At 32.8% G+C, this 144,179-nt stretch overlaps 9 protein-coding genes and 1 long non-coding RNA gene across 18 annotated transcripts; 4 read left to right on the top strand and 6 right to left on the bottom strand.

Moving 5' to 3' along the window:
- Nucleotides 1-19,038: 19,038 nt before the first annotated feature.
- On the bottom strand, nucleotides 19,039-20,725 carry LOC115695747 (uncharacterized). The gene is made up of 3 exons (XM_061106305.1): nucleotides 20,087-20,725; nucleotides 19,548-19,938; nucleotides 19,039-19,412 (listed from the first exon to the last, which is right to left on the bottom strand). The coding sequence occupies exons 1-3, from the start codon at nucleotides 20,723-20,725 to the stop codon at nucleotides 19,039-19,041; spliced, it is 1,404 nt and encodes a 467-aa protein (XP_060962288.1).
- An 11,035-nt stretch (nucleotides 20,726-31,760) lies between these two features.
- On the top strand, nucleotides 31,761-35,686 carry LOC115698774 (probable receptor-like protein kinase At1g80640). Its single transcript, XM_030625950.2, has 10 exons — nucleotides 31,761-32,181; nucleotides 32,404-32,580; nucleotides 32,720-32,973; nucleotides 33,059-33,191; nucleotides 33,319-33,382; nucleotides 33,673-33,769; nucleotides 33,942-34,044; nucleotides 34,675-34,793; nucleotides 34,880-34,969; nucleotides 35,084-35,686. Exons 1-10 carry the CDS (start codon nucleotides 32,016-32,018, stop codon nucleotides 35,249-35,251), a joined length of 1,371 nt encoding a protein of 456 aa, XP_030481810.1. The 5' UTR covers nucleotides 31,761-32,015; the 3' UTR covers nucleotides 35,252-35,686.
- A 6,854-nt stretch (nucleotides 35,687-42,540) lies between these two features.
- LOC133032379 (uncharacterized) lies at nucleotides 42,541-52,706 on the top strand. The gene is made up of 6 exons (XM_061106304.1): nucleotides 42,541-42,714; nucleotides 43,190-43,354; nucleotides 43,759-43,878; nucleotides 45,152-45,236; nucleotides 47,477-47,774; nucleotides 47,996-52,706. The coding sequence occupies exons 1-6, from the start codon at nucleotides 42,541-42,543 to the stop codon at nucleotides 52,704-52,706; spliced, it is 5,553 nt and encodes a 1,850-aa protein (XP_060962287.1).
- A 3,561-nt stretch (nucleotides 52,707-56,267) lies between these two features.
- Nucleotides 56,268-61,161, bottom strand: LOC115698748 (PHD finger protein EHD3). 6 transcript variants are annotated; one of them, XM_030625916.2, is made up of 6 exons: nucleotides 60,925-61,161; nucleotides 60,216-60,548; nucleotides 59,485-59,703; nucleotides 58,953-59,369; nucleotides 58,334-58,423; nucleotides 56,268-57,657 (listed from the first exon to the last, which is right to left on the bottom strand). In XM_030625916.2, exons 2-6 carry the CDS (start codon nucleotides 60,453-60,455, stop codon nucleotides 56,752-56,754), a joined length of 1,872 nt encoding a protein of 623 aa, XP_030481776.2. In that variant the 5' UTR covers nucleotides 60,456-60,548; nucleotides 60,925-61,161; the 3' UTR covers nucleotides 56,268-56,751. The 6 variants fall into 6 exon arrangements, with proteins under 6 accessions (XP_030481776.2, XP_030481792.2, XP_030481800.2 ...); XM_030625932.2 differs by having other exon boundaries at nucleotides 56,268-57,654; XM_030625940.2 differs by having other exon boundaries at nucleotides 58,953-59,366.
- A 14,573-nt stretch (nucleotides 61,162-75,734) lies between these two features.
- LOC115698742 (probable calcium-binding protein CML44) lies at nucleotides 75,735-77,168 on the bottom strand. Its single transcript, XM_030625903.2, has one exon. It carries the CDS (start codon nucleotides 76,498-76,500, stop codon nucleotides 76,018-76,020), a length of 483 nt encoding a protein of 160 aa, XP_030481763.1. The 5' UTR covers nucleotides 76,501-77,168; the 3' UTR covers nucleotides 75,735-76,017.
- A 127-nt stretch (nucleotides 77,169-77,295) lies between these two features.
- LOC115698731 (UDP-sugar pyrophosphorylase) lies at nucleotides 77,296-85,061 on the bottom strand. 3 transcript variants are annotated; one of them, XM_030625882.2, is made up of 18 exons: nucleotides 84,694-85,015; nucleotides 84,475-84,579; nucleotides 84,174-84,290; nucleotides 83,508-83,648; nucleotides 82,729-82,828; nucleotides 82,162-82,289; nucleotides 81,980-82,051; nucleotides 81,755-81,819; nucleotides 81,595-81,655; nucleotides 81,366-81,483; nucleotides 80,514-80,638; nucleotides 80,246-80,322; nucleotides 79,828-79,933; nucleotides 79,593-79,652; nucleotides 79,357-79,437; nucleotides 78,676-78,915; nucleotides 77,820-77,885; nucleotides 77,296-77,635 (listed from the first exon to the last, which is right to left on the bottom strand). In XM_030625882.2, exons 1-18 carry the CDS (start codon nucleotides 84,796-84,798, stop codon nucleotides 77,483-77,485), a joined length of 1,920 nt encoding a protein of 639 aa, XP_030481742.1. In that variant the 5' UTR covers nucleotides 84,799-85,015; the 3' UTR covers nucleotides 77,296-77,482. The 3 variants fall into 3 exon arrangements, with proteins under 3 accessions (XP_030481742.1, XP_030481749.1, XP_060961560.1); XM_030625889.2 differs by lacking the exon at nucleotides 77,820-77,885 and having other exon boundaries at nucleotides 84,694-85,061; XM_061105577.1 differs by lacking the exons at nucleotides 77,296-77,635; nucleotides 77,820-77,885 and adding an exon at nucleotides 77,892-78,072.
- A 1,945-nt stretch (nucleotides 85,062-87,006) lies between these two features.
- On the top strand, nucleotides 87,007-91,538 carry LOC133031846 (uncharacterized). Its single transcript, XR_009684911.1, has 2 exons — nucleotides 87,007-87,896; nucleotides 88,485-91,538. It is a non-coding gene; the product is annotated as an uncharacterized LOC133031846 (long non-coding RNA).
- Nucleotides 91,539-111,776: 20,238 nt separating this feature from the next.
- LOC115698710 (uncharacterized) lies at nucleotides 111,777-113,748 on the top strand. Its single transcript, XM_030625858.2, has 5 exons — nucleotides 111,777-112,296; nucleotides 112,422-112,558; nucleotides 112,653-112,815; nucleotides 112,963-113,045; nucleotides 113,342-113,748. Exons 1-5 carry the CDS (start codon nucleotides 111,966-111,968, stop codon nucleotides 113,408-113,410), a joined length of 783 nt encoding a protein of 260 aa, XP_030481718.1. The 5' UTR covers nucleotides 111,777-111,965; the 3' UTR covers nucleotides 113,411-113,748.
- LOC115698721 (NAD(P)H-quinone oxidoreductase subunit M, chloroplastic) lies at nucleotides 113,723-114,811 on the bottom strand. The gene is made up of 2 exons (XM_030625869.2): nucleotides 114,140-114,811; nucleotides 113,723-114,070 (listed from the first exon to the last, which is right to left on the bottom strand). The coding sequence occupies exons 1-2, from the start codon at nucleotides 114,626-114,628 to the stop codon at nucleotides 113,891-113,893; spliced, it is 669 nt and encodes a 222-aa protein (XP_030481729.1). The 5' UTR covers nucleotides 114,629-114,811; the 3' UTR covers nucleotides 113,723-113,890.
- A 15,930-nt stretch (nucleotides 114,812-130,741) lies between these two features.
- LOC115698695 (uncharacterized protein At1g21580) lies at nucleotides 130,742-139,384 on the bottom strand. 2 transcript variants are annotated; one of them, XM_030625840.2, is made up of 10 exons: nucleotides 134,194-139,384; nucleotides 133,502-133,700; nucleotides 133,256-133,406; nucleotides 133,054-133,153; nucleotides 132,860-132,934; nucleotides 132,620-132,710; nucleotides 132,229-132,499; nucleotides 132,054-132,096; nucleotides 131,833-131,936; nucleotides 130,742-131,379 (listed from the first exon to the last, which is right to left on the bottom strand). In XM_030625840.2, the coding sequence occupies exons 1-10, from the start codon at nucleotides 139,220-139,222 to the stop codon at nucleotides 130,945-130,947; spliced, it is 6,498 nt and encodes a 2,165-aa protein (XP_030481700.1). In that variant the 5' UTR covers nucleotides 139,223-139,384; the 3' UTR covers nucleotides 130,742-130,944. The 2 variants fall into 2 exon arrangements, with proteins under 2 accessions (XP_030481700.1, XP_030481707.1); XM_030625847.2 differs by having other exon boundaries at nucleotides 132,620-132,683.
- Nucleotides 139,385-144,179: the final 4,795 nt, after the last annotated feature.

Below are 144,179 nucleotides of genomic sequence, written 5' to 3'. Positions count from 1 at the left end.
ACAAAGAAGGAGAACGGCTAGGGTTAATCTTTAGTGGCTGTGTTTATGTGTTTATAATACGACTTGTAGCTCTTTAATAAAAGGGCTGTCGTTTGAATTAAAGGCTGAGAGTCAAAAAAAAACAGTATCCATTTATCAAAACATTTAAATAAACAAACAATATACCTTATTGTGATCAAGTCCTCCAATTGCCTCGATTTGGAAATTTTCCTTCAAAAATGGCCTCACACACCTATTATAAAGAAATTTATGTTATTCATCATAAATTTCAATCAGTATCCACACATATCATACATACATTACTATATCTAATCTAAACATATAAATATACATTATACCTTTTTGTCTTTCAGTCCTTGTTTTTCAAAGCTCTTCAATCCAAAAATCTTTACTTTTCATAATAATATATAGATATAGATATTGAGGTTTCAGATGAGTTCTATTTTTTTTGGCAGAAATATATTGACAGAAGGAAGCATATATCGACACAACTATATATGGGAGATATTTAGGTTTTATTTAGGGTTTTATTATTTTTAAATATAAATATCTTAAATATTTTAATGATATATAATCTCTTTTTTATTCTTATTTTTTTTTCATCTGGCAATTTTATTGTTATTCAAATTCAAATTCATCCTAATATCTAGCTTTAAAATAGGTTAGTTAGTTAGAAAATAACGTATCAGTTTGTTTAAGTATAATAATTTATTGTTCCTTCACTTGGCAGCATTTCACGCTCGGTATTAAAAATCTAACCTGTATATATCAATTCTAAAGCCTCTTAAAATTATTGTACGATAATTCAATTAGAGTTGGAAATCACCAAGTGTCCAAGTATTTATATTCACAAATATAAAAACTAGGCCTCTTTACAAGCCTTAGAAGATTTACCTTCCCATCGGTGTCAATTTCAAATGATGACAAGACAGTTCCTTTGACAAAATTTACTCCTTTGGACTTGTAATACTCTTCATAGTAATTTGCTATTTTCGGTGTAAACAAACGGGCCACTGAAAAGAGAGGGAAGAGAGACAAAAAATTAAAGAGAAATGAAATTAATTAGTAGCACTTCAAAGAAAATTATATGATCAATATTCTGTTGTTCCATTAACTAAGATGCTCTTGAGAGATAATGCACTGCAGCACCAAAACAGTTATGTTAGAAAAAGAGTTGTCAGAGTAGGAGTACTTACTGCAATGTGCTTCAGGGAAAACCATTGTTACACTTATTTTATTGATAACCAAAGATGAGAAGAAGTAAATACAATTAATGGATATGGAAAACTACTGCAGCTATTACCATATATATATATATATATTTGTTTAATAGTTTGATATATAGATGAGTTTTGGAAGTGAGAAGAGGTGAGGTTTGATGTGGTTTGTTTGTACATATTCTTAATTTGTTTGTGAGATTCATAGGAGTTGTCAGAGTAGGTAACATTTGGAAAGAAAAACCAAAAACATGTGTTTTGTTCTTCTGAATTGGACAAGATATTATTCTTTCTTTTTAACACATTCACATGTAGTCTATAGCAGAGCTAGTGACAGAAAGTTCTTATATATAAATATGTTATCATTAAAGAAAATTTGCAATAAAAGGCACAAATATAGGTGCTTTTTAACTGAAATAATCAACTTGTGTTTTGGTCTGTGTTTTGCTCTGTAGGTGAAGGAACGGACTGCGAATGCCAACGATTTCGTCAACGGTGGATCTCATGTGATGGAATATGGGAGTAGAAGTATAAGAGCAGAGAAGCTCTATCTCTACCAAAAGGTTTTGATCCTGCCACTGTTAACTTCTCACCCAACAATAACAAACTACACATGGCTATGGAAGTTGTGAACCAAAGAGATGCAGCTATACTTCTAGATTTGCTCGCAATTAAAAATGTGACTCAATATTTATGAATTGATGCATGTACAAATTTAATAACTTTAACCGTTTGTTGTTTTTTTTAAAAAAAATAGTTTGTTGTACGTACTTAAAGATTGTACTATAATATATATTTCATTATATAAAGAAAAAAGAAATTATTACCATTATTAATTATATCATTATTAATTATATAATTATTTTATATAATTTACTACCAAAAACTGGTAACAAATAGTTGGACATTATAATTTATTAGTTTTGCTACCAATTTTTGGTAGCAAAATAATTATATTGAATATTAAAAGCTAATAATTTTGCTACTAGAATAAATATTATTTGCTACCAAAAAATTAGAAGCTAAAAAAACAGTATCAACTACCAAATATTTGGTAGCAAAATACTTTCAGCGACCGAGATACAACTACCAATTTGCTACAAAAAAATTTGGTAGCAAAAAAAGTATTAGCTACCAAATATAGATTATTTGCTACCAACTTCGTAGTAGCTAAAACTTATATTTCTTGTAGTGTATATACTTCATTGTTAGTTTCAAAGTCATATATATTGTGTTGCCCTTTGGTGGAATTTGATATTTTTAATTTTTATTGACTTTGAAACCAAAAAAAAAAAAAAAGTTTGGCCGGTTTGGGCGGGTTAACCCAATCAAACTGCCCAAATCGTTGGTTGGTTTACAATTTTTTTTTTATAAATTGGGCGGGTTGCACTTAAATTTTAGCAACCTGAACTTTAGATTGGGTTAGAAAATATATAGGATAAACCGCCCAAACCGAACGATGTACATCCATACAACCTACATCTTCGTAATAGACTCGAGGAAATGAGAATGGTGGTGATGATAATGAGTACACATCTTAGATGTTTAGTTTATTACTTTTGTTAGTACGAACATTTATGAATTCTTTTTGTATAAACTCTTTTAAATATATAAACAATGTTTAGTATTAAATATGAAAACAATGTAGAAATTCTTTTAGTATTAAATATAAAAATATTTAATTTTTAAAGAAATTATTTAATAAAAAAAAAAGTGTGATATTAAAAAATATTTAATTTAATTTAAATAAATTTAATTATCTAGAAAAATGACTTTTGGAACAACAGTTTCGTTTCTGATAATAAAACAGTTGTTCCTAATAATGTGTAAAAGCTAAGTTGTCTGCTTAATTTTTTGGAACGACTTTCACTTTTCAGGAATAATTTATTTTCGTGAACTTCTTGAGCTGTTAAATTGGTTCGATCACAACAATAACTATAATATATATTCATAATCTTAAAAATAATAGTATGGCTAATTAGGATTTTTTTTCTCAAATTTTGACATGTACCAAATCATGCTCCTTGAACTTTTTTGGCCGTTAAAAATTTTCCCTAAACTATTGAGATTGTTAGATTTAAGGACTTTTGTCTAATTTCATTCTATTTTATTGTTTCAGTGGTTGTTTATGTACTAAATCATGCTCCCAAAACTTTGATATCTACCAAATCACGTTTTGATATGTACTAAATCATGTCTTCTGAACTTTCATTTATGTTAGATTTTTTTTACTAAACTTAGACAAAAGTTTTTAAATTTAACAATCTCAATAGTTTAGGGAAAAATTTTAACGGCGAAAAAATTTCACGGGGCATAATTTGGTACATGTCAAAGTTCGGCAGAAAAAAAAATTCTAATTAGCCTTATAATATATAAAAATGATTAATTATAATAATAAAATAAAATTAAATGAAAATGCCCCCACGTGTCCAACCGTGTATTTTTATAGTATATATACAAATGTATTATCTTATCTTGAAAGATATCGGGACCAAAAATTCAATTTTCAAATTATATAACAAGCCGTTGTAGCAAAAAAAATTATAACAAGCCAATTAAAATGTCAACTTAAAACAAATAAATATATATTATATGAGAAATGTTAAAGAGTACCAGTGGTGTGTAGTACTCTCATATGTGTCAATATCGCTATTGGTTTAATTAAGTATTGAGTCTTATATAATTTAATATAATAGCTTTTAGGAAATATCGCTAGTCAATCATAATATGACATGTCGAGAAGGTATCAAGCACCATTAGTACTTAATAACAATGCTCATATTATATACGTGTATAACTTTGTAGAAAAACGTGACATTGTCATTCATTTATGGTAGTGCAACGTATTTATTATATTTTATTTTATAATTTGAAAAAGGAGTAACAGTATGAAAATAATGTGGAGACATTCACAATTAAGACGATGTGGGTTGCTTTAATTACTATCATCGTTTTGTCAAGTTGTGATTTGATTTATTTTTTTATTTTTAAATAATTTATATGTAGTTCATATTATGTCCCATATGACCATATATCTAATTACATGATGATCACATATTTGGATATTAATTTCGTAAGTGAAATTTGAGGGAACTTGCTTGCTTAAGTTAAGGGTTGAATATTAGTATTATTAGCATACTCAGCGCCGTCTCAAGATGTTAAAAGGTGATAAAATTTAAAAGGGAGTTTTTTTAAACAAAAATTTAAAATATGTTATTTAAATTTTAACACAATATTAATTTTAATTCTTTTATCTCCATATAACAAATAATTTTTTTCGCCACATAAACTAATTTAAAGTAATACTTGATTATAATAACGTTTTTATTAAAGTGCTATATAAATTTCAGTATTTTTGCAAAAAAAAAAATACTATGTCAAAAATATTGTTAATTTTTTCTAATCTATATTATCAATTGTATAAATTTAAGAAGACACATAATAATTAATAAATATGCTTTTTATTTAAGTTATAATATTTCCGTTAATATTTTATACTCATTGAATCTGGACAAAATCAATTACGTAATATTTTATATATGGTCAGATTTCTATATTCATTACCCGATTTGATTTCCTGAATTAATTGTCAAAATATTCTGACAATTAATGTGGCGCAGATACTGATGGAGTATCTCACCTATAAATATAGGGTATCGGTCTCCGAGCTCCTCACTCATTTTGTTCATAACAGCAAATTCCATCTAAAGAGAATTGAGAGAGCGAGAAAGCCCGATTACCCACATCAATCGGTTTCTTTTGCAGATCAAGCTTATATGGGACTAAAGCTCAAAGATTTAATGGCTAGAGGTATTTCGATCCTATATTCATATAGTGTATATGTTTATTTATTCCGCATGTTATATACACATACATATATTTTATATTATACATATATATGTCTTAAACCTCATTAAAAGGCATAAGAAGGGTATGAAATGTTTCTTGGGACTCAAAGCTAATATGGCTAAGGTTTATGATATAATTGAGTGGAATTTGTATGTGGAATGATGAGAAGGTTGGGCTTTCCAGAATTATGGGTTTCGTTGGTGTACCATTATATTTCCTCGGTTTGATATTCTATTAATGTTAATGGTAATATTGTGGGGAATATTTTGCCATCCTAAGGCCTTCGTCAGGGTAATCTGCTGTCTCCATTCTTGTTCCTGATTTGTGCAGAAGATCTTTCATCTATCGTTAAGAATGAGTGTTGTGTTGGAAGTATTCAGGGCTTTCCTTGTGGGAGAAGAGGGCATGTTATTTCTCACCTATTGTTTGTTAATGATAGTTTCTTTTTTTCTTTTTTTGGAGCCTCTCATGACAGTTGTGCTCGGTTTTGAGAAATTTTAGGGTGGTACGAGTGAGCTTCAGGTCAATTGGTTAACTTATCTAAGTCTTCTGAGTGTTTCTCTCCTGGTATCTCTAGAGGGATGGAGGATGTGTTGGCTAAAGTTCTAGGAGTTCCTAGAGTTTCTTATCGTGAGAAGTATCTGGGTCTTCCGTGATTTGTTGGTCATAGTAAATCTAGTTTGTTCCAATCAATTAAAGATCAGGTTTGGAACAAATTATTTAGTTGGAAGGCTAAATCTTTCTCTCTTGGGGGTCAGGAAGTTCTCCTTAAATATGTTAATTCAAGCTATCCCAACTTATACCATGAATCTCTTCACACTCCAGTTAAATTGATTGAAGAACTTCATAAGTGGTGTGCTCAATTTTAGTGGGGCGAGGATGATGATAATAGGAAGATGTATTGATGCACCTAGGTCGCACTGTGAACATTCTGTCTCGAGTTAGGATTCCAAAACCTTCAACTTCCCTATCTTACTCTTTTTGAGGCCATCCTAATGTGTCTTTGGTTAGTGACCTCAAGCTTGAGAATGATGAGTGGAATAGAGATCTTATTGATGAGATTTTTTAAATTGATGAGGCCCAACAGATTATGGTTATCCCCCAGTCTCAAAAACGTTTGGATAGATTAATCTGGCACTACAATTCTTCAAGTGGTTACACTATCAAGAGTAGGTATTGGAATGCTGTTTGATTATTAAGAAGATACTAGGTTGATTCATCCTCAGGTCCTTCTTCTTGGTGGAACTATTTATGTAGCATCTCTATCCCTCCTAAGGTAAATATCTAAATTTGGAGAGCTTGCCTTGATTGGTTCCGTACATCTCATAATTTGAAATTGCATAAGGTCCCTACAAATTCACTTTGTCCTATGTGTGGTGTTCAGATTAAGACTTTTTTCCATGCACTTTGGGGTTACTTTAGTCTCTATCTATTGTGACGCTAGTTGATTTTGTGATTCCTTCATCTTCTTTGCCAAGAACTAACCTTTATTCCTTCTTTAGGTAGCATGAGGTTATCCTTTCAAAGGAATAAATGGAAAAACTTTTGGTTCTATTGATGCGCATACGGTATCGTTGTAATCATTGGGTCCATAATTAAAAGTAACTTAATATGAAAGGGGTTCTTGGTGTTGCAGAAAAGGGCAAAAGGAAAGCTAAAGATATTGAGGATGATGCCTCCGAAAATGCTGCTTCTTCGAGTTCAATTTTGAGAGCTAAAATTGAAATTGAACCGGCAATTGAGACAATTAAAGAACAACTGAGCAGACATATTCTTCTATGTTCTCACTGTGGAGAGAAGGGACATTTGAAAGAAAGATGTCCCAGACTTCTGAACCATTAGAACGAAGGTAACACTTTTGTTTTTAAATCATGTGTTTTAGAGAATGACAAATCCATTTGGATCATTGATTCTGGATCTACTAACCATGTTTGCTCTTCATTACAGCTGCTTGAAACTTGGGATTACTTAAATCCAGGGGAGTTGACGATCGAGGTTGGGAATGGAGAATTAGTATCAGTCCAAGCTAGAGGAAAAGCTCGCCTCAAGTTTCAGAACAAATTTTTAATTTTAGACAATATTTTGTTTATTTTAAATTTTAGTAGAAACTTGATTCGTGTTTCATGTTTACAAACACAATATTTTCAATTGAATTTTTCGAGTTCTATTTGCACTATTTCTCGTAATGGCATTCAATTATGTGTTGCTCACATGGAACAAGGACTTTATGTTTTAAGATTGGATATACTAATTGCGCTCACGAACAAACTTTTTAATATTGCTAAACCTGGAACCTATAAAAAGCAAAAGATTGATAATAATAATAATGATGAAACATATCTATGGCATTTACGACTTGGTCATATAGGCTATCATAGACCTCAAAGGTTAACCAAAGGTGGTCCATTGAAAAATGTCACCTTTGGGTGAATTACCAGTTTGTGAATCTTGCCTAGAAGGTAAAATGACTAAGCGTTCTTTCTCTACAAAGGGAGAGCGTGCCAAAGAACCTCTAGGGTTAGTACATTCAGATGTTTGTGGACCTCTAAATGTAAAAGCTAGAGGAGGTTATGAGTACTTTGTCACTTTCATCGAAGATTACTCTAGATATAGTTTTCTTTACCCAATTTAAAAGAAATCTGAAGCGTTTGAGAAGTTTCAGGAATTTCATGTTTTGGCTCAAAACCAATTAGGTAAAATATTAAAGATCTTACAAACTGATAGGGGTGGAGAGTATATGGATATACAGTTGAAAGATCATTTAATTGAACTTGGAATTGAATCGCAATATACTGCCCTGGCACTCCATAACAAAATGGAGTTACAGAAAGAAGAAATTGCACACTTTTAGAAATGGTTAGGTCTATGCTGAGCTATCCAACCCTGTCAACGTCCTCATGGGGATATGCTATTCAGATGGCCAATGACATTTTAAATGTCGTTCCATCTAAATCAGTCCCTAAGACACTTGTAGAACTATGGAATGGTTGTATACCTAGTTTACGCTATTATAGAATCTGGGGGTCCCATGCTCATGTCTTAAGAAAGAAAGATGACAAACTAGAAAAACGAACTGAGATTTGTATATTTGTTGGAAATTATAAAGAGACTAGGGGTGGACTATTTTATAGTCACAAGGATAATAAAGTGTTTGTTTCTACAAATGCCACATTCCTTGAAGAAGACTATATTTAGAGCTTCAAGCCGCAAAGAAAAGTCTACATCTGGGATGGTATTTACTCTTGGAGGTGGAGTAGTTGTTTAGAGAAGTGCTAAGCAAATTGCAACACCAGACTCTACCATAGAGGTCGAATACATAGCTGCCGCTAAGGCTGCTAAAGAACTTGTCTGGCTAAAAAAGTTCTTCTCAGAACTTAGTGTTGTTCTTGGAATGGAAAAACCACTGGTTTTACTTTGTGACAACACTGGTGCTATAGCTAATAGTAAAGAGCCTTAAAGCCACAAGAGAAGCAAACACATAGAGAGGAAATACCACATCACTAGGGAATATGTGGCAAGATGGGACGTATTGGTGGAGAAAATTGATACTGAATACAACTTAGCTAATCTATTCACCAAAATTTTGATTGTAACTGCATTTAAAAAGCACAGACTGAATTTAGGATTAATTGAAATGTACTGATTGTTTTATGTTAGTACAAGTGGGAGTTTGTTGGGTTTTATGCCCTAAATAAAACTCTATTTCAATGTAATCTTTTATATTCATTTATCAATAAAGAAATAGATTTATTTTCATTACTTGTTTAATGTATTATTTGGTTCATGTGATCATTTATTCACTTATTTGATTTATAAATTCTTTCAAATTCTTATCACATTGATATTCTTGTTTATTGTGATGTCAACACAGTGAAAAATAGTCAAGATTATGTGATTAAATGTATTCCTATGATTTATCAGTACACAGGATTTAACTGATAGGATAATCTACAATGTATTTTACTTGCACCTTGGATAAGTGCTATGTCCTTTCCAGGACATTGGTTAAAGTAAGCTTGGGTTGGATGTATAGAGTATACATCGGAAGGGACCGATATTGAACTTGGATTAGATATGATAAACTTACCGTAATATCTATTCAATTCAATATCACCTAGTTGATCTTAGATCAAATGATCTCAATCCTGAGATGGTTAGGTTCTAGTTCAGTTGTATTATTTATGTTCTTCAATCTGTTTGTTAAAGTTGACCAATGGATCTTCCCGTGACATATAGATTAAGGACATGGTAGTTCAATTAAGTGAGAGTGTTAATCATATATACAGAATCTATAGCTTCTATCTAGACATAGAAGTGAAACGATGATTTCCTTCGAGCTTGGCTTAATAGAGATAAATGGTTGAGTACTCATTCCAGTGATTATATTAGTTCACTGAAATATTATTTATAGGTAGCTAAGTGTTTTAAGGATAAAATACATTGAAGGGTATAACGGTAAATTTATCCCTACTTAATGTAGATCATCTATAAAGGATCATTGATTATTAAGATTAGAACAATGGATAATTTCACAGCGTATTTATATCGTGGAACATATAGAGCGCTCTATATAATTGAGAGTGCAATTCCAAATCTATAGTGGTGCAAGGAGAAATTAAAAAGTTAAAGAATTTACTTGGTAAATTCTAGAGCTACTTATTGGAAGCTCGGTTATATAGGCTCATGGTCTCCATACTAGTTGAGACAATACGGCTTGTAAGACTCAACTAATTGATTTTAATTAATCAATTATAATTCTAAAATTAGACTATGTCTTATTTATGAATTTTTACTAAGCAATGGCTTAATTGTGAAGATAAGAGATTTTATGGTTTATTTGTTAATTAAGAGATTTTGTGGAGTCTAACTAATAAATAACATAAATGACAATTTTATTTGATAATTATTTATAATTATTAAATAAATAGTTTTAGTATTTATAAGATTAAAATTGAAAAATATGGTATTTCTGAAATAATAGATAAATGGTTAAAAAAATGATAAAAATATAATTAGTGGAGCCCATCTCATGGCCGGCCACTATAGGATTTATTTTGCTATTATTTTATTATTTTTTATTCCATATTCAATCCTTAGTAAATTAGTATAAAAAGAATGGGATGGTTTTATAATCAACTAATGCTTTTAAACCCAGTTTTCATCCTGTTAGACAACTAGAGTTTTGAGACCTCTTTCTTCTTTCTTCTTCTTCTAATTTTCTAAATCTTGAGTGTTCTTCATAAAATTTTCGAGCCTTAGTGAGTGACTACATGCCCACCCATAGCAAGTCTAGTACTCAATCATAGTGTGTAAGACTGTGAAAAATCCAAACAACCTGAAAGACAATCGAGCTCAGATCTTGATAATACTCTGTGACAGAAAGGAAAAAGTGTTAGAGGTCTGAGTGGGAGAAGTCATTATATTCTGCTGCAATCAATGTAAGGTTACTCAAACTTTATATGTGTTTAAATTCTATTATTTTAGAAATTCATATTTAGGATGTTAATAAACATAGTTGTTATTAAATCTAGATCCTGGTAAGATATATTCCAACACTTGGTTGGGCTTTCCTTTGCTCACAAATTTCAAGAAGCGAATAAGTCTTCCTCTCGGACTGTGATCGGGTCTCTGTCCACTGTTTCCCTCCAAATGGTTTCTCTTTGGACTCTAACGTCGATTGGCCATGTCAAGCTCAATGTTGATGTTGGCTTGAGAGGTGAGACTAGACACTTGGGCTATGGGGCGATCCTCCATGATCATATGGGTATGTGTTTTGCCTCAGCACCTACTCCAGCTTTCGGGACAATCACACCGTCGGTAGCTGAAACTCTCTACATATATATATTCCACGGGCTTAATTTGTGTCTTCGTCTTGGCTACTGTGAGGTCGAAGTTGAGACTGATTGTCAAAGAGTGGTTTTGCTTCTTGGTAAGAGTGATCTTTGCTTAGTGGAGTTTGGGATGGTATTACAAGATATTCATAATATTTGTCGTAACTTTACTTATTTTATGTTTAAATTTTATAATCGCCCTGCGAATTTTATTGCTCATAATCTTGCCAAGATGACTCTCACTATGAATCATGCGAGAGTTTGGTGGCCAGATTTACCTAAGTTGATTTAAGTCTAATTATTTTTGACATTAGCCTAATGAAGATTTCATTTCATTCAATTCAAAAAAAAAAAAAAAAGAAGAAGAATTCATTCATACTTTCTTGATAAAAAATATATTTTTATTTTAATAGTTGAATAAATATTATGTGTAATCAAAATTTATTTATATATATTCTTATTGTATAGGAGTTAAAATAAATTTTCCACTAAAGAAGTGTTCTTATGTATTAACGGGACAATTTAGATTTTTATGAGGTTATTGTGTTTTTCGTCAATTTTTTCAATGGTTTGCAGAAACTTTTTAACTTATGCTTAATATGACATTTCAATATCTAGAAACACTGAGAAATATGTCTGAATTGTTGGAAATTTTCTCATTATAAGATGAATTATGGAAGATTATAATCAAAAATAAATATAAATATATTACAAAAGATTACAAAATAATTAAAGAAGAAGAAGAACAATTAAGAACACATAATAGACTTGATACATTTGTTCTAAAAGTCATTTCTTCTCTCACATAGATATTTAGGGAAACTCTACAAATGCTCTTAAAGATTTTTAAGCCTTATATGCTCAGTCTAGTATCTAAATACGAGCATATCATCACAAGATTCTAACCACACAACTAGTGGCTTCAACTAGGTGTATCAAAAGTGAACAAATAGTCACTATCTATAGCGAGAGAAGAAGGTTACATCCGATTGCTTGGTAGACTCTATGTCGTCCAAAGGTAAACAGAGGCCTCGGGTTTAGATTAACTGAAGCTACTAACAAGGCTTTCCTCATGAAATGGGCTTGGAAAATCCTGACGGACAAGGACTGTCTATGGCGACAACTTGTGGAAGCTAAATACTTCAAGAACAAGGGCTTCCTTGACCTGGAGACTAAATCTACTGACTCACTCATCTGAAAAGCAATCCTTCGTGCTAGAAGCTCTCTTGTTAAGGGTCTATGTCAAAAAATTGGGATGGAAGATCCACTTCTATTTGGTTTAATCCTTGGGTGTCGGGGGGTAACCTCCAACCTACACCCCGACATGATGCCACGACTGAAATGAGTTTGGTGCGCAACTTCATCACACTTGGCTGTTGGAATGAAGAGCTCATTCGACATTGGTTCCACGAGGAGGACGCAAAGCGAATTCTTAATATATCTCTCCTCAACATGTCGCGGGAAGACTCTTGGCTTTGGCTCCCAGAACCCAACGGGAAGTTTTCCATAAAATCAGCTTACAAAGTTATCATGAATCTTGAAGGTATTGCTGTTAGTGATAAAAAATAGAGAACCATTTGGGGATCTAAAATACACGATAGACTTAAATTATTTCGGTGGAAAATACTCGCTAATTGCCTCCTCACCAAGGAAAAGCTTGGTAGTTTGTTCACCATTCTCGATTCTAATTGTCCGCTTTGTTCCTTGGAAACGGAAAGCTCCCTCCATATTTTTTGGCAATGTACTTTTGCTAGAGCTGTGTGGTTTGGGAGTTGTTGGCAGATTAGAACAAATATGGCCAACATGGCTAACCGGGAGTGCTGGCTGGACTAGTTTGCTGTTGACACACATAGACCAGGTGGTATTCAATTCCATCTCTTTTTTTGGGAGGCGGATGCTATTATTTTCGTGAGCATTTGGAGGGAATGAAATAATCTAGTTCATGGTGGAAGACCATCTCCCATTAATATCATTCTAAAGCACATTAATACAAGGATCACTGAAATTTTTGAGGCTCTTCTTCCAAATACTGTAGTGGCATCCGAGTGGTTCTTGCCCCCTACTGGATGGGTGATGTGTAATACCGATGTCGCAATTGGTGATGCTCAAGCGACATGCGCAACTGTGTTCAGAAATGAGGCTGGCATCATCACGAAATGTTATACGTTTCGAATTGGGCACTATGATCCACTCACAGGGGAGGTTAAGGCTCTTTTTGCGAAGGTGTGGAGGAGGCGGTTAGGCAAGGATACAAGAAGGTGATTTTCTAGAGTGACTCTTCTATTGTTGTATTCGCCTTCAAAAATAAAAGCATGAGATCTGTACGTTGCATTATAACATTCAGGATTTGGTTGGCAACTTCCTCGCTTCAGCAATGAATTTTGCCCTTTAGGAGACCTGCTGGATTCCGAGAAGCTACAATGGTGTGGCCCATACAGTGGCTAGATGGGAAAATCGTACGAACAAATTTGGGATGTTTGATTTGGCTCGTGAGGGCGACTCCCTGTGTTCTGCATTGGTAGATGGCTGGCCGGCTTAGTATTTTAGTAGTTAGTTCGGTTGTGGCTGTTGGTTTTTAGTTATTATTTTCCTTTTCTAGTTTCTGTGTTTGTTAGCGTGGACTATCTAGTTTTTGTAGTATGTTCCATTGTTGTTGTTGCTCTCTGGGTGTTTTCATGGACCCATTTATCAAAAAAAAATAATCACTATCTATAGAGTTTTCATTCTAACCACCATAAAATCTTTAAATGTTACCAATCATAAAGTGGGCATTCATGGTATTAATTGGGTAATTTGGAAGTTTTTTGAGCTGTTAGAAAAGCTCTTAACGTTCAAAAACGCACACAATGATATGATGAAAAAAAAATAGTAATTGGTTACTAGTTACCAGTTTTTTCAGTTTTCGTCAATTTTTCTCAAAAGTGTTCCAAGCCACTCCCACTTGATTTTGAACCATTTATACACTTTATAAACGTATAATTCAATTCTCCAACAATTATAATTTCAATAGTTATTATTCATTTACATTCATAAACAATTAGTAATATCTTTTACTAATTTAAGAATAATACTGTAAAAAGGAAAGTTACATAATTTTATGATCGCCATTTTTCAAAGATTTGCAACTCTTTTTTTATAATTGTATTAAAACACTAATATAACCTCCTATTATATGTTACTATTTGACAAATATATTATTTTCTTACACTTAATTATTTACTATATGATATTATATAAATTGTCTTTGGACAAAATTATCATTAACATAATATCTTCTCTCTCAAACTAAACACTCATATCCTATAATTTTTAGCCTTTTTCTTGTTGTCCATGATCGCCAGAAATCTACCGTGATAGGGGCTCAACGAATGGACTCTTTTTGATTTTTTTGGTAAATACTATTTTGAATCATTATATTTTGTAAAAATTATTAATTAAACTATCTATTTTGTTAAATAATAAATTAGATCCTGTATTTTTTTTAAATAGTACTAAGTAGTTTTGTCAAAATAAAACTTAATAATAATAAATATTATGACAAAACTGATTATATTTTTTTACATATGTTCCTATTAATATGTTCCTATTAAGAATTATCTTCAAGTTACTTGTATTAAAAATAAAATTGTCAACACTTCATCCTAGTATACTATCCAAGTTAAGTCACAATCTTCTAAGACCTAGCCGAAATCACCACCATTGGCTATCTATTCACCTCTTCCCTGTCGAAAATTCCACCTAGAGGTGCAGGACTCGAAGACGTTGTCGTACCTACACCCAAAATCAGTCGAGAGTCCCTCTAGTCGGGCTTCCAAAGACGCCGTGGTACATTTGTCCATTGTTATTCGCACGACCATAAACGCAGTTCTGATAAGTCTACCACCCATCACACAGATATGTTTAGTGCCAATAATTCTCTTAAAGCCTCTCTGAGTCTTTTTTCTATGTATATACATATATTATATATAGATTTTATATGCTTATTATTATTATTATTATTGTTATTTGTAGTTTGAATCTCATAAATGTTTTTATCAAAATTCTGAAGAAAAAAAAAGTGATTGATTATTATATCGTTAACATATATTGAATTAGTTCTTTTGCCTTTTCTATTCTCAACTTATCAATGACAATAAAAATACTTCTTTTTGTTAGCCAAAAGCTTGAATCCAACAAAGCAATGCCAGAGGAGACGAAGGTGATGGAGCATTAATTCCGATGTTAATGGTGGTGGCAAAATAAATTAAGGTTTTTTGGGGGTAAATTTTGTAATTTTTTGTATCCATTTTTGCGCGTTTTGTATTTGTCATTAATTTGACTTATCAAAAGAATTTGAAATGATAATTATATAAATATATGGAAGAGGTTTCATGGTAATTACATTTTTTTAGCTATTAGATTACTATTGAATGATTGTGATTAATTTAGAAATTAAATAAAAATAAATAATAAACTTATAACCTAATAGTCACCTAATAATTTATTTCCTTATAAAATTTTAATGAAGACCAATTATATTTTAAAATTAAATTAATTATAATTATTAATTAATTTTTCGTAATTTATTATTAAATAAAGATCTTTTAGCAATTTTTTTTCCCTTAAACTATTAAAATTTTTATAGGAAAACTCTTATAATTTAAAATTATACACATACAATTTCATAATTAAAATTTTATTATACTTATAATTTTAATTTAAAATTATTACACTTAATTATTTAGTATTTCTTACTTAAGTATTTAAAAAGTAAAAAATAAAATAAGTTGAATGTATTTTCCAAAAAAAGAGGCTAAACTCCTCCATTTTTTTAATAAGGAGTCATTTATTCAAAAAAACCAAACTAGAGTCAAAAAACAAAATCAAGCTCCCAAAAAACGAAGCAACCTCAATCTCGAATAGAAAAATTCATACTTAGTTCTTCTAGTTATAAGAAAATAATTTAATATCATTTAAAAATAATTAATTATTTAAAAATTTATTAAACAAGAAGAGAATTCTAATTTGTGTAAAAAGAAGTTTACTTTTTGTAAAAAAAAAAATAAAGTTTCATTGTAAATATTATAATTAAATGGCTTAATTGTTAAAATAATTATAGTATGGATTTATATAAAAAAAAATTATTTATAAATATTAATTGCTAAAAGAAGTCTTGTTAAATATTTAATTAATTATTTTAAAAAAAATAATAATTACAATTAATTGATTCTTGAAAAAAGAAAGTTTTACCTATTAGTAACATGCTATTACAGGTAAAAAAACATGTAACCATAATGGTTATAATAAAAATGTAACCATTGAGTAGTCACCCATAAATATAGATGTTAATTTTCTTAATTTTAGTTGTTTTTTTATAAAAACGGTTTTTATATTATTTTTATTTTCTTAATTATTTTAAATATTATTTGTCTTTCTTTATTGTTATTTATTTTTTAAATTATTTTTATAGTAAGTTTCTCTCTCTTTTGTGTCAATTTTGAAATTTTATGGTATTGATTGACTAAATCTTGATATTAAATTTTGTTTTAATTTTTATATGATTTAGTTATTATTATAAGTCAAATTAAAGTTTTAATTTATGTTAAAATAATTTTATTAAATATCTATAAATATTAATTTCTTACCTGGTATAAAATTTATTATTTGTTCTATGAATACCTTATATATGTAGTATTTTTTAATTCTAATTATCTTATATGTAGTTTTTTTTTTAAACAAGAAGAGGATTCTTTATTCAAACAGACAAGAACAAAAAACAGTTCACAAGCAAAACAAGGCTGTTGGCCGAACCCCCAACCCTCAAAGCCAACTTGAGATTACATTAAAAATATAGCTATCAAGCTTCCCTTTTCCCCCAATACAGCCGCTTAAGCACCTGGTTTTTACACAAGATTTGATCTCTTTACTCATAGTTCTAGCTGTCTTACATTTCATCTCAAAGATACAACAATTTCTATTTGTCCAAACAGTGTATAAGGTCGCCAATACAACTGTATTGAGCACTTTTTCCTGCTGGTTGTTGGAAGAATTCGAAAACCACTGTCTGATGTTAGAGGGCCAGTCAAAATGTCCACACCAACTTGTTATCTCAATGATCACTCTACGGGTGAAGTAGCAGCTAACAAACAGGTGATGGTGAGTCTCCTTTTCCAAGCAGCAGACCGGACAAAGATCAGAGGATATGGAGATAAATTTGCTGATATTGTCTCTGGTTAGCAGATGGTCATTCACAATTTGCCAACCTATGAACCTATGCTTTGGAAGAACAATTCTATCCCAGATGTTTCTAGCATAGTCAACAGTGTGAGCTTGGATATAAGAGAAATAAAATAATTTTGAACTGAATTTACCTCTCTTAACAGCAACCATGATTATGGATTCATTAACAGTTGACCTAAGACGAAGGATCTTTTTAAAATACCAGCTCGCGTCTTGTTTGAAATCAACTGTCCAAAAGCTCAACCTTCTCAAGTAAATCGCATCAATCTACCCAACCCAAAGATTGTGTTGTTTACTTGATATAGCCCAAATATACTTCGCCATAAGAGCTATGTTCCATTTCTTCCCTTCTCTAAATCCAAGACCTCCAGAGTTCTTGGGAAGACAGACTTTCTCCCATGAGGGGATGTGCATTTTTCTTCTGGTTCCATTGGAGCCCCAAAAAAAGTCCCTACAATATTTGTCAATAGCCGCCGTGATTTACCGAGGAAGCACAAACAAACTCATCCAATAATTCCTGACTCCAAGGAGAACCAAATGAATCAATTGAGCCCTCCCTGCAAAGGAGAGGTTCATACTAGCCCAGGTGTTCAGGTGCTTATGCATTTTGTCGATGATAATACCACAGTCAGCAGCTCACCATTTGGTTGGCCTTAGATTCACACCAAGGTATTTCAAAGGGAAGGATCCCTCCTCCATTTGTAAAATATTCGCAAGTCTCTGTTTGCAAGAAGTTGAGATACCCCCAAAGTACACTGTTGATTTAGCCTTATTGGCAACAAGACCTGTAGCATCACAGAATAAAAGGAAAGCCTCTTTCACCAACTGAACAGACTTATCATTACCCTTGTAAAAGATTATGAGATCATCCGCAAAGCATAAGTTTACAAGGCCCAATGATTTGCAAAGAGGGTGCAATTTGAACCCCTTCTTCTCAGATCTTTGGATAAGAAGTCTAGTCAAATACTCCATTATTAGCACAAAGAGAAGCGGGGACATCGGGTCCCCTTGGCGAAGACCTTTTTCACCCTTAAAAGAGCCTTGAATGCTTCCATTAAGCAATAGGGCATAAGAGGCTCCTTGAAGACAGCTTAAGATCCAAGTAATAAACTTGGAAGGAAAGCAAAGAGCTTTTAAGAGGTCAGCCACAAAGCACCAGTCTTTCGTATCATAGGCCTTGCTCAAGTCAATCTTCATAATACACCTAGAAGAAATGTTCTTTCTTGTGTAACCTTGGAGAAGGTCCTGCAAAATCAAAACATTGTGAGCTAAAAGTCTCTTTTTAACAAAAGCACCTTGATTCTTATGTATTAGCCAAGAAAGAACTTTCGAGAGTCTAGTACAGATCATCTTTGAGATGCATTTGTATGTTGTTGTGCAACAGGAAATAGGTCTGTAGTCGCTAGCTCCTTGAGGGTTATCAATCTTGGGGATAAGAGATATGGATGTTTCATTCACTTCCTAAGGAAACTTACCAGATTGAAAAAACCCCAACACCGCACTAGAGAAATCGTCTCCAATGTCACTCCAAAGATCTTTGAAAAAACCACCACCAAACCCATCGGGACCCGGGCTTTTGGACAACTGAATCCCAAATAATGCTTCATTCACACCCTTCTTGCAAAAGGACAGACCAGGCTCACTTGTTGCTTGATATCAAGCTTGTTCCCAAACTCAAGGCAGTCTTCTTCCATTCTCCTTGTAGCTGAGCTTTGTCTCCCCATGAAATTACGAAAATGGCTAAGAAAATGCTCAACCACCTTGTCATACTCGTCAACTACAACCCCATCAACATTATAAGAACAAATTTTATTCTCAGCTCTCCTCTTTTTCATGATAGAATGAAAATAGCTAGTGTTTTCATCTCCAAGTTTTAACCAACAAACTTTAGAGTTCTGGTGCAGGTAACTAATGTACTGATTTCAGGCTTCTTGGAACTGAGCATGAGTCTCCTTTTCTTTTCTAGCTGCTTTAGGACAAAGCGGGTTTGTGGCCAAGGCTTCTTGAGCTTCAATATACCTCTCACGGGCTTCTTTATAAGTACCAGTAACATTCTCATGTTTATTTACATAGCAGTTTTTTAGGATATGTTTAATCCTAAAAAGTTGTTGGTGTAAACTTTTCAAATCAGTAATATTGTACTTATTCCAAGCAGTAAGCACATTCTCTTTGTAACCCTCTTTAAGCAACCAGTAATTGCAAAAGCGGAAAGGTTTAGTACCACGGTTACTAACCTTGATATGCTTTACAAGACAAAAACTGTGATCTGAAAGAGCTCCCCATCTGAAACTAACTTCTGTGTTCGGGAAACAATCTAACCAACTTTTGTTAGCGAACACTCTATCCAACTTCGAATACACTTGACTCCTCTCTTCATGGTTGTTAGACCAAGTAAAGAAAGAGCTAGAGGTCTTCAACTCTTCTACCTAACCCTGAGCAAGCCAGTTTTGACTATCCTGGATTTCAAGATCTTTAATTCTTTTGCCACCACTTCTATCTTTGTAAGCGAACATAGCATTGAAGTCTCCAAGGATGATCCAAGGAGCATTCAGATGCCCGATACTAGCAAGCTTATTCCAGAGATCCTTCCTTTCATTCATAGAATTACTTCCATAAACCACTGTGAGATAGAACTCCTCTTTGTATCCCACCATTTTGAGCTTACAATGAATGAGCTGCCTATCTTCCAACAAAATGTCCACTTTGACAAGCTTGTCAATCCAAACCAGCAAAATTCTATACGAAATATCCTGACTGGAATATATCCTCCAGTTCGGGTTATTGTAAACAAGATTACTAACTCTATCATGATGAACCTTGGTCTAAAAAAGAGCCCCAAAACCCACCTTATTTATCTTACAGTGTTCAAAATCCTCATGCTGCTTCTCGAAATTATTCAACCCCCTCACATTCCAACCTAAGATATTGAGATTATCCATTAGATTATTTTCTATTTTCAGTAGCCAACACCCCTTCAGCATCCTCCAAAGCCTCATGGCCATTGCTGATTTTCGCTTCTTGTTGAGGCCGATTTACTATTTTAGAACTTTTTCTCTTTGGAGTAACCCAGTTTTCATTACTGGCTAGATTAGTGGAAGTTATGGTAGCCCCTCTTTCCTCAATATCAATCGACTCTTTCTCTGTTTTGCCATCGACATCACTCTTTTCTGCTTCCATTACATTGCCCAAGTTCCCGACTAATTTTTCCTCATTTTCAGCAGCTTTTTCAACAGCTTTAGGCTTGTCCCCTTGCTGTTTTTTCTTCCAGGCTACAGGTTTCCCTTTGTTGCAATTTGAAATCAAATGACCAAGCAAGTCACATGCCGCACATTCGGTTGGAAGCCACTCATATTCAACCGGTTGTTCAATCAGTTGCTTCTTCTCATTAGCAAAGGCAATTGTTCTCGGAGCTTCATCCTTAATCTCAACATCCACCAACACTCTAGCATACTTAATCATGGATCTCTCAAGCGTTACTTTATCAGCCATAATAGGCTTTCCAATAGTGCTAACAAGAGCACTCAAATTCTTCTTTCCCCAGTATTGAAGACCTAATCCGTGCAACCTTATCCACACAGGGACCAATTTGACCATTCGGCCTGTGTCCATATCCTCCGACTAGGGCCTTAGTATCACTGGCTTTCTATCAAATTGTATAACCCCGATTTCAAGTATTATGTTCCTAGTAACTTCATCCTTGAAACTAACTAAGGTGAACCCAGAGTGCATTCTCACTATCCTTTCCACTCCCAAATTCCCCCATATTCTCTTGATAAAGCCTTCAAAAACTCTAAATGGAGGATTGGCCCCCAATACAATACAGATTATTGACGATCTCCAAAATGAAGCTTCAACTTCAGCTTCGTCTAAATCTATCTTAGCAACCACCTGATCCCCAAGTTTTAACGGTTCAGTAAATGATAGTTGAGAGGAAGGGGTTTTCACCTAATTCAAATTGAATTTGCTCCAAGTAACCTTAGCAGATTCCTAGAAGTCCATCGCCTCATTGTCATCATCCCAACTCGTCGATTTGGGGGTTAAATTCAACGCCTCTGTACCCGACTCCTTCTCCATTTCAAGTTCTTCGCACGGGTCTAAGAAGACCTCAGGAGCATCATCTTCTTGGATTGAGGCCAGCTCTGTTGGGTTTTATGCCCTAAATAAAACTCATTTCAATATAATTAGATTTACTTATTAATATAGATCAGAAATAACATTTAATGTTGCATGGTTCACATGATTTATTTCATGATTATATGTACATAATGTATGAATTCATCTGAAACCCTTTTCACATACTTGATCCTGTTTATTGTGTTGTCAACACATTGGAAAGTAAACATGACTATGTGAATAAAGTTTCCTAGATTTATCAGACACAGGGTTTTACTGATATGATAATCTACAACAGAGTTTACTTGCATTTGGAGAAATGCTATGTTCTTTCCAGAGCATTGGTTAAAGTAAAGCTCAGGTTGGATGCATGGAGTATGCATCAGAAGGGACCGATATTGAACTTTGACTTAGATTTATTAAACTTACCGTAATATCTATTCAAGTCAATATCGCCTAGTTGATCCTAGATCAAATGATCTTAATCCTGTTATGATTAGGCTCAATCTCAAGAGGCTATTCGTGTTCTTTGATTTGTTAGTTAAGCCTACTTTTAGGTCAGGGTGATACGTACATTTTGGGAACACGGTAGTGCAATTGAGTGGGAGTGCTAACATAAACATGGAATCTATAGCTTCTATCTGGCGAATAGTAAGTAAAGGATGATCTCCTTCAAGCTTGACCAAACGAAAATAAATGGTGGAGATCTCATTTCACATAAGCTGAAATATCATTTATACGGGATTAAGTGTTTTAAGGATTAAATACATTGTAGGGTGTAAAGGTAATCTAATCCCTTTACAGTGTAGATCATTCATATAGAGGATCATTGATCAAATTAGGATTATAACAATGGATAACTAATGATGTGTCTATATGGTGGAACATATAGAGCATTCTATATACTGAGAGTGCAATTCTAAGTTCTATGCGTGGATTCAACGACGAATTAATAAGTCAGTGAATTTAGGTTATAAATTCTTGATCTGCTTATTGGAAGCTCGGTTATATAGACCCATGGTCCCCCCACTAGTTGAGATAATATTACTTGTAAGACTCATATAATTGGTTTTGATTAATCAATTATAATTCTCAAATTAGACTATGTCTATTTGTGAATTTTTCACTAAGTAAGGGCGAAATTGTAAAGAAAGAGTTTTTAGGGGCATATTTGTTAATTATGATACTTTGTATGGTTCAATTAATAAATATGATAAATGACAATATTATTTAATAATTATTTATAGTTATTAAATAGTTAGAATTGACATTTAAATGGTTGAATTAGAAAATTGGCGTTTTTGAGAAAATCAGATGCGAATTGATAAAACTGCAAAATTGCAAAAGTGAGGCCCAAATCCACATTGTATGGCCAGCCAATTTTGTAGGGTTTTATGTTGGGTTTTATGCCCTAAATAAAACTCTTTACAATCTGATTAGATATAAGAAATTTGAAGTGATTGATGTTTGCATGAATTTTACATGCTAATGGTTTAATATGTTTGATATGTTTATTACATTCATACACACAAAATCAGTTAAATCTAGATCATATGTTTATTCACAATTACAGTATCGTCAACACAGTGAAATGTGATTGTGATCATATGAATCAAAAGACTTGGTCCCTATTTCATCAGTGTTATTGGATTTACACTAATGTGATAATCAGCGATGATGTGTACTTACACTTGGAGTAAGTGTTATGTTCTTTCCAGGACATTAGTAAAGTATACTAGTTTCGAATGTATGGAGTATACATTGGACTGGACCGATATTGCAACTAAGTTAAGATATTACAAACTTACCGTTATACATATCTTTCCAAGTCAATATCAGTAGTTGATCTTAAGATTAAAAGAATCTAAATCCTGATATGCTTAGGCTCAACTCATGAGTGCTATTCATGTTCTTTGACTTATTAGTTAAGCCTACTTTTGGGTCAGGGTGATACGTATATTTTGGGAACATGATAGTATGATTGAGTGGGAGTGCTGAACATAAATATGGAATTTATAGCTTCTACTGGTGTATAGAAGTAAAGTGATGATTCCCTTCGAGCTTAGAAAATAGAAGTAAATGGATGAGCTCTTGTTTAACTGACTAATTATTAGATCACTAAACACCATTTACAGGTAGCTAAGTGTTTTAAGGGGCAAAATACATTGAGGGGTGAGAACGGTAAAGAAATCCCATCTCGATGTAGATCATCTATATAGAGGATCTTTAAATCACAATAAGATTATAACAATGGTTAAATGAGATAGTATATTGATATCGTGGAACATACAATATGCTCTATATAAGTCTGAGAGTGCAATTCTAAGTTCTAAGAGTAGATTCAACGAAGAATTAATAAGTAGGAGTTTACTTGGTAAATTTGGTTCACTTATTGGAAGCTCAGCATATAGATCCATGGTCCCCATTCTAGTTGAGAACATTCTGCTTGTAAGACTCATTAATTGATTCGTGATTGATCAATTATAATTCTGAAGTTAGACTATGTCTAATTTTATGAATTTTCACTAAGCAGGGGTGAAATTGTAAAGAAAAGAGTTTCTAGGTTTATTTATTTATTAATGGACTCTATATGTCTAATTAATAATTAAGTTAAATGACAATATTATTTAATAATCTATTTTAGTTATTAAATAATTAGTTTTGGCATTTAAAAGGTTAGAATTGGAAAATTGGCGTTTTTGAGAAAATAGAGATAAAATTTGATAAAACTACAAAATCAAGTGAGGCCCATTATAACACCATGGCCGGCCACTTATTGTGGGATTTCAATTTAATATTTTCATTATTTTAATGCCAAATAATTCCTAACCTAAACCTAGTAGTTGCCTATAAATAGAAAGTGATGGCTCAGTCAAAATACAAGTTTTCACAAGCCTTTCTGACAGAAATTTCTCTCTTCAGAAAAACTGAGCCTTCTCCACTTTCTATACCTGGCCGAAATCATCCCTCTCTTTTCCCTTCATCAATTCCGACCCTAGTGAAAGAGTAAGTGCCCACACACAGCAAGCAGTAACTCAATCGTAGATTGGAAGACTGTGAAGGATCAAACTTGAAGAAGAAGGACATTCGGGCTCAGATCTTGATTATACTCTGCTACAGAAAGGATACAAGGGTTAGAGATCTGAGTGGAAGGAGACATTAATTCCGCTGCATCAATGTAAGGTTTTCTTAACTTTATATGTGTTTAATTTATCGTTTTAGAAAGTTCATATTTAGGGTGTTTAAACAACATACTTGTGAGTAGATCTAAGATCCTGGTAAAATAATTTCCAACATTTTACCCCTGATATTTTCATTATTTTAATGCCAAATAGTTCAAACCTAACCCTAGTGGAATGCTATAAATAGATGGTGAAGGCTTCAGGAAAATTACACTTTTCATTCAGAAAAACCCGAGCCTCTCTCTCTCTCTACCTTGGCCGACCACTCTCTCTCTCTCTTCTTCCTTAAGATTTCGAAATACTTAGTGATTAGAGTAGTGCCCACACACAGCAAGTAATACCTCAATCATAGTGAGGAAGATCGTGAAGAAAGACTTTCAGCAAGAAGGAGTTTCAGCACTAAAGAATCATAGAAAGAGATCCAGGTTCAGATATTGATAATGCTCTGCTACAGAAAGGAATCAAGGGCTAGATATCTGAACGGAAGGAGTCATATTATTCCGCTGCATCCAATGTAAGGTTTACTAAACTTTATATGTGTTTATTTCATTGTTTTAGAAAGTTCATATTTAGGGTGTTAAACAACATACTTGTGAGTAGATCTAAGATCCTGGTAAAATAATTTCCAACAAGCTCGTGGCTCACTCTCAAGTTACTCTTACCAGCAGCACCAGGCTTCGAAACGCCTTTCCTCTTCTTCACCATGGGAGGAGGAGCGGAGTTTAACACGCCTTAAACCTGAGAGAGTTAAAAAAAATAAATTTTTCTTCGCTTTAAAATTATATATGTAGATTTTTTTGGGTAACCTATTTCTTTTATTTTTTTGATTAATTTAAATTTCTCTTCATATATTAATTAGTTTTTATTGGTATTCTTTTAACATTTAATTTTTTTTCAAATTATTGTAATAATATTTTGTATATTACCATTCTCAATTAAGATTCTTTATTAAGGTTTTTTAGCATTAGATTTTAATGTTCATATTTTATTTTCACTTTTAATGTTTTCTATATTTTATTGCTTATTTGCCATTTCATTAGTATTATTTTATTATTATTTATTTTTTTTACTTTTAAAGTCTAATTAATTATTTATTAGTATTAATATTTATTTTTTGGTAAGTTACATATTCTTTTGTTTTTCTACTATACTTTTTAAATATATTATACTATCTTTGAACATTTTCTATATATTTATAGTATTTTTACTTTTGTTTTTCTTCGTAATTATAAATAAAGTCATATAAATTTTTTTAAAGTGTATTGATTTTTTTTTATATATATACTAAAGTATATTGATTATATTTATTTTGTTAATAATTTTTCTTTCAATAATCTTCATAATGCTTTTATGATTTTTATGCCTTTTACAGTGCCTTTTGTATATTTTATGATTTTTAAACTTATTACAACTTTCGTAGTATTTTTTATAGCTTATTCCAAATTATTTAAGGTAGTTTAATGATACAGTTAATAGAAAAAGAGAAGTGATCCATTTTGTATTCATGATTTTTATATAAATGACTTTAAGTTTTAACATATAAGTATTTTAAGTCTTTCTATTTATGGATTGTTTTATATTATAATATATATTATAATATTGATTATTTTGTCATCTTTCTTTCACATTATCTATTTTTTCATTAAATTATATAGTAATATAGTTTCATTTATTGTTGTTTTGTAAGTCAATTTTGTGGAGTGCCTACGATTACAAAGATTTTACTGATAAGTTTAATTCAAGGATTGTCTCTTCTGATACCTGTTGTTTCTTGATGTTGTTTGTTTATTCAGGTAATATTTTAGTATTATAAGCTGAAACTTTGACTCTTTTGCTATCAACAAAGGAATGATATTTTTTAATGAGTTATGGATGTTGTTTGAGGATGTTATAATTTTATTGTCTAAATTTTCGAGGATAGTTTTGTCTCATGTGGCTCGCGATATGATTTATCCTAGTTCGAGGAGGTGCTGATTATGGATTGTTGCATCGTTGATCATGTGTGATTTTGATCACTACATTAAAAAAATAATCAAAAAATAAACAAAATTATCAAAATTAAATTATTTTTTGTCCAATTATAAATTTTCGCAAAATATAAAATCTAAAATAATACAATTTTTTTTTCTTAAAATTAAATTATTTTTTATGCTATGCTACTTAGATGTTATGGTATTGGTAATTTAGTTTTTTTTTTCTAATAATTTTTTTTATTTTCAATAATATTGTTATCACCTTTATTGATATTTGTGATATTACAATGGAGCTTCATGCTTTTAGAGTGCCCATCTCAAGACCAAATTTACTTGAATTTGAATAGAATTTGTAGATTATTACTTTTATTTTAAATAATGGTGTTATTTTATCTTTAATTTATTGAATAAATTGTAAACAGCTTAATATGTCTTAAGATATTTGAATTTAGAGGAGTGCTAATTATAATAATCTCTTAGTCAATTTTCACACTTGAAATCACATGTTAAAATATTTTTTCTTATAGCGGTATTCGTTATGGTTACAATATTATCCCTGTTAATTTTTGAAAAATTCTAAATAGTTTATAGTACCTTTTATAATATTTCAATTTACCACGCATGTTAAAAAACTTCATACTTATTTTTGGTACTGTAAATGTTGCTCTTGATTTTTTCCAAAATACGTGGATCTATAAGAACCAACACTTACGAAAATCGACTAAGTCTTAGGCGAAAAAGGAGTATCTTAGGAAGGTGTCTCCCAGAGGAGACATAAGAAGTATGTTTACTCTCCGAGAGGCCGAAGGCATGCTAAGACAGTTCTGGGAGGTACAGACATCTCTTGAACAGTCACCTCGCATTTAATGCCGTATGGGGGAAGACGTATTGAAATCTCCATAAACGACATGACGGATGGCGTAACCCCCTTTTTCGGCTACTGCACTACAATCAATAAGGCTAGTGACGACTACTTTATGAGGAATCACATCAATCAAGAGGGGATAAAAGATTATATCCACCTAACTCCTAAGATACCTACGGTATAGGTCATGTATTTCCTATTTTGTATCTGCTGGAAATATGTACCCCTATGAAGCTAACACAGAAAGACAAGTGATCTATTCCTAGGGATCACTCTAGATAAACACTATAAATACCCCACAAACACACTGAAAAAGGGGTCGAACATTCTGGGTTTAAAGGAATCAAAGAGAGAAAATATGAGAGAAATCCACTAAGAACATTCTCTGTAATAAATACTCTCATTAATAAAAAGGACTCGTGGACTGAGACTCATTAATGCTCCAACCACGTAAAAATCTCATGCATTGAACTTTCTACAGCTCTTCCTACATATTATTTAATTGGTTGCTGAAAACCTCAGTCAACAGTAAACTATTCGAATTTTTAAAAAAAAAATTATAGTGATATTGTAACTATAACGAACACCGCTATAAAAAAAAATTAAAAAAAGATATTCCAACATGTATTTTCAAACGCGAAAATTGACCAAAAAATTATAATAAAAAATTAATGATAGCACTCATTTTAAATTTATTTCACTTAATTGATTCTTTTGATAAAAATTACCTATTACATTTTCATTTTTTATTCAAATATAATTCTTAGCTTTTGCTCATCAAGTTGTGTATGTGCTTTAGAACCTTCACGGTACGGTTGTGGTTAAAATTATTCTCAAACCGTGCGGTGCAGTTTGGTTTTTTTGAGAATCATGGGGTTCCATCTCAAAACCAATTAGCAATGAGTGGAGTAGCCCATGTTCTTATATATCCACAACATTCTCCCTCAAGATGATGGCTATTTTTTTGCTCATTAATCTTGAACCGTATCAGAGTGGACATGGTCATTATTTGTATAGGTGCGGATCGGATATGATCACTTGCCCGCAAGGGATATGGCTCTGATACCATGTTGAGAATCATGGGGTTCCATCTCAAAACCAATTGGCAATGAGTGAAGTAGCCCATGTTCTTATATATGGCTCAATTCTCTACCATTTATTCTATGTGGGACAATGTCCACAACAGGTTTCTTGTTTGGAATTTAATAAATGTGGTTTAAACTACATTGCATCACACTTTTCTCTTAGAAAAATACTATTTTTTAAATAGAATTTATATTATATTTAGGTGCCGTTTAGTAACATTTTTGTTTTCTAATTTTTTAATCACAAAATTAAAGTAAAATTTTTGTTTTTAAAAATTTTGTTTTTAAAAAGTAAAAATATATTCTGTAACCACTTTTGTTTTTCAATTTTAAAAATAAAAAATAAAAGTGCATTTTGTAAAGTCCATTTTTATTTTTTGATTTTATTTAAGTCGGGTCTACGTCCAGAGTCAGATTTGGGTTCGAATCAGAGGCCGGGTTCAACGCTAGAGTCGTGGGGGGAATTTGGGTCCAAGTCTGGTCGGAGTCCAAAATATTGATTAAGAAAAAAAAATTATAAAAAAATATTGAAAGTGATTTTTTTTTTGTTTTCAAAATTTTAATTTTTAATTAAAAATTAAAAAGTGAAAATAAATTTATAGAACATATTTTTTAAAAATATTTTTACTTTCCTAATTTTAAAAATTATAAAACTAATTAAAAAATGTTACGAGCTTAATTTTTACTTTTGTTTAGTCTTATTAAAAGTATGAGTTTGCTTTAGTATTACGGTTTTCAATGATGTACACATATATTTGTATTAATGAAATGAATGAAGTAAACATGTTTTATAAATTAAGTATATTGAGAGAGATTTTTTTTCTTAAAAATATATATTTAATGTATACTATAGTCACGAAACATATTTGGGTCTTCCTGCATATTCTGAGCATGACAAAAAACATCTCTTTGCAAGTATTAAAGAAAGAATATGGAAGCTCCTTCATGCCTGGAATGATAAACTGTTCTCCATTGGTGGGAAAGAAATACTTCTCAAAGCGGTTGTCCAATCAATTCCCACTTACGCCATGAGTTGCTTTAAACTCTCCAAAAGTTTTTGCCATCAGTTGGATACTATGATGGCACAGTTTTGGTGGGGTTCAACAGATGACAAGAAAAAGACTCATTGGAAAAAGTGGAAGTTCCTTTGCCAAACAAAAATGGAAGGAGGTCTGGGGTTTCGATCTTATGTCCATTTTAACCAAGCTTTATTGGCTAAACAAGCTTGGCGAATCTTCCTTAATCCAACTTCCTTGCTGTCACGTATCCTAAAAGCTAGATATTTTTTAAATACTGATTTTCTCTCAGCAAACAAGGGATACAATTCTTCACTCACTTGGCAAGGCATTGTTTGGGGTCGTGATTTACTAATTAAAGGGATGAGGATGCAAGTTGGAACTGGTTTGCAAATCAAATGTTCTGACCCTTGGATCCCTGGGCAGTCCACATTTACACCAGCAGTTTTTTCTGGTTTGACACATGCTGTTGTAGCAGACTATATCACCGATAGCCACGAATGGAACTTACAATTGCTTCAACGTGATTTCTCTGTTGTTGACATCGACAAGATACTCACAATCCCAATTTCTACCACTGCTACTCAGGATTATTGGGTATGGAATCACACAACTTATGGGGAGTACACAGTACAGTCGGGCTATCATTTAGCTTGTTCTTTGGAGGATCAATTTACATCTTCAACTGCGGACTCTGCTTCTTCATGGTGGAGTTATTTTTGGGGGTTAAATCTTCCTTCAAAGGTCAAGCACTTTGGTTGGAAAATACTTCAAAATTCCCTTCCTTCTGCAGCTGCTCTGTATCAAAGGAAAATTATCACTTCAGCAAGGTGTAGTTTGTGTTCTAATGCATGGGAATCAGTGGGACATGCTATGTTTAGTTGCAAGCATGCTAGAGCAGTTTGGCGACTTTCAGATTACCATTTCGACTTTCAATTGGCCTGTTGTATGCAGAATGGAGATTACTTAATACTTCTGTCAAAATTATATACCAAACAAGATATGGAAAAGATTCTATGCACTATGTGGTTTATTTGGTTTGACAGAAATAATATCATTCATGGTAAATTGGCTCTCCAACCTGATGCAATTTATAACCGATCAATGGTTTATCTTGCAAATTATCATCAGATACATTCAACCTCAACTTCGCCTCAGCATTCTGCAGCAGCCCCTCACCAACCGTGGCAAGCCCCACCTCCAAATCAGTTGAAGCTGAATGTTGATGCAGCAGTATCATCTGTGTGCAATAAACTTGGTTTTGGAGCAATTATAAAGGACTCAAATGGCCATGTGCAAGCTGCCCTTTCCAAACCAGCAGCTGGTAATCTTAAAGCACATGAAATGGAGGCTAAGGCTTTATACCATAGTCTTAAATGGGCTCAACTTTTAAATCTCCAAGTGGATTTGGTTGAATCTGATTCACTGATGTTGGTTACTGCTCTAAATGGTTTATCATCTAGAAATTTAGGATTTAAAAATCTTATTTCAGATGTTAAGAATCAATTATCTTTTTTCCCTAATGTTTGTGTATCTCATGTTCGACGGGATGCAAACCAAGCTGCTCATGGCTTGGCTAAACATGCATTAGCGCTAGATAATGATTGTATGTGGTATGAGGAAATCCCCTCAACCATCTTCTCTGTTGTTGTAAATGACTCTTGTTAATTTATAATAGCAGACCTTTTCTAAAAAAAAAAAAACAGAAAAAAAAGTTATAATTTGGTGTATTATATATGAAACTTTATTGTAATATTTAATTATTAATTTAGTTAGCAATTATTACAAACTATCCACATTATACCGCACTACACTGTATTTTTTATGGTACAATTTATACAATTTTGAGATTAATGCAATGCGGGTACAATTTAAAAAATTATTCAAACTGTATGTATAGTACAATTAAAAAATTAATCAAAAATCACACCATCTACACTTCAAACACCCTATATAAAATTAAAAAATAATAATATATTTCTCATTTATTAGTGTTTTTTTTAATTCACTTTCATTTCTTTTTCATATTTTTTTTCAAAGATTAGGAAGAGAGAGAGCTGGCTATGTGTGGGGATTGTTGTGGAAAATGGCAGGCTTTCTTTGGTGTATTAATATTTTTATTTATATAATAATTTTTTTTAAAAGGTTTATATATTTAAAATTTCAATTTTCCTAACTGCTCACGGGGCCACGTGACTGTTGTGCACTTGTCCCCACTCCCACACTTAAAATATATATAAATTAACCCAAAAAAATAAAAAATACTTTTGGCCCCTTTCTTCTTTATTAGTTTTAAAAAGTTATTAGAAAGAATTTCAAAAACTAAAAAACAGAGAAAAATAATTAATTAAAATTATTAACAATAATAATAATAATAAAAAGACTGATTTTCTTTTAGATGGTCCAACACCAAAACCAACTCCAAACCATTTTCTTTCTTTCTTTCTGAGGCCATTTTGATTTGAACAGTGAAAAGTCTCTCTCTTTCTTCTCTCTTCCCTTTTGTCTTTGTGTGTGTTGCTTTTCAAAAACCCGAAAAGCACATTTCTCTATCTTCATGTTTTTCTCTTATTATTTATTTTGATTTATAACAACAGAGAAAGAAGAAAAAAAGGAAATTAAATTTATAAAAAAAGAAAGAGAGAACAGAGAAAAGCCAAAAACCATGAAGCTTCTTCTTCTCCTTCTTCTTGTGCTACTATTACTTGTTTATTCTAATCCCTTTTGGGTTGGTGCCACACCGGTCCCTCTTGTTCCCTCTCCAGCTTTCTCACCTAATTCTCCTCTTTCTCCTACAATGGCTGCTCCTACTGTTGCCTACTCTCCTGCTGGTACCATACCATGCCTATCTATCTGTTTATGTTGCTCTTGTTCTTTTGGGTTCATGCTTTGAGCTTTTTCTTTAGAAGGGTCATGGAATTTAGGCTCATTTAGTATTATAGATTTGAACTTCTTTCTGGGTATTATCACATTTTGCTTAAAATGTTAAGGTATTTAAAGATTCAAAAACTGAGGTAAATGATTAATAAACACTCTTTGTTTTTTTTAAGCAGGAGTTGGAGTTGGAGAAGAAGGTCAAAGGAACACTATGGATTCTCACAGGAAAATTCTAATTGCTCTTATTGTTGCTTGTACTACACTTGGTGCAATCATATTGTCATTGTTAGGCTTGTGGATTTATCACTGCAAGTGCTCTCGGAAACCTCATAGAAGAACTGGGCGAAGCTCAGGTACCTCAGTTTACACTTGTCAGATTTTGAATCAAGCTTTTCTGGGTATTTGTGATTTTTGAATAGTTTATTCTTCTAGTTAAGATTTCTGAGATTATCCTTTTTCTGGGTTCTGTTTTGTTTGGATTATGGTTTGAAGATGGTGAAAAGGGATTTTCATTAAATCCTTTCTTTGCTCAATTCAATACTTCAAGGATGGTTGTTGGAAAGAAGGGATCTGTTTCATTGGTTGACTATAAGATAATAGAAAAGGGGACTGAAAATTTTCGAGAAGGTAATATCTTGGGTGTGGGTGGTTTTGGACGTGTTTACAGAGCTCAAATGGATGATAACTTGATTGTTGCCGTTAAAAGATTAGAGTGCCAAAGTCACGATGCCGAGAAAGAGTTCCAGGTACTCTTTTTTTTTTTTTCCTTTAATGTTATATTTATATTATAGTGTTTTTTTTTAATGGATTTTCCATTTTTGAAAATTGTAGAATGAAGTAGATTTGTTGAGTAAAATTCAACATCCCAATGTTATTTCTCTATTGGGTTGTTGTAGTCAAGGTGATTCAAGGTTTATTGTTTATGAATTGATGGATAATGGATCTCTGGAGACACAATTGCATGGTATGGCATCTATTCATTATTTTTTTATTATTAATTTTCATAGTTTGATTAACTATAAATTCGACTGGTGTTGATGATAGTCATAGTCCATACTTATATTTAATAATTATATTTCATCATGTGGTAGGACCCTCCCATGGTTCTGCATTAACATGGCATATGCGGATGAAGATTGCTCTTGATACAGCAAGGTATGAGATTGTTTTCCCATTTTTTCTTTTATTTTTAGTTTGCACTGATGCACTTTTTTTCTGTTTTTGATATCTCAATTTTTCTTTATGATAATGTATATTATACTTATATAAGACATCATGTAAAATTTTGAGAAATTCAAAATAAAAAAACTCTTTGGATGTCAAAAAAACAAAGAAAGTGCATCCCGAAAATTGGGTGTGCACCATAGAATCTTCTGTTAATTTATTTCATTTTTACAGTAGCTCTTTATTTAACCCTATTAACATTTTGGGCAATTTTTGACCAGAGGATTAGAATATTTGCATGAACACTGCCACCCTTCAGTGATTCATAGAGATCTGAAAACATCTAATATTCTTTTAGATGCCAACTTTAATGCCAAGGTAATTTTAAATTGTATAAAATTTGTTCAATATCTAATCTATCTTTCTCTTCATTAAAATCTTGGACATTGTTTTAAGATATTGCTATTATGAATTGTGACCCTTTCCCAATAAACATTATAAATGCTCTTCTTATACTGTTCCATTTTCTATCTTATTGTTGTGGAATCAGTTATCCGATTTTGGTCTTGCTGTAGTTGATGGGACCCAAAACAAGAATAATATCAAGCTCTCAGGCACATTGGGTTATGTAGCCCCGGAGTATCTGTTAGATGGTATGCCAACTAAGCTTGTAATAATTGCATTAGTGTGTATTTTAAGTCTGATTGTTTTGATAATTATGTGTTTGCTTCCCCCCAACTAATGAAAATTAATATAGTAGTTCTCTAGATCCCTGACACAGCTTCTTTTGTATTGAGCTTGATGAACTTGTAAAATATAAATCTTTGGATCTACTAATTTTGGGCACATAGCTGTATACCTCCATGTAGGCATGCCTCTCTTTTATTTGTACGATTAAAAGTTTTACTTAAATCAACCATTAAGGAATTTTTTTTGGCTTTTTGTTGAGTTTGTTCAAAATAACTGATGAAGTGGTGAGTTGTTACTGTATTGTGACATGGATTTCATTGACCAAAAGTTTTCTTGTTAATTAATAAAAGGTGCTGAATCTTTTCATATCTGGACTATGTTAGGATCCGACATTGATTAAGTATGGGATTGGTTAGTAGTGTATAACTATTTGGGCATCCTACTCTTTTAGGCTAGCTTTTGGGAGTTAAAGTTCGGTTTATTTAATATCCTTAATTATTCTACAATGTCCTGCTCTATCTCTGAAACTGGTTCATTCTACTCATTAAGTTTTGGTGGTGACTGACAAGAAAATTACTAACAAAAACTTTCAGGTAAGTTGACTGATAAGAGTGATGTCTATGCGTTTGGAGTAGTTCTTTTGGAGCTTCTGTTGGGTCGAAGGCCGGTCGAGAAACTGGCACCAGCTCAGTGCCAATCTATTGTCACATGGGTATGTGTCTTTGTTTTGAAAACACCATGCAGTTCAGTCTCTTTTTTCTTGTAACCAAAAATAATCTATAATGCTCTTTTATGCAGGCCATGCCACAGCTTACAGATAGATCAAAACTTCCAAATATTGTAGATCCTGTGATAAAAGATACTATGGATCTTAAGCACTTGTATCAGGTAACACTTCATTTCAATACTATTTGGAAGTGAATAACTTTGTCCAAATATATATAATTGTTGTACTACATCGTCATGTTTTGGCTTGAGTAATGCATAATATGCTATTCGTAGGTTGCTGCTGTCGCAGTGCTGTGTGTGCAACCAGAGCCAAGTTACCGGCCGCTGATTACAGACGTTCTTCACTCTCTTATCCCTCTAGTTCCTGTTGAGCTTGGAGGAACACTGAGACTTACACAACCCGCGGTTTCTGTAGGATCTGCTGTGCATTCTGATCAATGATAAAACTCAAGAGAGTTGGTTGTTTGATGATGACTCTCCAACAGTTTGAGGGGTTTATTTATTCCACTGCTCAAAGTACAATTCCAAAACTATGACTTTGCCTGGCTTATCGAGATGATTATTATATTCTGGCAAAGTGACTTGACTGAAAGGTAAAGGAGTAATTTTTTTTTTGGGGGATCATTTATCACATTTGTAAATTAGAGTACATTGTTTTGACTTTTGAGCTTGTGGGATTTGTGAATAGGAGGGGGGCAAAATCAAACTGTCATTTTACCTTATTATTATCATATATTTTTATTTGCTTATTTTTCTCACTTTTGATGTATTATGAATTAAGCTAAACTTGAAAAATATTCACCTACATAGCTCCTTTCATATTTCATTGGAGTTTTGTAAAAGTGCAAAAGGAATTGTCTCATTTCTAATTCCAAATTGGCTCAATTTCTTGCTATTTATTAAGAAATGCTAATCTAAACTAAACCCCTAGCCAGAAGAAAATTACTAGTTCCGCTTAATTAATGGAAAACTTGATGATTTATGCTTTATACTGTACCATCTGAAAAAAAATAAAGTGCCAACATAATTATTATTGTTTTGGATGAAACATGTGCCAAAATAATTTAAAGCTGGCATTATATGCTAATTACATTTCTTTTGACAATAATACCTCTTCATTCAAACTCCTCTCCCTCTTTAACCTTTTGGTTTCTCCATCTCTTTCTCATGTCTCACACATTTTTGAAAGATGAAATCGAGACTCTGATCACCTCCTGCCCTAACCACCATTAACGCCGCTTTATCTCACCACTGACCCTATATATAATTGTATTTTTAATGATTAAAAATATAATCCAAACTTTAATCTATGCAATTATTAATTTAAAACACTAATTTATAGGTTTCAAACAAGTATGAATACAATTTGTTGGTTTGAATTGGAATTTTTTTCTTAAAAAAATTCTGAAAAAGAAAAAACGGTGTTAAATTGATGCTTAACGATAGTTTAGCTATGGCCGCATAAAAAAACGTGAATTTAGGCCAAAAACGATATTTGACGATATTTTTTCAATACTCTCATGAAACATGATTTTCACAAAATGGTTAAATGGTTGTTTATGCTACCACGAATACCTAATTGTTGTCCAAAACACAACGCATAACGATGCTTTAGCAATCTTTCTATGAAAACATGTTTTTGGCAACAAAACAAACAAACAAAACAATACTTAATGATGGTTTTACGATGATCTCATGAAAATTTAATTTTAATACAATACAAAATAATAAATAAGAAATATACTTACTAATTATTTGGTTATGCTCTCATGAAAATATACTTTTTAAGCAAAAAATAATGTTTGACGATGATTTTATGATGATGTATATTTATATATATATATAGGGACACGATTTTGTCCCGTGATGTACTTTCACGGAATGTATTCTGTGATGTGTTAGATGGGGGAGTTATTTGATCTGAGGGCTGGGGTTGATCTAGGGGTAATTAGGGTTAAAAAATGGTAACGTACCCTGAGACCCATCTAATGTACCTTGAGACCCATCTAATGTACCACAGAATACATTCCGTGAAAGTATATCACAGGACAAAATCGTGTCCCTTATATTTTATTTTCTCAAGATCTACATATTCAAAATATGTAGAATATCATGTTGGGTGTAAAACAACTCCATATTTATTTGTTTGACGTCGTAATAAAGTTTAAAATTTAAATAATTGAAATTTAAGATTATACACTCTTCAAATTTGAGGTTCTTCTAATTTTTTTGAATATTGAGTAGAAACTTCATTAACTCAAATCCTCCAAAATCAAGGAAGAAATTACAATAGGTAAATCAACACCTAAAAAAGTACGGTCAGCCTCCGTAAGAGAAGATCGCGCCAAAGCATGCGCAACCTATCTAAAAAAAACACATTGGTTAAAAAAACAAATCATCTAAAACAGACAACTAAGAGTAAAGTTATGTGTCACCAAATTTTCTTTTTTTTTTTATCATTTATTATAACAAATTATCGTTAATCATCAATTTTTTTTCTTTTTGTCGAGCACGTTTTCATGGGACTTTATCTAAAATATCATTTTTTAGGCATAAAATCATGTTTTAATGGATTCATGGTTAAACTATTTAAATATATGGGGTTTTTTTTATTTTTACACTTCAAAACAGTTTTTTTTTTTTTTTTTTTTGTATTTTTACGGAATTCTACATAAAAACTCCTATTGAAACTAGCACTGTTACCTAAATTGCAACAAAAAATCGTATAGAAACCCCTACTGCAACTAGCGCTGCAACTACTTTAGAAACTCAAACCGTAAATTTGAAAAAAAAAATGTTAAAAAAATAGTATAGGAGATAATTTACCTAAATATAATTATATATATTGTCATAAACTCAAGTTTTCTTGTTATCATCACTAAATTATCATTAAGCATTGATTTTTTTAAAAAAAAAAAAAATTCTGCAAATTTTAGTTTAATAACTGAAAAACTTATGGTGATCAAAACTAATCAACTATGCATATTTTTCCAACTTAAAATTATGCTGGCTTTTTTGTTTGGGAAAAAAACAAAAAAATACAAAAAAGGAAAAAAAATTACAAAAATACTTTGGGCCGGCCCATTAAACATTTATACAGTCCACATACAAATATTTACAAAAATACCACATGCACTAAGCCTTCGGTACATACGGAGCGAACCATGAAGACGAAAATACGCGCTCGTTTCAAAACCGCAAAACAACCAAAATGAAACCAAAACGAGAAAAATACAACTATTAATTCTGGCAAAATCAACTGGAAAAGAATACCTGCAATGATCTAAACTGAAAATGACGAAAAAAAAATCGAAAAGCGTGAAGAAACTGAAATTACACATTTGTTTTCTATTTTATTCGATCAAAATAACTCCCCCTAATATCGAAATCTATATTCATGAAATGTAGATCTGTAACAAACAGATCTGGAGCTCCCACTAAATCCAAAACAATGTATGATGTGAAAAATTAAAAAAAAAACCTCATGAATAATACATCTACGTTATATACAGTTGCATTTTGATTTATTTTTTGTTTTGGTTGCCTTATAGTTGCATTATCGTTTTATTATAGTTTATATATTATGCAAGAATTTAATTTGATAGGGACTAAGAAATAGTAGTTATACATAGTAAGTTTTGTGCAAATAGTTGCATATTAATTTTATAGTGAAATAACATATGCAAGTAGCAAAACTATAACAAAACTACAAAACAACTGTATGCAAGTGCAAATAGTTGTCTTATAGTTGCATTATCGTTTTATGATAGTTTATATATTATGCAAGAATTTAATTTGATGGGGACTAAGAAATAGTAGTTATACATAGTAAGTTTTGTGCAAATAGTTGCATATTAATTTTATAGTGAAATAACATATGCAAGTAGCAAAACTATAATAAAACTACAAAACAACTGTATACAAACTAAAATACAGGAAAAACTCTTTGAATATCAACATCCATGATAAATCTCATTGTTACCCATTGATGATATAAAAATGGGACTGACCAGGTTAATCTAATCTATTAGCTTTGCCACCTTTACTCATAAATCTTAATCATGTTTGTCCTAATACTTTTCTAATATTAATTTTATAACTCTACTCACGTCAATACTACTATAAGCATGAATTAGATCGTTTTCTTTTCAAGTATAGAATATCATCGGTAATTGTTTCTTATTATTTTATTTTGTTATCTAATTATTTCGACGTGGCTTTGAGCTAGTCCAGCGAGAATGAAAATGACATTAAAATTGTACGAATTTATTTGTACATGCTTATATCAGTTGAATGGCCTAGTCAAAGTCTTCTCTTTTGTCATGAAAGTATTTCAGAAGTTGTAAAGTTAAACTAATAAGTTAAAAAGATTTAATTAAAAACTGAAATAAAATTAAAAATAAAAAGAAAAGAAGAAAAAAAGAGAGTGAAATGATAGATTGATTGATAGAAGTCAATCCTAGACCTAAGCAACAATATATAAGAAACTAGCTTTACAATTAAAAATTAAAAAGAAAAAGAAAAGAAGAATTGTTATGGAATAAAAAATAAAAATTAAAAACTGAAAATAAAATAAAAATTAAAAATTAAAAACTGAAATAAAATTAAAAATTAAAAATTAAAAACTGAAATAAAATTAAAAATAAAAAGAAAAGAAGAAAAAAAAGAGAGTGAAATGATGGATTGATTGATAGAAAATGAAAAAAGAGAGGGAAGAGAGTAGGATTTGATAGATGGATGGAATGATGACTAAGTGGTATTTGTGTAATAAAACCAACTTTGTAAGTAAAAATGTAGACATAGGCGTGTAGAGGTATTTAGGTAATAAATTGTGCAAAATGGATTTTTCATGTAAAAATTTCTTTTTGTTTTGTTTTTTTTTTTTCCCTTTTAAAGTAAGAAGTTGCATAAAGCAATTGTCATCCTAAAACAAAGGTCTTATAAATTTTATACATAAAATAGGAAAGTAGGAAAGATGAACAAGTGGGCTAACGCAACTAATTATGACAAGCAATTCAGTCATGAAGATTGAAAGGAATTATAAAAGTCACTTCACACTAATTAAATGACACCATTATCGAATCTTCAACAAACACCAAGAAAACATGCTAGTTCTCATAGTTTTATTGTGCCTAACAAAAAAATATATGCATAAAAAGTTAGAGAAATTATAGTAAATAATCCCAAATCATAAGACTATATTAGTATATGTCTCTAATATAAATAATAAATTAGAGGACTATATGTCAGTAAATGTCCTTATTTCAAAACTGAATCTTTTAAACTATTTATTATTTATATTGTCTTTTGTCACATAAAAAACTTAATAATTTTTTTTTTTTTCATTGTTTTTTAAATTAGAAGCAAATTATTTAAAAATTATAGTATATCTATATTAGTTTTGTTAAATTTTTTTTTATTTAAAAGCTATGTCGATTTTTTTAATTTTTTATGAGTTATTGTGGGTTGTTGGTATATATATTTTGTTGTACAGTATATTTCTATTTTATTGTATGGTATGTTATTATTCTTAGATGATATTTATTTGTTATTTTGATATGTATAATAGTGGTACATAATTTTGTTAGCATAATAAAAATATTTTAATGTGTGTATATAATTTTATTGGCATATTACATATATTTAATTATTATATTTATATATTTTGATTGTATGATTATTTATTTTAAATAATATTTAATTAGTTTTAATTTTATTATATACAATGGTGGCATATAATTTTGTTGTCATAGTATATATATTTTAATTGTGGTATATAATTTGGTTAGTATAGTATACATATATATACTAGTAATATATATATTTTTTATTATTATTTTCTATATATATGTTTTGGTGAATAGTATATGTATTTTTTTTATTATATGGTATATCATTTTTTTTAAATAATATTTAAGTTCTATTTTCTATTGTACTTTTTTTGACATGATATATAATTTTATTAGCGTCCTATATATTTGTATTTTTATGAAAATCTACATAGAAAATCCCATAACAATCAATGGAACAACTTAAATCGTACAAAAATCCACACACATAGAAAATACCAAAGAAACTACCGGAGCAATTCAAATCGTAAATTTTTTTTAAAAGAGAGAGAAACAAAGAAAAAATACTGATTGAACGCACAAGAGAAATCACCGGAGGCCATTTGGCCCTATGATTGCACGAGTTCGTCTGAGGAGCAGAGGTGTTGAGGTCGATTGGCCCTGTGTTTGCACGAGAGACATGGCCAAAGTTTGGCCTTTTGTCGTAGGAGAGAAAAAAGTAAAAGGAGAGATAGCGACTTAACGTCTAGGGTTTTTAATTTTGTGTTTTTTTCTATCCGATTTTTTTGTACTCTACAATTAATATAATAAATAAAATTATTATTTACTTACAACTTCTTTAAAAAAAATTAAGAATAGTAATATATTAATATTTTCATTATAATGCTTGATATAGTGACGCATCAGGTGTGTCGGACTATGTTTACCCAATCGCGTTTGGCGCGTCACTATAAGTCAATATATTTTTTTAAAAAATAGTAGAAATTATGGGAGTTACTCTTCAGTGACTCCTCATATTTTTAGTGACCCGCATTATAGGATACTAACAATGAATTTTTAGAGTCTTTTTGTGCGTGTCACTAAAACTCACTCCTAACCTTTCAGTGACCCGCATTTTTGTGCGGGTCACTAAAGAGTGTCACTAAAACCTAATTTTGTAGTAGTAGTTCCCTCCAAATGTGTATTGATTATTGGGAATGAAAGAAGCTGACGATCAAGAACAAGTATCATTTGCCTAGGATTGATGATTTGTTCGATCAGCTTCAGGGGAAGACTATATTTTCAAAGATTGACTTACAATCTGATTATCATCAGTTGAGAATTCGGGAAGAAGATATTCCAAAAATTGCTTTTCGAACCAGATATGGTCACTATGAGTTTTTGGCAATGTCATTCGGATTGACAAATGCTCCAGCGACCTTTATGAATATTATGAATAGAGTATTCAAGGATTTCCTTGATAACTATGTTATAGTGTTTATCGATGACATCCTCGTGTACTCTCAGACAGAAGAGGAGCATGAGCAATATCTCCAAATGGTATTACAATGACTCAAGGATCACAAATTGTATGCAAAATTTAAAAAGTGTGAATTTTGGCTGTCGGAGGTATCTTTTCTAGGGCACATAGTCGAAAAGGATGGGATCATGGTCGACCCGGGGAAGATAGAATCAATAAAATAAAATTGGCCGAGGCCAAGAATAGTGACGGAAGTGCGAAGTTTTCTTGGGTTAGCAAGCTATTATCAGCGTTTTGTCAAAGGATTTTCTAAAATCTCTATGCCCCTAATAGAATTAACTAAAAAGAATCAGTGGTCATATGGTCTGACAAGTGTGAAGCGAGTTTTCAGGAATTGAAACAACGATTGATAACAGCACCGGTGTTAGCACATCAGATCAAGAAAAATTCGTTGTTTATTGTGATGCATCCAGATAGGGTCTGGGATGCGTTCTGATACAAGCTGACAGAGTTATAGCTTATGCCTCCCATCAACTAAAGGAATATGAGCAGCATTACCCAATGCATGATTTAGAGCTAGTTGTTGTAGTTTTGCTCTAAAAATATGGCGACACTACCTTTATGGTGAAAAGTGTAAGATTTACACTCATCATAAGAGCCTCAAGTATTTCTTTAACAAGAAAGATTTAAATATGAGACAGATGCGGTGGCTGGAATTAGTTAAAGATTATGATTGTGAAATTCTGTATCATCTAAAAAAAGCCAATGTAGTGGCAGACGCTTTAAACAGAAAATGTCTCAGACAGGTTTTCAGCACCGTAATGATAGCTCCTCAACTAGCTTCAAAAATGGTTAAGGCTGAAATTAAATTTGTGGTAGGAAAATTATACAATTTGACACTTCAATAAGATTTGTTAGAAAGAATCAGAAGGCCACAGTTGGAAGATCCTAAGCTAGTTAAAATTTGGGATGAGGTATTGGCCAGTCGACCTAAAGACTTTTCGATCTCAAATAATGGAATGTTACTTTACAAAGCTCGGGTTTGTATTCCAAATGATGGTGAGCTTAAAAGGAAATCCTTGATGAAGCTCACGCTACACCTTATTTGTTACACCCAAGAACCACCAAAATGTATCAGGATTGAAACCCTATTATTGGTGGTGTGGAATGAAGAAAGATGTAGTGGATTACGTGACTAAATATTTAACCTGTCGGCAAATCTAAGCTGAACATCAAAGGTCGGTAGGGTTATTACAATCATTAGCCCTTCCTGAATGGAAGTGGGATGATATTGCAATGGACTTCGTGGTTAGTTTCCTTAGAACCACGCGAATGTATGATTCAGTATAGGTCATAGTGGACTGTGCCACGAAGTCAGCTCATTTTCTACCAGTAAAGACTACTTATACAGTGGATCAGTATGCAGAGCTGTATGTGAAGGAGACAGCTTGTCTCCATGGAGCTCCTAAATCCATTGTTTCAAACAGAAATCCAAAGTTTACATCAAAATTCTGGGTAAGTCTTCAGAGAGCTATGGGCACAAAACTGAAAGTTCAGTATAGCTTTTCACCCTCAAACTGATGGGAAATCAGAAAGAACTATTCAGATATTAGAAGACTTATTGCGAGCCTGTGTCATGGACTTGGAAGGTTCATAGATTAAGTACTTGCCTTTGATAGAATTTTTCCTGCAACAACAGCTACCAGAGTATAATAGGAATGGCTCCTTATGAGATGATGTATGGTAGGAAGGGTCGTTCCCTAATCCATTGGAACAAAATTGGAGAAAGGAAGTATTTGGTTCCTGAGTTAGTTTAAAGGACCAATGAAGTTATAGAAAAGATCAAGGCTCGGATGCTTGCTTCGCAAAGCAGGCAGAGAAGTTATGTTGATCTGAAGTGCAGAGACATTACATTTCAGACAGGAAAACATGTTTTCCTGCGAGTTTCTCTAATGAATGGCATTAGGCGCTTTGCAAAGAGGGGAAAATTAAGCCGTAGGTTTATTGGGCCATTTGAGATACTCGAGAAGGTCGAGCAGGTAGCGTATTGGCTAGCCTTACCACTAGCATTATCAGATGTTCATAATATATTTCATATTTCAATATTGAGGAAATATGTTTCAGACCCGACTCATATCTTGATTTATGAAGCCCTAGAACTGCAGCCAAACTTGTCCTATGAGGAATAGCCAGTTCAAATCCTCGATATGAAAGAAAAAGTTTTTCGAAACAAGACCATAGTTTTGGTCAAAGTGCTTTGAAAGAACACGAAGGTGGAGGAAGCCACCTGGGAGTTAGAGTCTGGCATGAGGACTCAATATCCAGAGCTATTCAGGTTAGATTTCGAGGATGAAATCCTTTTTAACGGGGGGGGGGGGGTAATTGTAATGACTGCATGTTATAATATGGATTAGTGAAGACAATTAGGATTAATTATTGACATTGTCATAATTATTTATGATTTTATTATGTTGTTGGTCCCAATTTTAGAAATGGGCACTAGAGTTATAATTTCTCAATTCCAAAGATTTTATTAAACTCTAGGAGTATTATTTATGTTAAATATGAACTATGCAATTTTTATGATTTTTGCTCGGCGACAACGGAAAATGCGATGGATGGCTATTTGAGTCACATGAGTAAGTCTAGAACCTTTTTTTAGTGGGATAAATATTTGAGAAAGATAGAGTGTCGGGTTTAAGCGGGGTTTTGGTTTTGGACCATTTTACTCCTAGGTTTAAAATGGCTTAAGTATAAGTAAAGAGGGTATTTTGGTAGTTTTGCTATGGGGATTAGGTGGCTGGTTTTTCTTTAGACAGCTGGCCACATTTAGTTCAGCTTAGATTAGTCATTTTTGGAATTTATTAGTCAGAGAAAAAATTAAGTAAAATAAAAAAAAAAAAAAAAAAAAAAAAAAGCTAGAAAAACTTCATTTATTTTCCCTCTCACTTGCTCGGCTCTCACACAACCAGGAATCAACCCAGCCAGCCTTCAAATTTCTAGAATTCAATAGGGATTCAAGGTGATTCAAGTTGAGGTATGCCCTAGAAGCCTATATCTTGTGAACTCTTTATCTTTTAGTTGATTATGTTTTTGTAATTTTGAGTTATAGTGGTTAGATTGGTTTGTGGTTTGGTTTCTAAGTTCAATTTGAGCTAAGATTGAGTCCTTGGTGCTAATGTTGATGAGTTTTGTAGTGAATGATTAAGTTTGAGTTTAAAAACTCAAACTTGAGTCATTAATGGCATGTTGGGATTTTGTGTGTATTTCTGAGTTTTCTTGCTTAGAATCTATTGTTGGATATTGTTTTAGGTATTTTGGAAAGTTTGGACACATTTTGGGCAAGCTTTGGATTGCTTGGGGAAACCTAGTGCAAACCGGTTAACCAGTTTGCCAGGTCTTGTAAAATCGGTTAACCAGTTCAGGGGCAGGTTTCCCGAGCAGCCCATTTTGTCGATTCGTGTTGTTTTCAGAGTCTTGGTTGGTTAATTTCTTGATGCTTAGGGTATTGTTATAGTGGTTACCAATAGCAGAACCCTTAGTTGGAGTTTAGGTTTCCTAAATTAGGGTTTTGACATGTCAATTACCCATTTACGTGGATGTGACTAGAGCATCCATCCAGCACGAGATTTTTCGTTCGGGTCGGCCAACTCACTTGAATTTGGAAATGAGGTAAGACTAGCATAGAATGTATTTTATATACATGTTGTGTTTGTGATTGTATATGTTCTGGGTGATATCATAGCAGCACAACTATTGTGTCGGTTCGGCAGTACATGTACTGTATTTGTTAAGAGTGATATTCACCCCAAAAAGTATTAATTGGCGCTATCATAGTGGCACAACCATTGTGTCAGTTCAGCAGTACAGGCATCGTACTGGTTAATAGAGTGATATCATGGCCAATTCTACTTTCGGGTACTATTGATGCTATCATAGCAGTATGAACATAGTGTCGGTCCCACAGTGCGATCATAGTGCTGATAGTGGGTGATATCATGGTCAGTAGCACCAACTGTTAAGAATGTTCTTAAGCATCTGTTAAGCCTTGTAGATAGGTGTATGAGTACCTAGATACAAGTCGGTATTATATTATTTGTTATATGATTTTCTTATTAAGTCTGTTGACTCACAGTTGCTACTTTCATGTGTAGGTAAAGGAAAGGCAAAGGCTGAACAGGAGTGAGCTCCGGGCTTAGATGGTGATTGTACATGACGAGGCGACGCGACCTGGAGTGTTTGGTCTCGGGACATCTGGGGTTGTATTTTGTAGTCGGTATGCGACCAGATTATAAATGTATTTTGATAATATTTGTAAAAGTTTTAAATACGAGATCCCAACTTATGTAAATAAATATATGAAAGTTTACAAAGTTCAACAATTAAATCAGAAGTTTTAATTTGACACGATTTTCAAAGAAAATTCTTTAATTAGCAAAGGTGACACAATAATTGAAAAATCACTATAGCGCACCTTTTTATCAGAGCGTTACATTGGCGCACCGAGGATGCTCCAACCTCTGTTGCATAGACGTCTAATTCCCAACGAGGACCCCCTACAAGGACCTACCCTATGAAGACCTCCTTGAGAGGACCCCCTGTAGGGGCCTCTCTTACGATGATCTCCTTGGGAGGAGCTACCCTGCGAGGACTCCCTACAGGGACCTCCTTTGCAAAGAGTTACCTTACGAGGACCCCCTACAGGGACTTCCCCGGTGGCAACTCGTTGTAGGCTCCTTGAGAGTTTGGTCACCCAAAAACCCCTCATTGTCTCTTTGTCTTGACAATGCCCAAACGATTACACTACTAGAGGTGTGGTTGGCTTTGAATTCAAACACTTAATCATTGGCAATTGAATACAAGCCACAAGCTAGCAAACTTGGATAAGAAAGGGGTATAAGGATTACCACACTAAGGTCATCGAGCATAGACCACGACGTCTGACAGAGCATGGAGGCAAGGTTTAAGCGAGTAGTAGGATTGCCACCCATCTGTAGCACCTGGTACACCTGACCAACAATACCCTATAACCACTATCCTGACCTCTAGGGGTGAGCAACAGTCAGTTTTTTACACAAAAAATCTAGAATTCAGTTTTCAGTTTTCATGGTTATAATCTAAAAATCGACCGACCATTATATAAATGTAAAAAACCAACCATTTTAATCCATGGGTAAAAAAATCAACCATCTTATTTTTTTTTTTTTTAACTTAAACAAGTCTTTAAATTTGCTATAATTATTTAGAAACTAAAAAAACTAGAGTCTTGTATCAAATATCATATAAAATAAATTTTTTGTAATTTGCTCAAATTATTTGTGCTACTAGTATGGTAAATTGGTAATGAATTATGATTAAGAAACTCGTATTACTTTATGAATATTTGTATATAATACATAAATATATCAAATTATAATAAAATAAAGTAATGGAGAAGTGAGACCTTGAATGAAAAAGAAAAAAAATAAGACTAGTTTAATAAAATTGTATATTAAATATGTACAAAAAATAATTATATTGTATATGTATGGTGTATAATATATATGTTCGATTGGTTCTCGGTTTAATCTATCGGTGTGCCATTGACACTAAAGTCAACCGTGCAAAGGCATTTTTAAACGGGGGCAATTTTTTCAGTTTTTGATTTTGTTCGTGTTGATTTTTTCGGTGTTCAAACGGGTGTACTCGTGGTTTCTCAATTTTTTTGCTCAACTGATAGCAAAGCCCAAGTTGACAGCCCACAAACAATCAGCCCAATACAATTGGACCCAGAAGCCATTATACAGCAAGTCAAAGAATGGGAAGAAGCTTCGGCTCAGCACATCACAGAAGGCTCGAAGGAGAAGGTGAACAGTGAAATCGACCAAGCTGAAAAGGGGGAAACAAGCCGCAAGAGGAAGAGAATCAAGCCAAGCTGGTTGAGAGACTTTGTTCTGTTATGGGCGCGATGAAGGGAGAGAAAGTAAGCTGAGTAGGAGTAACCGAATTTGCTATTGAGGATTGTAATGAGATTATATAAATTTCTTGTATGACTCTATTTTGTTTTTTATGCTGTGAATGAAATTGCCTTGAGCAAGTTTGGAGATTAGCTCTGTCTCGAAGAGAGCAATTACTTAACATTTGGTGCTCTCATTGACCCTCTTTTTTTCTTTCCAGAATGAAGAACGAGGAGATTGCTGCGTTGTTGCAGGCGTTGGACCTCAAGTGGGAACAACGATCGGAATCCCAGATGGAGACTATCAAGATGATGATCGATGAACGCTTCAACCAGAATTCTCAACCATCGCCGGTGAACCAAGTGGGTGAAGCTAGTGGGGGCAGAGACTCAGTTCGCGAACGGAGCCGACGTTCCGATGCTGAATCAGATTGCCGAGACATCAACTCAATTCTCAAAACCTTGCGAGTTAAGGTGCCTCGCTTTGACGGACAGAATGTGGACGATTGGATTTATAAGATAAATAAGTTTTTTGATCTTCACCGAGTGGATTATGGAATGCGATTAGCGGTTGTTCCGTTTCACTTAGACGGACCTCCATCCAGCTGGTTTCAATGGATGGAAAAAGGTGGATCGATTTATGATTGGGATTCCTTCTTGAGGGAATTACAACTTCGCTTTGGTACATCCATTTACGACGATCCTTTGGGTCGAATTTCGAAACTCACACAGACGGGGAAGGTTTCGGAGTACAGACAAGAGTTCGAAATGTTGATGCCTCGTATCACAGGAGTGGCAGACTCCATGTTCTTGAACTTCTTCATTTGGGGACTGAAGTTAGAAATCCGACGAGAGTTACTGATGGCACCTCCGGCGAATTTAGCCGATGCTATGGCCAAAGCCCAATTATTCGAGGATCGCAATGAAGATCTGTTCGCTCGACAACGAGACCATAATAGAACCGGGTGGATCTCGAAACAAAGTTACCAACAACCCAATTCACATTCAACTTTTCCGACCACATACAAGCCGAGTACGGGTCCTCCATCACCTCCAATCCAACCATTGGGTAAACCAGCCAATACAATCTCTCTGCCAATTAAGAAATTATCACCCAGTGAAATGAAGGAACGTCGGGAGAAAGGCTTATGCTATACATGTGAAGAGAAGTTTCATTATGGTCATAAATGCAAGATCAAAATGTTGATTATGTGCGTTCACGATGAGGAAGATGCATCCATGGGGGCTGACGAGGAGGAACATGAAATTGACAGTCCAGAAGAAGAAGTAAGTCTCAATTCGCTCTCTAATTCATTGAACCCGAGAATTTTCCGCATTACAGCGAAACATGGCAATGAATCACTCGAAGTATTGGTCGACACCGGTAGCAATAATAATTTTATTCAAGAATCATTGGCTACACAACTCAATTTACCGTGGGAAGAGACGAAATGTTTCAAAGTATACATGGGTAATGGAAATTTTTTGTTGTGTTATAAGCTCTGTAAGGAGGTTGAGCTATGGTTACAAGGGCACCGCTTCATAGTAGATCTATATGTTCTTCCGATCTGTGGCTTGGACGTCGTTTTGGGTATGCAATGGCTTCAAACTTTGGGACCGTGCATTCACGATCACAAGGCACTCACCATGGAATTTACTTGGCAGGGAAACATTATTAAGCTATCGGGTTCCACTCAAATTTCTGGGAACCATCTTACTTACACACAACTCACTACCTTACTGCGCGAAGGAGAAGTTCGGGGTTTATTTCGACTCGAAACAACTGAGGACACTAAGGAGAATGACATTACTGATCTGGCAGCTCTTGAAGCCCATTTTCCGCCACAGGGACGAGGTTTATTGTCTCAGTTTGCAGCAGTTTTTGCTACACCGAATCAGCTGCCCCCTTTTCGTTCGGTGGATCACCGCATTTTTCTACAGCCAGGTTCGACACCTGTAAACGTGAGACCTTACCGGTACCCCTATTTTCAAAAGGACGTTATTGAAAAACTGGTGCAAGAGATGCAGGATGTTGGATTTATTCGACCAAGTACTAGCCCCTATTCGTCACCTGTGCTATTAGTGAAAAAGAAAGACGGGTCATGGCGATTCTGCGTGGATTACAGAGCGTTGAACGGTCTCACCATTAAAGACCGCTTCCCCATTCCCACAATAGACGAACTACTCGACGAACTGGGTGGTGCTACCGTCTTCTCCAAGTTAGATCTGAGAGCTGGCTATCATCAAATACGAATGGATCGCAGGGACATTCACAAGACAGCTTTCAGGACACACCAAGGCCATTACGAATTTGTTGTGATGCCTTTTGGGCTAACAAATGCCCCTTCGACGTTCCAAGCAGCTATGAATCAGGTTTTCAGACCCTACCTTCGACATTTTGTTACTGTTTTTTTTTACGATATTCTTGTGTACAGCAACAATGAGACCGACCACGCTCAACATCTGGCCATAGTCCTTCGAGTGCTCCGGGATACTAAATTTTTTGCTAAGGCCAGTAAATGCAATTTCTTCCAGAAAAGAGTTGAATATTTGGGCCACTTGGTATCTTCAAATGGTGTGCAGGCTGATCCATCAAAGATTACAGCCATGAACGAATGGCCTGTGCCTACCTCTTTGAAACAACTACGTGGATTCTTGGGTCTTACAGGATATTACCGCCGCTTTGTATCTCATTATGCAACAATAGCAGCTCCTCTGACTGACTTACTGAAGCGAGACAATTTTAAATGGACTGCCGAAGCTGCTACTGCCTTTGCCCATCTCAAGAAAGCGATGACCGACACACCCGTACTCAAGTTGCCTGATTTTTCTAAAGAATTTATAGTTGAAACAGATGCATCTAACGTCGGCATAGGAGCAGTTTTAATGCAGGATGGCCACCCATTGGCTTATTTTAGCAAGAAATTGGGACCTCGTTTCATGGGTTCGTCGGCTTATCTAAGGGAGATGCGTGCGATAGTTGAAGCAGTCAACAAATGGCGACAATATTTGTTAGGCCGCCATTTCATTATCAGGACAGACCACAGAAGTTTACGGGAGCTCTTAACACAAGTCATTCAAACACCGGAACAACAACAGTTCATTCGTAAGCTGCTGGGTTTTCATTTTACTATTGAATACAAAGCGGGTACATTAAATTCTGCTGCTGATGCCCTCTCCCGAAAGTTTGAGACACCTTCTTCATCATTATTGATCGGTCAAAGTGCTGGTTGTTTTGATTTTCTAGAGGAATTACAGCAGGAGAATATTACTTGCCCAGATTTGAGGCTTCTTCACACTCAATTGCAGCAGGGACAGCTTGATGCTACTGTGTATTCTCAGAGAGATGGCCTCATGTACTACCGCCAGAAACTTTTTATTAGTGCTTATTCTAATCTGAAACAAAAACTGCTTCATGAGTTCCATGATACACCAATGGGAGGCCATGCGGGCATAGAGCGCACCTACTTGCGCTTAGGAGCTAATTTTTTTTGGCATGGGATGCGATCTGATGTTAAGCAATTTGTGGCCACTTGCACTATTTGTCAAACGGTGAAACATTCAACTTCGGCACCATATGGTCTTCTTCAACCGTTAGACATTCCGGAGAGAGTCTGGGAGGACTTAGCTATGGATTTCATTGTAGGCCTCCCTAACTCTAATGGCGTCACAAACATTTTGGTCGTGATTGATCGCTTCACAAAATATGCACACTTTGGTGCCTTGCCCCGTCAATACTCAGCCACAAAAGTGGCAGAATTATTCAGCAATATGGTCATTAAGCTCCATGGATTACCGCGAACTATAGTGAGTGACAGAGATCCGGTGTTTACTAGTGCATTTTGGAAGAAGCTATTTGAGCTTATGGGCACTAAGTTGAAAATGAGCTCCGCTTATCATCCCCAAACTGATGGTCAAACAGAAGTTACGAACCGCTATTTGGAGCAATATCTTCGAGCTTTCACTGTCGAGAATCCCAAACAATGGAGCAAGTTTTTGTGTTGGGCAGAGTATCATTATAACACGAGCCACCATTCCGCTATTGCAATGACTCCCTTTCAGGCGGTATATGGCCGAATACCTCCATCCATTCCGACGTATATCCGAGGGTCCACAACTGTTCAAGCGGTAGAGGAAGACTTGTTGACAAGAGACGACATCTTACAGCATCTCAAAGACAATTTGCTCAGGGCTCAAAACAGAATGTGCCAACAGGCTAACAAGAAGCGCAAAGACATCTCCTTCCAAATTGGCGATTTGGTCTTGGTTAAACTCCAACCTTACCGGCAATCCACAGTAGCGCACCGCAACAACTTCAAGCTTAGTCGTCGATATTTTGGCCCGTTTGAAGTTATTGGACATGCCGGCCCCGTTGCATATACGCTGAAACTTCCCCAAGGCAGCCGCATCCACCCCACTTTTCACGTATCACTGCTCAAACCATTTCGGGGATCACAACAGTTACCGTGCTATCCGTTGCCTGAGTTCAGCTTGGCTAACAAACCAATCCTCACGCCGTTGGCTATTCTCGCTACCAGAATTAATCACACAGCTACTGGTATGACTCGTCAAGTACTCGTTCAATGGACTCTCAGTTCGCCTGAAGATGCAACATGGGAAGACTTTGATGCTTTCATACGGATGTACAATTTAGTCGACCTTGAGGACAAGGTCGTTTTCGGAGAGGGAAGCAGTGATAGCAAAGCCCAAGTTGACAGCCCACAAACAATCAGCCCAATACAATTGGACCCAGAAGCCATTATACAGCAAGTCAAAGAATGGGAAGAAGCTTCGGCTCAGCACATCACAGAAGGCTCGAAGGAGAAGGTGAACAGTGAAATCGACCAAGCTGAAAAGGGGGAAACAAGCCGCAAGAGGAAGAGAATCAAGCCAAGCTGGTTGAGAGACTTTGTTCTGTTATGGGCGCGATGAAGGGAGAGAAAGTAAGCTGAGTAGGAGTAACCGAATTTGCTATTGAGGATTGTAATGAGATTATATAAATTTCTTGTATGACTCTATTTTGTTTTTTATGCTGTGAATGAAATTGCCTTGAGCAAGTTTGGAGATTAGCTCTGTCTCGAAGAGAGCAATTACTTAACATCAACCCTGTTGACCTCTGCCATCCGACCAATAGCACTCTGCACCCACTACTCTTACTTGTATGGTCTGACCAACGTACCATGTACTACATGGTCTCTATGGAGACCACTTGTAACTTGAGCCATAAGAGCTAATCTATAAAAAGAGACAAGTCCCTCTTTCAAAGGAGTTGGAAACTTTGTGTAACTAGCTAACAAGTTGATAACACAATACACTATAAATAGAGACTCACCCATCATGCAAGTTTTCTTCAAATTTTTTTTAAAAAATCATCTATCTTCTTAGTTTTCAATAATTACACAAAAATTTTGGCCATTAATATACGAGTTTTTACTGTAAACATATATGAAAATGAATTAAATGCAATTATTCTATAAATTTACTTAATATCATAACTAATTAAAAATTTAAGCTAAATAAGATAATAAATTATTTATTTAGTTAATTAAGATAATAATTACACAAACTTAATTGTAAAAATATTAAATATAATTACATAACATTCTTGAAATTGCACAATTATTAAAATTATTACATGCCAATAAAATCATGTACACCAAAGTCAAAGATTTTTCACGTTTTAATTAATTTCCAAATAACATATAAGATAATACATTATACGTTTAATTAAAATGGAAAAATTAAAAAAAAAAGTTATTGTCTCAATTAGCATATAAATTAAGAAAATCATAAATTCCAAAAATGTATTCAAAAACTTAATTTTTAGAATTTTTTTTAAATTTTCTCATGGAAAACGATATGACCCGGTTTGTCTGCACTCGGGTCGCCCGTACCTATATGGAAACCCGATCAAAAACACCATGCTATAGGGCAAAGAACAGATTTGCTTGCTCAGATTAAATCAAAATTGATATAGGAAGAGATTCATCTTGTTTCAAAGCTTAATAAACAAGAATAAATCTGACTTTAATTTATAAAAGTTTCGGTCATTAATATATTGGACCCGTCCTAAAACCCAACTTAAACAACATTATTTTGATGTCAAAATTTATGGGTTTTCCCAAGAACACAACGAATTGTGTAGATTAAAAGCCAGTTTAGCACAGGTATTGTGGGAAAAAATAATTATAGTTGTACTGTGAGAAAAAATAGTTGTAGCAAAATTGTGGAAAAAAGCTTAAAATTGATGTAAGTTGTTAAAATTCTATTATAATAATAATGTCATAATCTAGTATATTATAATCATAAATATATATAAAAAAAATTATGTTTTATAAAATTTTATTTTCTATACATTTTTAATTATTTTTTTCCGTAGTATAAATTTATATACATTTGATAAAATAATTTATAATATTTTTAAATTATATTTTTGTCACTTGTAAAAAAAATTACAGAAACTTTAAGTTGATATAGTTTATTAATAATAAAAATAAAATTAATATAAAATATTTTTTAAAACAAAATAAAAAATAAGAAATTTAAATACTTTTTTCCTTCAAAAAAATATTTTTTTTATTTTTTGTAATATATAATAAATAATTAAATATATTTTTGGTACATAATAATTTATTATAGTCTTTTAATTAATTTTTTTTATAAAAGTTAGGTTGTACCATCTTTTAGATATTGTTTCTCCATAAATTTTTCAATAAATTATTTTCTAACTACTTACAAAATACTTTTGGGTGATTCTAGAATGCACCATTTAAAAAGGATGTACTGATACACCCTCTACTTATTTTGGCATCCAGAAAAAAAAAATTAGTCTAATTTTTTTTCATATTCATGTACGTTATAGTTATTTAAGATATCCTACACAATTTTAAGAAATTCAAAATAATTTACAATATAGAAAACAATTTTCAAATAGTTTATTTTATACGCGTATAAAATAAAGAGCAATTTGCGGCATAACCCCCTTATGTTTTAATTTTTATACACTTAACCCCCTTATCTTTTTTTTTGGTGGCAAAACCCCCTTATGTTTTAATTTTTATACACTTAACCCCCTTATCTTTTTTTTGGTGGCAAAACCCCCTTATGTTTTAATGTTTATACACTTAACCCCCTTATCTTTTTTATTTTTTTTTTTGTGGCCAAACCTCCTTATGTTTTAATTTTTATACACTTAACCCCTCTATCTTTTGTTTTGGTAGCAAAACCCTTCAGTTTACTTTTCTTTGCAAATTTAAAGTTTTAGTTAAATATTACCGTTAAATATTAACCGGATTACTACTGTATCGACTTCGAGGTTTTACCGTTACATATACAAAGGTGTATACAGTGGTCATGCAGTTGATATTTAACGGTAATATTTAACTGGCGTGTCAAATTTGCAAAGAAAAATAAACATAAGGGGGTTTTGCCACCAAAAAAAAGATAAGGGGGTTAAGTGTATAAAAATTAAAACATAAGGGGGTTTTGCCACAAAAAAAAAGATAAGGGGGTTAAGTGTATAAAAATTAAAACATAAGGGGGTTTTGCCACCAAAAATAAAAATTAAAACATAGTCACGCTGCAACGTACTGCTTGAACACAATTTTTGACGTGTTAAACTTTTTCGAATTTTTAAAAATTTTGCAGGATACCTTAAATAACTATAATTTACATGACTATGAAAAAAAAAATTGACTACAAAATTATAGAAGTTTCCAATACTTTTTTATCATAACTTTTTAAAAAATGAGCTTTTAGCTTTTTCAAAAGTTATACCAAAGTGATTCATGAAGTTGGTTAGTAAAAGCAAATTATATATAGCAAAAAATTTCAGGTATGAACGGGTACAAAAAATTAAACTCAACTCAATAACATTGTTTCCGAGTCTCCGACGTCGACATTGATGGGTTTTAGCCCAAATTAGACCTAAAAACATAAAGGAATAGATTTATGAAGATTTGGTGAGCAAAAAACATGAAAAAATCTAACTTCAGGTCACCAAAAATATTTAGGGTATGAACGAGTTTGCAGATTTTCATTTAGTAGGAGAGTCTCAGCACAGAATTAAAATCAACAGAATTGAGAAAAAAAAAAAAGAAAAAGAGAATTTTTCTCATATTTAATTAAATTACACAGTTTAGGTGTGATGACATTTTAGGTGTCACTAAATGTTATATGTGCTACACTTTTGACATAATAAACTCGTGAAATGTAAATATATAATGACCTCCGCTCGTTATGAACCACTCCAATTAAAAGCTAAACCAAAATTCATACACGTAGAAGTAATAGGCCTCACATGTAAAGGTCATTGGAAGCCCAGATTTAGCTAAGTAATCACTGATTCAGACTTAAGAAGAAGAAGAAAACCAATTCCATTCAAAGTGTTCAACATTAAAAAGACAAATTCATTACTAAAAGTGAAGGACCTTAATAGTCAATTAAGAAAAGAAAATAAGGATTTCACTTTCAATCATGTAAGAGACATAAGAATAGAAGAAAGAGAAATGTCCTTAAATTTGATTATCAACAGCAAGCTGTTCAATAACTGGTTTTTCTGCATTTTACAAGATTGACTGACAAAAAATGGAAAAGGAAAAAAAAAACACATTAGCTTCTGATAGCTGTTGAAAACAAAGATATATGTACTTGTATGGTACAGTATTGGAAACATGCATATTAAACTGGATATCAGTCTGAATTAGTGATTCTCATACCCTTTTGACTTCAACAAGGAGAGAAAGTCTTCCCTAAGATGCATGTATCGAGAAACAAATGAAAAAGAAAAAGGTCAAGGCAAATCAAACTCAGCTTACAACCTACAAAAATATCAGCCCTCCAATGAACGAGGCAAGGGGAAACTAGTGAAAATTACTACAAGGATGTACGCCTAAACAAAGAGTGACTGAGACATTACTTGATGAGACTGGAAATTAGAGTATCCCCTGTACCCGAAACAGTGTCTAGTAATTTTTACCTAAATGCCAGCCATATCTGTTTCATAGCTGTGAAGTGTATTGACTGCACTTAATAGCATCTCCATTCCTCCTCCACTCTTATCTGATCCCATGTTTCCTTTACGTTTCAACTTTCCACGGCTTCCAAATGTCACTGTTCTTGGATGGCCTTGCACCATCTGTTTGTTTGAAGAACTCTCATATGCCCTTTTCGCTGTCCTTATTGTTTGCAATTTCACATTACAAGAATTGCAAAACCACTTCCCCTCTGGAAAACTAGTCAGTTTTGGTTGCAGACAGTAGAGATGGAACGCATAATCACAGCCATCACATAAGATGATCTTTTCATCATCTCTATCAGTAAGACAAGTTCTGCACAAGCAAGAAGGGCAGTACCAACCAGTAGTACTATATGATTTCAGCTGCTTCTTTGTCAGGCACCTTGCATGATAGAGTTTGCAGGGGCAGAATGAATGGACACATATCTTTATGTTGTCACCTTCTCGTATCGCACCATTACAAATCTTACAGTGCTCTACCCTTTTCCTCTTTTCCATGGTTCTCTCTTCATCTGTAACACAGTTTGAATCATCACCTTCAAGTGTGGCTTCATTTGTACAGGAACTTCCATTGCCAACACCCTTGACCACAGTCTCCTTAATTTTCTCGCACACCACACATTTCTCATGCTGTGAACGAATTCCGCAGGTAGCACAAGTGGCACAATACCAACTTTTCGGGGGAATCTCTTCAACTGCTGGTTTAATGCAGGATATGTGATACATCTCCTCACATGAATCACAAACAAGGCAGGTCCTCCCATCTGCTTTGTCTCCACATTGTCTACAAGGGCAAATTCTGTATTTACGGCAGTCCTCTCTCTGAACCACCTTAGTGTGAGAGTTAGGTTCCCAGTGGCAGGACTGCTTGAAGAACCATGGTAAACACTCATTAAATAAATAAATAATAACATAATAATCAAGATGAATATGATGTACTGAGAATTGTAGAAACAAGTATAAAAGGTTTCAAAATTCTTAAACAACTGACTCTTATCTTACCATGACTTCTCACAACTGTCAAAGAATACTGGAATTTTTTTTTTCTAGTTTTAAGGTTTCTTATAGCACACAACCTATCATAATACAAGAAGAAAATGCAGAAAATAAAACTCAGGATTTTTGGTCAACAGTATCTGAAAGGCAAGCATAAGACAAATGAGACTTCAAAGAAATCTCCTTCTTATTGGTTGAAAGAGTAGAATTTCATTTTTTATTTAAATATAATTCTGAGCTGTAGAATTTATTTCTACCTTTACTTGTATATTGTCATTTTATATTTTGTTAAAAAAGAGATAAATACAGCTTCAGATCAACAATTAACAGCACAACCATGACAACACCAGTCATCCATTTAAACGTTTTCCCAGATTTTAATTGTCAATGTTTTCAAATGTGCTGTGAATTAAAACCCCATCTGGCAGAAATTTTACTAACAAACTAAGAAATGTTATTATAATAACTGATTGAAGATAGGAAAAGGTACAAAACCTAGACATTAAGAGTAACAAACATAGCAATATCCTCAACTGAATTGTCTTACCTGCTTATTATAGCAAGAGATCGAAAAATCAGATAGGCTTTTTGCAAGAGAAATCATCTCAGCACCAACTTCTTCAAGCTTTCCCCAACCCTGGAAATATATAAAAGCACACAAGGGTAAGCCCCCACAATGAAAATTCTACTCAGTACCACACAAAGATAATTATCCTTGATTTTCACTGGAAAGGATCAATAATTTAGCCGATGTATAATAGGAAAAAGGAAAAAAGTATGAAACCGTGTCGACAATGCCTTTCAACCAACTTTAACCAGCACATTCAGCTCTAAACTGCATAAAGTGACCTTGTAATTTTCAAATAGTTCATATGCAGAACAAAAGACACAGGAGTACTAATACTAAAGACTACAACAAACAAATGCAAGAAACATCACGAGAACAAATAATAATAAAACAATGAAAACAATCCATTAAGAGAAAAAAAAAAGTCCTTTAACTTTCAACTATCATTTCCTTAAACATAACAGACAGGTTCAGAATTGATGTAAATCTATTATGTAAGAGTAAAGCAAAAGAAAACAAACAACAGAGAGACAGAACTTTTAGAATTTGGATCATGACATGAAAAGAAAAAACAAGACATAGTGTTACCCCAACTTGCCTGTTGAATATCTGAAAGGAAAAGCAAAGGAGATTGGTTATAGGCTCCAGTTTCTATCCTTGAGTTTATAAGTGTATAGTCAAGAAAACTGTCGATCTTCATTTCATGGAAATGATCTAACATAAGCTTGCAAAGTGAGGTAAACTTTTCCGATGTTACAACATCAAAAAAAGTACGATGACAGATCTCAGAGACTGACTGATGATTTAAGCTATCCAAATGCCCATTGGATACAGCACCCACTTGCCCACTAGCTTCTTTCTGAAATCCTTTTAAAAGACTGTCTGTTAGTGAAGTGCACCTCTGCCCATTGGATACAGCACCCACTTGACCACTAGCTTCTTTCTGAAATCCCTTCACGAGACAGTCTGATGGTGAACTGTACCTCTGCCTTTTATCAACGTGATGATCATACTGCTGTGAAATCATAAAGAAACAAAAACATTAAAATTCAAGGAGAGTCAAAATAAAACTACAGATTTCAAAGAAAATACTAAGAGTCACAATCACTAACTCTAGTTAAGGCACAAACCTTAGTTCTTGCTACATGATTAGTATCTGGACAGAATTCCAGTGCATCTCGAATGCATCCTTTCAGACCACCTTCACTATCACGTAAAGACTGAAACATACCTTCCAAAACAATTTTCCAAGGCTTCTGTGAACAATTCTTCAAACCATCCATGCAGAAGTGAGTTCGCTTATGCTGACAAGTAGTTTCCATGCTAATGCCTTCTTGTTCTTTTACGAACTGGAATAAATAAATAAATAATGGCTCAGGTTTTTCTTACAGAACAACTAAATTTTTAACCGATATTCTAAACATCAATACGCAATTAAAAGTTAAAAATAAAAAATTGGTAAAGGAAAAATATTTATATGGTAATGAAAAAGAATAAAATGAAAATTGAGCAATCTTTTCTCAATTTCACTAATTCACAAACTATGTGAGGTAATCCCTAAACGCATATCTAAATTGGCAAATGAACAACGCAAGGGACAAGAAAGAAAAATATTTCCCATATCTCCATTTTCATGTAAGTCCAATACGGGTTAGCAAACACAGCCCTAAGTAAATCCCCTAAAGCAGTCTGAGAAAATAGATTCAAAGAAGATTTCGATATTGATTATTGGAACAAGATTTGCGGATTTATATTTCTATGATATTAATATACGTATATATGACAAAAAAAGCCAGTAAAGAAAACGGACTCTTTGTAAATGAATAAATTACCAAGAACAAACAAGAAGAAAGAGCAAAACCTGTTGCCCCAGTGGCAGTGGACTTGCAGTCTTTGCATTCGCTTTGCCATCATCCAGTAATTTGCTCTCGGAACAAGATTTCATATGCTTCCGCCTCTTGTAAGTCAGAAGTACCTCCCTTTTCCCAGAGCTCAATCCTGCAACGCCCGTTGTTCCATTCCCATTATTAACTACTTCATTTTGCAGCCCCTCTAGGCACTCCGTACCGTCACCGTTGCTTGTTCCTTCGTCGCCACCCATCTCAAAGAAACCCAAGAAAGCAAAAAATGAACCCCTAATTCCGCCCAATTTGCAACAACAAACAAGGGTTTCGAACCGCTATCACCTATCTACCTAAAAGTTCATAAATTCCCGTGAGTTTAATTAACAACACGAGTACCAAAAAAAAAAAAAGCAAATGAAGTCAATACCGAAACAGCTGCAAACAAATTCATTCAATTTGAACTTCGTAAGCAATACAGTAAAGACCCCAAGAAACACGAGGAAATTCAATATCCAAAATTGTTACCTAAAGCCTAGGTAGGTAATAAAACGAACAGAAATTCAAGTTAGAGCAAGATAAAAAGATATCTGACCCTTGTTTCGGACATAAAAGAGAATAAAGACAACAATTTAGTTAGCTTTTTATGAAATTCGTATTACACTTCCCGGTAAACCAAACAAGAGATATACCAAACAAGATCTACATTGATTTGACAAAGAAACGAACCTCAGAAAAGACGATTGATCAAAATCTTGAACCCTACAGAAACGTTCTTCTTCGGAAATGGTATTGGAGAGAAGACTCGAACCGAACACGAGTCACGACGAGTGCCTTGGAATTTTGAAAAGAGTGTCTCTCAACTGAAGCGTTTCTTTTCTTTCCGCTGATTATGTTTTCCTCTTCTTTCTTTTCTCGTATTTATACTATTAAGTAATAATGGGATTACTACGATACCGGTTTCTTAAAACAAATGATTAATTAAATTGTATTATTGGATTTATTATTAAAATTAAAAATATACATAAATCTTTTTTAAAAAAAAAAAAGCAAAAAATGAGCAATATTTGTCTAAGTAAATGATTTGATGTTATAATTATCAAGATAATTAGTAAGTTAGAGTGTCTCTTAGAAAATTGTTGTGAGTTAGTTAACATTGTTAGATAATTGTTAGCTTGTTAGTCGAGCTGTATATAGGAGCATTGTATTGTTATGTTTCTCAGTTAATGAAATTCTTTAACATTTAGTTTATTTCTCTCTTTCTGAACTTTCCTTATTCTCTCTTCTTCCTAAAATTAATATGGTATCAGAGCCACTTGATTAATGAGCTTCTTGCTTCTACTTCTTCTTCTTGTTCATCTCAATATTCTCATACTCTGTTATGGTATGACACGAGGAGGAGAAACTCAAACTCGTAATAATGGTAACAAAGGTGCTAAAGATTCGAATCAGTTTGCAGCTCTTAATGAAAGCAACAGATTTCTTACGATCGATCCACACAGTCCTTATTATATCTCGAATGCAGATAATGCTTCTTCATCTCTGGTTCCGAAGATTCTTACCGGTGCAGATAACTATAGTTTTTGGAAGAGGTCGATGATGGTGGCACTGTTGGCAAGAAACAAAATCAACTTCATAAATAGAAAGCTTCTAACTCCAGATGAAGATGATGAAGACTATGATGCATGGATCAAATGTAATAGTTTGGTTATTTCTTGGATATCGATTCTAAACTCTGTATCACATTTGATAGGTGACAGTGTTATGTATGTGGAATGATAGGTGACAGTGTTATGTATGTGGAAGATGCTTCTCAGATCTGGTCTGAATTAGAAGAGAGATTTCATTAGAGAAATGCTCTTAGAATTTTTGAAGTAAAAAGATCGATGTAGAATTTGACACAATGATCGAGTGATGTCACTTCGTACTACACTTAACTCAAAGGATTATGGGAATTGTTACAGGAACATAGGCCACAACTTGTATGCACTTGTTGAGCTATGAAGATCATACAGGAGTATCAAGATGAGGACAAAGTTCTTGAGTTCCTTATTGGTCTAAATGAGTCCTATCTTAGTGCCAGATCTCAGTTCTTACTTCAAAATCCACTTCCAAATGTGAATAAGGCTTATGCTTGTATAATTTAAGAAAAAAAAACAAAAAGGAATCTTTATTCCTCAAGGTGAAGCTTCAAAATCTACTATTAAAAATCTAGGTCAATTTGTTGGAAGTGCACAAGGCAATCGAAGTAACAATCATACTAATCATAGATCTGACAATAGATACAATCGTTTTGACAATCGACCTGTTTGTTCACATTGTGAAATCCCTGGACATATCATTACCAAGTGTTATAGAATTCATGGCTATTCTCTTGGCCATCGATTATTTGTAAGACTTCCAAGAGAAAATCTTAAACCATGATACTAGCAAGAACGATCATCAACTAACTTCACAACAAGAAATGATGCTAATGAAAGCATGACTTAAGAGCAAAACTTGGCTATGCAATGTAGAAGCTTATGTCTATGCTAACATGGAAAATGTATGAAAGCTCTCAGCAATCACAGCAATCTCAACAACCTGATCAACCTATTGTGTCAAACATTTCTGGCAATGTGTATTTCATCTCTAAATCTAGATAGATTGTTGATACTGATGCTACACACCATGTATGTTCTAATCCTACTTGGTTTTATTCTATCCAAAAAGACACTAAATTGACACATGTTAAGTTGCCAAATGTAACCAACGTTAAGATATCTTTTATTGGCACTGTCAAATTGCTAAACATAACTCATACAAATGTGCTTTGTGTTCTTGAGTTTAAGCATAATTTGATCTCAGCTTGTGCCCTATCTGATTCAGCTAATTACTCTTTTATATTTCTTCCTAACAAATGTGTCATCCAAGATATCACCAAGAATCAAGTGATTGGGATGGGTGAAAGAATTTGCAACTTGTATTGCCTGTCTAAAAATAATTTTCCTGTTGTTTGTTCTATTTTTAATTCTAAAATCAGTAATGACACATTGTGGCATTATAGGCTTGGCCATGCTTCTTGTGTAAAAAATCACACTGAATAAAGCTTTACAATTTCAATATTCACATAATTCTGATTTTTATTGTTCCATTTGTCATCTTGCAAAACAAAGAAAATTACCTTTCATTTCCAATCATAATGTTTTCAAGCATTGTTTTGATCTCATTCACATTGATATTTGGGGACCATATAACACTCAAATTGTTGAAAGCTATAGATACTTCATCACTATTGTTGATGATTGCTCTAGGTACACCTGGATCAATCTCATAAAGAACAAATCGTATGCTCAAACTGTTGTTCCAGCCTTTATTCAACTAGTCAAAACTCAATACAACTCTTTGATAAAAGGAATCAGATCTAACAATGCCAAAGAGCTTCAATTTCCTGAGTTTTTTTTCTTCATTAGGTATTATTCACTACCATTCTTGTGTGCAAAGGCCTCAACAGAATGTTGTTATTGAGAGAAAATATCAACATTTGTTGAATGTTGCTCAAGCCATCTTATTTCAGTCACATGTTCCATTACCTTATTAGGGGAATGCATAAGCACTGCAACCTATATTATTAATTAAACACCTACACCCAATCTCAAACACAGATTCCTTTTTAAGTGTTGGGTTTTGTGCCTTAAATAAAACTCTATTTCAATGTAATCTTTTCTATTCAATTATCAATAAAGAAACAGATTTAATTTCATTACTTGTTTAATGTGTTATTTGGTTCACGTGATCATTTATTTATTTTATATATAAATTCATCTAAATCCTTATCACACTAATATTCTTGTTTATTGTGTTGTCAACACAGTGAAAAGTAATCAAGATTGTGTGATTAAATGCATTCCTATGATTTATCAGTACACAGGGTTTAACTGATAGGATAATCTACAATGTAGTTTACTTTCACCTTCGATAAGTGCTATGTCTATTTTAGGTCATTGGTTAAAGTAAGCTTGGATTGGACGTATGGAGTATGCATCGAAAGGAACCAATATTGAACTTGAATTAGATATAATAAACTTATCGTAGTATCTATTCAATTCAATATCACCTAGTTGATCTTAGATCAAATGATCTCAATCTTGAGATGGTTAGGTTCTAGTTCAATTGTATTATTTGTGTTCTTCAATCTGTTCGTTAAAGTTGACCAATCGTTCTTCTTGTGACATATAAAGCAAGGACATGATAGTTTAATTGAGTGGGAGCTATTATCATAGATACGAAATCTATAGCTTCTATTCGGACATAGAAGTGAAACAATAATTTCCTTCGAGTTTGACTGAATAGAGATAAATGATAGAGCGCTCATTTTAGTGATTATATTAGTTCACTGAAATATCATTTATAGGTAGCTAAGTGTTTTAAGGATAAAATGCATTGAAGGGTGTAACGGTAAATTTGTCCCTACTCAATGTAAATCATCTCTAGAGGATCATTGATTATTAGGATTATAACAAATGGACAACTCATAGCGTATCTATATCGTGGAATATATAGAGTGTACTATATAATTGAGAGTGCAATTCTAAATCTATAGTGGTGCAAGGAGGAATTAATAAGTTAAAGAGTTTACTTGGTTAATTGTAGATCTGCTTATTAGAAGCTCAGTTATATAGGCTCATGGTCCCCATACTAGTCGAGACAAATTGCTTGTAAGACTTAGTTAGTTGATTTTAAGTAATCAGTTATAATTCTAAAATTAGACTATGTCCAGTTTATGAATTTTCACTAAGATATGGCTTGATTGTGAAGAAATAGGATTTTAGGATTTATTTATTAATCAAGAGTCTTTGTGGAGTCTAATTAATAAATATTATAAATGACAATTTTATTTGATAATTAATTTTAATTATTAAATAAATAGTTTTGGTATTTATGGGATTAGAATTGCAAAATATGACATTTGTAAAAAATAGATAAATGGTTGAGAAAAATAGCAAAAATCTAACTAGTGTTGGGCCCACATAGGGGTCGGCCACTAAGTCCTATTTTTGCTATTATTTTATCATTTTTTATTCTAAATAATTCAATCCTTAACCCTATGTGAATTAGCTAGTATAAAAAGGAAAAGAATGGTCTCATAATCCAACTAATGACTCTTAACCTAGTTTTCATCTTGTTAGACAACTAGAGAGTTTGAGACTTCTTCTTTCTTCTTCTTCTTCAATCTTCGAAATCCTTAGGGGCCGTTTTGTATGCAAGTTTTATTTCATGGGAGTATGTTTAACATTGCTTGGAGACTGATGAAAGGAATGATAAACCTAAGAAAGCAACATTACTGTGTTTCGTTGACATTAGAATGAAATGTGACCACTTTTTTTTTTTACAATAATAATTTTTTTTTTTTATAAAATTCTAATAATTCAATATTTTTTTTTTCTTTCTAAGTGTTCAAAATAATTTTTATTTATTATTTTTCATATAATTTTATAAAAAAAAATAACAATAATAAATAATTATAAAGAGTAAATTTACATACAATTGATAATATATTTTATAAAATATATAAAAAAAATAAGGAAAATACTTCATATTTTAAATATTTTTATATACATTAGTATTCATATATATAAAAAAACAATTTTAAAATGAAAAAGTATGTGTTTGCCAATAGCATTGGAAAGTGAAAATTACATTTTCATTGGGTTTTCCTTGCCAACCAAACTAAAGCCTACCACTTTCACTTAGCCAACATTAAAATATTAAAAACCTAACCAAACATAGGAAACTTTCAGATTCCCATTCCCACTTCTCCCATCACCGCATATCAAACGGTCCCTTAGTGTTCTTCATAAAATAATTTTAAGCCTTAGTGATTGAGTGCATGCCCGCTCATAGCAAGTTAGTCCTCAATCATAGTGTGTAAGACTGTGAAGAATCCAAACAACTGAAGGAGTGTCGGGCTTAGATCTTGATTATACTCTGCTACAAAAAGGATCCAATGGTTAGAGATCTGAGCGGAAAGAGTTGTTTAATTATGCTGCAACCTATGTAAGGTTTATCATACCTTTTATGTGTTTAATTTTATCGTTTTAGAAGGTCATATTTAGGATGTTAAAAACATACTTCTTAGTAAATCTATGTCCTAGTAAAATATATTCTAACAACTGGCCTCAGAGCTATGGTAATTATTTACTATCAGGAAATATAGATTAAAACAATGTATATGTGTTTTGGATGTGATTCATGTTGATCTATGTGTTTATTGATGATTGAATGATGTTTGCAAATTTTTTACGTAAAATAATTATAATTTCGTTGTGGAATTATTTTTCTTGAATAGTATGGAAAAAATTAAGAAATTTACTTTTTTACAGAACTTGATTTCGATTTTATTTGAATTAGTTATGATTTTTTGAAAAATCAAAAAAATTAGGGAATGGTCACCTACACACGCGCACGGACACCGAGTGTCACTCGGTCAGCACGCGTGTTCGGACAATTCTTGTCCGAGAAAACACGCTCAAGGCTGTCTGAACAACCCCATTCCGCGCGCGCATACCCTGTTGGCAGCCTCCTTGTGCGGCAAAACTCGGCCAGCCTCCCTGTTGCATGTGTGTGAATGGTATGCAATACATACCATCCACACCAAATGCAATTTTTTTTTTTTCATTTTTTCATTTTTTCATGCTTATGGAGTTAATTTCAAATTTTTTGTGTTATTTTGTATCTAAATTTTTATTTTTCAAATCTCAAATCTAATTATTAGAATAGAATTAATTAATTTTATTTTAATTAATTAATTTTAGATATTAGTAGATTTTGAACCTGAAAATGGATAAAATCTAATTTTTTGCTTAGTTGGTGACTTTATTTTTTAAAATTTGATTATTTTATCTTATTTTTAAATATAAGGTCAGATATTTTATATTTTGCATTATTTAATTAATTTTATAAAATGACCTTATTTGATATTAAAGTTAAAATATTTTTAATTAAAATAATCTAGAAAATTTTAAAAATCTAACTAGATATTTTGTCAACTTTCAAATTTTTGTTATTTTATTTAAATTAAATTATAAAATTAGATAAATGATATTTATTTATCATTTTATTTTATTAGACATTTAATTTTAGTCTCTTTTAAAAATAACATAAATTTCGAAAAGTTGGTTGATATTTTTGAATAGATATTTAGGTTTGTTGAAAATCTAATTTTTCAAATTTATACGTTTAATTTTAAATTAATTATTTAATTTAACTTTAATTAATTTTTTGAAAATAATATTTTAATATTTAGATTTTTTGAAATTAATTTAATTATTTGATTAATTTAAATTAAATAAATCTTATATCCAACAATCCAGTTTGTTGCATGTGTGTGTTTTATATGGGCTCGTTTGGAACGCCGTATTAGGTCATATTGTATTGTATTGTATTATATTGAATTGTATTTTATGCAATATTTTCATGTAAAATTATATGTGGTATTAACCTTTATTGACACCTAAATATATAATATTTTAGTATAAATTAAAATTTGACATAGTATTATATAAAACTATGATATTTAATCTAATTCAATATAATACAATATAATATAATACAACCTAATACGATGTTCTTGTTTAATTATTAAAACTTGTTTTATAAAACCTATTATTGTTTGATCTAAATTGTTATGGTTAACTTGTTGATAGATCCAAAGATCTAATTTTAACCAATAGTTCAATTGTCAATAGTCAAATAAATAATTTGTAACAGGTAAATGTTACATTTTTTTTTCATTTGTGTATAAACCTAGTAACATGATAGGATCCATCCAAATCAGTGTGTGCATGTGCTTATATGTTTACTTTGGACTTAGATGCATATACGAGCCTATTTAATTTTGAAAATTAAAATGAATTAGATTGCTAAAATAAAATAGATAATTTACATGTATACACGTATTTTACAATTAAATTACACAAATAACTTATTATAGAGTACCGTGATTTACCGTTAATTTGATCATGAGTTTGTTTTTTTCCTTTAATTTTTTTGCTGTTGATTTGACTTTACTATAGCATACGCATACATGTTGCATTTCTATTAATTTTTATTTCTTTTATCTTTCACTTGTTTCTGTCTCTCTCTCCATCTTTATCAATTTCTATTTCTTTTCTAACTTTAAAAATAATTTTTTATTACATCATTAATTTCAAAAATATTATCATTGCCATTTACTTTTTTAATATGATTATTTTAAGATGTAGAAAGTGTATATATTTTCACATTTTCTAAAATTAAAGTCACTATTTAGTTACTTACTATATCAATTATATACTTATCAGTTACATTTCACCAATTTATAATTATAAAATTAAAATTTTTATAAACAAGTAACCAATTAGTATTATGTTAATTTAGCAATTAAAATATCATCAGTCACCACCAAAAACCCCGACATCACAATATTTTTTATTGACATCGTAAACAACTAAAAAATATTTTTTTATCAATAAAAAAAATACATATTAATAAAAGAATGAATCATTTTATGTTGTGTGAAAAATTAACTTCATAGTTACTTCTATATAGGTTTCACTTTCGGTATCATAAGCAACTAAATAGTTACTTTTAATTATGGCGACTGATGAGAAAATACATATTTTTCTTACATGTCAAAATGACTACATTGAAAAGTAGTTTTTTTTTTTTTTTCATTTAGTTAACCAAAAAAGTAACCAGATTTTTAAAATTACTTTTCTGACCATATCGTTGCTCACTTAAGTTAAAAAAAAAATATCATCATGATCTACTCTTTAATGTGATTATTTTAAGATATGAGAACATTATTTTTTTTATTATTTCAAAAATAAAATAAAATATTGAGGTACCCATGATACCAATTATATACTGATTGGTTACTATTAAATTATATTATATATTAAAAAAAACTTAATTTGTAATTAATTTCTACTCTTTCTACAATAAAATAAATTTAAAGGTTACTCAAATATATTTTAAATAATAAAATATTATAATCCCAAATAAAAAGAAAAATCTATCATATGTGACAATAATAAGCGCAATACTATTATTAAAGAGAGGAATTTAACCTTAATTAAACAATTGAGTATTAATTGAATAAGCTCAATACTAATTGGACTCAAATATATTAAAGAGAGGAATTTAACCTTAATTAAACAATTATTATTCATTGAATAAGCTCAATACTAATTGGACTTAAATAAAATCTATCATACGTGACAATTTTATTTGGAATTTTTTTAATAATATACTTAAAACAAAAATTATTTACAAAAATAACTTAGTAAATCTCAATTACAATAATACAAATATATTGGACATGCCCTATAAGTATTTATACAGCCTAACAACAAAAATTTATAAAAATACCTCTTACTCTAACCATTCAGTCACACAAACCACCTTCTTCAACAATGACATCTTTCAGCAACCAAACTAGTAGCCCAAATGAAAAGAAACCAAGCTAGACAGAGAATTACCATAAACTCTAGCGACTTCACCTGAGAAGAAGACCGTAAGAAATTCAAACACATACAATTTTAGATTTATGCAAAGTCGGGCAGAAAACTAGTCCGAAACTAAAATTCAACCCTGAATTATGATTAAAATTACAGAAAATTAATACTCCTAATATCAATTTTTAGATTCATAAAATGTAGATATGTGTGAATAGATCTGAAGTTCCTGATCAATCTAAATCAGGTATAAATAAAAAAAATGTATTAATACACTAGCTAATATTTCTCCCGTTGCATTAACGTTGTTTTCTAAATTTTCAATAGTGAATTTATTCATATCAAATCACGAATAATAAAGAAAATTTAAATTCATCTAGAGCCACGTACATAGAAACATTGTTCTAGTTTTTAAGATTCTGCGTAGTTGCATTGCAGTTACATTAACATTTTACTAACGCTCGGAAACTAGACATATCAATAATTTCAAAATGATAATGATACAATGGTTTTTATGATATTTGCAGGTGTTTCATATCGACAATCTAACACAAAGCTCTTTAAAAAAATTATAACATGGTAGTTTTATTAATATATTCATTTGGTTGTTATAAAGTTAGTTTACAAAATTCTAAGAGTTGTTTCTCCATATAATATTATTAAGATACAATTGATTGTTGACCAGGGATAAAAATAACACTTACAAATTTTTTCATGACGATGGCCATTCAAATTTTCTATTTCTAGTTGCAATTAAGTTTTATATTAGTTGAATAATAGTTGTGCTACTACAATATTATAATTTTTTAAGAAATAGGACTCAGAATTGGCAAAACACGACTTATACAGAGAAAACTCGATTGTGGTAAGTTTTGTTTGTATTACATATGAGCAATATTAGCTGTTTTAAGGTTTAATATTAGCTGCCTCACAGCAAATATAACTGTTGCATTACAGTTTTATGACAGTTATTCCATAGTTGACTTACAATACTTAAATTTTCAAACTGTCAGAAAAAAGACGCAATTTCGTTTCTCATATTTTACAATAGACAGTTTGATTAAGGAACGAATTATGTAAATTATGAAGCTACTGACCAATACATTTTTAATAGATTACAAATATGAAGAACTAGTACACAAGCTGACACATGTACTAGAATGCAACCAAGAAAATACTCAACTGCAACTAAAATTACGCTTGGTTCTTTTCTTATTACATTGACTATTTTGTTGAATCTTCAAAAGTGTCTTATTACTAAAATAGCATAATTTTTAAGGCCTAAGATAGGTGTTACCACGGGAAATCAAACTCCGAAGAACAACCAAATGAGGAACCTTATGCAAAGCATTCCAGCCAACTACACCACACACTCGGTGGTACAATTAATCAGTCATTTAAAAAATAAAAAATAATCAGTACTTTTGCAAAAAAAAAAAACTTATAATCCTTAGAGATATTTAAAAATAGAATAAATAAGATTATTGACTCCTAAAGAAACTAGTAATAAGAAAAGTTAGAGCAATGTTAGGGCAAAACGATAAAAAAACTTTCGAACTCTCATCAACTTCTCTTTCTTAACTTTAGGGAGGAAAATATTTTCAGCAACATTAACCTTCGATTTCTTTTTAATAGGCCGACAATCACTTTTTTTGGTAGGCAGAGCAAAGTATGAATCATCATCTTCAACAACGGGTCGTTTGCTTTTAGATTTGTTGGCAAGAGATTTAACACTTATTTTTGAAGTTTTTCAGCAATGGTGATAGGGAAGATGAAGATCGAGTAATGGTCATTTACAAAGCAGAAGAAAGAAGAAAAAATTAGAAAAAAGTTGGTCAGTTGATGGAAGAAGGCAATTAAGGAAGATGGATGAAATCATTTTTTTTTTTTTTTGGATAAAAAATGTTTTTGATTGTGGGAGGAGTTTTCAAACAGAAAGCTACAATGAAAACTGAAACGAAACTCCACTATTTTTTTTGGATTTTTGTTTTGTTTGTATTTTAATCTCTCATAATTTTGTTGTCAATAATTATAAAAAAAAATATAGAAAATGTGCATGTACGAAAATTTACTGTGTACTAGAAAACTACAACAACTACTGATCCATGAAAAGGCTTAATTTAGCTAAAAAGTAAATCTTACAAAGTTAAAAGTTAATTTTTAATTATCAATAAAAGAGTAATAAATCCTGATTTTGAATAACTTAATATGATATCTAACACATTCTTTATATACAATATTTGGTATTATAATTCTATTATTTTATTAGAGAAATAGATAATGTGTGAAGTTGGTATAACACGTGTAAGAGATATTAGTGTGATTAAAACAATATGAAAGATAAAAATGTAAGAGTAGCCTTGTAAAGGTATTGGGGGGGGGGGGGTAATATTTTTAGGTATTTGTATTTTTTATGTAAATATTTTAAAAAATAATATACAAATAATAAAAAATTAACAACAAAATAACAAGAGTATAACATAAAAATACATTAAAAGACTGTATTTTATGTAAATAAAATGTAAAAAATTGTAAAAATATTAAAAACTCCATACAAACCGTACTTTTGTAATTTTTTTTTAAAAAAATTACCCCTAAATATTAAGATAGATGGTTATCAACCCCAAAGTCACTGCTACAAAAATCCATCTTCAACCCAAGTTGTTCATTAGATAGTTTCTTCTTCTTATAGTATATTAAAAGTTAAATATAGATGCTCTCATTGTACTAATATTGAGATTATTAGTATTAGTGCTCTTGTTCGTGATTATGAGAATTTTCCTATATGGTGTTTTGCAAGATATCTGCTTATTTTTTTATCTTCTGAAGAAGTTGAAGTCTCAGTTCTATCTTTTGCTTTAAAATGGTGATTGGAGTTTGGATTCTTATTTCTTATGTTGAGAGTAATAAAAGGGTGTATCCCCATAGAGTTATTTTTAGATCTATTAGATCTTTTACCATATTATAATCCATATAAAAAAAATTACTTAGTTGGTAAATTGGTCATTTTATTTTACTTTATTTTTTTTAAAAAAAAATCAAAACAAATTGGAAAGAAAAGAAATAAGTGTATATATAAAGATTTTTTTGTGCCGCATGTCTCTAAACTATATATGTTTTAATAAGTTGGTCCTTAAATTTTATTTTTTGACGAATTGGTTCCTAAACTATAAAAAATTTGGTAAGCTGATGTTCAAACTTTATTTTTTGACAAATTGGTTCCCAAACTTTTATTTTTTAAAAAACATAAAATTCCCACTCTTAAATGATGGTATTTTATTTATTTTTTTTTATTAATTTTAAATAGTTTTATATTAATATATTATCAAATTAATCAATATTTTTTTATTTGTATATATATTTTTCAAATATGCAAAAAAAGAAAAAAAGAACAATGGAAAAGGCTTACATAATAATACTATTATTTTTTTTATAAACTACTGAAGTAAATTATATTTTAAAATTTATTTTTATTTTATGTTCTGCGGCGAACTGATAAAATTTTACCTGCGTTGATGTAATATTTAAATAATCAATAAATATATATACACAATTAAAAAATTATTAAAATTATATTACTATACATTCATAAATCAATAATAAAAAATATTATAAATGCTAAAATATAAAAATTTTAGCTGGGATGAGTCAGCTACTCCTTACTCCATTCTACCACCGGATCAGCTGGGATGAGTTAGCTACTCCCTCGTCAAACTGAAGCGACCAAGCCAACGAATAGCCACTCTTAACATTGTAAACCCTATCCCGATTATAGTGCCAACACCAACCATCCCCCGCCTCTGACCTTGCTAATGGAATTTATAAAATTATCTCAACATCCATGGCCAAAAATACCTGTTGAAGCTTCCCAACATCCCATACACCAGATGGAAGAATAAAATCACTCACACGATAATCATCATTTACCCTTCTCGTGATTGGCTAAAAAGACCTCAGACGTAGGGGCCAAGGGTCTTTGAACGCCCACACTAGCATTCCATCTCCAATGGATCGCTGAAGGCCACATTTAAGCAAATCCAATCCCCAAATAAAACTCGACGAAAGATTGAGATGAACCATCCTTCTCAGTGGCATCTAGGATAGAACAGTTTAGAAAATATTTATGTTTCAAAATTCTAGCAGGTAACGACTCTGGGTATAGAAGTAATCTCCACACTTGTTTAGCCACAAGAGCTTGATTAAAAAGTTGAAAATCCTAAAACCCAAGTTTGGCCATTGCCTTAGGCTAAAAAATCATTTCCCATTTCACCCAAGGAATCTTCATTTTATCACCATTCGAACCCATTAGAATTACCTTACAATAGACTTCAATTTTTCACAAGTTACCACAGAAAGTTGAAGGATACTCATCATATAAGTAGGAATAGCTTGAAGAATAAATTTAATAAGTACCTTCCTTCCACATGCAGAAAATAAACTCCACTTCCATCCTCGAACACGCTTCCTGACCTCAAACGTTTGTTTTTTTCCCTACCAACCGCCGTAGGCAATTGCAGATACTTATCATGAGTAGCAACAGATGTCAAACCTAATACTTGTAGAACTCCATCACGATCCACTTGTGGCACATTCGAACTAAAAGTGATAGCATATATACTTCTCAAAGTTAATCTTCTGACTAGAGGAAGCCTCATAAATTAGGAGGATACGCTTAATAGTTTTAGTATCGTCTGCATTAGCCCTACCAAACACAAGACTATCATCAGTAAAAAAAACAAGTGAATTATACGTGGCCTTGATCTAGAACACCTAAATCTCATAAATCAAATCTAGCTTCTACATGAGAGATCAACAAAGACAATGATTCCGCACATAAAAGAAATAAATAACGAGACAAAGGACACTCTTGTTGTAACCCTCTTGTCGATACCACTCTTCCTTTAGGGCGACCATTGATCAAAAAAGCATACTCCAAGTTTGTCACACAATCCCCTAATCCAGCCTTCAACAAAACCAAATTGTCGCATCATACTGGCTAAGAAATCCCATTCCACCCGGTCATATGTTTTACTCATGTCAAGCTTAAGTGTCATAAACCCTCTTCTATCATTATTTTTTTAAAACAGTGAATGAAGTAATTCAAAATTAACCATAACGTTGTCATGTATCGGGCGCCCCAGAACAAATGCACTTCAGAAAGATGTGATGAGGGAGCCAAGGATAGTTTTCATCCTCAACAATAAAGTTTTTACAACAATTTTATACATTACTTTACACAAAGCAATAGATCGATTACATTACATTATATCAATCTCCTGTTTAGAAAAAAAAAAACAAATCATCGATCTCCTTTCTAATTTTTTTCCCAAATTTTAGATAATAAATTATTTCTCTCACATAATAGTTTGGAGGAATTGATTATAATAATCGAAGGCACAATTTGGTAATAATACTACAAAAAATCTTACTTTTAGTCACAACAAAATTTGTGATTAAAAGTAAAAAAGTTGTGACTAATTATAAAACATCATTCTTATGTTGTGATTAAAAGGTCCGTGGCTAAAGGTATTAGTCACAAAAATTATAATTTATTGTGACTAAATGTGTTTTTAGTCACAATACTTGTTGTGACTAATTAAACTAAATTAATGATAACTTATAACTAAATGCTATATTTTAGTCACAAGTAATATTTTATTGTGACTAAAAATCACATTTAGTCACAAAAAATTTATGTTGTGACTAAAAAATTGTCACTAAAAGTAGTTATTTTTTGTAGTGATATAATACATGATATATAGTACGAATTATACAAAAATTATAACTAATCAAGCTTGTTTATGCCCTATGGACTATAGTATCTAAAAAAAATTATAAATTGTTTTCAGAATTCAAAATTTTTGGTTTGTAAATTTTTATTTGATAGAAAGTACTAGCTTGATAGCAAACATAAAAAAAAAAAATATTTTTAGGTAGTACTTTTTTTTTTTTTTTGATAAATTTCAGTCACATATAGCACTAATCCAGTTATTAGAACATATAGATAGATATTGGTGATGTAAACTTCAATACAAGTGATCTAGATACACAGTCACACAAAAATAATTGAACAATGACTGCATGCATTTATTTAATTAATTAGTATATACATATAGTAGTTACTAATAATCTGATGTATATAATATCAAAAAAAAAAAAAAACTAATTAATAATAATGCCGATGATTAATTTGGACCAGTTGATCATATAATATGTGTATGTGGTCTGTACGTAGACTCTCTATATTGACCATATGCATATATATAGTCACTTATATATATATATATATATATATATTATAAAAGAAACTAGAATATATAGCTAAATATATATATGGGCATGCTGATTAAGAAGTAATGGTAAGCAACATCATGGTTTTGAACTCTTCAAAATCAAGCTGGCCGTCGGAATTGGCGTCGAAGGCATTAATCATAGTCTTGCAATCTTTGTCAGTACTGTTTTCTTCCATCAAACCTAATCTTATTAGTACGCTTTGAAGCTCTTCACAAGAGATGAATCCGTCGTCGTTTTGATCAAACACCTTGAACGCCTTAACAAGGTCACTAATAATGATCTCTTCAACCTCATCATCAATTTCATCATTATGTTTTGATGATATGGATTCGTAGAAGAACAAGAACTCATCAAAGTTGAGGCTTGATTTTCCAACCAAGGACTCAAGTTCTGTCTTGCTAAACTGATGATGAACACTACCATTATTAATCCTCTCCAGAAGCCAACTCAATTCCTCAAGGCTAACTAGGTCATCGCCATTCTTGTCAAGCTTTTGGAAGATCCTCTTTAAGTCGTAGGTGCTTAAGGGAGACATTCTATATATATATATATATATATAGCAAGAACTATATATCGATGAAATGTTGGAAAATATGTTATATAGCAAAATAAAAGGAAAGAAAAGTTTGTAATTACTAATTACTATATAGCACTACAACTTACTATAACTTCGAGCTTTTTCTAAAGATGATTTAAAAACTATTCACGATATGTATGTATTGACCAAATCTTTTAGTTGTGCTAAACAGAAATAGTGGTATAGCTGACTATTTATAGACGTAGACTTAGGGAAGAAAAAAAATACCCATAGAGAAATTTGTATGGTTCTCGATTGTTGACGTAGCCATATATTATATATAAATAAATGGCCTGAGATTGAGAACTTGGGAAGAAGCTTCGTGGTTAGGCAATAGTACTACTCGTGGGGGGACCCTATATATAATCAGACTTATTCTTTCATTGAACTATCACCAAAGGAAATAGTGGAATATAAGATAAGAGTATGAAGAACGCTGCCAAGTCATGTATGTGACAAAATTTAATATATGATAATAATAGAAAAAAGAGTTACATTATTATTTTTATATATTTATGTGAACGTAAATGAAACCGACCAAATAACGTACATACATAGATTGTTCTAGAAGTTACGAGAGTCACGTGGATCGAAGTCAAGGACCACAACTTCATACTATAGAGAGGTTTAGTTTAGAGATATTTTTGTTCCTCAACTATATCGAAACGAAAATCATCTTTTCCAAAGATTATATTATTGTTTTTTATGTAAATACAACTAGGACTTGGAAAAATTGGACAGAATTCTTAAAACTTGGAGAAGTACAATAGCTTTATAGGAAAAAATGCATATATGTAACAAACTCAGTACTTATTATTGTCATTTATCTTTAAATAAATAGAATCATCTCACGGCAGCTTGATTAGCTCTTGAGAAAGAAAAAAAAACATGAGGTTACAAAATGAAAATGAATGAGAATAGAAAAACTTGAATTAAGGATTCAAGATGAATTTGGCAAGCCAACTGTTTCGAGCTGTTGGATTCTTTTGATTCTGAAACCTCTTATTCTTAATTCCTCAGCTACAGAAGTATCATTATGATCCACCTTTTCAATGGTCCAACCCTTGTTTTGTACCGAACCCCCTACTTTTACCTGTTTACAGTAACATTAATAATATAAATAATTCATATAATATATATTTATATAATCTATATATCTATACACACTACACTGGAAATCGTGGATGCAATTATATGACAAATCAATGACTCTCCAATGAGACCTTGTTTAAAGGGGTAATAAGAGAATTTTTCCATAGTAAATATAATCCATTCACCTTTCTTCTCCTTGAGATTAGGCATGCAACCAACCTAATCTCACACGTCATTTTTTCACCAACAACCTACAGACGTTCACACATAAGTTGGGATCCGACGTCCCATGTAGTAGATTACGATGAAAACACCATACTTTGGTTGGCACGACATGCGGTGTAAGACACCAGATGTCGGTTTATGTCACAAATGACATTAAAAACCATCAAAATAAGCCAGTTTCAACACATTTGGGATATCATTTGCCTGGCTTTCCTTCAAGACAAAGAAGATACAAAAACAAAAGCATAATCCACATAATAAACGAGAATGCTAACATTACTCATCTATCTATTTGAAGGAGATACTTCTAGGTTCTTCTCTTATTACTTTTATACGTACACAGGGTTCCTCTCTCTCTCACTAGGTTATTATTAATTTCATTTAAAATGAGACTAAGAGTCATTGAGTGGATTTTTTATCAATTTGAACCAAATGTCAAATGGTGATTTGAGGACAAATCAAGGTGTTTTATTTTTTTTTTATTTTTTGACATTGGGAGGGGGGATTTGAACTTAGGCCTCCTTTTTGTGAGGAAAATTGTGAAACCAGTAGACTATACTTATGACCACTTGTACTAATTTTTATGGGGACCAAAATGTTACATTAAAAAAATGTTAAGTCAGTATTAGTAATGGCTTGTGTGATCAATCCAGACCTAACGTGGGTCCACAGATCAATGGACAGAAAAGCATCCTCAAAAAAAAAAAAAAAAAAAAGACGCAAAAAGAAAAGAAACAAGGAAAGAGAAATACTGCATCATTAACTGAATATGTGTGCTTGTGTAATTTGGTGATCTTTTAAGTTATCTAGCCATACCTCTGAATTTTTGGCGGCATCAATGACAAGAGCACCATCCAAGGATAGATCTTCCACAATTACGTTGCAGCCCTTAATAATCATAGTAGACCTTTGAGAAATTGAACAACTACCACCAACTTTCTTTTTTATATCAGAAAACGTGAGACCCCATTGAGGCTTCCATGTGATACGTGACCACACTTCAACTTCCTGTCCATTAAAGACCTCTGGTACCGGATCAGCTATTTGGACTCCAGCCTGGGAAACATAAAATTAGCAACCTTAAGTACAAAACAGCAAGCGAAGTAAATCAATTATAATTCAGTAGATTGTACTCTGTAGTTTAGTAGAATTCTTGTTGATATAATAATGCAAACACAAACAATTCATACAGTCTGTTTTCGACATCAAAAACTTATAGAACTAGTACTTCTTTGTCTAGAAATTGGATTGATGAAATCAAATTATTACTGGAAAGTGCAGAAATCAACACCAAAAAGAGTGATGCAAGGTCATAATTGATCATTCCCACAAAAGCTTTGTAACTGTCGTTTTCAACATCAAAAGATTAATAGATTATGTTCAAGTTTAGAAGAACAGATTCGGAAGACTTTATAGTTGAAGGTTTGATGAGTGAAACTTTTTGACAAAAGAACCTGTAAAATGAATTTAACAAAATTACAACATACAAAAATGCACCTTTCTAAGGATGAGGCTGTTTGCACGATAGACGGCCATTTCTCCAGAAGTGGCACTATGATATGGATTTCCCTTTGGTACCTATTCATTCAAACAAACAATTAGAAATACGACCACACTTCCGAAATGAAGCCCATCAAGCATGGGAAAATTTTAAGATATTGGGCAAAGCTTATTTATCAAACAGGACAACATGAACAACTAGAAGTAACTTTGAGGTGATTGTGGTATCTTACCTTAGCAGCATCCTCGGGGTTGTTCTTCACGGGTGCATATGCAAACCATGCATCCATTACCTAAGCAATCAAATGGCAAGACAACATACATAAAATAAGTACTAACTAAAACAACATTATAAAAAAAAAACTATGCTGATTAAATATTCAGAAAACTAGAAACCTATAAACATTGAAAATTCAATAACAGAAGAACAACTTTAGCCAGTTGAAACTTTGTTTATAAAAAAATTACCGTAAATCCAACCCTAGCTGTTGGAGGCAGGGTTTTTGGATAATCCTGCATCATGCACTCCAGTCGCGTTGAAGATTTAAATGAAGTTTTGCTGGCATCTTTATACCTGCAGGATGAATGGGTGAGACATGATATAAAAACATAATAAATGAAGAGATGGGTGTCATTCTTGCAAGCAAGTAATAAAAACAAAAATTTGGTTTTGCAAGAACATCTACAACTAAAACAAACACATGCTTTCAAAAAAAAACACATGATATAAAAACATAATAAAAACATAATAAAAACATAATAAATGAAGAGATGGGTGTCATTCTTGCAAGCAAGTGATAAAATCAAAAATTTGGTTTTGCAAGAACATCTACAACTAAAACAAACACATGCTTTCAAAAAAAAACACATGATATATAGGGCTTACTTTGGGTTCACGAACTCCTTTATTCCACCTTTGGTTTTTGTGAGCTCCTCAATATAAGGACCAAGTTCCAAAATCAACTGCAGAAATAAAAGGTTATAAATCAATTTCAACTTCCCAGCAAAGATTATGCTTCACAAGATAATAAATGACCAAAAGCTCGACAAGAGTGAATTGTAGAAAGCAAAATATACCTGTTATAATGAGACATTTTATGTGTCATATTAATAATCTAGTGATTTCTTAAAGAATCTATTGGTAAGAACATTACTTGGTTTATATTTCCCGGGTAAGGAGAATAGCCAGTCTCGCAGTTCACATCTCCATCAGGATGTCCAGTAGCTCTAAGTAGAGGATCAAGTTGGTTGTATTCCACATTTATGACCATTGTCCTCCCTAGGTAAGGTGCAAGATCGATGATTATTATACTTCAAGGTATACCTCTGACTATTACACGTGCAGCATCATCAAATTTAAGCACTTAAACCTAAGGTGGCGTTTGGTTGGAGGTAATGAAATGAAATGGAATGGAAAGGAAACAAATTTCATTCCATTCCTTTGTTTGGTTGCATTTTAAAGTATTGGAATATCACTCTAATGGAATGCTCTTTCCATCATTTTGGTAGAATGACTATTCCATTTTGAAATGGAAGGAAAGACCATTCCAATGTAGCATGAGAAAAAATTTAATGATTTTTTTATCAATATTTTTTATGCATTTTAAATTTTATTTCATTCTATTCCTATTCCAATTCGCATTCCTATGTTTTCATTCCTCCCAACCAAACGCCTTGTTGTGTTTTATTATTATTATTATTGTTATTATTTTCCTTTATGTTCAGTCTTGACTATAAAGGCATGCTAACAGTTAAACAACCATTTAGTCTAGCCAACAAAAGCATATTGTCAAATAAGAGCGAGGGAAATGACGAGGAAAAACAAAAATAATGGGCCATACATACTATCAGAAGCAATTTCCATTATTTTTATTGTCATACTTGACAATAAAAAGCATGCCCCTAAATTATGACAGAAGTAATTTGCAGGCAACAGACAGTCAACAATAGAGAAAATTCTTCTGTTGTGTTTCTCGTCTACAAGGAAAAGAGTCAGAATTATATACCGTCAACATGAGTAAGCCGGGTAATCCCGCCTATGGCTTCTTTTGCTTTGCGAGGAACAGTGAGGGAGTTAACATGATATTGTCTGGTAGCACTGACACCTATTGCTGCTGGAATTGCCTAAATGACGACAAATATAAAGTATAGTTAACAATTGTATTAGCCAACCATAAAACTTTAAACAGATTAAGCTTTTATAAATTACAACCGAAAAATACAAGTCATACTGACATTGAAAAGAAGCCCATTTGTATCTTGAAAAAATAGAACCCATCTCAAACCAGCAGCACGCCTGTATAAAATAAGACAATTAATATCATGGTGTGCAAATTCTCCAATCGCAAGTATTTCTGATCATATACCAAAATTTAGGCAAGTAATACCGACGTACCAAACGTTAAGTAGGCCACTAGAAAACAAAAGGGAATGCACATCACCATGACCATGGGGTTTAGTCTGCCACAGAAGATAGAGGTTTAAGAAAATTCACATAAACAATGATGTTATTCTTGTTCGTGAGGACTGCTATCCCTCATTTTGCACTGCCACTAGTTAGTGAATAGTCACACACACAAAAGCTTGTATATATGGGAAAAATGACTTGCACAAACAGTACCTGAATCCTGTACTTGTTATGTGGATCCACAGCAAGCCTGGCTTCATTATCATCTAAGCATGCAACTTTTTCCTGCAGTTAAAAAACACTCAATTATAACATCCCAGACTCATATTACATCAATTATGAGCTTTCATCGATTACAATAAAACATCAGTAGCTCAATCAATGGATGTTTATACCTGCTTCAGAAGCATTACTTGTGTAGGCTCCATGCCAAAATAAGAATTTGATTCTAAAAGTTGCAGAGTGCGAGAATGTGTGTCATCTGATGTCATTATTACAAAAGGAATCTTTTTTTTACCTTCTCCTACAGATTACAAACATACATTAGTACTCAAAATGAAATGAAAACCTGGTGTATTAAAAATAAATTAACAATAATTAAGTTTAATGTGGACTTTTCTGAGACAGACAGACAAGGATAGTTTTATTTGAATATAATTACACATGTGAACTGAACTGTTAAACTGACAGCACTACTGCAAAGTTGAAATGGAAAATCTAATTCTCCACAGTACAATCTTGAAGAAGTTATTGACTGAGGTTGCATGGAAAAATATATATATATATATAACTATATGTTGTTCTTATTCTTCTTCTTCTATTTCCCCAATATTTACGTAACTAGTCCCTGCCTGCGCGAGACTTGTTCCGTCTGAGGGGAGAATATCAAGTTGATGTATCGATGTTCTTCTATTCCTAATCTAACCACTATATATGTAAGGTGTGAAACATGCTTGACAGACCTTGTGTGAGGCCATAGCTAGCTTCTTCGAGAGCCAAAACAGATTCAATGTAATGTTGTAAAAAGCAAGTTCCTGTCGAAGTCTCTCTTGGAAGAGCCACCTGAAACATGTAAATGATAAAGTTACCTGATGTACTGGTACCAATTATGCATTTCATAAAGAGATATATGTACATATAAATATATTTAAAGATCATATATATAGAGTACCTAAAAGATTTGAACAATAGACATCCAAATATAGTTGCCAAAGAAAACTATACTTTGGAGTAAAGAAATATATTTAGGGGTGCTAAAGGAGTTGTTACATTATTTTTTATAAAATACATTTCAAATGACAAAATCAAGAGCAGAAGACGAAATCAAAGAAAATGTTTCCCCTTGAGCATAGAAACTTTTAGATGTACTATATGATGTGAGATGAAGACCAGAAATAGCCCAAGCAATGAGATAGAGAAATGCTAAAAGCACCTGTAGTGTCTAGCACCTTTATGAAGTGTAATATCGCTATTGATGCAATTCAATATCAGGTCCCACTTATTTTAATTTAATTAAAATTATAGAAAACCGCTAACTAATTATAAGACGCCATGCCATAGAGGTGCTAAGAGGTGATATGCAAATGATGCAAAGAAAGCAAGCTTAGCTATATTTAAAACATGAAAAAAAGTTTGTCAAAAAAAAAACATGAAAAAAAGAACGAATAAACTGAGACTTCTTTTGAAATGCCAAAATATTTATACTTTAAAATTATTGTCAATAACTTAATGTCACTTATACCTTAATTCCATTGTAGCCTAAACGTTCCCCGAGACCACCAGCAACAAGAACAAAGGCCGCATTCTGAACTTCCCTAACACCTGTTTCCTCAAATCTAATGAAGTTATCATCACCAAATGTTAAGATATCACCTTCCGGAACCTGTAAACATTATTCAATAGTCAGCCAACTCCAATATTTATTCTCAACATTGTACTGAAAAGCTCAAAAAGAAGAACTTGAACTAGCATCACTTCTTGACAAATGTAGTAGTCTACAAATAACTTAATATCTACTTGCTTATAAATAATTCTCAGCTAAATATAAACTTAGGCAAGAGATAATTCCATATGACACCAGAATGTAAAATGAGAAAAGAATCACAATTCAAAAGTCTATTCAAATGTAATCCAGCTAGCAATATGTTAAATATATGAGTATATGAACTTATGTGGCAGTATTCACCTGCCAGTGAGGGATTAAGTTTAAAGATGCAATGCGTGATTTCTGGTAAATGACAAGGCTATAATATTTGACAGACAATTGTAACAGCAAATAACAAGGTCAAATTGTACATTTGAAGTTCAGAAGTACAAGTATGAAATTCAGAAAACCAAATACACTCTTGGCGTTAAGTTAGGATTGTCAACAAATCACTAAGGAATTCAAGTATGAGATATCACTCACTGAAGGTGTGAAGCCATCAAATGGGTTCTTCCCAGCTTTTGAATCTGCTAATAGTTCTCTAGCTGTTTTAATATATGAATCCAAGCCACCAGGGTAGTTTTCATTAAGCAGAGTCACCTGCAATGAAACGAGAATCGTAAGCAACCAAACTCAAAAACCAACAAAAAAAAAAAAAAGTTGGTAGTTTTAACAAATTTAAAACTATAGTCATCCAATATAAAACGAACACTTGGAGATCCTACCACCATAAGATCGTATAATTCCATTATAAATAGGAAAAGTCAAGCCAAATAAAAAGAACCTGATCAAAGAAAGCTCTCTTTTCATCGTCATCAACCCCTGGTTCCGCCCAATGCTTGAACAAATGAGTCTGTCCCAACTCCAACAACGTCTTGGCAAGCTCAACCTGGCAAAAAACCGCAAATTTACAGAATAGAAACCAATCATCTCCGAAACTTCACAAAAAAAATCATAATCATTTCACTAAAGAAAAACAAAGAACAATAAAGTGTGGCGGTACCTGGTGAGGAGAAAGAAGGTGGAGATTCTTCTGAAGATTAGGCGCAGAAGATTCGAAATCACCAGTGATATGGAGGTTGGTAAGAGCTTGAGCGGTGGAAGCCATGGATGAAGATCTGATTAATGGATGAAAGCTTAAGCTTTTACGAGGGAGTATATATATATGAATTTTGAATTGTGGATCTGAAATATGAAATTGAGTTTGATTTGTTTATGGGAAAAGTTCCGTTGTTGCATATCAGTAGAAGTTTGAGTACAAGGACAATCCACCGTTCTCTTTCTTCATTGACACCTTAGATTCTCTAAATCCTATTTTTTTTTTATAATTATATGGTACTTTTTATACGTAATTATATGACACCAAACTTCAAAAAAAAAAAAAAAAAAAAAGAGAGTACTAGTATTAATAATGTCTTTTAATATTTTTTGGTGTGCCAATTACAATTTTTTATAATTTTTTAATCAATTTTTAAGTTAAAATTAATTAATTTAATTATGACATATTTGATTGTGTTTTTCTTTTATTACATTGATTTAATTTCTCATCATTTTAGTTATATTTTTATATAATAAAAGTTAACCTTATCGAAATAAATAATTGAAAAATTCTCGTTTACTTTCTTTTCATCTCTTCATCTTTTTCTTTTTTTTTTCTTATATATTTATATTATTTTATAATATTTTAAAGGTTTTAATAATTAAATAATACTTTCAAGAAAAAAAAACTAAATAATTATATATATTTAGTATTAAAATATTTTTATTATATTAATAAAATAATAGAATAATAAAAAATATAGAATTTATTATAATTTTTAGTGTTGTGATTGGAATTAGAAAAAAAAAAAATTAATGCTAGAATAATAATTTTTTAGTATTAATTTAATACCAAATTTAAATTTTATCATTAGATATGGTTAAGATGCAGTTCCACGTCAATATTATCTGAAAATTATTATTAATTAATAATTAAAAAAAAGTTTTCTTTTCTTTTTTCTTTGAAATTAAAAGCGAATAGAAAGTGGAGAAAAGTGTGATTTTAGCTTTGTGGGACATGTTTGGTGTGTGTAAAAGAAAAACATTCGGGTGGGGTTGATTTTCGGGACCATCATTTAATTAATTTAATTTAGTATTTATAAAAAAGAAATTTATTTAATTTAATTTAGCATATAATGGTGTTTGGCATATTATGAGAGGGTGGATTTATTTGCATACACTCTAATTTTAAAAGGATAATTTTAAAAAATCACACTTCATATTTTTTAAAATTTTATTTTTCATATTATTTTTTATTAATGTTAATATTTATTTTAATTTTATTTTTATATATTTTTTTTTTGAATTATGTATAATTTTTTTATTTTTCATAACAAAATTTCATATTATTTTTTATTTTGAATTTTTTGTCATAATATTTAAAATATAATTTATTTTTATTTAAAAAAACATATTTTTAAGAATATTGAAAAAAAAAACTAAAAAAATACTATTATAAATTAAAAATATATATTATATATATTTTTTAATACAAATTGGAATATTTTTCAATTTGCTAACTTAGCCAACAAAAAGACTGTAATTAATGTCTATAAATTTATAGAGTGCAAATCAAAATCTCCATTATTAAATTGTTTATGAGACTACTTTTTTATTTTGTTTAGTTTGGATGGATATAATTAAGGAAAATTTACATGATATACTAACTTTTGTAATTTTTTTACAAAAATATTGTTAGGTAGTATTTTTTATTTTTTTACTGTATTTTTTTTATAAGTTTCATACTGTAGTATACTGTGTTAAGTTTTCACTGTTATTTTACTAATATTTTTTAGTTGTTCTATTGTTGTTTTGAGTTGTTCTATTTTGTGTTTTACTGGTGTTTTATAAAAATACAATATTTTTGAAAAAAAATTCCGTGTAACAGTATTTTTATAAAAATTAACTCAAATTCCAATATTTTTGTAAGTTTCTTATAATTAATGTAAAATTATACTCACCATCTCGAAAAATTAAAAGGGCCGGATTGTGGATTTATAATTAATATAAAAGATATTAGTCTGAAAAAAATAATCATGATAATAGTTTTTAGTAACATGTCATGATGAGAAAGTGACTAATTGTAGTGTGGGGAGGAGGGAATGTCATTCCTTAATTTTATTAATTAATTATAAAGCATAAGCATAAGCATATGTTCTGCCATTCCGATATATTCTCATGGGATATTATATTATGCTCTTCCTTTTTTTTCTTTCTTTCATGTCATTATCTTTTAAGAAACAAAGCACAAAATAAAATCTCATTATCAATATTTTTTATAGTTTCAAATTTTAAAACATTTAAAACACTCGTCCATTAATACATTTATGATATTGGGGATAAATTCAGAGTTTCCAATGGTAAAATATAAGCCTTTTTTTTATGACACTTTAGCTCTTAAGGATGTGCGTAGACTTTACCTAAGTTTTTTTTTTTTTTTTTTTGAAAATAAAGTAGCTTTATTCAAACAAATCTTCCAAAACTATGAAAGAATAACAAGTAGGTAAAGAATTCCCACTAAGAACACGATCAACCTCATAAAGAGAAGCCCGTGCTAAAGCATGCGCAAGACTACCTAAGTTAAGCAATAGAATGGGACAATATTTGGCTACAAGACGTAAAAAAACAATGCTAAAAAAAGGCAACCTTGAACTTTTATTTTTTTTTAAGTTTTTATTTATTTATTATTTTATTTTTTTTATAATTTTAAACCGTGAAAATCATGAAAATTATTCCAAAAAAAAAAAAATAGTTGTAAAATTTTTAAAGCTGCGGCCTAGAAGGGAAAGTCACGGCCTTGCACGAATCTTCGGTGTTGGGATTCGTTTCGAAGGTTGCGGCCTTCCCAGCCAAGTTGCAGCCTTGTGTTGCCTGCTGCTATAAAAAAGTGCTTCGCGAACCAAAAACCTAAAACCCACATTTTCTCTTCTCCTCCGATTTCAATAGCCCCAAACACCCATAATTCATCTCCATGGTCATCATAATCAATTTCCTTCATCAATCTTCCTACTACATCAAATTCTCATCATCTCTTCATCATTATTCTTAATAAACCATATCACATTTCTTAATTTTAATTCAAATGTTCAAAAGAGAAGCTTCATCCATGGTGATTTCTTAAATTTCTTCAAGCAAGAGGAGATCCAAGGGTTAGGATCTCTATTGGGGGTAAGTTTTCAATCTCTTTGATTGTGGATTTTGGATATTTAAGTTTCAATTATTGGTTTTTGTTGAAATTTTGAGATCGGAAGATGATGAATAGTGAAATCTTTTTAATAGTGAAGAACTATCTAGTGGATTATTATATTGTTGAGTTGGATTGTGTGTTTGTGCTTAATTTTGAATTCTTGGATCATTGAAAAGTAAGGGAAAGTGCTGTCTAATTTTTCTTAAAATTTCTTTGAAATTATGGCGCAAAGAAGGGGTGGTTCTCGTTCTTAAAGGTAACCACCGTAACAACCTCAACCTAATTCTGCCACTAACAAATTTATGAATAAGGTAGTCTCTAATTATTTTTAGAGAGTTTGTGGGAGGTTTGTTATTCTTGAGCGGTGTTTTGAATTTAGGGAGGAACCTTTTGAAGATGATTCCATGGAAGTTGTTCGGGTAGAAATTATCAGGAGGCACTAGAAAAAATTTGTTGTTCTCAAACCCTCTCAGCCTAACTTATCCCTAATGTATGAGTTTTATGCAAATTTTACTCAAAGAGATGCCAACTATATGATCAAGGTATTGATGTTACAATCTCTGTTGCAGCTTTCAATGTTGTGTATGACATTCCTCACATTCTTCTTACCCCTGATAATGATGTTACTAAATTATTTAATAATGGGGAGCTCACTTGGCAAAAAGTAGTTGATGTTGTGGCCCATGAGGGAGCTGAGTGGAACATGGCAGGAGATGAGATTAAAGGTTTGTGAAAGTGTCAGTTGAATCCAATAGCAAAAGCTTGGGCTCATTTTGTTAGTGCTCACATTTACCCCAACACTCACATGCCTAATATTGGAAAAGATAGACTTTTGATTGTCTATCTTATTATGAAGGGGATCCCACTTAATATTGACCAGAAAGTGTTCGAGAGTTAGCGTGACATTTTGAATTTATGCACAATAAGTGGGTTGGGACATCCTTCCATGATTCTTGATTTATGTCAAATATGAGGTTCCTCAATATAGATTGGATACCATAGGACAAATTCGGGTACTATTTTGCATTTTTCTGTGAAGAAATATTCTGCCCCCATTCCACATCCTTTGCCTCCTGGCTAATTCGGGGGCTATTTTGCATTTTTCTGTGAAGAAATATTCTGCCCCCATTCCACATCCTTTGCCTCCTAGCCAATTCGATGGCTATTTTGCATTTTTCTGTGAAGAAATATTCTGTCCCCATTCCACATCCTTTGCCTCCTGGCCAGCGTCGTAAGAAGGTCAAGCGACCTGTGGTGGATGAAGATGATGAGGAAGAAGCTTTGAATATGGAAGTGGAGCATGATGAGCAAGCATGAGGCAGTTCTCAGGCAGCCCCTATGCCTGCTGGGAGTGGTGGTCATGATCCTTATATATGGTATCTCATTGCCTAAAACCAGTATATGATTAAGGCCCAGCAAGGCATGAATAATAATTTCAACAACTTTATGGCCTTATGACATGAGGATGAGAGGATTCAGGTAGATCAATTGAATGAGTTGGTGCAGAGGCTAGTGGTGAGCCCAAATGTGGAGAAATTTTTTCACATGTCTGACGCAATACACACCATACTAGTGGCCACCGCCACCGCCAGCCATTTTTTGTGTATATCGTATTGTTTTACCTGTGAAAAGAAAATTGCTAATAACTGTGTGCTTGGTTAACTATTTTTGAGTTTAATTTAAAAAGTTCTGACAGGACATTTTTAATATGTTTCACAAATACAATATTTTAGACTTTACAATATATGCTTGACTAGGGTTGGCGGCATAATAGTTTAAATTTGATAGAACTTGTATTGTTTGGCTTTTGAGGCAAAATTCTTGATGACTTATGCTTTAAAAAATGATTTAGGCAATTTTTTTGAAACGTTTGTACCTTTCAAGCTAACCTATTTTGTGATTATCTGTAGTTTAACTCTTTTTGAGTCTTAGACCGATTTTTTTAATACACACTTTTTGAGCTAATAAAATAATTTTGACCCATTTATTATTTTTTTCTTATCCTAACTATACCATGAGTTTTCAAATAAGTTTGGGGGAAAATTATAATGTGGGTATTGTGTTTTGAGAAAGCTTAAAAATAATGAGAGATAATGTTTTTAATATGTTGCAATCCTTGTCATCAAAATTTAAGATCTAAAAAAAAGTGAATAAAAAAATAATAGTGTGGATTGTAACAATATAAATATCTCTAGTGTATGGCAGTAAGTACGGGAATGGGATAGTTCTGTAATAAAAGTGAGGTGCTTGGAATTTAAAAAGCTTATGGTATAGTCACTACTACAAAATTGGCTTTTCCCAACGGTTTATAACTGTCTTTTATACTATTTCCCAACGGCTCCTAAAACTATTGGCTATGTGGGTGTCATAAAAATGCGGAACATTAAGCCTCACATTATAACCTTTTAATTTCAAATCATTTCTTGTTGACATTAGTGGAGAAAGTTAAATGATGCAAACATATTGAAAATTTGGGTTGTAGTTTTGTTTGGTATGAGTTGAGCATATATGGCGGAGTTTAAATTATTGTGATCATTTGTGAGTTATATTATTTATTTCCCGTTGAACTTTAAAGTTGAACTTTGGGGCGGGTGAACTAAAAATCTGGTTAAAGATTACAGTTAAGATTTTAGAGAAGAGTCAATGTAGTGTATATGACAATGGTGGTTTACTTGTGTATGTTGTTTTCTTATTCGTTAGTTAAACTTGGTCTTTACTCGAGGGTAAGTAAAGGTTAAGTTTGGGCGAATTTGTTAGATTTATTTTTATGCACTTTTATAGTCTAATTTAGGATGTGTTTTAGTGTTTTTATTATTTAATTGTAGATTTATTCTTAGTTTTAATTTTTATTGTTTTTTAGGAAAAATATTTGGAGATCTTCAATTTTGGTGTTCTGCAAGCCTTTTTGAGCAAAAATGAGAAAATATAATGAAGAAAGAAAACTTTTTTTAGCTTGGATTAATTTTCTATTTCTTAAAATGGCTCAAAATGAAATTTTTAGCTCTTAAATTCACGACCAAAAGTCAATAATAGTCAAATTTATAATTAAGGTGGAAAATCAAAGAAAAAAAAAAAGAAACATGGCCTACAAGGCCGCAGCTTGGTAAGCAAGGTCGCGGCCTTACCTTTGTTCACTGTAAAAAAATGGAAATTGGAATCAAAGAATTAGCGAAGATCGAAAAAAGGAGAACCTGGCTTATAAGGTCGCGGCCTTGGTGTTTTTTGGGGCAACTCAAAATTTGTGCTGTAAAAAGGGAGTTGATGACTAGTTTTCGACACCATTCAAAAATTGAGATGAATTCTAAGTGTAGAAAGAGAGTAAGGAGCAGAAGGCACCGGTGAAGGACTCCAACAATGTTCTATCTCTTCAACTCTATCTTTTATATCTTTAATTAGATTTCTTTTGTTTTAGAATGTCTTTTAGTAGCTAAGTTCTCTTAGGGATTATTATGTGAACCACTTGAGCTTATTTTATGGATTGATGTGATTATATAATTTCTTTTTTTTCTTTATTCAATTCCATACAATCTGTTTTAATTTTGTAACTATTGACTGATCACCCTTAATTGTTATTTATGAATTTAAATCAAAATTTGAAAAGTAAGATTTAAATATGTTATGATTATTATGGATGCAAATTGATTTAGGACGAAAATACCTAGGTTGTTGTATAATTTTATAAGTTGATATGCTTAATGCTATATTTGTTATTAAACTTACCATAGAATGTGTACATAAATTGATCCAATCTAATGACAACCGACCGATCCAATTATAACTGATCACCAAACATTGGATATCTAATTGTGATCAGATTGGATTGGATGTTATTTTTGAATATCTAATTGGATCGGATCAGATGTTGGATGGGCGTCTAGAAATCCAATACAACTAACATCTAATCGAACTAATTAGTATTTTTATTTAGTTTGGATGAGTAATTAGATTTTATATTGTTATACGTAAAATATATATGCATATATAACAATTAACATTAAAATTTTACTCTTTTACTCTTGGATCGGATGGATCCAATCAAATCCAATACATACTAGAGCTAAAATATTGGATGGATCCGATCTGATCTAAAAAATACTAGGTCTAAAATATTTGATAAACCCAAATTAAACTAATAAATATATAAGAAATACATCCAACGGATAGAACCGATCCAATCCAACATCTAATGGATGTTGGATAGATTGGATGACTAAAATTAATTGGATCGAATCGAATGGTAAAACCTAACATCCAATATATAATTGAATCAAATATGGATAGACCTAAAAACATTGGATGTGGTCCAATAAACACCCCTAATCATCTCATATAACCTATTTATTCCATTCAAACGAGTGCCCTTTTTCATTATATAAGGTCACGTAACCAGTTGCATCACCAACCAAGACCAGTCTCCTCGCTAGCCTGCGTGGGCGAGGGTGTTCAAGCATTGGATGCGCTTCGATTCAAATGATCTTCCTACCTAAAATCTTGTCCTTGGCACGGTTTCTTGTTGCTAGTTGGAACTTCTTGATGTCTCCTTTGTATGTCACTGTCCTAGTACCAACATCCACATGGTCACACTTAGGGAAAACCCAGCCGTAAAAATCAAGTGAAACATCGTTACCTACATACATCTCACCTAGGTTCTCATAGTACACCATTTTCTCATCAGGGATTTTGATTTTTTCCTGAAAATATACAATACAAAATCAAGATTAGAAAATTCTCTTACACAAATGTATTGGATAGCATAAGATTACACATCAGTATTGATCATTCGTTTCCATCATCACCTAATAAGATACTCCCTTATCCCATTACAACTATTGGTGCATAAAAATGTCAGCAAAAGCCATAAGCATAATCTAAGTGCAAATTAATTAACAACACAAAATTCTAAGTTCTAACTTGGTCTCTATAGTGAAAACAAAAAAACCCAACACTAGCACGATAGAAGAATCATAGGCTGTAATACCTGAAAGGCAATGGCGTATTCATAATCACGGCACCGATGGACTTAGCGACTCTGGAATTAGCACCATCGGCTCCAATCACAGCATCAACCTCTAATGTCTTCTTATCGCCTGTTCCACCGGCCCTTCCATCATATTCTGTGAAATGTAGAACTTACTTTCTTCCATGAAGAAGGAGCTAGAAGATGCCTCGAGGTAGTTATGGTATTTGTGTTTCTAATTATTCTATAACAAAGTCTAAATAATTGTACCTTTAAATATGATGCTCTATTAAGGGATTGTGGTTTTCCAAGTTTCAATAGTTGGAGAATTTAGAGACAATAGGTCGAAGGCATGTTCATCCTTCTCGAAGGAATTCCCCAACAATTACAAAGGTAAAACATGGTTACGAAGCAGATGGAAAAGAAATCTGGTGTTTGTGAAGGTAAGGGGTTTTTGAATGAGAGAGAGAGAGAGAGAGAGAGAGAGAGAGAGAGAGAGAGAGAGAGAGAAAGAAAAAAAAAAGATTAATTAATGGGAGGAGGTTAGAAATAATTGATAATTTAGTTAAATAATTATTATTTAATTCAAGAATATTATTAAAAAATAATTTTATAAATAATCTAATACATTCTAAGTATTAAATATTTATATACACTCATCAAATTATTACCATTAGATTAAATATCTATGGCTGTAAAAATATATCTACTAAAACAACAAAACTAAAGTGTTTACTATAAACATGTCCTAAATATAATATTGACTTGAGTAAACAATAATATTATTTTTTTGTTCTATTTTTTTAATATCATTTCCTACTTTTTTTTTTCAAATGTACTACAAAATTAATTTTCATATAAAAATAATCGAATATAAAAATATTTTAAATAAATATGTATCGCATTAATTTTATAAAAATATTAGATAGAATTATTTCATAAATACATAAAAATAACAAAAATTACAAAAATGCAATTGTTCAGAATTTTAACATTTTATTTATTGAAAATGCGATCTTTTGATATTTTCATGTTATTTTATGTTGTATTTTTATTAATTTATTGTTAATTTTTGTTATTTGTATATTATTTTTATGTTGTTTGCATGTTATTTTTATGTAATTTTTTTTTATTATTTTCATGTTATTTTTATAAGACAACGTAAAAATATTAATATATATATATATGAACGTAAAAGTGTAATTTTTATTTTACCAAAAATAATACTTTGTGTAAATTAAAAAATAAAATATATTACCATGATAAAATACCAAAGCAAATTTTGTTAAAAAAATATATGTTGGATTAAAAATCATATTGTGGGCACATATATATAATGTATATGCTATTATAAAGTGTGATGCAAAATTAAGTGACCAATTATGTTATGTGTATAAAAAGGGTATTAAATTGTCATGGAAATAATGTGTAGATACCATAAGTTAATTTATAATTTGTTGAGGGGTCAAATTATAAATACACAAAACTCATTATATAATGAGTCTATAAATAGGTAGTGGTCCCCAAAAAACACTAGGTTTTCTGTATTCTCTCCTTCCCTATCAGAGAAAATACTTTAAAAATAGTGTATTCTTAGAAGATCAAAACCTTCTCTGTAATTTCTAGTAATGGCTTCAGGTTAGTGCTTCCACTCATCTTTTATCATCATATTCTTCTTTAATTTAGTAAAAGTTCTATAGATTTATGATTTAGGGTTTTCTATATTAAATCACTTTTAGGAATATGTTTAGATCTGTGATATATATATTTCTTGAGTGTTTTATAAATCTAACAAGTGGTACCAGAGCCACCTTTGTTGAATTAATTGAAGATCTGATAATTTTATTTATGAAATTTGGGAATTTTAAAATTAGGGTTTTGTTTTTTCTTCAATAATATTGTGCCACAATATTGTGGGCTTTAGTTTTAATGAATATATTATATATGTGTTTCGACCATTATAGTATATATATTATAAGAATTAATTTGTGTATATGGTATACATATGATACATTGAATGATATATATGTATATTCAGAGAATCGAGTAAATAATTTTCTCAGCTCATTTTCATGATAAGCCAGAGCTTTTCTTTTATAGAGAAATGAAGTTGTTACAAAATAATGATAAGAGCAATGGTTCTATTACAGGTGGCATGACCAATTTCCAAGGATGATTACAATAAGGGAATATTCTAATAGAATTGGAAAAAGGCTAATTATTACTCCCTAAAGTTTGGACCACAAATACAGGTTGACACCTGTCCTAAACAGAAGCAGGAATCAACTGATGATAGGAGCTGAGTTCACCACCATGGACCTGCACCAGATAAAAGAAAACTCTATTTCTCGACAACTCCCCTCAAACGAAAGGGGGAAGGCTTCACACCGAGTTTGTCCACAAGGAATGAAAATCTTAAATTCGATAGTCCTTTGGTGAATAGACCAGCCACCTGATCATGCGAGGGAATGTACCTGACTTCAAGTTGTTTCTACAGGACCCTGTCACGAACATAGTGAGCACCTATTTCAATGTGTTTTGTCCTAGCATGAAATACTGGATTGGATGCTAGTGCACTGGCACTTATGTTGTCACACCATGTGATAGAAGGCAGCAAGAGAGGGAACTTAAGTTCTTTGAGCAGAGATTCTATCCAAGATATTTCAGCTGCAACATGAGCTAATGCCCTGTATTCAGATTCTATGCTTGATATAGAGACAACAACTTGCTTTTTAGATGACTAGGACACTAAAGTCTCACCCAGATATACACAGTAGCCAGCAACATATCGCTTGTCATCAGGACATGATGCCTAATCAGCATCAAAAAAGCCAGTCACACTGAGTTTTTTGCTGCAGCTGATATGCAATTCCAATGTTTCAGTTCCCTTTAAGTATCTCAAAACTCTCTTAACGGGACTCCAATGAATAGATGTTAGAATTTGCAAGAACTGACTTAGCTTGTTTGCAGGGTAAGCTATGTTAGGCCTTGTGTGACAAAGGTATTGAAGTGATCTAATTATACTCTTGAATATCGAAGGATCCTACATAGGTTCACCATCACTTATGGATAAAGGTTTGCCAACAGCGATAGGTGTAGGACATGGCTTGAGGTTATTCAAGTTTACTTTCTTCAAATATCCTCAATATACTTTGTATGTGTCAAGTACATGCCTGTGATATCTCTAAACACTTCAATTCCCAGAAAGAAGTGTAGAGATCCCAGATCTTTTAAGGCAAACAGTTTGTTTAATTTGCAAATGAATTCTGCCACCAACTTAGAATCACTTCCTGTTACAACTATGTCATCAACATAGATGAGGAGAAGGATAAAAACCTTCTCATTTTTGTGGAAAAATAAAGAAGTATCAACCTTTGAGTTTTGAAATTTCCAATCAATGAGAGTATTTTTGAGTTTGTCAAACCAAGCTTTAGGAGCTTGTTTCAAGCCATAGAGAGACTTGTTTAGTTTGCAAACCCAATTCTCTTTCCCTTTTTCTTCAAAGCCTTGTGATTGAACCATAAAAACTTCCTCTTCCAAGGTGCCATTTTGAAATGCATTGTTAATATCCAATTGCCTTATGTCCCAGCCTCTTAAAACAGCTATGGTGAGAACAATTCTCACAGTTGAGGCTTTAATTACTGGGCTGAAAGTTTCACCATAATCAATTCATGGTCTCTGATGAAACCCTTTTGTAACTAACCTCGCTTTTAATCTTTCAATGGTGCCATCTGCTTTCAATTTGATTCATAATGATCCACTTGTTGTCAATTAAGTTTTGATAGGCAGCAGGAGGAACTAGAATCCAGGTACGATTTTTCTTTAGAGGAATTACCTTTATATCCATTGAACCTTTCCAACCTGGGTGTTGGAGAGCTTGTTCAACAAATTCTGGTTCAGTAAGAACTAATGATGCTTTGGATGAGGTGAGGTAAGTTTTTGGTTTAAATATGCCAACTCTCCCACGAGTGACCATAGGTATGTGGGTTGTAAGGTAGTGGCTAGAGTTGGTTGTGGCTCCAAATCTGGTTCAGAATCTAATGCAGCAGGATCTGTTTCAGGTACATGCTCAGTAGTAGTAGGTTCGATGACAAAATCATCAAAAGGGCCAAACTCAAAATGATCATCAAAATGACCATCATATTCCTCCCCTGGATGACCTGAAATAAGGCTGTTGTTAGCTGAGTAAGAGCCAATATAGGGTGAGTGTACCTGAGGAGAGCTTGGTGATGCTTCTGAGAAGGCTGTAGCAGTTGGATTAATAGGACCAGGTTTAGATGAGTCAGTGGTATCGAATGTTGTAACAGGAAGATTAGACCATGATGAGTTGTGAATTATGACAGGTGGAGGTGTTTGATAGTTGTTGAGAGATCCCTTTTAGAAAGGAAACTCGAGTTCATTAAGCACAACATTCCTTGAGTTGTAAATACGACCTGTGGGAGTAAGGCATTTATAGCCTTTGTTGGAGTTGTTGTATTCTAAATTAATACATTTCAGCGAATGAAACTGAAATTTGTGTGCTTGGTATGGGAGTATGCATGGAAAACATGCAGCACCAAAAGTCTTTAGGAAAAGATAGTCTGGTTTTTGATTGTAGAGGACTTCATAAGGTGATTTGTGGCCTAGAATTGGAGTTGGAAGTTTGTTGATCAAATAGACAGCAATGTCAAATGCATCACTCCAATATTTGAGTGGCATTTGGGCTTGAGCAAGCAAAGTGAGGCCCATTTCAACAATGTGCCTGTGTTTGCGCCCAACACGACCATTTTAAGCTGAATCATGAGGACACGAGTGTTGGAATTCATTCACATGTTGATGAACCAAGGCAGTGAAAGGTTGGTATTCACCACCCCAATCTGTTCTAAGACTTTTAATTTTCTTTTCACATTTGTTTTCCACCAAATTTTTAAATTGTATGAAGGCATCTAGAGCTTCAAATTTGACTTTGAGTGGATACCACCAAGCAAATCTGCTATGATCGTCAAGGAAGTGTATGTAATATCCGTCGTTTATGTTGGATGCAATGGGGGTTGGCCCCCATAGATTAGTGTGAACAAGTTTGTAACGCCCGCATTTTATATTTACTAAACTCGAAAGTTAACCTTAACATATTATATCTTTATAACTATATGAATCGGGATCCCGAGTATCAAAATACAACTTAAAAGTATTTTTCTAATATGTACATATAATATTTTTTTCTTAAAAAAAACTTGCGAGCATGCAACTTCAAAATACAGACTCAAAATAATAAAAGACCGAAACCCTCCAGGTTGCACTGCCGCGATATGTACAATCACTGCCGAGCTTCATCTCACTGTTCCTCCAGCTTTGCTTTTCCTTTACCTACACACGGTAGCAAACTGGTGAGTCGACAGACTCAGTAAGACCTCCTAGAAACACTGGAGGTGCCTGCTTCCTGAATCTCTCATATAAAGGCTCCATACGGTTACCAGCAACATATTGCTCAGCTAGCACCGCAGGGGCTGCAGGAACCGCAGCAGGCGGTTGCGAAGGAAGCTCAAAAGGAGCATCCCGTTGCCTGAGTCGTCGGATCTCTTCTTCTTGTTGTTCAATTCTAGTTTGCATCTCAGCAAACCTTTGTTCCCAATCAACCGGGGCCTGAGGTGGATTCTCCGGTCCACCTCTCGGGGCACGACCGCGGCCTCTACCGCGTCCACGGGGGTTTTGGGGATTTCTACCACCCCGACCACCTCAAGTCTCAACCAACTCACCCTGCCTTCTAACGTTTCGCTGGTCGTCCATTAATTAGGACTTAGCCTGCGAACCCACAAGGCATGTAGGTCAGACAGTGGTCAAAATATTTTTAGGACCGCAATTAGGGTTTTATAACATCTATTTAATCAAATATGCAACATATCTTAGAACAGTTTACAAAAGAAATAAAGCTTACGGGACCGTGAGTTGAGCTCGACACTGGCCTTGATTGTACATATCTTGACGGTCTTCAGTGGACAACTTGGTGGCTTTGATACCAAACTGTAACGCCCGCATTTTATATTTACTAAACTCAAAAGTTAACCTTAACATATTATATCTTTATAACTATATGAATCGGGATCCCGAGTATCAAAATACAGCTTAAAAGTATTTTTCTAATATGTACATATAATATTTTTTTCTTAAAAAAAACTTGCGAGCATGCAACTTCAAAATACAGACTCAAAATAATAAAAGACCGAAACCCTCCAGGTTGCACTGCCGCGATATGTACAATCACTGTCGAGCTTCATTTCACTGTTCCTCCAGCTTTTCTTTTCCTTTACCTACACACGGTAGAAAACTGATGAGTCGACAGACTCAGTAAGATATGCAAAACATATATATAAATAATTAGATGCCAGCTTTGTGATTAAGCCACCCTGAGCTCATTAATTAAGCTCAGCAAATGAATAAGAACGTTCTTAAGGGAAGTACGACTACTGTACCAAATGCACTAAAGTACCAACCCTGTACTCGTGTTGGTAGAGCCATAATTGTACTCCCGGGATTTACTAAGTGTTGTACCATATGCACGCCGTACCTCTAGTACTTGTGTTGGTAACACCGTAACCCTAGCTACTAGTACATAACATTACACTAACACTCTAATAAATCGCAATCATATTAGTGCTAGTAGTGCAAACATCTAAAATAAGTATATTTTCATATATATATTCTTATGCTATCTTACCTCGTTCCGTGCTCAAGTGTGCCGGTCAGCCTGAGTGGAAACGCAACTCGACGCTTTACAGGGCCCTAAACCAAAATATTCAAAATTCAATGAGAGACATGCTAAAACACCTATCGGGGATTTAAAATAGAAACTAAGCTTAACCCTATCGATAAATAGGATGCCAATACCCTAAATTACGCAAAAACGGGAAAAACTAGGGCTCGGGAAAAAGCCCCAACCGGCAGACCGGTTCCCAACCGGAACCCCAGTTCCTGGGTACCAACCGGTCCGACCAGGTTGCGAGGCTTCTCAGAACCGGTCGATCGGTTCTGAGCTGGGAACAAAAATTCGATCGCTTAAATTCAAATCAAGCCCAAACTTTTCTATAACTTCCAGAACACCTGCTCATACCCCAAATAACACATTCCAATCATCAAATTATAGTAAACAAGTCAAAACTTGGAATCACCATTAGAGCCCAAGTTGGAGTTCATGAACTCCAATTGACTCAAACAACAAGGTAACCCCTTAAATTAATCCAAACCAGCAACAAAGAACATAATCAACACCAGATTACCAATTAGAATGACTCTAGAACAAACAGCCACCATAACCTTCAACTCAACCCTCACAATTCAACCTAAACTTAAGGAAAAACATAAGGAAGATAACTAGAAAGAGATACCTTGAATTGAGACTTTAGAATTCAGCTAGACTTCTTGTAGATAAGCTGAAAATTCACAGCTTCAAGCTGCTCCTAGGGAAATCGAGAGCAAGAGAGAGAGAGAGAGAGAGGTTGAAGAAGAGTGAATTTTCTAGGGCTTTCTAGCTTTTCCAAGAGAAAAAGGAGATTTATCTAAATATATTACCTAATATATTTAAGTTATTAGGCTGAAAAGAAATAACAATAAGAATAAAAGAATTAAAAAAAAAAATAAAAGAGCAATTACCCCATAAATAAATACCAAAGATTGATAAAAGCTTCTAAGGACTTTTAATTATAAAAATATTTCGGTCAATACCCGATACTAACATCCCTAAAAATAATATCCCGAAAATAATAAAATGCTATAACATACAATATACGACTCTCTAAAGGCCTGACGTCGCTTTCCACAGCTTCCGAACACAAACACAGAAGTTGATTAATTTACATAAAATAGCATAATAACATATATGATATTAAATATATTTCCAAAATATGTATTTCATAAATATTAATTTAATCTCATACATAAACCCTAATTATTTAATAATCCAAAATATTAATTTTAGGCGGTCTTTACAATTATCCCCCCGTTAAAAGGATTTGGTCTTCGAAATCTACCTGAACAGCTCAGGATGCTGAGTTCTCATATCCGACTCCTGTTCCCAAGTGGCTTCTTCCACTTTACTATTCCTCCAGAGTACCTTAACCAACGCTATGGTTTTGGTTCGTAGGACCTTTTCCTTCCGATCTAGAATTTGTACTGGTTGTTCATCATAAGATAGGTCAGGTTGCAATTCCAACATCTCATAACTCAGAATGTGCATTGGGTCGGACACATACTTTCTCAGCATGAAAACATGAAATACATTATGCACAGCTGACAATGATGGAGGTAAAGCCAACCGATAAGCAACTTGTCCAACTTTCTCCAGAATTTCAAAAGGTCCAATAAACCTAGGGCTCAACTTGCCTTTCTTTCCAAAGCGTCTGATCCCTTTCATTGGGGATACTCGAAGAAAGACATGATCACCAGGTTGGAATGTAACATCCTGTGGCTTGGGATCTGCATAACTTTTCTGCCTGCTTTGAGAAGCGAGCATTTGAGCTTTAATCTTATCTATTGCTTCATTTGTCTTCTGAACCAACTTAAGGCCTAAGTATTTCTGTTCTCCAGTTTCGTCCCAATGAATTGGGGAACGACATTTTCTGCCATAAAGCAGCTCATAAGGAGCCATTCCTATGGTACTTTGATAGCTATTGTTATAGGAGAATTCAATCAGAGGCAAATACTTACTCCATGACCCTCTAAAATCCATGACACAAGCTCGTAATAAGTCTTCATGTATTTGAATAGTTCGCTCAGATTGCCCATCTGTTTGAGGATGAAAGGCTGTGCTAAATTTCAAATTAGTTCGCATAGCCTTCTGCAAACTCGCCCAGAACTTCGATGTAAATTTGGGGTCTCTATTTGAGACGATAGACTTTGGTACCCCATGAAGACGAACAATTTCTTTTACATATAAATCAGCATACTGATCCACTGTATAGGTTATCTTAACAGGTAAGAAATGTGCTGACTTTGTAAAGCGATCCACCACAACCCAAATTGAGTCGTACATTCCTGTGGTCCTAGGCAAGCCAACCACAAAGTCCATCGCAATGTCTTTCCACTTCCATTCTGGAAGTGTTAATGGCTGAAGTAATCCTGTCGGTCGTTGATGCTCAGCTTTAATTTGCTAACAAGTTAAGCACTTAGTGACGTACTCCACCACATCCCTCTTCATGCCATACCACCAAATATAGGGCTTCAAGTCTTGATACATTTTGGTGGATCCTGGATGCAATGAGTAAGGGGTAGTATGAGCTTCTTCCAGAATTTCTTTCTTAAGCTCATTGATATCAGGGACACACACTCGTGCTTTAAACAACAGCATTCCACTCTCAGAAGCTGAAAAGTCCTTAGCTTTGCCCGTTAAGACATCTTCTCGAATCTTAACCAATTCAGGATATTCTAATTGGGCCACTCTGATTCTTTCCAATAAATCCGACTGAAGTGTCAGATTAAATAATTTCTCAGTCACCAACTCAATGTTTGCCCTAGTCATCTCTGAGTCTAACTGAGGAGAAATCATGACCATGTTGAATATCTGATCAGGTCCTTTTCGGCTTAAGGCATCACCACAACATTTGCCTTTCCAGAGTGATACAGGATTTCACAGTCATAGTCTTTCACCAACTCTAACCACCTTCTCTGTCTCATGTTCAGATCCTTCTGAGTGAAAAAGTACTTGAGACTCTTGTGGTCAGTATAGATCTCACACCTTTCACCATATAAGTAATGTCGCCAAATTTTCAAGGCGAACACCACTGCTGCAAGTTCCAGGTCGTGAGTTGGGTAACGCTGCTCGTAATCTTTCAATTGTCGGGAAGCATAGGCTATGACTTTATCTGCCTGCATTAACACACAGCCCAAACCCTGCCTTGATGCATCACAAAACACCACAAACTTCTCTTGATCAGATGGCAAGGCTAGAACAGGAGCTGTAATCAACCGTTGCTTCAGCTCTTGGAAACTTTTCTCACACTTATCTGACCAAGTAAATCGCTGGTTCTTCCTAGTTAACTCGGATAACGGCATTGCAATTTTGGAAAAACCTTCCACAAAACGCCGATAATAACCCGCTAAACCGAGAAAACTTTGAATTTCAGTGACTGTTTTAGGTGTAGGCCAATTCTTCACCGCCTCAATCTTCCCTAGATCAACCATAATCCCGTCTTTCCCAACAATATGCCCCAGAAAGGACACTTGTGACAGCCAGAACTCACACTTTTTGAACTTTGCATAAAGTTTATGATCTCTAAGTCGCTGCAGAACCATTCGAAGATGTTGCTCATGTTCTGCTTCTGACCGAGAGTACACAAGAATATCGTCGATAAATACAATTATAAAATTATCGAGGAAATCCTTGAATACCCTATTCATGAGATCCATAAAGGTTGTCGGTGCATTTGTTAACCCGAAAGACATAACCAGGAACTCGTAATGACCATACCTGGTTCGGAAAGCTGTCTTCGGAATATCCTCTTCTCGAATTCTCAACTGATGATATCCAGACCTCAAGTCAATCTTAGAGAATACCGTTTTGCCCTAAAGTTGATCAAACAAATCGTCAATTCTAGGCAGAGGATATTTATTCTTAATGGTTAACTTATTCAGCTCCCGATAATCGATACACATCCGAAGAGTTCCATCTTTCTTCTTCACAAATAGAACTGGGGCTCCCCAAGGTGACACACTAGGCCGAGTGAACCCTAGATCCAACATCCCTTGGAGTTGTATCTTCAGTTCTTTTAATTCAACAGGTGTCATTCGGTAGGGTGCCTTTGACACAGGTTCTGCTCTAGGAATTAAATCGATGACAAAATCTATCTCTCGCTGAGGTGGTAACCCAGGTAATTCCTCAGGAAATACATCCAGGAATTCCTTAACCACTTTAACCTCTTCAGGTCCGAGTGACACAGGTTTACTAGAATCCACTACAACTGCCAGGAATCCAACACATCCACTGCGTAGTAAATCCCTAGCTTTCAATGCTGAGATTCTTGGAACACGAGAACCTTGTACCGAACCAACAAAGACAAATGGTTCCTCCTTCTCCGGTTCAAAAGTTACCATTTTCCGTTTACAATCAATACTAGCAGAGTATTTAGACAAAAAGTCCATGCCAAGTATAATGTCGAACTCGGCCAATGGTAACTCCACAAGATCAGCGCTCAATTCTCTATTTTCAATTCTAATTAACACTGATCTAACCCACTTTCTTGAAATAATTAATTCTCCATTAGGCAATAGGGTTCCAAACCCCGTCTCAAGAATATCATTAGGTCTGTCAAACTGGTCAAGAAGTCTTGATGACACAAAAGATCGAGTAGCACCCGAATCAAATAAAACAGTATAAACAAAACCGTTGATTAGAAGCTGACCTGTAACTAGTGAAGGGCTGGCAGCAGCATCAGCCTGAGTTATAGCAAATACACGAGCAGGTGCAGGAGCAGGTTTGACCTCAGGCTTTGGTTCCTCTTTCTTCAACTGAGGACAGTCTTTCTTAAGATGTCCCACCGAACCACACTGAAAGCAGGCTCTCCGGTTACAAGTCCCGGGGTGATGCTTCTTGCAACGCGGGCACTCAGGATAGGAGTAAGTCTGACGTCCTCCTTTGTTCTGGTTTCCTCGAAACCTTTTACTTTGTCTTGAACTTCCCGAAGATGGAAATGTTCTTTTCTTTTGCTCAAAAGTGGAATCTCCACTTTCTTTTCCAGGACCAGAAATAGGGATAGTAATGACCCCACCAGCAATAGGAGGCTCTCGGGTTTCATGCAAAAAATTTACTGCTCCTTCGGCTCGAAGAGCCTTATCAACCATTTCCGCGTAAGTTGTGGTATCATTCGTTGTAATAACCAGGTCATGCCTAATCTTGGCATTCAGTCCAGCCAAATACTTTTCCTTCTTGCTAAAATCTGTTGGTACAATTCCATAGGCTAACTTAACCAAACGATCAAACTTGGTTGTGTATTCAGTCACAGACATTCCCTCTCCCTGTACCAACTCAACAAATTCTTTCCGCTTTGCACTGCGGACTGCCTCATTATAGTATTTAGCATTGAACAATTCCCGAAATTCCTCCCAGGTCATTCTGGCAACATCCTTTGTAAGGGATACCATTTCCCACCAAATCAATGCATCTTCCTGAAATTGAAACGTGGCACATGCCACTCTGTCATTTCCGACCACTCGCATGAAATTTAATATTCTTTCGATAACGGTCAACCACTGCTCAGCTTTTAGAACATCAAGACCTCCCAGAAACACTGGAGGTGCCTGCTTCCTGAATCTCTCATATAAAGGCTCCATACGGTTACCAGCAACATATTGCTCAGCTGGCACCGCAGGGGCTGCAGGAACTGCAGCAGGCGGTTGCGGGGGAAGCTCAACAGGAGCATCCCGTTGCCTGAGTCGTCGGATCTCTTCTTCTTGTTGTTCAATTCTAGTTTGCATCTCAGCAAACCTTTGTTCCCAATCAACCGGGGCCTGAGGTGGATTCTCCGGTCCACCTCTCGGGGCACGACCGCGGCCTCTACCGCGTCCACGGGGGTTTTGGGGATTTCTACCACCCCGACCACCTCAAGTCTCAACCAACTCACCCTGCCTTCTAACGTTTCGCTGGTCGTCCATTAATTAGGACTTAGCGTGCGAACCCACAAGGCATGTAGGTCAGACAGTGGTCAAAATATTTTTAGGACCGCAATTAGGGTTTTATAACATCTATTTAGTCAAATATGCAACATATCTTAGAACAGTTTACAAAAGAAATAAAGCTTACGGGACCGTGATTTGAGCTCGACACTGGCCTTGATTGTACATATCTTAACGGTCTTCAGTGGACAACCTGGTGGCTTTGATACCAAACTGTAACGCCCGCATTTTATATTTACTAAACTCGAAAGTTAACCTTAACATATTATATCTTTATAACTATATGAATCGGGATCCCGAGTATCAAAATACAACTTAAAAGTATTTTTCTAATATGTACATATAATATTTTTTTCTTAAAAAAAACTTGCGAGCATGCAACTTCAAAATACAGACTCAAAATAATAAAAGACCGAAACCCTCCAGGTTGCACTGCCGCGATATGTACAATCACTGTCGAGCTTCATTTCACTGTTCCTCCAGCTTTTCTTTTCCTTTACCTACACACGGTAGAAAACTGATGAGTCGACAGACTCAGTAAGATATGCAAAACATATATATAAATAATTAGATGCCAGCTTTGTGATTAAGCCACCCTGAGCTCATTAATTAAGCTCAGCAAATGAATAAGAACGTTCTTAAGGGAAGTACGACTACTGTACCAAATGCACTAAAGTACCAACCCTGTACTCGTGTTGGTAGAGCCATAATTGTACTCCCGGGATTTACTAAGTGTTGTACCATATGCACGCCGTACCTCTAGTACTCGTGTTGATAACACCGTAACCCTAGCTACTAGTACATAACACTACACTAACACTCTAATAAATCGCAATCATATTAGTGCTAGTAGTGCAAACATCTAAAATAAGTATATTTTCATATATATATTCTTATGCTATCTTACCTCGTTCCGTGCTCAAGTGTGCCGGTCAGCCTGAGTGGAAACGCAACTCGACGCTTTACAGGGCCCTAAACCAAAATATTCAAAATTCAATGAGAGACATGCTAAAACACCTATCGGGGATTTAAAATAGAAACTAAGCTTAACCCTATCGATAAATAGGATGCCAATACCCTAAATTACGCAAAAACGGGAAAAACTAGGGCTCGGGAAAAAGCCCCAACCGGCAGACCGGTTCCCAACCGGAACCCCAGTTCCTGGGTACCAACCGGTCGACCGGTTGCAAGAGGCTTCTCAGAACCGGTCGATCGGTTCTGAGCTGGGAACAAAAATTCGATCGCTTAAATTCAAATCAAGCCCAAACTTTTCTATAACTTCCAGAACACCTGCTCATACCCCAAATAACACATTCCAATCATCAAATTATAGTAAACAAGTCAAAACTTGGAATCACCATTAGAGCCCAAGTTGGAGTTCATGAACTCCAATTGACTCAAACAACAAGGTAACCCCTTAAATTAATCCAAACCAGCAACAAAGAACATAATCAACACCAGATTACAAATTAGAATGACTCTAGAACAAACAGCCACCATAACCTTCAACTCAACCCTCACAATTCAACCTAAACTTAAGGAAAAACATAAGGAAGGTAACTAGAAAGAGATACCTTGAATTGAGACTTTAGAATTCAGCTAGACTTCTTGTAGATAAGCTGAAAATTCACAGCTTCAAGCTGCTCCTAGGGAAATCGAGAGCAAGAGAGAGAGAGGTTGAAGAAGAGTGAATTTTCTAGGGCTTTCTAGCTTTTCCAAGAGAAAAAGGAGATTTATCTAAATCTATTACCTAATATATTTAAGTTATTAGGCTGAAAAGAAATAACAATAAGAATAAAAGAATTAAAAAAAATTAAAAGAGCAATTACTCCATAAATAAATACCAAAGATTGATAAAAGCTTCTAAGGACTTTTAATTATAAAAATATTCCGGTCAAAACCCGATACTAACATCCCTAAAAATGATATCCCGAAAATAATAAAATGTTATAACATACAATATACGACTCTCTAAAGGCCCGACGTCGCTTTCCACAGCTTCCGAACACAAACACAGAAGTTGAGTAATTTACATAAAATAGCATAATAACATATATGATATTAAATATATTTCCAAAATATGCATTTCATAAATATTAATTTAATCTCATACATAAACCCTAATTATTTAATAATCCAAAATATTAATTTTAGGCTGTCTTTACAAAGTTCAAGCACAAATTTTGCACGATTAGATGATAACTTGTGAGGAAGAGCATGTGACTTTCCATATTAACAGGCATCACAGAAAGTTTGTATTTCATTTTTGGATCTTCTTACATTACTTGACTCTAAAACAAGATTTAAAAGCCTAGGTGATGGATGGCCTAAATGTCTGTGCCATACATCTACTTTAGACACAAAATTCTCATCAACTTCAAGTTGGTTTACATTGGAATTAGTAGAAAAACAAGCAGAAAAATAAGTAGACTTTGGCTAGTTTTTATTTGTGGATTGTGGTTGATTTGAACCTGTGGTAAAATGATGATGTAGGGTGTTTCCAGTCTGTATAATCCATCTCTAAGCACTCCTCGAAGCACTACCTTCTGAGTTGCCTTTGTTGAGCTTTGTGTCCTAAATAAAACTCTATTTTAATATAATCTCTTATATTTATTTATCAATAAAGAAACAAATTTATTTTCATTACTTATTTAATGTGTTATTAGATTCATGTGATCATTTATTTGTTTATTTAATTTATAAATTTATCCAAATCTTTATCACATTGATATTCTTATTTATTGTGTTATCAACACAGTGGAAAGTAATCAAGATTCTAATTTATCAATACACAAGGTTTAACTGATAGGATAATCTACAATGTAGTTTACTTGCACATTGGATAAGTGTTATGCCCTTTCTAAGACATTTGTTAAAGTAAACTTCGGTTGGATGTATGGAGTATGCATCGGAAGGGGTCGATATTGAATTTGGATAAGATATAATAAGCTTACGCAATATCTATTCAATTCAATATCAACTAGTTGATCTTAGATCAAATGATCTCAATCCTGAGATGGTTAGGTTCTAGTTCAGTTATATTATTTGTGTTCTTCAATCTGTTCGTTAAAGTCGACCAATGGATCTTCTTGTGACATATAGATTAAGGACATGGTAGTTCAATTGAGTGGGAGCGCTAATCATAGATACAAAATCTATAGCTTCTATCTGGACATAAACGTGAAACGATGATTTCCTTCGAGCTTGGCTTAAAAGAGATAAATGGTTGAGTACTCATTTCAGTGATTATATTAGTTTACTGAAATATTATTTATAGGTAGGTAAGTATTTTAAGGATAAAATACTTTGAAGGGTGTAACGGTAAATTTATCCTTACTCAATGTAGATCATCTATAGAGAATTATTGATTATTAGGATTATAACAAATGGATAATTCATATCGTATCTATATCGTGGAACATATAGAGCGCTCTATATAATTGAGAGTGCAATTCCAAATCTATAGTGGTGCAAGGAGGAATTAATAAGTTAGGGAATTTACTTAATAAATTCTAGACTATATCTGTTTATTGGAAGCTTGGTTATATAGGCCCATGGTCCCCATACTAGTTGAGACAATACTGCTTGTAAGACTCAGCTAATTAATTTTAATTAATCAATTATAATTCTAAATTACACTATGTCTTATTTATGAATTTTTACTAAGTTATGGCTTGATTGTGAAAAAAAGGATTTTAGGGTTTATTTATTAATTAAGAGACTTTGTGGAGTCTAATTAATTTTGGCATTTATAGGATTAGAATTAGAAAATATGACATTTGTGAAATAATAGATAAATGGTTGAGAAAATGGCAAAAATATAATTAGTGTAGGGTCCACATCATGGTCGGCCACTAAGTGTTAATTTTGCTATTATTTTATCATTTTTTATTCCATATAATTCAATCCTAACCCTAAGTGAAATAGTATAAAAAGAAAAGAATAGTCTCATTATCCAACTAATGACTCTAAACATAGTTTACATCTTATGAGACAACTAGAGAGTTTGAGACTTCTTCTTCTTTTTTGCTCTTATAATTTTCGAATCCTTGAGTGTTCTTCATCAAGAGCCTTAGTAATTGAGTGCATGCCCACCCATAGCAAGTTAGTCCTCAATCATATTGTATAAGATTGTGAAGAATCCAAACAACTGAAGGAGAATTGGGCTCAAATCTTAATAACACTCTACAAATGAAAAGATACAATGGTTAGAGATCTGAGTGGAAGGAGTCATTATATTCCACTGCAACCAATATAAAGTTTCTCATACTTTATATGTGTTTAAGATTCATTGTTTTAGAAATTTATATTTAGGATGTTAAGAACATACTTGTTAGAAAATTTAGATCCTAGTAAAAGATATTCTAACAGCCTTGTCCTTCACCAAACAAACATTGGAATGAAATTCAATTAGCACGTTGTTATCATTAGTGAGTTTGGAAAAACTAATTAATTTTTTTAGCAATTTTAGGAACAAGTAGCATTTCTTTTAACAACAAATGCTTCCCATCATTGGTGTCCAAAACACTACTACCAATGTGAGATACGCTAAGTTTGGTTCCATCACCCACTGTAACAGTTTCCTTACCACCATAGGGTTGTTTCTGGTTTATTGAGGCACCATCAGAGGTGATGTGGTTGCTGGCTCCACTATCAACAAACCACACATCACTCTCTAAAACTTCTGGACTGGCAACGAAAGCATTGTGACTGGTCTATGATGGTTTGTTTCCTCCACTTGTCTGGTTTGGATCTGCCCCATAAAATTTTCATCAAATCTGTTGTAATAGACTGCAGCAGAGTAGGCATACTTGCCACAGACCTGAAAAGATGGTCGAGTTGTATTGGTGCATCCTCTTCCACGAAATCTCCTAGGACTACCACGATTGCCAAAAAATCGACCTCCATTGCCAGAATACTAATTGTGACTGCTGTGATTGTTGGAACCACGACCACATCCTGTTGAATTAGATCCAGAATTGTTTTTAGCAGCAATGTTGGCTTGAGGATTATTGGAGTTTATGGATGTGTTGCTGATGGTAAGTGTCTGTAATCTTTAGATTTTGCTATCAAAACTCATAAGTATATCTTGCAGTTCTTGCCAAGCTGTACTTGGTCTTGCTTCGATCTGGACCACGATCGAGAGATACTCAGCATTCAGGCCAGATAACATATTTGCAACAAGGTGTGCCTTTGAATAAGGGTCACCTGCAAGAACAAGAATGTTGGACCAGTTTTTCTTTTGCCATAGATACTCACCCATTGGTGTTGAACCTTTGCGAACACTCTGGGTTAAGGTCCTAATATCATCCATTTTTGATTTGGAATAAGCTCCATACAAGCTTTCTAAAGCTCTCTAGAGGCCTGCTACAGAAGTGGATCCCATAACTTCTGTAGCTATTCCTTCAATCATTGAACTGTAAATCCAGCCCTTGAGAAGTTGATCATTAATGATCCATTGTTCATACTCAGAGTTGGTTTCAAGCTCGCCTTCATATTTAACTTCACCAGCTACTGAAATGAAATAAACTCTGGTGGACACAATTTTGTGCCATTGAGATAACCATGTAACCTGTGTCCACGAACAATGGTGGACACCATAGTCTTCCACATGGTAAAATTGATTATGTCCAGTTTTAGAGAAAATTGTTGGTTTAGTGTGGTAGGTTGCTGGGAAAAGGTATTTGGGAGCTGAGATGGGGATGCACCAATTCTGTTGGTGCTAACAACGAGGGGGTCTGAGACCTTCCTTCGGTGGGCTGTTGTTCTTGTGGTGTAGCCATTGACAGAGGTCAAGGTGGGCTCTGATACCAAAGTTCGATTTCAGAGAAATCGAGTAAATAATTTTCTCAGTTCATTTTCATGATGAGCCAAAACTTTTCTTTTATAGTGAAATGAAGTTGTTATAAAATGATGATAAGAGCAATGACTCTATTACAAGTGGCATGACCAATTTCCAAAGATAATTACAATAAGAAAATATTCTAATAGAATTGAAAAAAGGTTAATCATTACTTCCTAAATAATACTCTGTGGAGTTGAGTTAATAGAGGAAAACTCTATTTCTCAACATATAGTACATTATTTAGAGTAAACTACCTAATTCTATGATATATGGTTATTCATAACACTAATTTTTTTTTTAACTTATTTTTTTTCAACTTATTTTTTTTCCTTTTTTATAACTTATTTCTAAACCGACTCTAGTAAGTACATCCTACTTAAAGCGAAAAAAAAAAGCACATTGGTTATCGAGAAAGGGCGGGAAAAAAAAACCCTATAAATATACTCTGATTTGAAACTTGAGATTCTTCTTATAGTCCTGGATAATTACAGTAACCCCGGATTTCACCTCTAAATTAGGGTTTCCCCTGATATTTTTTTCTTGTGAAATCGCTGGTGAAGGATCAATCTGAAGAAAATTGGAAACGGTACTAACATTATTTCAAGCTCAATGGGTCATTTTTCGGCGGCGAAGGGACATGGCGGCGGCGGCGGTTGCGTGGGAGTCGGGAGCCCGGCTGACGAGAACTGTGATTTGAGGTTACAGAGAAGATTGAGAAGAAGTAGCCTAATTTTGAACTCAAACACTCACCGCAAGGGTAAGCGTCTCCGATCAGAGAGCGCAGCTGATCAAAATCGCTGTGACGATGACCCTCAGAGCAAGGCGATCGAAAACAAGATAGCTGAAGAAACTTTAGTGCCTTACAAGAATGATCTTGTTAAAAATCTTATAATTATCGATGATGAAGACGAAGATGGTGAGATTGAGAATTCTTGGCGCGGTAAGTTCTTCAATTTTTTTTTATTTAAAAAAGTGAAAAATAGAAATTCAATACGTATTTATATATATATATATATATTTATATATATACATAAATGTTTGGTCTTTATGGACTTTGTTTTGAAGGTCAAAAATGTGCTGACCGAAAATATCAGGGACAAGATTCTAATCTCAAAAAAAGTAATGAATATGATGACGATGAGATAATGATAATATCAACCAAGGAAGACCCTAATGGAGTTTATAAGTTTGATATAACTTTGGTAATGTTCTCGTCTATCTATATGATAGTAAATGTTAATCTTTTTTATGCATAAATCTTGTCTTCTGATTTTGTCCTTTCAAAGTATATTATAGATTGATTTAGAAGACAAGAATTTGTCTAAAGGTGGAAGCAGTGAATCCGAGTTCAAAAAGGAACTACTGGATATTCTAAGATGTCCCTACGATCCACAGCAACATAAGGCTCTCTGGGATGAAGTAGTAACTCATAAAAAATCTTATTTGGATCTATATAAAGGTCACTTGGTTTAGTTTTTCTGTTTTGATTGATTTGAATGGATGATAAGAACTTGCTTTTATTTTATACATTCTATCATAATTTGATTTCATGAAATTATTCAAAGGCTGCTCCTACATGAAAAAGGTGACTTTTTTTTTAATGCAGATTTTGCAGATCAGATTATTCAGGCCAAAGCAGATGATCGCAAAACACTAAATTTACTACGCGGGTTTTTCTACTGGTTGAAGGTTAGTTTTCCATTTCTGGTCTTAGCTTGAGTTGTGGTGTTGTTTTCTTAGTGAAAGGAATGGTATTATTCTGTCTAGCTTGATGTCATTTACAAATTTCACAATGAAGATTGAAATTCTGTGAGTCCATATGTGGTATATTCTTCAAAGTTGAATGGTTTTCTTAACTTAGACGACTTGTAATCCAAATTTAGAAATTATACTAATCTATCTGCTAGATCAATTTCACTTTCAGGAGAACTTTGGTTTCATATTGAATGTTATTATTTAGTTTCTAAAAAAATGTTAATTTGCAGAATTTGCCCCATGGAATGATAGCTCCATGGAAAGATCCATCATTTTCTGAAGCTCTGTCTCAACCATAATTGGAAACTAAGGCTGCATATGACATTTGTCTAATGATGAAGGAAGCATGGTTCAGTACAGATTGATCTAATTTTTTAGTAATTTTATGTCTCAAATATTTGATCAATTTTCTTGTGAATCCCTGTTTTTCTATTATTATAATTGTAATTACATGGAGTTCAAATTTTGAGAAGAGAAACATTGGAAATCCATTTTTTGTTTTGTTTAATTTCCTGGGTGTTTTGAATAGTGTACAAAACAGAGGAGTAAGTTTTGGAGTGTTATTATAGAGATATAGCTTAATGGATGATTAATGTATGGAATGAATGAAGTGTATGCAAAATTATTTACAATGTTATAAATAGTTTTTTCTACATAAGATTAAACCCTTTGAATCATATTGTTTCGAAAGATGAGCAGAATGTTACAATTGATAGAAGTAGTGCTAACCTCTTCTCGAATGGACACTCTTAAAGCAAGAACTATATATATATAACATATTACTCCTCCTGAGGTTGGATTTCATTATTATTAAACAGAATTCGAGGCTTTCCCATGCTAAAGTTGAGAACTCGAGCATTCATATTGTACTTAATCTCTCCATCATATAACATTTTTCTTATATAATGCTCTATGTCTGAACCAATCAAGCGAAGAGTGTACTCAGTCAATGGTGCATCCTGATGATTAATTTGTTAGCATCATGATATTAACTCAATAATTTTATATATATAAAAAGATTTATTTACCTCATAGTGATCAACAAGCTCCTGGAAGTAAGAATAGACTTTATTACACGTATCAGAGTTCCACACAAACTCATTGGTGGGATCAAGAATAAGGGTGAGCTTATCCATCTGGGTTTGATCGAATTCACATGTAACAGGGTCTATATAAGCTGCATAGATCCTCACATGTCGAGTCACACTACTCAACCATTGCCCACCATATTCTCTGCTCATGTTCTTGCTTTTCACATTCACTTGAGTCTCCACTGGTCTTAGTGGTGTTCCCTGTTGTTGTTTCACTCTATCTTGATTATTATTCAACTCTTGTTCTGGTGATTCCTGGGCTTTTTGTGCTGAAATGGAGAAACTCCTTCTCTTCTTCATTCTCAATTCTCTTCTACCTATGTTGTAACCCAAGTTCGTTGTCGAAACTTTAGCTGACGATACCATCATGAAAGAGGATGCTGCTGCCATGGCTGAAAAAACCATTCCCTCCAATATCTGGGGCATTTTTGTACGGCTGTTATTATTCTAAAGGTCCATGCTTTTTCTTTTTTTCCTTTAAAGTTTTCTGGATAAGATGAGTTGTTCTAGTGACCAACCTTTTGAGCGGTGAAGATAGAACCACCAATTGGGTTATGCCAGTTCTCAGTCCTGATAATCTTTCTATGCCGTCGATTCCTGTCCATCAAAATCTTAAAGATTTTAGTACGGGTGATTTTAAAACTTTTATTAAAAATTAATGCCCATCGATTCTAAAAAATAAATAAATAAATAAGTTTTATTCCCTTAAACATAAAATAATAATATCTTTTTTAAAAAGTTAAACAAATAAATTGATAATAAATAATATTAAAATATATATTTTTTAAAAAATATTACCTCATACCAGTGTACCTAGAATTTTATTGGAGGGTAGGCATTAGGGCTCTTCATCCGATCTAATCCGCACTTTTTTGGTCAAACAACATCCAATCCGCACTAAGTGCGGATTTTATTTTTTGGATCCAATCCAATCCGCACAATAGCTCAAATCCAATCCGCAAAAGTGCGGATTGGATTGGTTACTTTAGATTGGTTACTTTTTAATATTAAATTATTTAATATTTATGAAAAAAATATTTTTTTTTCACACAACAAAATAAAACAAATTATAATTATTTTATGTTTACAACAACACATTAAATAAATAAAATAACAAATAACAAATTCAAAGGAAGAAAAAAAAATTGTATATATAAAAAAATATTTAATTTCATTTTAAATTGTATGTAGAAAAAAAAAATATATAAGAATAGAATATAAATTTTATCTATTAAGTTTTGCAATATAATTGTATTATATGTATTAGACTTTTAAAAAACTATTTTCTTTACATTAAAATGTTATTTGTATATATAATTTTTTAATTTTGTTATAAATATGTGTGAATTGGATTGGATCGGTTACTTTTACATGTCAATCAACATCGAATCCGCACAAGTGCGGATTTTGAATTTTCTAATCCAATCCAATCCGCACAAGTGCGGATATCCACACTTTGCGGATTGGATTGGATTGGATCGTGCGGATTGGATTGGATTGGTTATTTTATGAACAACCCTAGTAGGCACAAATTTTTTTCATATATAAAAATATTCCAAAAAAAATAAGTAAATATAAAGAAAAATACAATTCAATATTTCAATTCCCAACTAAAAAGATATTAAATATCAAACACTAAAAATCTTTTAATAGAAAAAAAAAAAAAAGCAATTTAAAACGATGTTCAAAATATATAACATACTCAATATCCTAAAATTTTAGCAAATATATCAATTTTTGAGCTCATATCTTTAGAGTTGTCCTCGACGAGTTTTCATATTTTGAAAACAATGAATAATAAGCTCGTTGTCAATAGCATTGAATACATCCTTAGTATCTATATTTATATATATATATATCTATATAATTGTGTTGTTAGGCCTAATGATGTGGCACGTTCTCCTTTTAGTGTTTAATTTTCTCTAATTTGTGATTTATTCTAACTTTTTCATATATTTTATTACATATATGATATTTCTTATACAAAAATTAATGTTCAGTTAAGAAAAAGACTTTAAAAGACTCAATAAACTTAAATTTTATACATAGTAATAATGACAAAATTTACACACAGTAATAATGATAATATTAATAATTGTAACGGTATATAAAAAGTTGAAAAGATAATAATTAATTAATTGTTACTTATAATATAAAAAAAAGTTGAAAAGACAATAATTAATTAATTGTTAATTATAATTTAAAAATAAAGTTTTAAAGACAATTGTAAATGATATATATAGACATATGTGTTGTTAGAATAGTGAGGTGTTTCTCTACAATTGCTCTAATCTGTTTTATCTTTTTCTAATTGTTCCCTTCTTTTAATTAATTTTAATAACTATTACTAATACTATATCAATAAAAAATATTCCTAACCTCCAACTTTCAATCATTAATTTTTAATTTAGTCATTGTAGCTTTTGATTTTTGCATAACCGTAGCCTACTTTAGCATTAATTATGTTACTATATTTTTTTATTGTGATTTAATATTTTTAGGGGCATTAAGTATTAATGTTGTTAGGTCCTTTTTTGGCAATTTAGTTGTCAAAATATTTTTTAATTAATGTGCATTTTATTGAGCATTCAATTTGTTTTTATCAACTCTATTCAATTTATTTTTATCAACTCTAGACCTTTTTTCCAGGGGGAGTTGTGGTTGGTTAGTACTTGTGAACATATCTTTTAAAGTTAGCTTGTTTTTGGTTTCTTTGTGATATTCGATTGTGTTACTCAGGGGGAGTAGTATCTTTTGCTCTTGCTAACTTTGCCTTGCAGGTACTTTATGTTAAAAATTATTTTGTTCATCTAAAGTGCCAAAGGGGGAGATTGTAAAGTCTTTTTTTGGCAAGTTAGTTGACAAAATAATTTTTCCATTTATGGTAAGATTGTTGTGCATTCATATTCGATTTCTTACCTTATAAATTCGGATTGTAGTTGCCCTTTTCCTTGTTTGGAAAGTTGCACTTTCAGCTGAACTTTCCTTTGTTGAAAACTTCTCAAAAGAGAAGGAATTCTCTTTTGGAAAGTTGTCTTTTTTTAGGGAAACTTTGTTTATTGCCTTTTCCTTATTGATTTCGATTGTATCTTGATACAATCAGAATATCTAATCTGTTTTTGGCAGGAATCAAGCATTGAAAGAAGATCGGACCCGATTTTAGTAAGTTTCCGTTTAAGGGCGGATCTCGCGTCGATAAGAATCTGATGTAGCAGATCGTGTTTCTTTTGGAAAGTTTTTGTACAGCTGCTAATTCGAACTTGTGGTTGCCTCTTTGGTTTCTATGATCTATAAATAGAGCCTAGAGAGCAACCATTCGGATTACCTCTTCCATTATTCATTTTCTACATTTATCTTTTGAGAGAAGAGAGTCTTTCTTTGTTTTGTGAGAGCCTAGTTGTTCATCTAGGTTCTAGTTGTTCTATTTCTGTTCTTACTCTATCCTAGAGGTTGTGAAGAACTACTTGACTGAACAAGAGATTGGTCTTCGGGAGAAGACTTGATAAAGCCTTACTTCGGGAGGAAGTAAGCACTTGGTCTTCGGGAGAAGACTTGTTGAAGCCTTACTTCGGGAGGAAGTAAGCACTTGGTCTTCGGGAGAAGACTTGTTGAAGCCTTACTTCGGGAGGAAGTAAGCACTTGGTCTTCGGGAGAAGACTTGTTGAAGCCTTACTTCGGGAGGAAGTAAGCACTCACACTTCAAAGACGAAGGGAGTTCGGGCTTGAAGGTGTTTCAAGAAGTCAGATTCATAAAGTGGATTACAAAGGATTGCGGCAATACTTTAGAGGGAATCTAAACTTGTTTAAGTCAATTGTCTTTGTAATTTTGATACTTTATTAATTGATTTCATTCTTTGGGCGTGGCCCCGTGGACTAGGAGTGTTCGGGAGAACACTGATACCACGTATAAATCTCTTGTGTCAAGTTATTTATTTTTCTGTAAATATTTTATATTACGCTGTTCGGTTCTTTGTAGCGAGAATGACTTTCTATTTCCGCAAACGCTTACAGTTTTTATATTTTCGTATATACAACTGACATTTGCAAAAACACGGTTTTTCAATTGGTATCAGAGCGGGACACTAAACTCTTAGTGTGGTCCTATAACGTTTTTGTTAGAATGTCATTTTTTGCAGAAGGAAGTTCTATGTCTAGACCATCGTTGCTTAATGACTCTAACTATCCTTATTGGAAAGTTAGAATGAGGGCCTTCATCAAATCTCAAGATGAGAAGGCTTGGAGAATGGTTCTATCAGGTTGGTCTCTTCCAGTTGAGATAGATTCTTCAGGTAATACTACTATAAAATCTGAACTGGAATGGTCTATTGAAGATGATAAACTATCCGCCTACAATAGCAAAGCCTTGCATGCTATCTTTGATGGTGTAGGTGAGGGTTACATTAAACTTATATCATCTTGTGTTTCTGCTAAGGAAGCTTGGGAGATTCTTCAAACTCAGTTTGAAGGAACTTCTGATGTGAAAAGATCTAGATTTATCATGCTTCAAACTAAATTTGATGAGCTTAGAATGTCTGATAATGAAACTTTAACTGAATTTTATGAAAAATTATCTGACATTGCTAATGAATATTTTGCTCTTGGAGAAAAGCTTGATGATTCTGTTCTTGTGAGAAAAATTGTTAGAGTTCTTCCAGAAAGGTTTGATACTAAACTTTTGGCAATGGAGGAAGCTAAAGATTTTAGCACTACGAAAGTGGAAGAATTGATGGGTTCCTTACGTACTTTTGAATTAAATCAACAGATTAAACAAAAGGACAAACCCAAATCCATTGCTGATAAAGGTAAAAGTATTGCTTTGAAAGTTGCTGATAATGAAAATTCTGATAGTGAATGTGATGATGAGATGGCTTTATTAACTAAGAATTTTCAGAAATATATGAAAAAGATGGGAAATAAAAAGAATATTTCGAAAGGTTCAAAAGGTAATACTTTCATTAAACTATCTGTCTCTAACAAAAAGGGAATTCAGTGCAGGGAATGTGAAGGTTTTGGGCATACTCAAGCTGAGTGTGCAAACACTTTGAAAAAGAATAAGAAAAGTTTCAATGTCACTTGGAGTGATGATGAAACCGAAAGTGATGAAGATATTGCTGAAAATGTTGCCCTAACCTCTATTATGACTAATGTGTTGTGTGATTCACAGGTGAAAGCTAGATTGGTATGTCTGAATAATACCACCAAACAAGAGGAATCAGATTCAGATGAGTCTGAAATCTGTGAAGAATCTCTTGCTGAATCATACAAAGTCATGTATGAAAAATGGATTCAGGTTGCTTCTGAAAATAGAGAGTTGAATAAATTGAATAAAAAATTGTCTCATCAGATTGAAATGTGTGATTTGAAAATAAAAGAATATGAGACAAGTTTTTGTGATAAAGATGAAAAAATCTCTCTATTAAAGAAGGAACTTGAAAATTTTAAGAAAAATGTTCAAATGCTTAACCCTGGATCTTCTATTTTTGAAAAAGCTCGAATGCGAGGTCGAGAGGTTTCGCAGGCCTTGGTTCTAATGGAATGGAAAGTTCTGGAGTCACGAAGTTTGTAAAATCTAGTGTTCCAACGAATCACCTTGAGGCTACAAACTCTGCCGTAACAGTTTCACAGCCTGGTGCAGCAAGAACAGCTTCTGATGCTGCAAAATCTCCAGGATTTTCAAAAAGGGTAAGATCTCAGGTAAAAAGATTTGTTCCCATTTGTCATTTTTGTGGTAGAAAAGGTCATATCAGACCTAAATGTTTCACATTGAAAAATCTCTTTAAAACAAATTATTTTGATAATTTGAAAAAATCTCAAAAGAAACATAAAGGTTTGAAACAAATATGGGTGAAAAAGAAGTGTCTAGCTGGGTTTTCTGATAAAGCTGCTGTATCTCAAATGTGGTATTTTGACAGTGGTTGCTCTAGACATATGACAGGTGACAAGGATTTTTTGACTAACATTCGGCCTATGCAATGTGGAGAAGTCACTTTTGGTAATGGCTTATCTGGAAAAGTTGTTGGTATGGGAACTCTAAATTTTGAAGGGTTACCTAGACTGAAAAATGTGATGTTAGTTGAAGGACTGAGGGCTAATTTACTTAGCATCAGTCAAATCTGTGATCAAGGGTTTACTGTTTCTTTTGATAGTGATCATTGTTATGTTCTGAATGATGACAATGAATGTATCTTGCAAGGATTTCGATCCAATGATAACTGTTACACTCTAACCCCTGTGTTTACTTGTCATTCAGCTATCAACAACACCACAGATCTGTGGCATGCCAAGCTTGGGCATATTAATTTTAAAAACCTGAAAAAACTGTCAAATGCAGGTATTGTTCGAGGTCTTCCCAAGCTTGGTAAGGAAAGTGAAGGTAAGTGTGAACCGTGTCAACTTGGGAAGCAATTAAAAATCACTCACAAGCCTGTGTCTGATATCAATACCTCAAAGGTATTGGAATTGCTTCACATGGATCTTATGGGTCCAATCCAAGTTGAAAGTTTGAATGGTAAACGATATATCTTTGTGTGTGTTGATGATTTCTCTCGTTTTACTTGGGTAGATTTCTTAAGAGAAAAATCTGACACTTTTGATGCCTTTAAAACTCTTTGTCTGAGATTAAGAGTTGAGAAATGTTGTAATATTGGGAAAATTGTTCGAATTCGAAGTGATCATGGTAAGGAGTTTGAAAATTCTGTGTATGATGATTTTTGCAAGTCTACAGGTATAACTCATGAATTTTCAGCTCCCAAAACTCCTCAACAAAATGGAGTTGTTGAGAGGAAGAATCGAACATTACAGGAAATGGCAAGAGTGATGTTAAATAGCAAGAAGTTGACAAAGCGCTTATGGGCTGAAGCTATTAACACAGCTTGCTACATAATAAACAGAGTGTTTATCCGTCCAGGTACCTCAAAAACATCTTATGAAATCTGGAAAGGTAAGCGTCCCAATGTAAGTCATTTTCATGTTTTTGGATGTGTGTGTTATGTCTATAGAGATCGTGAGCATATTGGAAAATTTGATGCTAAAAGTGATGTTGGTGTGTTTATTGGATATTCCTTAAACAGTAGAGCTTATCGTGTTTATAACATGAGAACTCAAACTGTTTTGGAATCAGCTAATGTGGTTGTTGATGATTTTAGAGATTTTTCAGAGTTTTCAACAGAAGCCAAGATAGATAGTCTCATGGATACTCCTCCAGAAGTTGTAACGGCGGATCCGATGCGGCGGAACCCATTGCCGATGCCGCAAATGACGAATCTCGCTGCTGCAACTGAAACTGGAGAACCAGAACCGTCTATCTTGACTCATCCAAACATCATCACTGACTCTATTCAGAAAGAACCAAGCACCAGAGTCAAACTGAATCATCCAAAAGATCTCATCCTTGGAAATCCTGAAGAAAGCATGGTAACTCGCAGAAGGTATATTAATTTAATCAGCTTTCTTTGCTTTGTCTCTCAATATGAACCGAAAAATGTGAAGGAAGCCATGACCTTTGAGGAATGGCTCAATGCAATGCAAGAGGAACTCAACCAATTTGTTCGCAACAAGGTATGGATTTTGGTCCGAAGACCAAAAGGTATAAATATTATTGGAACAAAGTGGTTGTTTAAAAATAAAAGTGATGAGTTCGGTACAATTGTGAGAAACAAGGCACGTTTGGTGGCTCAAGGGTACACACAGGTAGAAGGTATTGATTTTGATGAAACTTTTGCTCCTGTTGCAAGATTAGAATCAATTCGTTTACTTTTGTGTATTGCTTGTATTCTGAATATTAAATTGTTTCAAATGGATGTGAAATCTGCCTTCCTAAATGGTATTTTGAATGAGGAAGTTTATGTTGAGCAACCAAAAGGATTCGAAGATCCTCAATTTCCAGACCATGTATACAAACTTGAAAAAGCCTTGTATGGTTTGAAACAAGCTCCTCGAGCTTGGTATGAAAGGTTGACTCAATTTTTACTTTCTCATGGCTATCACAGAGGTAGTGTGGATAAAACTCTTTTCATCAAACATATAAAATCTGATTTTATCATTGCTCAAATTTATATTGATGGTATAGTTTTTGGTTCTACATCTAACCATGAAGTGCAGGTATTTGTTGATCAAATGAAAAGTGAATTTGAAATGAGCATGGTTGGTGAGCTTAATTTCTTTCTGGGTCTTCAAGTGAGACAAATGGAAGGAGGTACATTTGTATCTCAAAGCAAGTATGCTAAGAACCTTGTCAAGAAATTTGGCCTTGAATCGGCTAAGCAGGTAAGTACTCCTATGAGCACCACACTGAAATTAACAAAAGATGAGAATGGAGTAAAGGTAGACACTACACTCTATCGTAGCATGATTGGAAGTCTTTTGTATTTAACTGCTAGTCGTCCTGATATCTGTTACAGTGTGGGAGTGTGTGCTAGATATCAAAGTAATCCTATGGAATCTCATGTATCGAGTTTGTAAAAAGGATTATTAGATATGTTAATAGCACTCCTGATTATGGAATTTGGTACTCGAAAGATACCAATTCAAATCTTGCTTGTTTTAGTGATGCAGATTGGGCAGGAAATGCTGATGATCGAAAGAGCACAAGTGGAGGGTGTTTCTTTCTTGGGAATAATCTAGTATCTTGGCATAGCAAGAAACAGAATTCCATCTCCTTATCCACTGCCGAAGCTGAGTACATCGCTGCTGGCAGTTGTTGTACTCAACTATTGTGGTTGAAACAAATGTTGATTGATTATGGGTTTGAATTGGGTGTTTTGACTATTTTTTGTGACAATACTAGTGCCATAAATATTTCCAAAAATCCTGTTCAACATTCTAGAACAAAGCACATTGACATAAGACACCACTTTATCAGGGAACTTGTTGAAAATAAATCATTGCAATTAGAATATGTTGATACTGAAAAACAATTAGCTAATATTTTCACAAAGGCCCTAGATGCAAGTCGCTTTGACTCCTTCAGAAAGTCTTTGGGAGTTTGCATTGTTTAATTCTATCTGTTCATAATTCTTGTACAATAGTATTATGTGATTCTTCTCTAGCTCTTAATCGTCTATCATTGTATTTTGACAAATCATGTTTATGCTTTTGGTTTATAATTAGTTAGGATCTCAGTCTGATCATACTTTGTGATGTTGTGCTAAAAGGTTCATGTTACTCTTTATGTGTGTCTAGGATTAAATAATGTTCTTATACAGAGTTGAGCAATTTTTGTTTCAGTCTTGTCAGGCCCCTTGCTGGAATAGAGCTACCCATACTGAGGTGTGAAAGCCATCTGATGAGTAAGTTGGAACATTGTAATTAGCAACTATGATGAGGATGCACTACCATAGAAAAGGGCTACCTTCAGTATGGTGTGAAAGCATCCAGTTGCGGGATCAAATTGAAAAAGGCGAAAATGAAAAATCTTGCCAAGGACAATGATCCTATTTTCACTGCACACACTTATGTCTGACAAGTGTGTTCAAATCTGTAAGTCTCTTCTATTAAAATTAAATTGATAATCCTGGTTCACAATTTTCAGTCACATGCATATCTTTTTCCTCAACATCAATTAAGTATGATTATTTCATGAGATACTAATTAGTTATTTTCCTTAAAAGCATAACATGTAATTTATTTTGTCAATTGTCAATGATATTCGATTTCTTTTGCTTGGTTCGAATCACATATATTTATTGTACACATTATATTTTATTTTCGGTTTTAATTTTAAAAAAAAAAAAGAAAAAGGAGGGAGGCGTGTGACTTGCTTCATGGGTTAAGAAAATCTTGTGCATAAATGGTAAGTATCAACATTCATTCTTCTTTGATTTATTTTTGATATGTTTCCATTTAAAGATTGATCTTTTATATGGTAATGTGTCTTTAATCTTGAAAGATTGACTTATTTTTGGAAATATTGTTGGTAATTCTAGTTTCCTTTTATTTTTTTTTAAAAAAAAGGGGAAAGAAGTTGCAAGAAGTGGGCAGTTTCCTTGTGTAATCGTGGGCTGGTGGTTTCTCAAATATGTTGAAATTGGTTTCCTTTTTGCTAAACTCTCCCATGTTTATTTCAACCAATTTTTGTCATTCACTCTCACCACCTACCCGATTCTATTTCTTTGTCTCTCTTGCTTGTTTTCTGTTCATTGTCTCTTTCATATCAAAATGGTGAGAACAAAGAACCTAGGGCATCCCAAAAAGGAAAATGGTGGAATCTAAACAAGCCCCCTCAAATGCTCTTCTTGCTGCTCCAATCGTCTTGCTGCCATGGAGGAGGTTCAACATGAGATGTTCAAGCAGTTGTCCTCATTGATCAAGCTTTATGGGGCATAAGTTTTCTTTCTTTTTGTTTTTGTTGGACATATTTCTATATTTTTATTTCTTTTTGTCTTTGGCCCTTATAGATAAACAAAAAGGGGGAGTAATTGTATACTCAACTGTCTAGGGGGAGTTGAGGTGTGTGTTTGTGTTTGTGTTTGTGTTCATCTTTGGTCAAAGTTAGCTTTTTATTTTGGTTTAATGTTGTGCTTCTCAGGGGGAGTTTTTATGTTTGTTTTGCTAACTTTGTTTTGTAGGTGTTTGTTAATTAATAATATTTTGATTATCTAAAGTGCCAAAGGGGGAGATTGTTAGGTCCTTTTTTGGCAATTTAGTTGTCAAAATATTTTTTAATTAATGTGCATTTTATTGAGCATTCAATTTGTTTTTATCAACTCTATTCAATTTGTTTTTATCAACTCTAGACCTTTTTTCCAGGGGGAGTTGTGGTTGGTTAGTACTTGTGAACATATCTTTTAAAGTTAGCTTGTTTTTGGTTTCTTTGTGATATTCGATTGTGTTACTCAGGGGGAGTAGTATCTTTTGCTCTTGCTAACTTTGCCTTGCAGGTACTTTATGTTAAAAATTATTTTGTTCATCTAAAGTGCCAAAGGGGGAGATTGTAAAGTCTTTTTTTGGCAAGTTAGTTGACAAAATAATTTTTCCATTTATGGTAAGATTGTTGTGCATTCATATTCGATTTCTTACCTTATAAATTCGGATTGTAGTTGCCCTTTTCCTTGTTTGGAAAGTTGCACTTTCAGCTGAACTTTCCTTTGTTGAAAACTTCTCAAAAGAGAAGGAATTCTCTTTTGGAAAGTTGTCTTTTTTTAGGGAAACTTTGTTTATTGCCTTTTCCTTATTGATTTCGATTGTATCTTGATACAATCAGAATATCTAATCTGTTTTTGGCAGGAATCAAGCATTGAAAGAAGATCGGACCCGATTTTAGTAAGTTTCCCGTTTCTGGGCAGATCTGCTGCGTCAGTAACCGAATATGATGTAGCAGATCGTGTTTCTTTTGGAAAGTTTTTGTACAGCTGCTAATTCGAACTTGTGGTTGCCTCTTTGGTTTCTATGATCTATAAATAGAGCCTAGAGAGCAACCATTCGAATTACCTCTTCCATTATTCATTTTCTACATTTATCTTTTGAGAGAAGAGAGTCTTTCTTTGTTTTGTGAGAGCCTAGTTGTTCATCTAGGTTCTAGTTGTTCTATTTCTGTTCTTACTCTATCCTAGAGGTTGTGAAGAACTACTTGACTGAACAAGAGATTGGTCTTCGGGAGAAGACTTGATAAAGCCTTACTTCGGGAGGAAGTAAGCACTTGGTCTTCGGGAGAAGACTTGTTGAAGCCTTACTTCGGGAGGAAGTAAGCACTTGGTCTTCGGGAGAAGACTTGTTGAAGCCTTACTTCGGGAGGAAGTAAGCACTTGGTCTTCGGGAGAAGACTTGTTGAAGCCTTACTTCGGGAGGAAGTAAGCACTCACACTTCAAAGACGAAGGGAGTTCGGGCTTGAAGGTGTTTCAAGAAGTCAGATTCATAAAGTGGATTACAAAGGATTGCGGCAATACTTTAGAGGGAGTCTAAACTTGTTTAAGTCAATTGTCTTTGTAATTTTGATACTTTATTAATTGATTTCATTCTCTGGGCGTGGCCCCGTGGACTAGGAGTGTTCGGGAGAACACTGATACCACGTATAAATCTCTTGTGTCAAGTTATTTATTTTTCTGTAAATATTTTATATTCTGCCTGTTCAGTTTTGCTGTAGCAGAATGACTTTCTGCTGCTGCAAACGCTTACAGTTTTTATATTTTCGTATATACAACTGACATTTGCAAAAACACGGTTTTTCAAATGTTTTCATTCTCATAACTCCCCTTTTTATTATTATTATTATTATATCATTCTTTTTGTATTCCCATCACAAATAACATTTAATTTGTATTTTTTATTAGGGTTAAATAACATATAATTATCAATCTTCAAAAAGTATATAAGGTTTCAGCAAATAGTTGTGATGACTTAGCTTAAAGAGTGAATGATAGATTTGCTTAATGGCTGAAGACCATAACAAAGTTGTCATGCAAGGTATTTTTGGTTTGGACATTGAAAGTATCTTTTTTCTTTTTAGTCTTTGTTTTTTTTTTATTAAGAATATTATTTCGTGTAGTTTTTTTTAGTTTGAAAATAGACTTCTAAGAGATGATCATAGTAAAGTTTTTGGTTTAAACATTGTAGGTATATTAATTTTCTCCATTTTTTTATATGAAATTATTTGTCTCAAATTTTAATTTTTCAGTAAGGCTACTAATGTTCTTAATGCAGGTAATCAACCATTGTATACAATCAATATATATATATAAGTCTTTGGCTCACAAAGTAATGAAGAAAGAACAGCAAGAAGTGAGATGAAGTTTTATGAGAAGAAAAAAACTTATAGGTCATAGCAAAATAAGATGGTAATATATGCTTATTTAACATTGTGTATTATTATATTTAAATTATTTCTTTTAGAATCACTCTCATGTTATGCTACATTGTAAGTATTAGAGCTTTATATATTTAAATGAGATTTCAATTTTATATGACCTCTTTCATTTTTTTTTATTTGATTTAAGAAAGATGTATACATCATAAATTTTCTTATGAATCAATGATTTAAGTAACAAAGTTCACATATTACTAATAATTAAATAAAAAAAAACTGTTGATATATGTACAAGTTTCTATGAATATTATATATATATTTACATTAGCATAATTATTTAAGCAAAAAAAAAAATTAAAATTTACTCCCCTTCAATAATATTATTTCATAATATATAATAACTATTTCTATTTCTATTTATATGTTATGTTATTTTATTTTATTTCTATCCACAAAAAATTCTTCAAATTGTATGTTAGAAGCTATGAAAAGAGAGAAGCTAAAGTGTAGAGAATTAATATCATGATAGAACAAATTTTATAAAGCACACATAAAAGTAAAATATAAATTACAAATTAAATTTCATTATTTGTAACACAATAAACTCATAATTATTTTTAGTCTATGCGGTATACAATAATAATACTAAAATCTTTCCCATCCTATTATTTCTATTGATAATGACAATAACTTGCTTAAAAAAAAAATAATAATGAAAAAATTTAAAAGTTATAATATGTGTGCACACTCTTTCCATTATATAATAAAAGTAATTTAATAGAAATTATCAACTTAAAAAAATTATTCTTACAAGTCTCACATGTGAAGTATATTTTCTCTCATTTTTCAAAGTTTTTAATTTATTTTTTTCTCAATTGTTAATTGTAATTCATATTAAATATTAACATCATTACATGTTAATGTTTGCTAGAAAAATCTAAAAAATGAAAATAAATATATATTAAATGCTAAAGTTATAAAAATATGGTATAAATAATATATACTTTATCTATTTTGCACAATAACAATTATTGATATTTCAAATAAATAAGTATTTTTTTTTTTTTTGATACATCCATTTGTTATATTTTTTAACCATGCTCATAATTTTTTACTAAGAATCATTAAATCAACCAATCAAGCAAAAGAAAAAAAAAACTTAAATCTCTAGATCTTTCTATATCTAGATTGCATTTGTCTTTATATTAAGAGTATCGTAAAGCTATTTTCATTTTGTACAAATTCTAACAGTTTTTTTTTTTGTATGGACAAATCTTAACTATTTATTTTAGATTTTTTTTCAAGATAATGATTATTTTAATTTTTATGTTATAATAATGATTTTTTTAAGAATATCAATTTTATGTGAGAGAATAAAAAAGTATAATGTTGAAAGAGTAAAAAAAATACATGTGTTTGTTTACTTCCTTGAATTTTAATGAAATCTCATCTACTTCGTAAGTTGATATAGAAGTGATTTGTCTTTTTTAAAAAAATAAACATATATAATTCTAATATATTAACGGTGATGTGGTAATTTTCTTTATCTATAAAATAATTGATTTGTAATAATTTTTTCTAAACTTTACATCCCCAATAAAGAAATAATTATTTTTAAAATTAATATTTATAGTTAAATTTGTTTATTATCCATTAGTGGGTAATACCCATTAAGAAGTATTCCTTATAAGTATATATAAATACACATTATTGTAAAATGTAATATTGTTGAAATAATATTATTGCAATAGCTAATATATATATGTGGAATACTTCTTAATGTGTAATATATATTATGATTGTCTGTTATTTTAATTTTTTTGTAGCGGTTTTAAATACTACAATAATAATATTATTAATTAATTAGAAGTTAAAATGATATTTACTCTTAAATAGTAATTTTACATATGTATAAATAAATTAATAAATAATTAAAAAATGTATAAGTTCAATTATTATTATTATGAAGACCGCGCAACGCGCGGTTATATTCCCTAGTGAAACTATCATTCAACTACTGATCTCCCATTTTGTTGCGCATTTGGTGTGGGCAATTAAAATAATTAAAAGATTTTTTTTAGTTAAAAAGTAAAAGAAATATTTTTTTTTCAACATGGGCTTAAGCCCACACTTGTCCTTCATTGGGTCCGCCAGTGCCTCATACAAAATTTACTAAATTACAATATGTAATATGTTAGATATTTTATGTTTGTACAAACATTAAAAATAAAATTTATGTTATCCTTGTTATTTTATTGTAAAAGGAGGGGTGGCAATTCGTGTTTACGGTGTCGAAACTCATGTATTACATATATTTATATATATATGTTCGACCTAAACACATTTTCTTTAATAAACATGTCAAAAAATTAAATTCAAATACGACTCGTTTATAAATGGGTTGGCACAAAGCGACTCGTGTAACCTGTTTATAAATGCATCTTATTTAAACTTATCAACTCATTAATTTATTAATGATCTGTTTAACACGTTTATGACATATTTAACTCATTTATAAATTATTAAAGCCAAAAATCAACTTTAAACAGGTCAATTTCGTGTTAGCATCGTCAATCTGAACACAATCTATTTATTAAACGAGTTAGACCGGTCAAATGAACTAAACCCATTTAAGGCAAATATAAACAAACTAATTTTGTGCAGGTTTTGAGTTGGGTCATCGTGTCTGACCAATTTTGTCGTCTTTAATTAAAAGTATCGTGAATGCATTGTTAAATATTATTTTTTTCGTCACAAATATATTGTTTTTTCTTTTATTTCAATTTAACAATGAACATATCGCAAAAATATTGTTAAAAATTGCTTTGTACCATAAAATTTAAGTTTTGTAATATCATCGCAAATATATCGTTAAGTAACGCAAAATATATAAATTTGATCTAAAATCAGTAATGATGAATTAGTATCTTAACTAAATAGAATTACATGGAAAAAAAAAACAAAAAATTGATGAGTGCTGCAATGGTGATAGGGTTATTTGGATGAGAAGTAAAATCTATTTATTTTGATGAAATGAGTGCTTAAAAATGGTGTGGATAATGGATATTTTTGGTTTAGTCAGAAAAAAGAAAGAGGATAGAGGGAGAATAGTGCACTAGCTACAGTCACACTGTCAATTACTTAGCTCGAATAATTTAAAAAAACCCTTAACTCCAATAGTGTAGTAGCTATAGTCACGTGTTAATTATCTCGCAGTAAATATATATGTTTTTTTTTTTTTTTGACATTTTTTGAAATATCATGAACAATTTTTGTAGGTTGAGTACTTTTTTTAAGAAAATATAGAATAACAACATTTAAATACATCAACCATCTTTATAAGAAAAGGTGTGAAATTATTAAGATGATTTGTTGTTTAGTTGTAGGATTATGGAAAAATAAATAATGATAGAGAATGAGTATCACTTTCTTCTTTACTTACCCTTTTTTTAGAAGTAAATTAAAATATTTGCGATCGCACCAATTTGAGATTAAAAATGAGATTAGCAACTACACGAGGTTGGAGGATTCACAGTAGAATTCTCATTTTTGTCAAATATAACAATTGTTATATACTTGAGATAAAATATACATGTACTTTTTATAATCTTAAATTAGTATATCTAATTTTTTATTCTATAAAACAACATATATAATTTAATAAATTAATAACTTAAAAAGATATTTAATCAATGACATTTTTCCAACTTACAAGAAAATCTGGCAAGTCAAGTAAACAATTTGCTTTGAAGTATTTAATTTAGATTGAAGATCAATCGAAATAATGTACACAAATAAAGGCACCTCAAATTTCACTTTTGTGTATAATGTCTAATTTCTCTTTCTTGTATTGCCACTGTAAAATACAGATATAGAAATTTACCCATTCTAACCTAAAAAAAAAAGAGAAAAAAAAACTATACAAAGAAAAAGAAACACACTCTCTCCCAAGGTGTACAGTTGTGCCTACATTTACAACAAACTAATCTCCTCCTAGTGTGTTCACACTAGAGAAGAACTCGTTGGACTTGAATCCATTAAGCGAAATGGTTTGATCAGTAGCTCTTCAAAATCATCTAGTTGTAAGTCTGAGGTATCACTATCACAAAATGTTGTTTGCTCGCTTGATGGATCATTGCTTTCTCCAGCATCCTCGTCGGTAACATCCATGGCAATAAAATCAGTTAAATTTTCATTAGCAATGATGTTATTGTAATCTTGTGCAATGTTCTTCTCAAACCCCGCTTTTCTGGACTCAGGAACCTGGGGATCTGGAGAGCCGAAATACCGCCCTCTATCATTTCTCAATTCTCTTGATCGTTTCCTTTTCTTTTCCTGCATTCGGTTTTTAGGGTGATGGAGCTTGCATTTGGATTCTTGAAGACAGGTTCCTGTAGCTTCAAAACTTGGACAGATGTAGCTATGCTTCTTCCGGCACTGTGAGCAAGAGATGGATTCTATTTTACTAGCTACTTGGTACAACAATAGATTGAGTTTACGAGTATGGGAAGAAAGAGACAAAAGGGTTACCAATTTTACAAACACAAATCTACAACAGTGTTGTTGGAGTGACAGAATGTCAACCAGTGAGATTTTTTTATTTTTTTTTCTAAATATTAGTACTTTCGAAGATTGGGAACTGTTACTACCTACGACATCGTATGGAATGAGTAATCGAGAAAAGAAAGTTGATCTGATCAGGAAGGTTATTTGTATGTCCCATGAAGGCATAAAAATCATTTCCTTCAAAGGCTGTGTTAGTGCGATAACAAACTGACCTCAATACTTAGCAAGAAGTCTCAAGTTGATCCATGATGATACCAAATCATGAAGAAAGAAAGAACAGGAAAAAGAAAAATAAAAACACTGATTTACACAGCAAAACATTACCTCATTCCCATCAGAACAATATCCCCTGAGAAATCCTTCACAAGTCGCTGCCTTTGGATTCACATTTACATGTCGGTAAGGACAGCTTTTATTGGTGCATAAACCTGCCAGGAAATCTATCAGTGTTCCACCTCTAACAACGCACTTTTTTTTTACTACTTTCTTTTAATTAAAAAATGAAAAAAGAAACACAACACCGCCAAGAAAAAAGCTTATGCTACCTTGCAAAAAGTATGAGCAATCTGGCATTCTTTCTGGAATAACCTGCATATATTAATAAAATTCATGTTAAAAATAGTTGAGTTTTGCAAAGACAGCAGCAAAGTTCTTGCAGAAGAGAAAGGGGAGGGGAGCACTGCATCAAATTTCTTTGAGTGCAATTATGGAATGATAAACCTTGTGGGTCAATTTGCAGTTGTCATTAGAACATAAACCATTCAAAAACTTTGTACAAACTGCAATTTTGGATGGATCATGAATGAAGTGACATCTCCCATTATCCTTGTTGCACTTCCCAAATCTTGTAAAGAACTGACAATACTTTCTCTTTTTAGCCAGCCGGACCCTGGCAGTGTGCAAACTCCAACGGACCTTCTCACTTGCCAATATCCTTGTTCGTTTCTTTGGATCTCTAACAAGCTGGTTACCGTTTCCAATCCGAACATATCTGCCAAAATTTGAATAAAAAAAATTTGTATCAAACTAAAGTTACCATCAATCAGAAAGATTAACAAATACTGATAAAACATAAAAATACACAACAACCTATAAAAAACAAGCAACTTACTCATTATTGCCAATCACTAGTCTCCTGGGGATGTAGGATCTCTTTGCATCCTTATCAGGATGAACTGTAGCAGCAAATGATGAATCATCATCTACCACAGGACATGTGAAGTTTTATGATCAATTAACAATAAGATACCAGAACTTATCAAAATATGATAAAGGATAAAAGAAGCCCCAATCAGAAACACTAGACACTAAAGAATAGAATTCATTTATCCTGCATAACAAAAGTGATCACCTGATATCCTCTGAAGTGTTCGTCTTGATGGGTCCATTTTATAACGGCACGAGCCAACACGGAATATCCTCTCACCTGCGTCATTGCACAAAATAGAGAATAAAAAATAGGGATAAATTAGCATAAACATCTGCAAACAGAAAGATAATTGAATGAGCCAAGATGGGAAAGAACTCTACTGTTAACTGGCTTACGTGAAGAATGACTTCTGTCCTTGGAACCAGAACTATTGCGTGTAGATCCTTTCTGTTCTCTTTTCTTCTTCTCAACCTCAGCAACAGCAAGTGTAGCTTCCTATGTGAAAAAATAATAGCATTGATATATTATACAGTATAAAAGCTATTATTGATAAAATCCATCGTGTATGTACAGTTTATTAGAGTAGCAGCAACTAACCTCGTGAGCTTTCTTTGAGTGTTTGTCAATGGATTTTGACCATTTTAAACTTGATCCACCAACACTTAACACCTTTGATTTTCGTAGTGAAAATCCATTGGTTGACCTTGTGTAAACTGTATCTCGCTTTCTTGATAACAGCAATTTCCCACTAAAAGCAGAAAAATCAATCACTATTTTCTTACACAACATAAACAAGTACGATAGAAACTGCACAACCTTCATAATTTGATAAATAGTCCATACCTGATTGCTAAGGAATTACTTTTGGAAATCGAATTCCAGTTTTGCATGGAATTTCTCCAGTATGTTGTACGCTTCCAAGGGAAAAGGTGAGGATAAACCTTCTGATGGCTTATTGTACCACTATCATTATTTGATGACTGTGAGTTACGCAGTGTCCAGACCAGAGAGTTTGATGAGCGTTTAAATGTCTTTGCAACAGCTGCACATGAATAAAGCTCATGTTTTATGTGCCATGAAAATTGATGAGTCATTCAGCACATATTTGTCTTACACAACTATTAGCTATATGAGAACATCAAGGTCCGTCCATGCTGAGAGTATATTTACTATGACAGAAAAAGCCAAAAACATCTAACACAATTAAACCAGCAGTTTTATCTTTATTCATTATTACAAACTTGTAAACAGAGGGCTTAGCAACTCATATTCAGAAATTTCAAGAAAAACAAGAAGAAATTATAAACATTTGTCAGAACTATACATTCTCATTTTATGCAACCCACAAAAGACACATATCCTAATATCAAAGAGTAGAAAATAAAGTGTTCAACACTAAACGTACGGTCCACCATAGCTACTTCATCTATCATTTTATAGCATGCATGATGCATATGTGTGCATATACAAATCAAATAAAAAAAAATATAAAGGTTTATAATAGACTGCCACATTTATTAAGTTCTTCAACGTACCCTTTTGTGAACGCTTCTTATTCGATCTTCTGCTTGAGATAGCTTTGAGAGTTATTTGGACATCCAGACTCAAATTGTCATCAGGCATAACCATGGGCTGTTTGGTGTCGCTTTCCAGTGAAGTCCTTACGAGCTGATTTTTTCTCTTCTTGAAGTACCCATCAAAGGATGACGATTGCGTCAAATCAGTAGAATTTGAAGTTGCAACCAACTGATTCAATTTGCGCTTTACATACACTATTCTCTTTGGGTCTACAGATGCCGAATTCCCATCATCTAATTCAGACTGGTTATCCAAACTAGTAAGTATGCCATTTTGGTTTTCAGAAGTCAGTGAATCCTTCACAAATTTAGTTGTGACAGTGTTCTCTGTTGAACTTATAGGATCTGATGTAGTTTCAAAGCAACCACTAAGATGGGGCCCTGCTGTTGGGGAAGACGTACAATCCCTTGATGATATAGGGACATTAGGCAATTTAGTCCCACTATGTACTAATGATGTTCTGGACTTTTCACAAGAAGTCTTTGTTTCCCCCTTCCTCAAGAAACCATTTGACATCCCAACATCAACTTTTTTGATGCTACTCTTTGATTCATCTAAACCAGTTGAGCTCAACCGGTTAACAGGACAAAAACCAGGAGAACGCTGAGGTAAAGAAGCAGCTGGAGAAGGCTTTCGAACAAGGCTATTGCCCTTTCGTACATAAGAAGTGCTTTGAATCTTTCTATCTTTAACTGTTAACTGCGATTGAGAAAGATCAGTCCTCGAGAAAGGCTTACTTCCAGGAAGAGATGCAGAAGAAACATTATTTCGATGCCAAGTTCGTGGGTTGGCATGTGTTGATGTGGTTTTCCTTTTTATGTTGGTGACAGCAAAAGATGTACTACCAGGAAAGGTTCTAGGAGGGGGATGACCCAGCTGGTTCTTCTGCCCATTGTAGTGATCATCACTACTGATATTCACACCTTTTGGAGAACTTTCAGAATCTTGCAAAGGCAATGATATCAACTTCTCCTCAATTGCTTGGTCCGTTTCAGTTGCACAATCTGACTTTAGATTAGCATCAGTACACTGCAAAAGTGATTTTTCAGCAGCTACGATAGAACCATCTGTATCCACAAACGTTTTTATCAGCTCTCCATCTTCGCTACAAGTTTCATTAGATATTTGACAGCCAGACATGGCATCTAATATGCATGCATTGGATGCAGTAATCAGGGAGTGCTGAGAATCAATGTTTCTTAGAGCATCAGGCACCAACTCCATAGCTTCATCACTGGAGGTAGCAGCGGACACTCCATTTTGATCAACAGGCAAAGAGAGATCATTAGACAAGCTGCGAAATTCATTTTTCACAAGAAGATTATCAGATTCCACACCTGTAAAAGAAAATCTCAGATTTATATCTAGAGCCTGGACATTTGAAAGAATTGTGCAATGAGGAGGCTCTTCTTGAGCAATAACTTCAGGAGGTTCTTCTTGACCAATAACTTGCTCTCTAGATGCAGACACACCCAGCCTTTCTACTCCTCTTCTTTCCATATTACAAGCCTCAGCATGCTGATCAAAAGCAGCCACTACTGCAGCATCAATATTTTTTTGTTCCTGTCTTGATCCTTCTGGACAAATCGATTCCACAGTTGGAATTATTGACTTCTCAAGAGTTAGATCACAACAAAGTTGGTTTTCAGATTTCAAGGTATCGTCATTAAAGACACTCCTTACAGCAACCACAGTGTTAGAAGATCCTTTGGGTAATTCAGTGATCTCATGTACACAGTGCGTCAAATTAGTTGCAGTAGATGGAGTATCTGCAATAGATCTGTTCATATCCGTGTTTTGTTGCATTGCAACCTCATTTGAAGTAAATAGTTCTGCACAAGAAGTAGATGAAGGCTGTTCATCAGTCTCTGAAGTTGTTAGACTAGGCATAGCCATATGAGGATTCAGAGTTTTCCTCTTCTTTCTACAATGTGGAGTAAAGTGGAAATCATCTTTGACATTATCTCTAGCTATCAAGTTAGAGTCGAAAATCCCATCAGATGAACTATTTTGATGCAGAACAATGGCTTGGTCTTCACCTGGTGGTAAGGCAACATCCAAACTCCCCATACAAGAAACAACAGCATTATTTTCATTGTCAGCAGAAAAACTTAACATTGTATCTACAGCGGTAGTAGGGTTAGAAACATTAACAGCATCTAAAGCAGTGTCAGTTGTACTTGAAAAGTCTAACTGACTTCTAACTGTTCTCTTCTTACTATTCAAAGATTTATCTCCTTTATTATTTCCAAATGATTTCGTATTAGGGAAGTTTTTCATGGCACCATTTTCAGACAATTCAGCACCACCATCTGTAGATGGTTGCATGTGGTCCACAGTGCAACTGCTGGAAATGGTAGTGTTCTTTTCACTATTTCTTAAGTTGTCTCCCAGAGAGGTAGTTTCATCAATGTGCAAGCTGCTGTCTTCATCCATGGTGGTCTTCCCTAAATCTAACAAACCAACTTTTGCACAGTTTTCTGCTGACAAAGTAGCATCTTTTTGGACACTATTATCATGCAATGCAGCGACCTCAATACTACAAGGTAGCTTGCTCAAAGCATCATTAGTACCAACATCACAAACTTTGCTTTCCTCATTTGACAATGTGAGGCCACTGACAACATCCGATGTGCCACTGTTGTAACAATATGTATTCACAAGCTTGTTGTGCATTTGGATTTCCCCTGGATTCAAGAGTGCAGAATCAACATTGTCTCCAATAGGCAACGTGACTGGTATTGGGTCCTTTTCTAATGCACCTTCAAATAATAATGAGTCACCACTTGGATGATACTCTTTAATATTTACCACATCTGCAATTTCAGGAATATCAATAGTACTTACACTGAGTGACCTAACTAAATCCTTGTTACTATTTGACATGGTAGGGAAGCCCTCGACTGATAACTCTGGACATTTGTCAATCCTGATATCTTCAGAACTTGAAAGGCTGTTGCCAATTTTGTCTATGTTGTTTATGCTTTGCCTACTAGAATTGTCATTAACGCCAAGTTCCTCAGACTCTATAGCTGCAGCAAACCCTTCTAACTTTTTCCCTTCATGCTTCATTTTAACTTCATTGGGGCAAAGACAAGAGACTGATTCACCCTTGTCATTTCCGGAGGCTTCAGATGGACTAGGGACGGACACATCTGCTTTCGCAAGTTCATCACGCTTTCTCTTTTGTTGTGAATTCACCTGTGGACGAGGGCGTAGCACTTTCTTTATAACTTTCCTCACCACTTTTTTCTTCTTAGCAACCTTGCGAGAGCCATTATCAGAGCCAACTTTAGTATCATGTTTATTATTAATTTCAGCACATTCGGAAGACTTTTTCAATTCGGTCTTTTTAACCAATCGATTGGACACACTTGAATGAGCTTGTGTGCTAGTATCACGCGTATTCTTAACACCAGAAGAAGCCACTCCTTCTGACTGTGTCGTGTCCTTCTTGTGAGAAGATCTATCGTTCCCAACATCCATATTTGCAGTAGTATCACAGAATTTACTAAGCTCTGGATTTGAACAATCCTTATCAGATAAAGAATCTTTCCTAAATTTCAAATCTCTACTGGTCAAATCGGCACCAGTAACATTGGAAGAGCTCGATGGTACCACAATTGCCTTAGCTACCAGTGAATTAGATTTAAAAGAAACGTCAAGCTCTACTGGGCTTCCCTCTCTTTCTTCTTCTTCTTCTTCTTCTTCATACACATATTGATCTTTGCGCCTGAAAGAACTGGAGTTAGAATTGTCATGATAACCAGTATAATGCGATTGCTCACTATCCACATTCCTGTGATTAGACTTTCCTTTTTGAAGACGAAGTAAAGCACTCTTCTTCTGTAACTGCTTCCTCGGAGTACGATTAAATTCATGGGCATCTTCCCTGCTTCCCCTACTATTGTACCTTCCCAATTCTGGACCAAAATACTCACGTTTCACGGAGCCAACATGAGCCCCTTCGCCATTATTAACCTCAGAGTTTCCTTTCTCAAAAGAGGAATTATGGGATTCTCTGGAAAATTTTCGATCGTGAACCCTTCTTTGGTTGTCATGACAAACACCCTCTCTTCTACTACCACTCCTGTATATATCATTACTATAAGAAGAGCCGTACCGGGGATTATAACTCTCCGATTCCAAATCCATATCCCTCACTGACAAACTAGGATTAGACGCGAACCCTACATCGCGAAAAGAAGGACCAGGACTCGACAAAAAGCTACCTCGGCGAGAATAGTCATCCTCTTCTAAACCCCTTGAAAGTTCATCTCTATGCTTTGATTCAAATCCATCAACATATTCTGCTCTAAACCTAGAAATGCCCTCAGAAGCATGTCTCAATTTGCTGTTCATATTATACGGAGACAAAGGTTTGTGGTCGAGCTGAAACTTCTGAGAACCGCGGTCGAAATCCAGTGGCGTGTGTGGCCTCTCAGTCATAGTTTCGGCCAAAACCCTCGGTTGCTCCCATAATTCTTGCCGGATTTCCGGTTCAAATTCGGCCAAACGATGCCTAGGGCGGTCATCCTCAAAGTCTAATTGCCTCGAAACGTTAGCCGAGATGGAGTAATCGCGATGAAGGTACGGTGATCTGGCTAAGTCGTCTTCAAAACAAGTACGATCATGATTAGGATTAGCGAAAGATGATTGAGATTGTCCAGGACTGTAAGGATGCATCTGCGGAGGGTGATAGGCCGCAGACGATGATTGTGGCGGCGGCGGAGGCGGAGGTAGGGGTTGAAACGAAGGCATTTGGTGTCGTGGTGGTGGTGGTGGTGGTGGTGGTGGCAGAGGCTGAGACTGAGGGTGAGGTCGTGGAATATGGTGATGACGTTGTTGATAACGAGGGTTGTTGAAATTGGGGTCGTCGGGGTAGTGAGAACGAGAAGAGTTGGGAACTGAAACGTACCTGGACTTTTGCTGGTGGTTGTGATGATGGTGGTTCTGGTAGTGATGGTGAGAGTTCGGAAGATCCATTGCACCAGATCTTGATTGTTGAGCAGTGGTTTCTGTTTTGGGTTTTAGCAGTAGCCAGAAGAAGAAGAAAGAAGAAGAAGAAGAAGAAGTTGTTTCGTTTCTTCTTTCTTAGAAGTTATTATTAGTGGTAGTATTTGGTCTTCCTTTCTTTATTGATAAGTCAATAATGTTCCATTCTTTCTCTCTTTTATTTCTTCTTCTTTTTTTTTTTTTTTTTTATTCTTTTTAATTAAATAAGTCCTTTTTTTTTCACTTTTTCAATTATTATTAATTCTTGCTTGCTTAATTATGATTCTTGTCTCTAAATTTTGATGCTGTTAAAAATTTAAACTATTTAGATTAACACAAATTTTAATTATCATATTAATTTTAGCTACAATATCTTTTCACTAAAAATAAAACTACTATTTTACCTAATTTTGTAGAGGTAATCATTCTTTAACTTTTAAATTAAACTCACTTCCTAATAAAAATATTATTCGGGACTTATTTAATGCCACTTCAATAAATGTAACAATTTTTAAAAAGCTAGTGCATATTATAATGTTTAATATCTTTTTACCCTAAATATTATTTTAGATTCTAAATTTTGTAAAAGCTATAAATTAGACTCTATTAATGACAATTTAAATCTTATATTTTATAAAATAATACAAAATAAACATTGAACTTAAATTTTCCTTATTTTTTTAATATAACTAATCTAAAACTAGTTTTTAGTACAAATAAATACAAAAATATATAACTATTTTTGTCATAACACTTTTAGATTAGGTTGTTATTAAATTTTAATTTGACAAAAATTGAGATCAGTGTCTATTTCATACAATTTTAATAAATATAGGATTCGAGTTGTCATTTAACAAAACAGAATAACAAATCGGTTGGAGATGCAAAAATTGATCTATATTTGGTCCAAATAATAGTCTTGTGACATTTTTGCATCAACTTTTATTATTATGCTCCAATACATAATTGTCAATTTTGATGCAAAATTTATTGTCATTTAATGTTCATCTAATAATTTATTAAAAATATAAAATATTAATAATCATACAAAATTAAATATAAATTTAATATTAATTATGAAAGTTATTTAATGTAAATGAGCATGCTAACTAAACTTTAATAATAAAATATTAAAATAGTATAATAGTAAATATAAAATCATAGTATTTATTGTGATGTAAATTTTGTATCATGCTATATTGTGATCTAAATTTAGATCACTTTTTATTATGTGAGATATATGCATTAAGATTTGACGCACTATTGGAGTAGACTTTAAAAAGTGAACTATATTTTGCATTTGTATCAATTATTTGCATTTTCATTAAAAATGCTCTAACATTTACTAAATACATAGTTTAAAATAGTATTTGTTTTTTTAATGTAACATTGTATATTATACTTATAACAAATATACTTCCAAAAATTTGGATTAAACTCATTGTTTAAATAATTTATTTTAGACATATATATAAAATATAAATAATTAATCATCTTATTTTATATAATTTGAATAGGGATAATTTAGGGAATTTTTTCAAAATACATTTTTATTATGTTTTATTTACATTGTTACATTATAACATTTTTATTTACAAAAATATATTTATAAAGCTTTAGAATTATAAAATAGGGATATTTACGGCATAAATACCATACGTTTTCAGTTTTATACACTTAAATACCACATGTTTTTTTTCGACGGATTAAATACCTTAAATTACATTTCCGTTACTTCCGTCACTACTTTTCTGTTAAATCATATTCAAACATAGAGTATTTGCGGGATAAATACTTGATGTTTTAAATTTCATACACTTATATACCACATGTTTTTTCTTTTAGCGTATTAAATACCTAAAGTTACGTTTATGCTACTTTTGTCATTATCAATTCGTTAAATTCTATTAAAATAGACTAAGTTGACACCTGTCAACATATTAGTGGTCCACTAATATATTCTCAATAAAAAATTATTAAATAATTTTAAAATTTGTTAAAATGTAAATAAAACATAAAAAAAAAAATATTTTTCGCTAAGTATTATTCAATAAAAAAAGTTATTAAATAATTTTAAAGTAAAAAAAAATAATTAAATAATATTTATTTAATTAATAAAAATAAAAAAAAAATTTATAGTTATATCTTTCCTTGTTTCTTCCTATTTGTGTAAATAAATTTGTTAAAAATATTTTTGTTAATAAAATCAATTTTAAGTACAATATTGAAAAAATTCCTTATAATAGGATTTAAGAGACTTGTAGAGATGAAGGTAATGTAAATGTAACTTTAAGTATTTAATCTGTCAGAAGAAAAAACATGTGGTATATAAGTGTATGAAATTTAAAACATCAAGTATTTATGCCGCAAATACTCTATGTTTAAATAGGATTTAACAGAAAAGTAGTGACAGAAGTAACGGAAATGTAACTTAAGGTATTTAATCCGTCGAAAAAAAAAACATGTGGTATTTAAGTGTATAAAATCGAAAACATATGGTATTTATGCCGCAAATATCTCTTATAAAATACACTTTGCTCAACCAAAATTAATAAAAAAAAAACAACTAAAAAATAACGAAAAAGTAACTTCACGACAACTATAAATCAATTACAAAACAACTAAAAATAACCAGAAAAATTATATCATGACGACTATAATACAACAATAAAACTATAAAATAACTAAAATAACGGTTTATTGTTTTTATTGAATAGATATTCTTGTAAATAAAAAAAAAATCAAAATGTAAAAATAAATTTTTTTCGTGTTGATGTATTTTTATAATTTTTTTTTTAAATTTTTGGTCTAGTAAATTTTTCTACAATTTAAGTATATTGTGTTTTAAATACTACTGTGTCCATTTAAAAAAAATGAGAAATTTGACAATTCATGCTTAAAAATTATCCATGGTCTTTTAGTATGTCATATTAAAATGCATAGAAATTTAATTCTCTAAAATTAATTAAATCCTAAAATACCCTCCTCATACCTTTCCTCTTCTTCTCGGCCCTCTCTCCCTCTTTCTCTAACTCTCACCAAATCCAACTGATCCCCACAACCACTGAACCAGACCAAACTAGACCCAGACCAAACCCACGACCACTACACCACCTTTGGCGAAACCCACTCTGAAGACGAAACGTAGGACAAAATTGAGGAGGATATCGCAAAACCACAAAGAGAAATCGTGAAACCCAAAGCCCCAAAATCTATGAGCTCAACCACCCTGAAACCCCCGAAATCCCTACCCATCGTTGGAGTTCTCAACTCGCTTGTTTTTTGCATTTTTTTCTTCTGATTTTTGACGATGTTGGGAAATATCGCTAAATATCGTGAATTCATGAAACATCGCTAAATGTCTCCAATTAACAACATTGCTAAACACATTGCTAAATGTCGCGAAATCATACTCAAGTTTTCACGATGATTAGCGATGTACAGTGCATTTTTTAGTCTCATATCACAAATGCATCGCTAAATATCACTAAATATGCAAAACATCGCCAAATATCACAAATTATTGCTAAATTTCATCCCTAACCTCAAATTTATTCTATCATTGTAAATACATCGCTAAATTATCGCAAAAAAATTAGTAAACCAAAAGAAAAAAATGCAAAAAATGAGAGAGGCTGTGAGAGAAGACGACGACGAGGCCTTGCGACTGAGGTTCTGGGTCTGTGTGTTCGACGGTATGGATTCTAGGCCGGGGTTAATGCCGGAGAGTGAGAGAGTTAGAGAGAGAAGTTTTTTTTGAAATGTAAAGGTATTTTTGGGAGAAAAAAATATTAAAAGTATAATATATGTACTATTTTTAATTAGGTGGTATATTAAAACAACATGTTTTATATTTAAGCATACTATGCTAAATTTTCCAAAAAAATACTAACAATGTATTTGAAAGTTATTATGTAATTACTAAGACATAATAGGCTAGTAAGTATTAGGGGTGTTCAACAAAATTAACAAACTGTCCAACTCGAATAAACCACCCAAACTGAATAAACCGACAAGAAATACAATCCAAAATAATACAATGAAAATCCAAATCCCCCAATGAATATATTGGGTGGTTTACAAATTATTTTATACTGCGCAATTAACTCGAATAAACCGAACTAAACCGATTTATATATATTTTAATGAAAGTGTATATATTATATTACATAAATTATGTTTATTAGTTAAATTATTTTGTATTTAAAGTTTAGATATTTTAATGTTTAACTTAAAACTTAGACTTTATAGTTAGTAATTTTTATTGTATTTAAATATTAAAATTGAAGTTTAAAATCTATACCATATTATTACTTTTTTTTATTATTTTATTCAATTATTTTATGTTTACTCAATTATATTTATCTTATATTAAAATTCTTAAAATTAATTTAAACTATTACTTTTTTTAACTTAAAATATAAATAATATATATTTTTTCAAATCTAATTATTTAAATACTAGAAACTAATAATAATAATTATAAAAAAAATTGAATAACGGTCTGGACAGGTTAATCCGACCAAACTGACAAAACCATTAGATGGGTTAAACTTTTTCTAATTTTTAATTAGACGGATTACAATTAAGTATTAGTAACTTGATATTTATATTGAGTTAATGAAAATATGTTATAACGCAATCAAACCGATCAAATACACCCTTAAAAATTATGGTCAATTTTAAAATATTAAGATGAAAAAGAAATTTCAATTTGACTTGTCAAACCAAAGCAAGTATTATGTGGTGGTTGGTTAGGATGACTATGAAGACATACAAAATGATAGTTTTTTCTTGGCAAACAATGACGACATCTCGTTGAATAATATATTTTGGCGTTTTCTAAGGTTGATGTCGTTTATTGATTTATTGTCGTTGTGGCCCAATCATGTCACTTGTACTTGTTTATTTTTCTTTTTGAGACGTACTTTCGTCGATGCTTGCGTAC

The sequence above is a fragment of the Cannabis sativa genome, chromosome X, assembly GCF_029168945.1.
Source record: "Cannabis sativa cultivar Pink pepper isolate KNU-18-1 chromosome X, ASM2916894v1, whole genome shotgun sequence".
In the NCBI taxonomy this organism is placed as follows: domain Eukaryota; kingdom Viridiplantae; phylum Streptophyta; class Magnoliopsida; order Rosales; family Cannabaceae; genus Cannabis; species Cannabis sativa.
This window is presented reverse-complemented; position numbering and strand designations above follow the sequence as displayed.

Excerpts from the sequence above, each read along its gene's own strand:
- LOC115695747 (XM_061106305.1), bottom strand. The coding sequence starts at position 20,725 with ATGGACACAGGCCGAATGGTCAAATTGGTCCCTGTGTGGATAAGGTTG. Across the intron at positions 19,939-20,086 it reads CTTTGGAGGATGCTGAAGGG|ACCAAGGTTCATCATGATAG; the intron begins GTGTTGGCTACT and ends GCTCTTTTTTAG. Across the intron at positions 19,413-19,547 it reads TCAAAACTGGCTTGCTCAGG|AAGTTAGTTTCAGATGGGGA; the intron begins GTTAGGTAGAAG and ends TCCCGAACACAG.
- LOC115698774 (XM_030625950.2), top strand. The coding sequence starts at position 32,016 with ATGAAGCTTCTTCTTCTCCTTCTTCTTGTGCTACTATTACTTGTTTAT. Across the intron at positions 33,192-33,318 it reads TCTGGAGACACAATTGCATG|GACCCTCCCATGGTTCTGCA; the intron begins GTATGGCATCTA and ends ATCATGTGGTAG. Across the intron at positions 34,794-34,879 it reads GCCAATCTATTGTCACATGG|GCCATGCCACAGCTTACAGA; the intron begins GTATGTGTCTTT and ends TCTTTTATGCAG.
- LOC133032379 (XM_061106304.1), top strand. The coding sequence starts at position 42,541 with ATGCGGTGGCTGGAATTAGTTAAAGATTATGATTGTGAAATTCTGTAT. Across the intron at positions 45,237-47,476 it reads CCGGTTAACCAGTTTGCCAG|TTTTTGATTTTGTTCGTGTT; the intron begins GTCTTGTAAAAT and ends CAATTTTTTCAG. Across the intron at positions 47,775-47,995 it reads TGGTTGAGAGACTTTGTTCT|AATGAAGAACGAGGAGATTG; the intron begins GTTATGGGCGCG and ends TTTTCTTTCCAG.
- LOC115698748 (XM_030625916.2), bottom strand. The coding sequence starts at position 60,455 with ATGGGTGGCGACGAAGGAACAAGCAACGGTGACGGTACGGAGTGCCTA. Across the intron at positions 59,704-60,215 it reads CACTGCCACTGGGGCAACAG|TTCGTAAAAGAACAAGAAGG; the intron begins GTTTTGCTCTTT and ends TATTTATTCCAG. Across the intron at positions 57,658-58,333 it reads TCTCTTGCTATAATAAGCAG|CAGTCCTGCCACTGGGAACC; the intron begins GTAAGACAATTC and ends TGGTTCTTCAAG.
- LOC115698742 (XM_030625903.2), bottom strand. The coding sequence starts at position 76,500 with ATGTCTCCCTTAAGCACCTACGACTTAAAGAGGATCTTCCAAAAGCTT.
- LOC115698731 (XM_030625882.2), bottom strand. The coding sequence starts at position 84,798 with ATGGCTTCCACCGCTCAAGCTCTTACCAACCTCCATATCACTGGTGAT. Across the intron at positions 84,291-84,474 it reads AGAGAGCTTTCTTTGATCAG|GTGACTCTGCTTAATGAAAA; the intron begins GTTCTTTTTATT and ends GTTTCATTGCAG. Across the intron at positions 81,484-81,594 it reads CAAATGGGCTTCTTTTCAAT|GCAATTCCAGCAGCAATAGG; the intron begins GTCAGTATGACT and ends GTCGTCATTTAG.
- LOC115698710 (XM_030625858.2), top strand. The coding sequence starts at position 111,966 with ATGGGTCATTTTTCGGCGGCGAAGGGACATGGCGGCGGCGGCGGTTGC. Across the intron at positions 112,559-112,652 it reads ATAAGTTTGATATAACTTTG|ATTGATTTAGAAGACAAGAA; the intron begins GTAATGTTCTCG and ends AGTATATTATAG. Across the intron at positions 113,046-113,341 it reads GGTTTTTCTACTGGTTGAAG|AATTTGCCCCATGGAATGAT; the intron begins GTTAGTTTTCCA and ends GTTAATTTGCAG.
- LOC115698721 (XM_030625869.2), bottom strand. The coding sequence starts at position 114,628 with ATGCCCCAGATATTGGAGGGAATGGTTTTTTCAGCCATGGCAGCAGCA. Across the intron at positions 114,071-114,139 it reads AGCTTGTTGATCACTATGAG|GATGCACCATTGACTGAGTA; the intron begins GTAAATAAATCT and ends ATTAATCATCAG.
- LOC115698695 (XM_030625840.2), bottom strand. The coding sequence starts at position 139,222 with ATGGATCTTCCGAACTCTCACCATCACTACCAGAACCACCATCATCAC. Across the intron at positions 133,407-133,501 it reads AGTAATTCCTTAGCAATCAG|TGGGAAATTGCTGTTATCAA; the intron begins GTATGGACTATT and ends TTCTGCTTTTAG. Across the intron at positions 132,935-133,053 it reads GGACAGAAGTCATTCTTCAC|GTGAGAGGATATTCCGTGTT; the intron begins GTAAGCCAGTTA and ends GCAATGACGCAG.